The sequence below is a fragment of the Pipra filicauda genome, unplaced genomic scaffold (genome assembly GCF_003945595.2).
Source record: "Pipra filicauda isolate LSUMZ 115617 unplaced genomic scaffold, ASM394559v2 scaffold91_size2508729_pilon, whole genome shotgun sequence".
NCBI classification, from domain to species: domain Eukaryota; kingdom Metazoa; phylum Chordata; class Aves; order Passeriformes; family Pipridae; genus Pipra; species Pipra filicauda.
The window spans coordinates 1,713,027-1,833,200 of record NW_024105109.1 but is presented as its reverse complement, the minus strand read 5'-3'; the positions used below and the strand labels follow the sequence as shown (position 1 = coordinate 1,833,200).

Genomic DNA, 120,174 nt, shown 5'->3' with positions numbered 1-120,174 from the left:
AGTTCTATCCTGTACCCTGGCCAAATGAGGGCTCCACTGTTCTTGGCACTATGCCCCTTCCACTTCAGAGATAATCCCTCCCCCAGAGAGCTTGCTGGACAGACCATGACGGGGGAATATCAGAGGAGAGTGCCCTGTCTGTTGTCACAGAGTATTCAGTGCACACAGTTGCCTTTTTAAGGAGAGGATTTTTTTGTCCTGAATTTATTTAAAGGAATCTGCAATCACTGGTAGATAAAAACATTTTGGAAAGAGGTCTTACACGTGTGACTCATTCGAGGAGGAAAACCATTTCACCAGAACAGCACAATCAGTGGGAAGAGCTGAAGAAGCTGAGCGAGGAGCAAAGTGAGACAGGTGAGATGGTGCAGGGTGACTGCCATGCTGAGGGGCCAAAAAGTGGATTTGGCTTTGGAGGAACAATGGATAGGATACCATTAAGATCACTGACTGGGGGAGACAAAGAAACAAATACGTAGCCAAACTGACACCAGCTTTTAAAGCATTCATACGAAATTATCACCCTCCTTATTTTGTGCTTGTACTACTGATATGGCCAGGCAAGTAACTACAGTGTTAGTAGGACTCTTGTGAGTGGCTGGTCAATGCAACAGCTGCCTTTGATGGCTTTAATATGCACATACAAAAAATCCTATGGTTGACAGGGCTGACTGCTTAGGACCAACATAACAGACTCTAGTTGTAGGCAGGATCTCTGTCATTTAGATGTTATATTGTTTCTGGCACTTATACTTGCACACAGGGCTGACTCAAGGCACATAAGCCTGAGGCTCTGCCCTGGAAGGTTCATAAGCACATCAGCCAATACTAAAATGGTGTGTGTGATGTACCCTTCTGCAGGTCATAAATACTCAGGGCACCAAAATTGAGACAAAAGGAACAAAAAAAAAGGAAAATTCAGAGTTATACCAAAAACTGGATGCATTTTTCACAGCGGGTGTTTATTTATCATTATTATCATGAACTGGAGAGATTATACTGTACTTGTGACCATCAAAGTGAATGAAGATAATGAAACACAGTCAAGATTGTAGGAACATCTCAATTACTGTGTACCTCACACCCCCCTCTAGACCCAGCTTTGCACTCCAGTTAGCAAGAAGTTCTCTTCCCTCATATTGGATAAGAAAAAGCTTTTCAATCTGTTGGAATCAAAACACTGATTTTATTAAGTCTCTCTGTATTTATTCACTTGGCAAACAAACAACCTATTTAGTGCAGGCTGCTTTCAAGCAGGAACTACATAAGGGTGAGTCTGCAAATTAGAAATGGTTGTTAAATCACTATTGCAGGGATCATTCTACTCCTTCATGTGCTGCTTGTTTTCTTCCACAGGCTTCTTGTTCTATATAATGGACTTCAGTGGCTATAATTGCATTTCTGAGCCTATGAACAATCCCAAACAATTGCAGTTTAATGTTAGTGCGTACAAAGCAAAAAAAAGAACTTTCTATATTAAATCAGTCAGTAAAATAAACCAAGAGTGAATAACAATGCTGGCAGGTGAACTTGGAAAGAGCTCTAATAGAACTCTTTTCATCCACAGATCTACTCAAGGAGATAACCTGACCCGTATGGAGTTGCGAGGGAAAGGATTTTATCTAGGGATTTTAGAATTGTTCAGCTAATTTGTTCCGTTCCTGGAAGAGCACAAAAAGGTGACAGAAATGTTGCTACAAGGACTGCTTCATACTTTTACAAAACATAGGGGATGAATCTCTTCTTCTGATCTAGCAATTTTTCAGCAATTGCTTCTGAGCCATGAAAAGTGCAACATTCATTTAGAGCAACTTTCATTTAGAGCTGTCAACCACACAGAAATATTCCATGTGGCACGGTTTTTCACATAGCAATTTTTAAAGGATTAAGTAAGTCCCAAGGAGTATTTTCTGAAATTTATCCCCATTCACTGGAGATGATGCATTTCTTTGAGTACAACAGCAAATTTCTTGTAAGAGAGTAGTATTTCTTTATCAGATTCTTGTGTCCAGTTTTATGACAATGGAATATATGCCAGGACATAACGTATGTTTGCAGGCACAGCTAAAGAAAATGGAATGAGTTTGCTGTAAAACTCCATGAGCTTGGCTTGCAGCTGAAGGTCGGGAAGCAAGAAGGATGGGAGCAGTCACTGTTACTCCTGGAACGTGCCTCTAATTTCAGCAGCAGAGGACGGATGGCCCGCACCCTCTCTTGCCACACCAGCTAGTTTGGCTTTCTAAAACTCGGCTGTCTTTTTCTGCTTGTCCCAGCAATCTGCCAATGCCCTAGTTACGTGCCTACAACTTGTGCTGGCTCATAACCATGTGAGGAAGGCTGCTCCTGAGGGTTTTTAATTGATTAATGCAGCTCTTGATTCTTAGGACAAGAGAAGCAAGGTATAAAGCTTTAGGTCTCAGGAAGGGAAATAAATAAATTAGAAAATATTTTGGTTCGGCTTTATAATTAAATTCTTATTTGTTTCAAGGCTTCACAAGATGATGTGGACCTGAAAACTGTTATTACCACCAAATTATATGTATGAGGCAGAAGATTCAGAAACTGAAGTCACATTATTAGCTTTATTGCTCCAGTAATGGAATAAAAACATAAACCAACAAATAGCTGTCTAAGGTATTTCAAAGAAGCCATCAGTGAAATGCTGAAAGAGAAAAAAGCAATGTTTATATCCAGTCATTACCCAAAACAAAGAGAATTTCTCATGAGCAATTCACAAACTGATTTTCTCATGCCTTAGGCTGTGAATTTACTTTAAGGGGGCGTGTTGGTCAGTAATGATAGAAAACTATAGGGTAGCAGATACTTTAAGATTATTAAAAATCAGTTTTGCAACGGTGTAAAACAAACAAAAAACTGCACTCTTGATCTCTGAGGAGAATCACGTCTGACAGTCTTCTAAATGCACAGTTCACATGTGGTTTGTGACTTCCTTGTTTGAAAGCCTAGGGAGCTCTCTTCCTAAATTTGGCAATTAATACTGTATGCTGCCATAATCATAGAATCACTTAGGTTGGAAAAGGCCTTTAATATCATTGAGTCTAACCATTAACTCAGCTCTGCCAAGTCCACTACTAAACCATGTCCCTAAGCACTGCATTTACATATCTTTTAAATACCTCCAGGGATGGGGACTCAACCAGCTTCCACAGCTGCTCCTCATAGGACTTGTGCTCTAGACCCTTTAACAGTTTCGCTGCTATTCTTTGGACACATAATATGTAGCATGTTAGTCTGAAACAAATAGAAAAAGTGCTTTTTCCCTTGAAATAAAATGTTTGTCACAAAAATGGCCTAGAAACTTAATTTAATTTAACTGTCCTGACTCATGCTGGCCCAGAGGGCCCCAAATTCTGTAGACAGCTCTGCCTGCATTGCCAGTTCTCACAGTTGACTCTGAGGAGAAGAGGTGGACATGAAGATAGGAGCTCTTTGAGAGCAGAAACTGAAGAAGGGGTCTTAGTCAACATGGATGAAAAGTCTCAGGAAGAAAGTGTCCAAGAAGATTGATGAAGTGATGAGTTGAGCTAAAGGGCATCACAACAATCTGCTGACATCAATACAAATAGTGAAAAAGGTAATGAAAGCTCAGGATGGAGAGGAGAAGCCCTTTGTTTACTGGACCTTGCAAAGAATGCACAGAAACGAGGGGTGGATCTTGTTCCTATGAACTGGCAAAGTACCATGCAAGAAAGCAGACATCTTATTGCAGCCACCAGTGTCTTTTACCTCCATTTTTTTACATTAAGATTTCTCTTCGTTTCACTCTTTGCTGTCTCTTCAGAGGATACTTTGAGGTCTTTTGATATTCTAGCATCCAAAGCTGTATGAGCATTACACAAGGAGCAGATGCAGTTCTGTGGTCTCTTGGGATGTATGATCATCCACCCCCTTCGCTGATGTTGCTGCTGTCACTTATAGGGAAATGGGGCAGTATCTGCTGTGTATCCTGTGTAAATGTGATACCATAAATGCATTGCAGAAATGTGGCTGTAACAAACACTTTATTCATATCCATAATATTTTAGTTTCTAGAAACTCACTGATGATCATAGCAACTAGTATTCATATATGAATCTGCCAATATTAGTCATTGTTTTTTAACTCCATATATTCAAGCTCAATGGACAGTTGGGGGTAGATTCTGTCCAAGCAAAACAAATCAATACAGTTAGTTACACTAAACGCATTTGAACAAGGATACTTGTAGGGGGAGAAGAAAAGGTGCTGCAGCAAAGAAAATGATGAAGAGATATGTGTTCCGCAGGCTTGGCAAAGGTTGGGAAAATGGCACCCGGTTAAATCTATGCCTTGGGAGCGGGATTGTGAATGAGATGAAGGGAACTATAAAAAGGAGGACAGGGTTGAGGAGAAAACTGAAGAAAAGCCAAAGAGGTAGGCTTAGGAAAAAAAGAATATAAAATAGTGGATCTAAGACGGGTCCCCTGGGTTGAAGCAGAGGAACCAATGAAACCAGTTACCACGCCACAGACACTGGGCAGGCCTGGAGGGGAACCTTGCCCATAGTCTGATTTAGAAGCAATGTTTTGGACTTTGAAGCAGTTAGGGGATTTTGTAGCCCATATCACTTATGCTGCTATAATGGTTTTAGCATGACAGTAAATGTCACAAGAAGAGAAGCTTGTTCAAGAGCCCAGCTCTTGGAAATGTTGCAGAAAGAAAAAAAATCTTGTATGTCTGTTTTTATAGAAGCAGATGGTACACAAGCCAGGGTTTGCTTTCTTTGCAAGCATTACATTTTAGTCACTTGTGTAGGACTGGTTGACATTTTATTTTCTATTTCAAAATGTTCATCTTTGATTGTATAAGAATGATATGCTTTTCTGTGGGGTAAGCAATCCAGCTAACTTGTCACTTTAAATGGACACCTGACCTGAGCAGATTCAGGTGACTGACCATACAGTCAGTTGAACTAAGTGCCCTAAAACAAATACATTTGGATGGGAGAAGAAATGGAATGGAACTCAGGAATGCAAATGATACAGAAAAAAAAAAAAAAGAATTTATATGCAACAAACAGCGAATCAGGAGCGATGGAAGGCTTTGTCTTCACGTGCTAGAAATAGCTGAGCTGATTCCCCAAGATCATCATTAAACCAGCTTTTAATAATGTGTTGTCATCAAAATGATGACAACCCCCAAAATGACAACCCTCCACCCCCAAAATGAGTAGATTATGAAAGGATGCTTACAGATGGTTCACAAGTCTGCAGCTGGTTTCTTATTCTTCTTTCTTTATTCAAAAACTAAAGATACTGTTCATTAAGATTCATCAAGGTCATTATGAGAAAAGGAATCAAAAGGTTTTTACATTATGTAAATCTGAATTCTTGAACAATGAGCAAATGGTGGCAAAGCAGTTGAAGTATCTCACTATGATTCCAGAGCTCATGTCCCTGGTAAACCCATCCTGCAGGCTGTAGGATGATCCTTGGCTGCAGCTGATCACACAGGTTGGACAGGGCAGGATCTGTGACACTGCTTTTACGTATGTTTCTGGACATGTGCTAGCTCCACTGAACAGCCTAGGTTTGGCAAGAACTCCAGCAAAACTAGAAAATAAGTAGTGCCAGTACACTCGAACTCTCAGGTAGCCCTGAGAGTGGCAGGCTACTAATTTCTGGGGGCTGAGAAAAGACCTCCTGAGAAAGCACCTGTTCATTTTAGAAGAGGCAGGGATTCTTTGACCCCCAGTGTCACCTCTAGATAAACCCCCTTCTGTCCTCGCTTTGGGAGGGAACTGAGGAATGTGATTTAGGGAAGGCCAGCAACACCCTGCCTCACCAGCTGCCGCCAAATCCTAATCGGAGTTTCCGGAAAGCAGGGAGCAGCCGATGGAGGGGAAGGGAGGGAAGCAGGGCCGTGCGTGAGCCGGGCTGGCAGGGAAGTACAGCACCCCGGGCCCCCTCCCAGCCCCGCTCCCCCAGCGCATCCCTCCGGGCACAGCCGTGCACCCCCGCCCCCCGCCACATCTCCCGGTGCGGGGACGCCTCCGATGCGTCCGCCCGCCGCAGATCTCCTCCCTCTGCTTCAGTCAGTTCAGCCGGATTTTATTTTTTTTTTTTAACCTCCGAGTTGGTTTTTTTTTTTCTTTTCGTTTGTTTGTTTTTAATCTATTTGGAAATACAGGAGCAGAGGGCGGGCAACCACCCAGTGACTCTCCACAGCCCCCCCCCAACCGCGGGGAGAGAGGCGCTCGCAGCCGCCACCGCCCCGCTCCCGTCACTCCTCATCCCGGCAGGGAGCGGGGAAGCCGCGGCTGACGGAGGTAGGTTGGGATGCGGCGGGGGGGGGCCCGGGGGATCCCTGGATGGGGGACCGGGCTGAGGTGAGGAGATGGGCGCCTGCCACCCCGGCCGTCGAGGCGGGGGCGTTGCTCTGTCTCTCCGCCGTTTTTTGGGGGGATACCTTGGGGTATTCTCGCAATTCATAATCGTCGTGTGAAGGTTTCCCACCCAGGACTGCAGTGACCTGAGGGAAAGCTCCACCCGGAATTTTGGGTCCATGTGCTTATTTTTACTTAATTTCTCCTCCGAAGGGAGGCGTGTGAAACCTCCTCGAAGGTTTTCATCGTGGGGTTTAAAATGCTGTGGTGTTTTGGGTTTGTTCTGTTGTTGTTTTTCGTTTTTTTTTTTCCCAGCACTTAAAACATTCACCAGTCGACCTCGTCTGAAATGATAACGTGTTTGTATCCATCAGGTTATAGTGTGAAGAAAGATACATATGGTGCTTGCATACGCACTCTACGAACAAACAGGTCTGTATCTAAAGTAAATGGCTTGATGTTTCAAGTAACTTGGGAAAGGGAATTTCAGCATATAATATGCACAGTCATTTTTACAAGTGTGCATTTAGCTTAGTTAAAATGTTGTTGGCATGAAGAAGTTGCTTCCATTTTCCTTTCCAGGCGAGAATTCCTTTTGCTTGCAGGTAAGGTGTAGAAAGTGATCCTTCCAGTGTGCTCCTGTGTGGCCCAGCGTACTTAAATGGGTATGGAAAATATGTATTTATACTATTTCTTGCTTCAGGAGGATGTTGTTTTAATAATGAAATGCAACTGCTTTTTGATACTCCATTAATGTCTTTTAATTGTTTTTTTGCCAACAAGTGTGCAATGATAGCAAGAATTCCTTACCTTACAACTCTGTTTAGTATGTGGAGTGAATGAACTCCTGCCCTAGTATCTCTGTGGAATTTCTTGAATGGGCAAGTATGACTGTATTGCCTGGTATGTATGTAAGTCTTAGATGAGTGTAGCTAAAAGTAAACACAGCCCTGTGCTTCTGATCCAGTTATGTGGCAAGACAGCAAAGGTGTCAACTGTGTGATGACTTCACACGGGCGGGGACTGTAGGTGTCCTTTTGATACACAGATTCACGATTTACAAATTATCTCTGATGAAATTGTCTTCATTGCCAATGGGACAAGATTGCATGAGGAATGTTTTAAGGGATCTGCCCGTACCTTATATGCTTCCTGTCATTTTTGAAAAGAGAAATCATGTATGATGAAGACAAATCCCAGTACCAGGGAAACACATGAGAAATTCAACAAACCAAGATTTCTCTTTGCTCTTTACAAACAGATGCAGCAGAAAATATTTAAGCAGTCATGAGTTTAGTGTTAATAGTCTAAGAGTTATTACTGCTTTCCTTTTTAGTAATGCTTTAGTTTTTCAAAGAGTCATTTGCCCTGAGTGTTTTTTCTTTGATGATGACTTATTTTTTTCCAGCACTGAACAACAGTGCTTTGATCCTGGAGTGACTGGTATATATTAGGTTGCAAGCATAGTTCCCTTTCAGTCACTTTACAATTATGGATATATCCTTGTACAATTGAAAGCTAAAGAAAGAGACTTTACTCCCTAAAGTGTTTTATCCAGATGGTTATTCATAAATGTAGTTAAATGTAGTTAAAAATCTGCTGTCTTTCTTCAAAAATGAATTGATCTGTATAAATACTTCTAATTAGTATGCCCTGACATCATCTGCAGGTTACAGTGTAGGTGTTCACATATTTTCTAATACTAAAAGAAAGATTTCATTCTACCATTTATACATCGTGAACATGATGTTTGAATGCCTCAGGATAGTAAAACAATGAATAGAATTAAATGAATCACCAATGTGGCTGGTAATTTTCTCTTAAAACTGACTGATGATTAAGATAATAAAGCTATTACCAAGCCAAGAAAGTAAGTTCTGGAAGGATAGATAGGCAGTTAACAAGGAGTCCATATGGATTTAGAAAACGGAGTTAATGAGTGTAAAAATGATGGTTTGGAAGTGAGTTGTGTCAGACTGAAACGAAGAGTTTCCAAAAGCCAATCTGAGTTAGTTTTCACAAAAGAAATAGCAAGAAATAGGAAGAAAAGTAGAAGTGGGCAAAGCTCAGTGTGAAGCTAGTACATGAAGAAAAAAAATTTCATTCTTTTTTGAATGTGAACAAAGATGTTGGACCATGGGTACACAGGCTGAAAAACCCATGGGGTTTATAAAATGGAAACTGTGTGAGGAAACAGTTGTTCTGCCTTCTCCCTCTGGCTCTGGTTGGAGCTAAGGGGAAGACCATGTGTTGCAGGTACAGTGGGGCTCATCCAATGTGCTCTGGCCATGGACTGTAGACCACCTTTAAGCTCCTGTCCTCAGGACAGGTTGGCATTGGTGATTCCTGGAATTGCTGAGCAGCCACTGGTATATTCTACTGTCAGTATGGAAGAATTAGGAGTTGGGAGTCAGGAAAGATCATGCTAGGTTAAGTTGATATTTCTGTGCCAAAACAAATGTTTTCTGAAATGAGAAAGGCAGGAAAGTTCTCTTTGTTTTCCTCTGACACTGCTAAGCTTGCCATCTCCCACCAGCTGCCTCTTTCCTCCTCAACCCCTGTGGAGCATAAGGATTTTTGGTATGTGGATTGCCAGTATTTGGAGGTACTGAATGGCCTCTTGAAGTTAAGAGGTGTCTGGTCAGGGACATAGAAAATTAAAGGATGAACAGAAATGATAGGAAACCTAAACCACATTTGAATTCTAGGAAACTTTTCTAGAGGATACGAACATATAAATAGCCTTGTCATTAGTATGGATGTTTCATGTCACCTTTGGGTTTGTCCAACATGACTATGCTAGATTTACTTAGATTTAGCAACTTTTCATCACAAAGTCTTTGAGTTAAACTGTTTTTTTTATGTAGTGCAGAGTGATAATAGGTTCCACATTAGTATGCACACATTTTTCATGAGCAGTTAGTAGACAGATGCCTACTTCAATGTTCTTAAAACCTCTTTTTCTTTTTTTGCTGAAGCAGCTTGTATCTCTTATAGACACTGACCTTGCATCTCTGGCAGAAACACCAGCTGCACTCAGCAGCCTGCATCGTTGTGTCTACATGGCTGTGGTTGTGTCTGTGTTGTAGGATCACATGGCATCGTTGAGTGTGCACTAGCCCCAGCCTGCCTGCCCGCTGCTTGCATTTCCTGAGGCGTGGGAGATGGTGAGCATGCACCTACATGTAGGCACTGTGGAAAATGAGCAGACCGAGGGTGAAATCTGGCATCATTAGCATGACAATACAGACACAGCCCTTCTAGACAATAAGAAGTTAGTGGTTGCAAAACACCAGGCAGTTCCTGAGGAGAAGACAGAATTTTCATGTAGTATAATCTAGTTGATGTAATGAGATTTTATGAGTCTCAACTGATTCAGGTCTTCAGGCTTTAAGACAGAATCGCTGAATCCATTCACATTCCTTAAGTGTTTTTTCCCTTTTTGTTGTTGCAGGATGCTCACCAGAACCCCAAGTGTTGTTGCCCAAGTGTTACTTTTTCTAAGCATAGTTCTTGTCATTGCTATTGCAGTGATTCAGATAAATCAGCAACAGATCCTCTCCCCAGGGCTTAAGGTAAGTCTTAGAATACCTCAGGAAGGAGAACAATGTTTTTACTGATATTTAATTTAATGTGCCTTTCTAAACTAATTTTTATGGCTTGAGCCATAAAAATGAGCTTACTACCATAAATTAATGTTCAAACACATTTTTGTCATGGGAAAACTGAATCTGAGAGAAAAGGAGAATTGGTCAAGAGTCAGTGGCAAAGGAGGAACTTGATTCCCTCTCTGTGATTCCCTCATATCACACAATGTCTTCTCCAAGACTGAAAGACCAAATGAGGAAAATATCTCATGCCTTTTTTTATTTTTGGCAGAACCTGGAAGTAATTTTAAAATAATTTAAAATGATTTTGAGGTGGGCAATACCCAGAGTTTAAATTCTGCCCCCAGGCACAGTTGGAAAGTTTATGCTGACATCTTTGCAAACTGCTCCTATGTACCAAAAGCGCTTGTTTTTGAGTGTGCATTTCGTGATTTGTCACATCTTGGGACCTGCTGGATATTAAAAGAAGCAAAGTAGCTTCATGAAGGGCGGCAGATCAAACTGGAAAAGACAAACTGAAATACTCTGAAGTTCAGGCTTTCCTTGTTCCTGAAACAGGTGTGCAGATTCTTCAATGAGAGATGTATACAACTGAGGGCAAAACTGTAGAAATTACCCTTACAGAGAAGCTGTGCAGTCTGGCATTTTGAGTTCTGTTTTTTTCCCACGATCCTCTTGTCAGATTCTTCTTTGAAGTCCTTTCTGCCTTTCCATCTGCATGTGTATTTAACTGGTAGTTCACATACTGATAGCGATAGGCTATGCCTCATTACATTTCATGGGATTATGAACACCTTTGGCTTTATCTGAATCATTTGGTGGTGTGTGAGTCAGACAATGGGATAAAACTGTATTCTGATTCCCATTTTATGTGTTTGTGTGATGTGGCAGGGTGTGTGTGCTGCGATCTTGCATGGGGACACAGTGCCTCAAGTATGTGTTCTGTTGTACCCCAAACTGCTGCTTGCAGCAGCCTTACATCCCACCAATTTTTGTGCAAGGCAAGACTGGACTAATGTGCATCCCAGCTGAAGCAAGGACAAGGCTGAAGCCACAATCTAAAAGACAGCCTACACATCTCTTGTGTTTGTCATTAACTCAGTTTCACATCCAGAAGGATAAAACTGCTTACATTACTCTTTGAGGAAACATTGGAACCACCTTACTAGCTGGAGCTGGTTTAGGAGTAGAGGTCTGCTTACTGTATCACAACAGCTTTATGGCTGGCTCTAGAGGAAGACTGGTGGTTCCTCTACCAGGTGTGCCTTGGCTTTGAATTTTGTTTTGGGCTCTAAGCCTACTAATGCAGGGGATACGGAGGACCCTGTGTTTGATTCTTGAGATGCTGCGTAGTCCTCAGTGGATGATTGACACTCACAAGAAATAGTTCTTCAGGAGCAGAGGGAGGACCTTTGTATGTGTGAAACCCTCCAGTACCTGGTTGATATGATGGAGCCTGGAAATAGGAGTGTCCTGACATTAATGGTTGATTAAAATTAAATACAGCAACAACACGATGTAAACAGACTTACTCTTTGTAAATGGCCTTGTTCTTCTCTTGGTAACTCTCTGTGTTATCTGTAGCATACAAGCTCTTTCCCAGGACGTACGTTGAGAGTGTCCATTGTGGCACAAGAGGTAAATTACCTGCTATGCCACTGATGTTTTAAAGTGGTGTTGCAAAATTAAATATTTTGGTTCCTTGGTGGTTGGGTTCTCTGAAGACTGAGCCAATGATTTGTGAAGGAAGGGTCTGACCAGGTGCATGAGGCTGGGGCACTGAAAGAACTCATGACTCACTGACACACACCATGAAGTCAGAAGAATGATGAAGAGAGTACAGACATCCTTAGTGACATAGCTTGTGGAGAAGACTGGAATTGTAAATGAAGCTAGCTCAGAGTGTAATGAGCCTTTGTACTGGTAAAAAAAATTTGTCTACTGATTTTTTGTGAGTCCTGATGAAAAAAAATCCCCACACCTTTATTATCGTATTTTTCTTTAAATTGCCTCTCCAGGCATTTTACACCTAAATTTCTACATCTAAATTTTTCACATCTCTTTTGGCTCTTAGGAAGTATTATGCCTTGTTTGTGGATGTTATACTTGATTAAAAATTGTCAAAGTCTATGTAGCTGAATTGAAGTGTGCTTCTAGTATAAGTCCACTTCTGTGGCCTCCCATCTTTCCTGTAATTGATTTAGCTTGTTAGCTTCTCTTGGCAGTTTTCAAAGTGATTGGAAGGCAGGTGAGCCATCATAATTGTGCCTGCTTTAAGGCTTTGTGCATCTCTACATCCTCCTATGGGTATAGTGTTCAGGCTGAAGAGGTGATTAATCCTGGGTCTTGTTGCTTCTGTATTGGGATTACTGCTCTTCAGGATGTACCTTGCAAAGCCATTCATATGAATATCCCTTGTATGTTTGGGCCACAACCAGACTGGTTGAGTGAATAGCACGAAACTGCCCCAGAAACAGTGTAGGTAGTTATCACTCACAGTGGTAGCTCTGCAAGTAGGAGAACCCTCGTGGAAGGGAAAGACAAACAGTAGACAGTGGAACAGGTAATTGTGTCTTTAGTCAGCCCAGCTGCAGCCAAAAAAGAAAAAAAAAGAGATGTATGAGTGCACCTTTAGAGACACAAAGTCTGGTTTATTGTTACCTTGCCTTTTGTTTAGTTTCTGTTAAGTGTGTAGAGTAGTCAAAGTGTTCTGCCAAACCCAAGAGGCAAGGTGGTGCATTTACTTCATGCTGTAGGCAGCATGGTCACCTCTGTGTTGGAGGTACATGAGGCAACATTAAACCCCATAAAAAAGCATTTTCCTTAAGGTCATTTTCCCCCCTCTTCTTTCTTCCTTCTACTGGACTAGAAAACAGAACAATGAAACTTTTCTGGGTTAACGTCATCTCTCTGTTTTGTCTGACTAATCTATTCCATTCCATTATCTGCCAGCTCTACCTGGGCATGACAGTTAGCTCTAAAAGTAGCTAAGTTAAAAGCTTATGGTTGGCACTTTGAGCTGACAGAGACTAGATTTAATTAATAGCCCTTGAGCAGATTGACCATTACTGTGTTATGTACCTTCAGAGTGCTCATCTCTCTTCCAAGGAGGGAGAATACTCTCAAATTATCTTTTGATAAAGTAGTTACTGAAGCAGAACCTGATCATGTAGTGGTTTGACAGTATCTGTGGAGCCTTTCATCTTTTGGTGGATCAAGGTAAATATTGTCTGCATAAACATAAATGAAATTTTCATTACCTTACAGTTCCCCATGAAACAGACTAGACTGGTATTGCTAGTATTGTTTGGGGGCCTGGAGTTTGTAGGATTACAGTAGAGGCTGGGAACTAATCAGGCGGGGAAGCTGAATGGTTTGCCACCTAAAGCAGTGATCTTTCTTGGTTAGACTTGAGGCTCCTGAGGGAGGCAGTGGGATGAAATTTATCAGCCTACTACAGGGCTGTTACTGCTTTCCAGCCAGACAGAGGCTCTCATTTTTCAGTATTGTCAGGCTCCTGGGCATCTGTCTGTTTTAAAAGAAAAAAGGTTAACAGAGAAGTGAACTTTGCACTGTGTGACTCCTACCAGTTAGGTGACGTTGGAAGAGAGGGGCAGCTTAACATATTATCAAGGATTATAAAGAGGTTAAGCAAAATTTCAGTTTTCTTCCCTTCATGAGATTGCCTTCCCAGATGCTACAGTTTTCTGCTGCCATAAAATATGGGAAAGGGGGAAAGACTGGTCAGGTGAGCAGTGGGATGGGACGAAGAAACCTGTGCTTTAATCCCACAAAGAGTCCAACAGACCTGGGGCAAGTAATTTAACTCTTTCTGGTTTATTTAATAAATAATCACAGCGTAATATTAATTCTCTACTCTTTGTTGACTCACATTCTAGCACTGCCTGTTCTCAGAGGCAATCTCTAAGGGGGACTGCCTAAACCACTCAAAGGGAGAGGCTTATGGGGCAATTAGAAAAAAGCAGGCTTGTTACATCATTCTTACTGTCGACTGTTGTGTACTTTACCTCTTTGCTTGTAGCTTTATGGATCTCTTGTGCATCCTTGAATCTAAAGCCTGTGCTTAGGTATCAAACCCTTCAGTGTTCCAGAGAATGGACTGGGATAATGGGAAATGAACTTCCTGCAAAATCAGGTTCTAACACAGTGTAAGATATCTATGTGTCAATGTGGATTTTGAACCTGATGCTGAAAGGAGATGAGCATTCTCCGTCCCTGCTGAATTAATTATTGAAGATATGTAGCATGTTCTTTGGTTTGCAGCCAGATTCATTCTGTGCTTGGCTGTTGGATTCACGCCTAAGCACCTAACACTATAATTAATCTGTCTTGTAAATAATACCCTGTGCATGCATTTTCTAAAGTGTTTGGTGGTGCAATGAAGTACAGCTGCATATGGGCATTTAAGCTGTCACTGTTTGTTTCTTCATCTAATGTCTTATTTTTTTTCTCTCCAGTATGGAATAGTCCTTGATGCTGGATCCTCTCGAACTACAGTTTATGTCTATGAATGGCCAGCAGAAAAAGAAAATGACACAGGAGTAGTAACCCAGACCTTCAAGTGCAATGTGAAAGGTGAGCTCAAATGGAAGTTCCTCATTTTTTTCTAGCCTTACTTACACTGGTTTTTTTTCTTTTTCCCCTGTGTTCCCTTTTCAATGTTGGGGAGTGAGAACTGTTAAGACTATGTCTGTATCTGTCAGCATTAGTTCTTTTCCTGCTGATAGAGCAGGATGCTCTAATCGTTGTAACAGAGAGAGGAAATTATGGCTAAACTTGATTTACTTCACTGCAGTGCACGAGCAGCACAGACGGAATTCAATCTACAGAGAATCAAGACCTAGAAATGTTTAGTCCTTGTGTTTCTTAAGAGTAAAAAGTATATTTTAAAATAGCTTGGAATAAAAAGTCCTTGAGAAGAATGGGGATCTAGCCCTTGTTAGATGTTAGTCATTAATTAAGTTTCTCCGTATTACAGAACTAGGAAGTATCTGATAGAGTTATCAAGTAAAATAGTTAAATTGGCAGAACAGTTTGTGACAGGAGAGTTGTATCAGTTATGTAGGTCTGGCCTTCCGCTCAGGGAGTCCTGTAGCTGTGTGCTGCTAGGTGGTGTCCCACAGGTACCACTGGCTCCCTGCTTTGTCTTTTATCTGAGGTTTCGAGTTGATTCCTTGCAGACAGGCTAGGCTGACTTTTGCTCACGCTCCAGTGTGGTTAAGTGTAAGTTCTAATGGCTTGTTGTGGGCTCCTTCATAACGGCTCTTGAAACTCTTAGTCAACTTCAGTGACATTTGAGTAAGCTTTCAAAGATACGAAAATTCCACACATTTTGTGAAGACAGATTCCCAGGCAAGAGAGAGAAATCTCTTATTAAATAGTAGCTAATCCGTAAGGGATTTCTGCAGGAAGCCAAACATTGTAAATTATGCTACTTTCAGTTAAATGAGCTTTAGATTGTCCTTTTACGACACTGACTTTGTTTAGTGTACTGATTTGGGTTTGCAAGTTAGGTAAGAGGAGATGGTGGGGCATTTTAGGAGCCTCAATGCAGTTTTTTTGATCTCTGATAATACCTGTGGCATTCCGAGAGAATTTTTTCCTTCTGTCTCAGTCATGATCTCACAAAATCTTGCATTCTTCTTTGTGTCTGGAAATAGATGCTGGAGATGTAGCCACAGAGGCCCGTGAGTAACTAGGAGTAGAAGGCAATGGTTTCTTAACAGCACCAACATTTTCATCTTCGGCATTAAATATATGTGTGGACATTCTTAGTGGGTTTTGAGCAAGGAAAGGAAAGCAAGTGTAACAGGAACAGAAGTAATGCACTGTTGCGTCTCTGATGATGTGTCCTTACAGACTGCTGGAATGGTGAGGGGTACATTCTGCTAGTTCATGTCTTGTCTCATTAGAAATGTTGCATTTAGGAATTCTGGTGTGAGAAAAATGAACAGAGAAACTGCATTTTTCTTTTTCATGAAAAATGACACAGGAGTGCTTTGTGAATTTGTTTTAATTGGTTTAGGTTTTGTTCTGCCTCAGGGGAATACAAAAAATTGCAAAATGGAGGAGTCCAAATTGCTGTGAACTGTTTAGGTCTATGGCCTTAACCATGGTCAACCAAAGTGCTCCTCATCTTCCAGTGTACAAAATCACCAGGGTTTACTCTTTTAGTGTTGGATAACTCTGCACTGGAAGAGGCAGAGGGTTCATGCGAGAGGTCCCCAGCTAATCTGTGGGTGACGGTGGTGAACACATCTGTCAGGGTTTCTTTAGTGACCTAACTGTAGCCTTAAATTGGGGGATGGTTGTGGGCATACTGAGAAGCAGACTTTTTTTATACCTACTGAACTTTGAAGGTCAAATGATCAACTAGTCTGTAAGTTCTGTGGTGGTTTTGTGATTTCATTTCTGCCTTTATTAGGTACCTCTACCCCTGTGTGTAGGAACCAACCCCGTATCAAACCCCTTTCTATATAGTGCAGTTGATCTGTCCTAGTAAGGCTCTAAGCATGGGCAAAGCAGGCAGTCCAGAACAAAATGGTCACTGCCTTATGACCTGCTCTGCCTGAACACTTGAAGATGGAAGTTGCTGCTACCAAGGAAGTGTGAGGCCACAGCAGCTGCTGAGGATCTAAAACACCATTTGCTGCTCTGTTTTCCTCTGGTAACAGCTTTTAATCCAGCTTCAGGCCTGTTTGTGCTAGACTTAAGACTTTTAGCAAGTCTTACTCCAAAACCAGGGCTGTGAATGTCTAATGATTGCGTGATAATGTTTAAGTTCATAGTGTCAAAAAGGGAGTTGTGGAGTGTGGAATCTGTAAAGTCTTACAATTTTTTTCTCTGTTTTTATCATTGCAATGTGACTAAACATAAATGGTTTCTCATTTTAACCAGTAAGAGCCACCTTTGCTTAGCTTGGGATCAGGTTGTGCAAGAGATGGCTGTGACAGGAGAAGTACACGGAGTTCAGATAGAGTTGTTCTCTGTGAGGCAATGGCTTCATGGGAATGCCTGGATTTCTCTCAGCACAACTTTCTCAGCCAGGGAATTTTAGTAAGGAATGTTTTTATTCACACCCAAGTTGAGCCTGAACAAGCTGAGATCCTGCTGGTTCTTGGAATATTGAGCAAGGCAGGAAAGACTTTGATGTTAATTGTTCAAATAGTTATGCCTTATACAGCGTGGTGTAACTCTCATTTCTGCTCTTTGAAGGCTTTGGAAATTTGGAAAGCTGTTCAGTATTCATTTTTGAAAACTTTGGAAGTTTTTTACAAACTGTAAAGTAGTAGTAGTAGTAGTGGTGGTGCTGTTTAGTAGTTCATGCACCAGTGCAGACTTGTACCTCTATGAATTCAAGAGCCATTTCTGTGCATCCTGAAATTTCACCAGCAATTCCTTAGAGAAGCTTTTTTATTTTATTTTCAGTTGAGAGCAGTGAGCTTTAGAGGTGCCATGGTGTCCATGACAGTTGTGACAAACCAGATTAGAAAATCCTTGTCTTAGTTTGTGAAAGGAGGGATTTTCTGTACTTCAGCAGATCAGAGAAATTTTACATCCATTTGACATGCTATTTTCTACAGCATCTGCCACAAGTAAACCTATTTTCCTCATGAATATAGCACTGCTGTCATTGTGTTGTTATGTGGGTATACTGTATATCTTACTCATGGTACTATAGGTGTGTATGCACACACACACACAGAAATACAGGCAGGCAGTTTGCAAGTGTCTTCTCTGTCTCACACAGCTGAGATAGTCACTACATTGTTTATTCCATAAGCACTCCTAGTTTTCAGCTGTCCTACCCTTGTTTGCAATTCCGGGATGGAAGGGTGAAATCTCTTTCTCTTAACACCTGTTTGCTAATTGGGCTAATTTGTAGCTGGCAAAGCAAAATGAAATCAATCTACTTGTTCTGTTTTAGGCCCTGGTATATCCAGCTATGAGAGTAGCCCTGGAGCTCTTGCCAAGCCCTTTGATGACTGTCTGAATAAAGTCAAAGAGAGAATACCAGCTCATCTGCATAAAAACACTTCTGTTTATCTGGGGGCTACAGCTGGCATGAGGCTGCTGAGGTATGGCAGAAACTTGAACTCCTCTGTATGCATACTAGCATAGCAGTTTGTGAAAACAGAATGTGAAAAATGTACTGGATGCATTTTTACCCACTGGAAATTAACCATCTCAAAAGGAAATGGAACCCAGCCAATTTAATTTAATTAACTTTTTTGATAGGGAAAGCGGCTCTGCATAAAAATCCTCTATTATGCTGCATTGAAAAGAAATGCTTGCTTTATTTTGGAGAAGGCAAGAGTTCAATTTTCTCTTTCACATCTGCTTTGAAATACATTGTTATGTAAACAGATAATGTTTGTGCGCATCCATGGGCAGCAAAGGCAGATTGAAGCTAGACACTGCAGAGTTTTCTGAGAGTGGATGTGATGTGATGTGGATCTTGGGGCCCGTCCATGGCTTTAGCCCTGGCACAAACTGGCTTTCTATGTTTCTTCTCTGGCGAAACATAGTGGGAAGAAAGGTTCCAGGACTGTTTCAAATACCAGGTGTCATAAAAGTACTCAGTTCACTAAAAATAAAGAAATTAAAAATAAGAAACAAAACACCCATGAACTTCTGTGATAAAGAGTGACGTTTGTACACAGTGGGGGAGTTGCTTGCTGAAAAAATGCTGGATACCTGACTGTTCCCTATCAGAAACTTCCCCTTTAGATAAACAATGTATTTTTTTTTTACTAGGTTATTACAGGAGTTTTCTTGAGTTGCTAGTCAGTGAACAGTAAACATGAAATTGCCTTTCCAGATGCTCAGTGTCTCGTGTTTTGTGAATTGCTTAGGTTGCAAAATGAATCGGCAGCCAATGAAGTCCTTGCAAGCATTCAAAACTACTTCAGAGCACAACCTTTTGAATTTAGGGGTGCGCAAATCATAACTGGGCCAGAGGAAGGGGTGTATGGATGGATAACGGCCAACTATTTAATGGGCAATTTCTTAGAGGTGTGTGGAAAAAAAATGCATGCTTTTCTTTTCACTCTTTCTCTCTTAGAAATGAGAAGTTTGAGAGGACATGCTTGTTAAAGCATCATAGTGTTGTGATTTCTCTTTTGCACGGAAATTTCTAACAGAGTCTTTTTGTGTCAGTAATCGAACAAAGCAAACATAAATCAAAGACTATATTGTTACAGGAATGTGATATGGCAAAGGTAAAATGGTTGACACACAAAAAAGAGCTCTTCCCTAAATGACACTGGATGCCTTACCTAGAAATGAAAAGTTAGATTGCCCTTAAATGCATTGGTATGTTAAGTGTGATGGGTGTTGATTGTCTTGACAGTGGTGCCAGCTAAACATGTTCTCTTCTGCTTTTCTGTGACTTCCTTGGGTGGTTGTTGTCCTTGCAGCCCTACTGGTGAAGGACGTGCACAGCTTAGGGAGTCTCCAAATTGTTTGGAAGTGTTGGCTTACTTGTCTTAAGCAGACGAGACTGTTTGAAGCACTGAAGGTGGTTAAGTTGATGTGGCCAAATGTGCCTCAGCTGAGCGAGAAATCATTAATACAGAGTTCATTCCAATACTGCTGAAAAGCTGCAGGCAATGGAGCAGTAGGCTGCGATACCAACTGTCTTGTACAGACCAAGTGATACCAATATAAAGATTCTTAAGCTGTCCTTGAACTTGGAATAGGGTCAGGCATCAGCCTCATAGCCGGGAGGTAGTCAAATGTGTTGGAAGATCCCTTTTTATATGCAGATATTCAGTATAATTTCATTCAGAGTAAAAGCTGTACCAATTTGATCAGCAACTGCTCATCTGCATTCCTGGCAGGAGTGTGCTGCCCTTAGCTTTAACTGCACTTATTCCAGATTGCCTCGCTAGGCTGAAAGAAATTTCAACCAAACTGCTGACTGTTGTTAAGCTGTCCTGGTTGAATGGCTCCTATTAGATCATGGCCATTAAATAAGCAGGAATTACTTGTTGGTGCTGTGAGTGATAGCTCACGGTGAATGTGTTGCTGACTTGCAAAGTTAAGAAAAACAGTACTGGAATCACACATTCTGGAAGCGTTTTTCTCGTGTGCATTTCATGCAGCAAAAATGGCATCATGAACTTCAGGGTGGTGTCAGTCTTCTACCACATGAATTTTAATAATCCAAATGTCAAATTCCTATAGCAAATTCATAAGGACTACTGAATGGACTGCAAAAAGCTGTGAAACCAGTTTAGTCTAGAGAGTTGTGTGAAGAGCTACGTGTGGAATATCACTAGTAGGAGAGAGAAAATTTCACCTTTCTTGTGACAATGAGCTAAGAGTCAAGTTCTGCTAGGGGCTGTTTATGAGAATCTTTCACTGTAGAATTTTATTGTGAGTATATTTGCTAGCCTATAAACTTTCTTTTCTCTTCTTGTCTATACATTCATCTCATCATGCTCAGTGAGTAATACTACATTAATACTCTGTATTTGGCACTGTGACTATCAAATACGGAACTTGGGAAATGTTTTGGGCAATAGGGAGAAATGCCAGATGAATGGATCAGATTTATTGCCACTGTAGTTTCAGTGAAGGAAATATGCAGATTAGGGGTCTTCATTCTTTTAACTTTGATGGAGCTTTCATTTGACTTGTCTGTGTTTTACACTTTATTTTCACTCTTCTTCTATGTGATCTCTTAATATTCTATTCCTTTAATATTTCTTCTTGCCTTGAAACAAGCAAATCTGCATACTATTTCCACCCAGATTTGTTCAAGATCTCATGGGTATCTGAACTTCAAATCCCTACATTCTAGGATAAACATTGATCTGGCTAGTTCTGTGCTTTGATCATTGTGGTGTCCTGTTGAGTTAAACTATATGTTGCATTCCTTTTTCCATCTTCCAAGACCGTTTCATTCTGTGAAAGTACATCCCTCTTGTGTAAAAACATCTGCATGTTTTCTTCAGAGAGCTATGATTTTTTCGAAAGGGTGCAGGACAAAGACGGGGAAATCTCAAAAAGTTAAGTAAAGAGTAGAAAGGCTTGAAGGGAGGACGGGAGCTGACATTTCTAATTTGTCTTGGTTTTAAATTTACACGTAGAGAAATCTTTGGAGAACATGGATCCATCCTTACACAAAAGAGACTGTGGGTGCACTGGATCTTGGAGGAGCTTCTACTCAAATTTCATTTATCCCAGAGGACTCTCAGGAGCACTTCAATAGCACTTTGCAAGTGAAGTTGTATGGTTATAACTACAATGTCTACACTCACAGCTACCAATGCTATGGGAGAGATGAAGCTGAGAAAAGGCTTTTAGCATTGCTGCTCCAGGTCAGTTTAAGACCCTTTGCTATGTTGCTCCTGCAGGTGTTCAGTAATTGTCTGAGCAGGTTCTTAGGCTTGTGTTCTCTTTCCTTTGATGGCATTTGGAGATCCCAGTAAGAAGCTCTGTTGTGCTTTGTTGTGGACAAGTACACTTAGATTTCATACAAAGGTCTTCATATTTGTTAAAAATTGGTGAGAGTTCTATACCATTTGACAAAAAGGCCTGTAAGTGTTTTGCTGATCTTGGCAATGAATTTTTGAGAAAGGAGTTTCTATGAATTACAGTGATCGTCAGTGTTTTACTGACTAGTCATGACAGTGAACAAAAATACATGCATATGCAGTTTTAAAGGATTAGTTAATGTCAAATTAGGTCTTTCTTGCTTTTTAGTAGTCATTATTGTTTGGGGTTTCTTGTGGTTTTGTTTTTTTTCCCCCAGAAATCAAATGCCAGTTCCAGTGTGGATAATCCATGTTACCCTCAAAATTATAATACATCATTAACGATGAAGTACTTCTCTGGCAGCCTTTGTACACAATCTCTGAGACCAGCAAATTACTACCCAAACCAGCCTGTGAATTTCCATGGAACAGGAGACCCAGGTCTGTGCCGTGAGATGGTTTCTTTATTGTTTAACTCCACTGCTTGCAGAGACAGAGAAGACTGTCCTTTTAATGGAATGCATCAGCCAAAAGCTAAAGGGAATTTTGTGGTAGGTTTGCAAACACAGCATTTCTTTTTGAGCTTTATTGCTTTTGATTTCTGTAGTTTCTGAAAGTAACCTATCATCTATTCCCTTTTTATAGGCTTTCTCTGGATTCTACTATACAATTAATGCTTTGAATTTATCTGGGCACTTTTCCCTGGATGACTTCAATTCAAGTATGTGGTTTTTCTGTTCACAGAGCTGGACACAGGTAATTGGGTTATTTGTTTGTTCTTTGGGGTTCCTGGGGTTTTTCTTTTCCTTTTTAAATCTGTAAAGGAGGGATATAAAAATAACATGGACTGGACAAGCATTCAGAACCTTTCAGAGGGTCTGTACCAACCTCAGCATTTGTTTTTTCATTGTGCTTCGAACCACGTAGTATTTCTGTCATGCTTATCACTTGGACTAGGTTTCAAAATTTCATTTCACAGTTTTAACAATGCTGTAGAGATGACATGCAAAATTTAGAAACCATAACATCCTCAATCTTCAATGTGCAGTTTGATGTTTACTTTCATTGCTTGCTACATAAGCTGTGTGACTATTAGAGGCTTTCTGAATCTCCATATCTAGTTGTCTGTACCTTTACTTGGGGTTTCTAAAAAATGCTGCTGAATTCTAATTGGAATCCAAATATTCTCTAGTTACAAAATCTAAAAGCATTTGTTTTTTTCATAATCTACATGTTTTTTTGAAAAACCTTTGGTTTCAGCTCCAGTTTATGCTGCCTAAATTTGAAGAAATATACGCTAGATCCTACTGTTTCTCAGCAAATTTCATTTATTACTTGCTTGTACATGCTTACAACTTTAATGCAGAAACTTGGCCACAGATACATTTTCAAAAGCAGGTGAGTAATATACATTTTCTCTTACTGTTATTTTAGTGCAAAGAAGTTTAGAAGGAGACAGAAGATGCAGCCTACAAAAATAAAATGGTCATAAACAGCCTTTCTAATTGACTGTCAAGTGTTTGGCATAAGACAAAGCCAGTTTTCAAGCCTCAGCATCAATTTCAGTCTGGTTCCAGGGGTCACAGCATTACTTGGAGATGGTACCTAGATTCTTAAAATAGCTTTAAGCAAAGATCAAGCACTTGTGTTTTAAACACATTTCCCCAGTTTGTTGTACTTCAACAAATCCCTAGGCAGTGGCGTACCTGAAACACGTCACCAGTCGAGGTCAGTTTGAGCTAACCCTGCTGAGCTGGACAGGAGAACTCCGCTTTTTTGCCTGCTGGCAGAGCCTTGGGGGAACTGGCAAAGCGGGTCTGTAGTCAGTGAGTAGTGCTGAAGCAACTAGGACAATTTTCATCCTCAGCTGGCTCATCCATCTGTGCCATAATCTGGTTCTCTGAAATAAGAATGCATTTTCATGGGGTATTGCCTTTCAGCTAACAGAGAAGGCTTACAATATTTGTGTGATAGATGCATTTCCTTTCTTCTCTGCTACTGCACTTATTCTAAAACCCTATTCGAGACTGTCTCTTATTGTCCATATAGTTTGGAAATGCTTCAGCACTTGCATGCAAAACCAACAAAAGAACAGGTTGTAGATCTTTGTGGCCTGTTCTTTACTACAGCAGATACTGGCAAGCTGTGAATGAGAAATCAAAAGCAATATTTTCTGAACAGTCATATCTATCACTCGTGCAGTAAGGAATCAAGTAGGATTTTCTTGCCTTGTTTTGACCGCTGGTGGACAACCATTAGCAGCCCTGGAGGAGCTTCCAAAGTTTAGCCGTTCTACCAGGAAAACAGCATAGATCTTACTTTGAGATGTTAATCTGGACTGGGGGTGGGGTGGGTGGATTTGTCTTAATATTTAAAGGTATATTGTATTGTCCCCAGCAGATAGGAGCAGCCAAACACAGCAGCATTTTTCAGTATTTAGCCAAGACTGTAAGAATACTGAGCAAAATAAAACCCCCAAAGGCTTTTTTTTTTAAAATGAATACCTGTGTTGCCTAGATTTATCACTAGGGGTATCATGACACCCCAAAAGGAAAAACTACATTCTCTTAATTAGATCTGCCCCTACTAAAATAGTAAGATCTAATATTAGCTGATCAGCTAAGCTACCCCAGAGTTACAGCACAGTCTCTCTAAGACTATGCTAGGACTATATTTCCTTTTAATTAGTGAAAACAACTAATGAAAAGAACCTTAACCTAATGCCGGAATTTGGGTGAGATCTAGAGCTAGATGATTTGTAAAAGTTAAAAGTTCTAAACTTCATGATGAGAGTTTTTCCCCTCTCTCAGCAATGAAAAACCACCTTGATCCATCTGACCTCTTTGCTCATGTGTTGTGTTCCAGTTCCTGTTGCTGCAGCTTTCTTTTATCAGTTAGACAATAGATATTGGGATATACACAGCTACAAAAAGGACCAAATATTCTAGGCCCTTATGGTCTCCTACAACCAGTAGCTGACAGCTTTAAAGGTGGTGCAAGCCCTTTGAAAAGGAAAACAGCCTCTGTTAAGTGTAAACCAAATACGTGTCTTGTAGCTGGCTCTCCAGGCTAGCCCTTGTTTAGTGAGTTCCACCACATTTTCTTTAAATGCTTCCCGATCCCCCTTTTTTTTTTGACTCTATTTAACAGTAGTTTTTTAGGAGGGTTGGGTTGTTTTTAAGTTGTGGTTTGATTTGTAGGAGGCAGTGAGATGTATTTATATCTTTTATATAAATAGGCTAACCATTATTGAAGCCTGGGCATGTGGGAGGAGGACAGGGGACACTTTATGTTTGCCCCTTGATCCTGTACTTATCAAGTGGCAGGATGATGACTTAATGAAAAGGACAGTGGTAAACTCTGTTGCTCAAATTAGAAGTGGGGAAAGATAGCAAAGCAGGAGGACCACGGGGCCAATAAAAACATACTCCCTTTGCTGTTGTTTCACCTGTTCTGAAGTAGTTTTTCACTTATGTTTATTTATTAAATGGAAATGCCTAGTGTTGGTTCATTCGTAGGCACAAAACCAACTATAGAACAAAAAATAGTAAAAAGTTCCTGCTTTGAGGACTTCACCCTGGCCTCCTCTTTGTCTGTGTTAGTGGGACTCTTTGTGATGTTTTTTGTTTGCTTGAACTAAATTATATCCTAGGATGTGGCTAAGGTGAGGTGCTAATTTTAGGAATTGGCACAGTAATGCTGATTTTTTTGTTTGTCTGTTTAAAGAATATTTCTTGCACAGAAAATCCCATAATTGGCTGTCTGCATATATACCACACATCTTTATACCCATCCGGTACCTTCTTTAGCCCAGTGGCTAAAAGGGTAATTTAAAATGGTTCTGTATCTTCTTTGTATATTCCACTAAAGATTTCTCCTTGCTAATTTAAGGGGCGGTTGCCAGTATCAGCAGTTGAGCTTTTGGAACCTCTTTTCTTTAACTGAAAATTCCATGGGAATAGGACTCTTCTGTCTTTATTTCAGGTTGGTAACAGCAGCATAGCATGGTCACTTGGTTACATGTTAAGCCTCACGAACATGATTCCAGCAGAAGGCAAGCTGATCCAATTACCCCTGAAGCCTCCTTTGTTTGCTGGGCTCCTCATCTTCCTCACAGCTACGGCACTGTTGTGTCTCCTCTTCCTTGTTTACTTGTGTTTTGTATCACATAATCGGAAGAACATCACTCGTGTTGAGCATGTGTTTATCCCAGAATGAATGAACTTTACTGAACGCAAAGCAAAAATTTTATAGTGCTATTAAGTTAAGTAGGACTTCATTTTGCCCTCCATTTTTCAAAAATAAAGACAAGAAAAACGGCTTCAGGACCAGAAGCATAAATAGAGAAGAGACACAAAGGAATCTGTGATATGGTGAACTGAAGTGCTTTTGAAATATTTTGGCAATTGTTTCTATAAACCTAATTTGTCCGGTGTGCAGCAGAGAAAAAGTGGGCAAATGTGTCACTTTGCTTTATAAGGGATTACTAGCCTTTTGCTGCCAGGTATGTATTATTTTTTTGTTCATTAACTCTGTGCTAACTGGTAAAGTCAAGTGGTGATGGATTTTATCACAGCGTCAGTTGTTTAAGATAAAATTAAGTCAGTAGAAATTGTAGGAGGTGGTAACATGGTAGCTGTTCTTTTGTGCAGTGCTGATACTAAAAGCCCTGAAGTAATCTAATTTCTGAAACTGGAACAAGCACTGGATAATGACAAGAATTGAAAGGAACAACTGTGATAGAATTGTTTTTATTGCTGTTCCAAACAGATTGATCCCCACCACCAGAATACCTCTGCTATTGTACATAAGATTTGCTTTGAAGGTGGAACAAAATGCTTTCATGCTTTAGTAACTGAACCTAAATTTAAATGTCTCATAGTTACTTCCAGAAGCCACTGGAGTTTTCATTGTCCTTTTCTCTCTGACTTTCACAAAAATACTTTTGGTATGATCTCATACTGAAACATTGACCTGTATTCCTCACATATTGTCTGTCTCAGACAGTCGCAGTCCATACTGATTTGTCATGTACATATTATTTCAACTGTCTGGATAGAGTGTCAGATCTGGAACCTTCCAAAGCATTAACATGTTAAGCCCTTCATTCAAGGCCAAGACAAACAGGAGCCACTCTGCAAGCCAGCAGAACACCTTTTCTGTAGTGGGTTTAGGAACACGTTTCTGAAGCTGCAGTCATGGCTGTAGTGCCTCGGTCAGGCCGTCTACTGTCCTGGCCTCAGTGTTCCTCTAGCAGCATTGGGATCCACCTACCAGATGGTTCTGCCAAACATATTAACTTCAGAGCTTTTCTTAGAAGTGCTGCTGCCTTCATACATCAAACAGCTGGCTTCCTGGAAAGCCCAGGCATTCTTGATGACAAAATCCACTAAATCATAAGACTACAATTTTACTCACTGCTTGATTAATTCTTCATGGTCTTTTACCTGCCTGTCGTTTGTAGAGCCTTGGAGGTCTTCAGCTGGCTTCTGAAGTAACTCTTGAGAAAGTCTCCTGTCACATTCTCTGCCATCTCTTCCTTTTGTATACTGTTTCTTTAATTCCTTTTAATATTGCCATAACATGATCTGTGAAGCTGCAAGGGGAACAGAACCATATAATGGTTTGGGTTGGCACATAATGTGTTTTCTATCTCAGTTTCATCTATTCTCCATATTGATTGTGAGATAGGAGAACAGTGGCCAGTATTTTTACCCATGAATTATGTTTTCAATTTCTGTCTTTGTTTCTGTATCACCTTCTTACTTATGTTTGGTTGTGGGGTTGTAGTTTTGTTTTCTTTTGGGGTTTTTTCATAGGCTGACAGATGATTTGAAGGGAACTAAATATCTTTTAAATGGAAAAAAGAAGAAAGTGATTTTTCAAGTGGATCATTAGTGAAGGCTTTGTCCCTTCTCTGTTGGTATACTGCGAAGTCCTGTCAGTCCAGTTACTGGAGTAACAGTATTTAAAATAAGGCAGAAGGTATTATAAGATGATGAAGTGCTCTGTGGCATCAGAGTTACATCTTATAAAGTATAAAATTTACTTCATAATGCAAGGACATTAAAGAGGCTGGCATGAGATAAAGGCTTTATCTTCTGTATTATGGATTTGTAACTGCAGCTAGAGGGTAAAAATAAAAAACAGACAGTTGGATGAGAGCATTAAAATGTTTTCTGCAGTTGCCAAATTTTTGTTAAAAAATGGTATTCTGGAATATTTACTTGCTCTACAAAACTTTTGCTTTGTGAATGGCAAGGACATTCAGATGTGGTTTTACATAAGTGGAACACTCTTGAAGTTAGTCTGTTTAGAGCTGGCAGCTAAAGAACAAATAAATTTGGTCAAAAATCATTTGGATTTCTAGATATACTGGGATAGACCCAGTATCTGTTCAAAGAATGCCTTCCCTCTATGAATCTCCTGTTTTGCTTTTATAGTAGTTCCCTCTTCTCCTTATGTGTATAGTCTCCCTCCTGTGTCACCAGGATACCCACCTTCTCCATCTTTCCCAGCTGAAAATGATAGGAGAGGTAAGCTGAAACTGTTGAACTTCAGCCAGGTAGGCCTCAGTGACCACAGCTAACTCTTGCCACACGGGTGAGTTGGAACCAGATCAGCAGGTGTAATATTGTCCTGCCATCGAGAACTGACCAGGTCTCTGGGAGGGACAGAGAAGTTAACAGTACTTGGGAATGTGTACAGACCATAGATTATTTATCTTTTTATACTCTTTAGTGCCTGCTTATGAAGATTAATAAAAATAAATTATGAAAAGTTAAGCCAAGTGTACTTTTTGATTTTTATTGTTTTTTCTCCAGTACTAATATTTGCATTCTGGTAGACAAGCTGTTCTGAATAGAGGGTTAGGAAATCTCTGAAATGGTGTGGGAGGGGGTGGTATGGAAATTTGCAAGCTGCAAAACTGGTCCTGCAAGATTCTGGAATGGACAGGACTCATTATCTCCAGAATCCATGTTCTCAGCAAGGAAATCCTGGTGGTTAAAACCAAGCCCCTCTTCTAATACTTTATATATATATACACACCCTAAACATAACTTCTGCTTTTAAACACTCATACATTTCGCTCAGGGACACCAGTGCTTTCTAAGGCTTTTTTTAGGTTCGTTGCCATGTGAAGCAGCAATTCCCAGTTATCAAAGAACAGTTGATTGAGATACAGATTGCTTAGAAAAATAACTGTTGGGCACTGGAAACAGGGATAAGATTATGTAATATGCAAAACCTCACCTATGGAGAGGCAGCAAGAAATTAATCTGCTAGAAGCAAGACATGAGAAATGAAATGCATATGGATATTTGTGAAAAGTGACAAAACTTCTTGAACAGCAGTATGCAAACCTGGCAGAAGCAAGCATGATTCAGCACTTATAAAGTCAGCTAAGAGGACAGAAAATTAACACTGAGTATGATAGTCATTCCCCAATCTGGATGGCTTAAATTGTTCCTGTAATAACTGAATTTAAAAATGAATGTTCACTGGGATGACAAGACTGTTTATCACCAAAAGTGCTTAGCTATACTTCAGTTATGAGTGTTCTTCTGTGTAGGAAGAGGAAGGCCATATCTGTTTACTTGCTCAGCAACATTTGTACAGGTTGGTGTATGTTTTTAAAAGTCATGGGAGAAAATGTTTTTAAGCTTTAAGTCCTGAACTGTTTGATGTTAAGGAACAGCTTGAGTTTGGTGGTTTTTTATGATGACTGTTTGAGTCATTTATGATCTTAACAGATGCAGAGATGCTTTTGCGTGCAAGTTATATGATGTAAGACAAATGCAGCCCTCATGTTCACTAAGTTATCAGTGCAGTCCCTAGTGATGTTTGAGTACCTGTGCCACTGTTTTATGGCAAAAGTCATTAGAACGACCAGGAATTTAGGCAGCCTCCCTTCCTTCCTCTTAAGTAGTACTGGAGAGTAATGTGGCAATAGGTGCTGAAAAACAAAACAAGAGCAGTCCTGCCCTTGTCTCATGAGCTCTTACATGGCATTCCAAGAACAGAACAAACACATTCTTCTGGCAGCAGTGTGACATCAGTGTGACACCAGTGTCAGTGCAGTGCCTTCTGCCACACATGGCAGGAACTGTGGCTCCACACAGCTCAGGTGCTCGACTTCTGCACGAGGAGTGCTCCCTGTCCCTGTACTGCCCTGCACGTAAGGCAGAGTTAATTAAACTTTCCTTTTGTTTGTTTGTGTGTCTTTAAACCTACTTTTCACCATCAGGTGGCATCACCCACTAAGCTGAGTTATAATGCTGGTTTTGCCCTCTCCAGAAGTTTGTTCTGAACATGTGCAGCTCCTTTCTCCCTCCCAAGCCCATTTTGTGTTTGTTCTGCTGTATCCGGAGTACTGCCTTGTGTTCTGCCAAGCTGCTCTTTCAAATTCATGGCTGGTTCCTCGCTGCAATACGAAAACCCACACACAATCTCAGCGTAGTCTCTGCTTTTCCCCTCATTAGAGTGTTCTCTGCCTTTTGGAGAAATGTGTATTTTTAACAGTTTGTTTCAGAGGGCATTGTTTGTGCTCTGACAACTTTCTTTGGAGAGCCATCAGCTGCTGCTCCCCATCCTAGCCACAGCACAGGATGCACTCTCCTTCCTGAGTGTCGTCCTGCCCTTGGGACACCAAACCTGTTCCCGTGCCTGTGGTCCACAGCAGGCTGCAAAACTGATCCTGCGAGATTCTGGAGTGGACAGGGCTCATTATCTCCAGAATCCATGTTCTCAGCAAGGAAATCGTGGTGGAAATCCTGGACAACACTGAGGCTGTCCTTCACTCTGAACTCGTAAGGAACTGCGGCTTGCTGGATTCAGGAAAGCAGAACTGGCCCTGGGCAGCCCCTGGTCCCCATCACCCACTCCACACACCCTGCATGGACACCACAGCATCCCCCTGCCCGGCATCACATGTGGGTGTGGTGACAGCACAGGAAGGAAGGATGGGATGGGTGGACAATGGAGGAACAGTAGAAAGAGCAGTGGGACACAGAAGGAGGTACACAGGAGAAGGAATGGAATATGGTGGATGATGGAGCATGGGCAGGAGGAAAGGGATGGAGGGTGATGGAGGAGCAACACAGGAAGGACAGCTGGGTTGGATTAGGTGGGTGATGAAAGAGTAGAATAAAGAGGGATGGGACATGGGCAATCAAACACCGGGGATGAAAGGGATGGGATACGAAGGATGATGTAGGAGCAAATGAGGGAGTTGTTGCCCACAAAATCGGATTCGTTACCTGGCGTGCAACAAGCCAATAGTTACAGACACGAGAGAGACACTATTTATTTCAGAATTCCGCAAGCCTGGGTGCTCGGTGGTACTCCCCAAATCAAGCTCAACCACTATATTTTCACGAGAGCAGAGAGCCACGGGGAACGACGGGAACAGGGACGGGCTCAGCTGGGGCACAGCCCGCCCGGACGCTACCGCGCATGCGCGCGCCAGAGCGCGTCCCCGCGCGCGTCCCCGCGGCGGCCCGGCCCCGCGCACGCGCAGTGTCGGGGCCGAGGCGGGTTCCGGCGGCGGCGGGGCCGCCCCGCCCTCTCTGCCCCGGGCCGCCATCATGGTACGTGCGGCGCGGCAGCCGCTCCGCCGGCCCAGGGGTCGGGCCGCTCCCGGGGGGCTCCTGCCGCGGTCCCACCGCCATCCCACCACCCCGCCGGAGCCCTCCCGCTTGCGCCGCCCTTCGCCGGGCCGGGCGGCGGCGGGGGGAGTCCGCGGCCGCCTCAGCCGCGCCGGGCCGGGGCCGGGACCCGCGTGGGGCGCGTTGTGCGGGAATGGCGGGGCCGGGCTGGGAGGGCTGCGGGGCCGCGGCCCCTCTGCTCAGGCGAAGGGGTTTCGTGCTGTTCGAAAGCTTTCCAGTGCCTGAAGGGAACTGATGGGGCAAGACTTTACAACAGCATGGAGTGATAGGGCGGGGGGGGAATGGGTTCAAACTGAAAGAGAGTAGATTTAGATTGGATATTAGGAAAAATGCTTTACTGTGAGGGCGGTGAGGCACTGCAACAGGTTACCCAGGGAAGTTCTTGATGCCCCATCTCTGGCGGTGTTCAAGGCCAGGCTGGATGGCGCCCTGAACAACCTGGTGTAGCGAAAGGTGTCCCTGCGCACGGCAGGGGGTTGGAACTAGATGATCTCTAATGTCCCTTCCAACCCAAACCATTCTGTGATTCTTTTGGGAAGATCTTTTAAAGGCTCTGAGAGCCTGGAATCTGTAAATGGCCTTAGGTGTGTTTTTGTCTTAACTGTCGATCCCTGCCTGCTCTCCCAGGTGTTCAAGCGCTTCGTGGAGATTGGCAGAGTTGCCTACATCTCCTTCGGGCCACATGCTGGCAAGCTGGTGGCCATCGTGGATGTTATCGACCAAAATAGGGTAAGCTTTGAGTACTGTGCCTTTATTTCCTCATTTCTGCCTTGACAGAAGCTTGTGTGCTAAGGCAGCGTGTATCAATCTTGAAGGAAATTTCCTGTGACCAGTTTTTTCAAACAAATTTAAGCAGTTTACAAAAAGATGAGTTTTAACAGCTGTTGTACTTGAAACTTTGATTAGCAAGTTGTTTTTCACTGGCAAGTGATACATTCCCCTGCTGTTTCCTGGAACTGGATAAGGGATGTTGGACTCCAAAACTTATCAGTGGAATTGCATTAATGTATGTGTACATACAAACATAAAACATACATACATACAAACATAAATGTTTGGGCTAGAGGACTCTTTTTACTTAATGTTTCTGTAAAAGCTGGAAGATAAAAAAAGATAAAGTATGTTATCTTAGTTCTGTGTGCTTTGTTTTAAAGTTTGGTTTGTTTCTTTCCCAAAGACAGGCCTTTAAAATTCTTTCTGTAAAGCTTGGGTTGTATAGGCAAGACTTAATAATCTCCAATTTTGCCTGCATAACACGTATTTCACTTTTGGATCATTGGTGCCAAGATACTGTTCATACATTATTAGGAAGCTGCTCTCTTATGCCAAATACAATGGGATAACTGCTACAAACCCCACGTTTTTTTTCCTTTTTCAGGCACTGGTTGATGGCCCCTGCAGTGGTGTCAGGAGGCAGGCCATGCCCTTCAAGTGCATGCAGCTGACTGACTTCGTTCTTAAGTTCCCACACAGGTGAGTGGTTGTCATTTTTTTGACCTGCATAAAAAAAAATCCTTGTGCTGTCCTTTCATGACTAATTTGTGTTAAGTCTAGAAAAGTTCATACACCAGTGGATTAACAGTAATAGTTTGTCAGAGTGTGGTATCATAGTTGAATATATAGAAGTTTTCATTACTAGTATTGGCTGATAGCTGCTGTTAGGAGCAAAGGAAGTCACACAGAGGCTCAGGCAGCTCACAGTGTTCTGTGGGGGGAAGCAGTTGCAGTAAATGCTGTTGCAGCTTTACCTTTGCTACTGCTTAGATCACCGTCATGCATTAAATAGATTCCCTGCCTGCAGAACTGCACTGGAATTACAGGAGGCTGGACTCACTCTGTTCTCTTTAGCTTAGTTACTGTATGAGTTTCTGTAATTTAGAAATAAAAATTGCTGAATTTCTGATCTGAGGCAGTGCTAGGACTAGTTGCTCATCTGGACAGTGAGGTGAGTTGAGAGCACATCACAGAGGGTCAGAATCAATGGCAAAGGATCTAGTTGAAGGCTGGTCACTAGTGGTGTCCCCCAAGGTTCAGTACTGGGCCCAGTGTTGTTTAACTTTTCCATCAGTGGCTTGGATGAAGGGGCAGATGCCTTCTCAACAAGTTCGCTGATGACACAAAGCTGGGAGGAGTGGCTGATACCTTGGAGTGCTGTGCTACCTTTCAGAAGGACCTCAACAGACTGGAGAAATTGTTACAGAGGAACCCTCTGAAACTTAACAAGGGCAAATGCAGGGTCCTGCACCTGGGGAGGAATAACCCCATGTACCAGTACAGGCTGAGGCTGACCAGCTGGGAAGCAGCTCTGCAGAGAAGGCCCTGGTGGTCCTGATGGACAACAAGCTGTCCCTGAGCCAGCAAGTGTGCCCTTGTGGCCAGGAAGGCTGATGGTATCCAGGGGTGCATTAGGAAGAGCATTGCCAGGAGGTCGTGGAGATGATCCTTCCCCTCTGCTCAGCCCTGGTGAGGCCGTATCTGGAGACCTGTGTCCGGTTTCAGGCTCCTCAGTACAAGAGAGACATGGAGCTCCTGGAGCGGGTCCAGCGAAGGGTAGCAAAGATGTTTAAGGAATTGGAGCATCTTTCATAGGAAGAAAGGGTGAGGGAGCTGGACCTGTTCAGCCTTGAGAAGAGATGACTGAGAGGGACCTCATCAATGTTTATAAGTATCTGAAGGGAGGTTGTCAAGGGGATGGAGCCAGGCTGTTCTCGGTGGTGCCAAGCAACAGGAAAAGAGGCAACAGGCAGTAACTGATGCACAGGAAGTTCCACCTGAGTATGAGGAAGAACTTCTTTACTGTGTAGGTGACTGCACTGGAACAAGTTGCTCAGAGAGGTTGTGGAATCTCCTTCACTGGAGATACTCAAGAACCATCTGGATGTAATCCTGTGCCATGTGCTTTAGGATGACCCTGCTTGAGTAGTGAGGTTGGACGAATGACCCTGTGTGGTCCCATTCTGTGATTCTGTCAATTCTAACAAAGCATTTACTCAGCAGAATGTTCTTTATGCCACAGAAATATATGTGGCATTGACTTAGATGTCTGAAGCAGTATAGAAGAGTGATCTTCCCTTGTATGAAATTTGATAGGCTGGCATCAGGGAGAACTCTTTTTTTTAATAAAGACTGAATACAGTGTTTGACTGTTCCAATGCAGTGCTCGTCAGAAGTGTGTGCGACTTGCCTGGGAGAAAGAAAATATAAACGAGAAATGGTCAGCGACAAGATGGGCAAAGAAGATTGAAGCCCGAGAAAAGGTACAGTGTTTCACTGGATAAGGAATGCTGCTCCTGCTCTGTAAAGTTAGGTGCAGTGTAATAGACTGCGTGTTTTGAATTGCAGGCTAAGATTAAAGATAGAAAAGGTGTAGTTTTCAAAAGTTTCTGCTACTCACCTTCAAGTTCTTGTATTTTAACAGTAAATGTGGGTTTGTTCAGTCCTTTCTATAACCACCTTTTTTCCTGCACCATTCCTTCCAGGAAAGATGTTAAATAGTAAACTAGCTCAAGTGCAGCTAAACCTAATTTGGAGATGATCAGAATTACTTATGGAATGCTTTGAAAGACTGAATTTTACTACTTGTATATATCAATTTCATAACTGATTCTTTTCACACAGAAAGCCAAAATGACTGACTTCGATCGCTACAAGGTTATGAAAGCAAAGAAAATGGTGAGTGTTTGAGTGTCACTTCTTTATGAGGTTAATGCTTGTAGCTGTCACTTCAGAGTCACGTCCAGGTGGTAGTAGCTTTGCTTTCATAGCTGACTTGGGTTATGGAGTGACTCCTTGAATGTCAGTGCCTTGGATTTTCCATGCTTCTTTCCATCCCACCACTCTGTCTTCAGAGTTGGTCAAACCTGAACCCATATAATCCGTGTGTCAGTCCTCCCAAGCTGACGTACAGCTGAGGAAGGAATTGCCTGCTGATGAAATCAAATATTGATGGGTTGCTGTTAGTATTTCATTCTGTAATGAAAATCACTACACATAAAACATCGGGGTGCCCAAGTTACCAGCCAGAATTATGTTGTCTGCTTGGTAGATCAGAACAGTTTTAGGTGGAATTTGACATTTTGAATATAATGCATGGTAAAGGGTGATAATTCAAATCTGAGCTTTCAGATTCTGCCTCTTTTGAATAAGACACAATATTTGAGCTCTTGGTCTTTTCATTCTGATTAAGAGACAACATTTTTTTACAGAGAAACAGAATCATCAAGCATGAAATGAAGAAGCTCCAGAGGTTGGCTTCTAAGAAAGGCAAGAAGCCAGAGAAGGCAGGGAAACCAGGGAAGGGAAAGAAGGCAGAGAAGGCACCGAAGGCAAAGAAACCAGAGAAGGCGGTGAAGAAACCAGAGAAGGCACAGAAGGCGCAGAAATAAATGAACTTCTCGTCATGTATAACTCTGTGTCCTTGTTCTGATTTTAAAATTACAAACATCTGATTTAAATTCATCATAAGTTCACTTTTATTTCTGACCAAGAGTTGTTGTCTGTCTCATTTATTAATGTCCAAGTGTTGGGTTCTAGTGTTCCCCAGGAACACGCAGAAACGTTTTGGTCACCTGTGCAGTTGACTGACACACACTGCCCAGTACTCTATACCCAATGCTAGTTGAAATAATTGCATACCCAGTTCTTTGAAGTAGGTCAGATCCTGACATTTAAAAGCAGTCTGCAATTGAAGTTGATTGGGAATGTGCAAAATTACTTGCACAGTCCTGAGTGTGAAATGTGAGAAATAATTACTCTAATTCTGTATTAATGAAGGCATACACTGAAAGTATGTGCTCTGGTTAGAATACAAGTATGTCAGTTGTTGAAAGACTGACAAGTTGCTGTTCAAACAGTTTAAATTACTCCATATTTTCTAAAGAACCTCCACTATTCTTTAAGTAGTGACCTGGAATACTTGGATACTTTAGATGTCTAACACCGTAGTCTTTTTAAGTGTGGTTACAATAATTAGTGATGTATTAACAAGACAGAAACAGTTGGTTTGTATTTAAGTATACTTTTCAGAATATTTAAGGTTAAGAGTTTCCGTGAAGACCCGAGACTCCAGTTCCTTAAAATACGCAGCATATAATTTCTGCTTTTTAATCAAAACCATTAAGTAAAAGGGGACATGACCTAAAGATCCATCAGAAACATTGAAGTTCTTGATTAGTCTTTGCATTATAAAATAATATTTACATATCTCAGTGTTAGCATCCATGCAGTTTTCTGGCAGAAGGTACATTTTCTTCATATTGAAGGAAGACATGGTGGAAGTCCTGGGTTATCTGGTGGTTTAAAAGCAAATTATTTTTGCTGTCAAATACAAACTGGAGGAGGGAGAATATATATTTTAAAGAATGAAGGTTGGAAGACCTTTAAATATGTTGTCAAAAGCATACATGTCAAATATTCTGATAAGCTTGTGCTGTTACAAATGTGTGCTTTAACTATGTACAGAGTGTTGCTTATTTCAGCTAGAATTAGGCATCTGCATACTCAAAACAAAACTGTAGTGTTGTCTTGAGCAATTTATATGCTCTTGGAAATAGAGTTCAAGCACATGGCTGATACGAGTGGGTATAACAGCTAAGGGAAAAAAATCAGAAATTATGCAAATTGGGATTAAAAGCCATGTTCAAGTATCTGGAGACCTTGATTTTAAATTGGATTTTGAAGTGATTCAATCCATCCGAACTCCGAAACTCTTAACTTGAAAGTAACTTTAAAGTTCTGTCAACCTGGAGGTCCTTTAAGGTGAAAGATTCATCCCTTAGGGTTGTTGGGTTTTTTATGTAGTACTGTTAAGCTGGGTTATATAAGACAGGGGAAAAAAAATTGTAGAAGTGCCTGTAGAGAAAATGGATGTGCCTTCAATCATAATGAGCTCATGAATGCTTTTTCTACACCATTTACTCATTCTTAAAGGTACTGTCTTCCAAAGAATAACTTTGCCTATGACTGCAGCAATTTATCCACTGTTTTCATTCCTACTCAATGACTACTGAGGTATCCAAAACTTTTCCACAATACAAGGTGTACAGCAACCTGCTGAGCTGCCTGGCAGCTGGAATTTTCTGAAGAGTGACCTCGTAACAGTACAAAATATGCCTAGAGGACTGTGTCTGCCCGAGCGCTGCACCGTGAGGGGGGGCAATGGAGATTGAGGTACTGCTAGGGAGACGGTGTTACGTGCCTTGAAAGAAAGCCAGGCTCTGTAACACCATGCCTGCCGTCAAGGGTTTCTGTGAAAGTACCGTTTTTTACAGTTTGGCCAAAAGGGGAAAAGAGCAGTAATAGGATATACTGGGTTTTGGCACCTGTACTGTGTTTCTGACAGGAGGATGTTCCATATGAGCAGCATCTGGTGCTGCTTTTAGCAACTCATGGAACCTCTCTGAAACCTGCAGGTTTGTATTGTGGGCAGTCCGCCTTCCTTTCAGTCCGCAAGCATCGCGCCACTTGGGTTGGTTTGTCCTTTTTGTAAAGCTGCGGGACTACAGGAGACTGCAGGAGTACAGTTTATTTCTGAAGGTTACCACACGATGGCAACGTTTGCTCTTCATAAGGTTGTTCCTAGGGCCAGGCAACTGTGCTGCCTTCCTGTGCAAGGAATGGTGCCAACCCAAGGGGATGGCGCAAACACTTGGGAGCAGTGGCCATGCTTACCCAATTCTTTATTTTGCCTTCATAATTGACTAAGATGTACTTCGCTGGGCTAAGGATATAACTCCTTTAACTTTGTGAAGCTGATTGTAAAGAAACAGGATCTGCTGTTCAGAAAGAGCTTAAAATTAACTCCCCGTGTTTGTTTTCTCATATTATTTCACACAGGCTCTGTAACATGGTGGGCTTGCTGGGGAGAGGGGGGCGTGTACCCTATCCCAGTTTACTCCTGAGATCAGCAGATAATTGCAGTACCTGTAAACCAATACCAGCAGTTGACAATCCCAGTCCTAATCTCTGTGCTGCAACGTCTGGGAGACATGGGCAATTCTAGGAGTAGGATTGGACTCCTTCGCATAATCTGTAGTTAAAACATATAAAATATGTAGTTACTGTGAACCAACTGCGGTTCTGGGCCAGCTGATTTGCTGGTGATGCATAGTTCTTCATCTTGAAAAAGGCTATATTTAAGTGCTTTTGGTTCTTGAGCAAACACGTCTGTTACTGTGTTTGGCATCTGAATGTGTTTCAATTATTGAGATGTAATAGCCTTGAAAGATCTCTGGATTTACTGATGGTCCTGTGGCAAATGTAGTCTGATTTATAGCTCCATTTATTTTTTCTTATTTCAAATGTAGTGCATCTTAAATGTTTCCAGGCCCATATGTTTCTCTGCTTTTCCCCTGCACGCATTGTTAAAGTGTGTCTGAAAGCTACACGTGCCTGCCTTTCATTGAGATGGAAAGATGCTAATTTATATTTACAGTATTATTGGTATCCAAGCAAGTACAACTTATAAGCAAGAGGTAAGTGGAGCAAATTACAGGGATAGCTGTGAGGTCTACTGCTTTCAGGTCTTCAGCTTTTTGTTCTTCCATTGTAAAATTCCTGGGTGTTCTTGTTTGCTTGGGTTTTTTAATTTGGAAATAGTTTTTAATGTTGTTTTGAGCTTGAAGTTGCATATACTATTCTCACACTCAGGTACTTTTGTTTGTACTGAGATTTCCTTCTCTGAAGCAAAAAGATTAGCTTTTACCTGTTTAAGCATGGCATCCCTAGTTGTGCTGAAGTACTGCAGTTTTTGTCCCTGTTTTGACTCAGGCAGTGGCCATGTGGATACTTGTGTTGTACCCACTCTTTTTCCCTGAACTCGTAACAGGCTTCATTCCTGGATGGTGTGCAGCTTCCAGTTCATGTCCATTCCTTAAGTGGGAATGTGGCCCAAGCTTCACTTTGTGCAGCTGACCCCTGCATTATATTCTTGTTTTAAATAAGTAAAGAGTTGGTAATTTTTTCGTCACCTCACTTTCAGTGATGATAAACCAGTCCGAGTGGGCTCCAGGCAAGTAGAGTTTGTAGCAAACTCTCCCTCCTCCCCCAAAAACTTTCAGATCACTGTGTACGTCCAAATTAGAGAAGTCTTCCACCTGCAGTCAGCTATTTGTGCTGATCACCAACCTACAAATTATGCCATTGCCACCAGCACAGAGCCACTTCCTCCTTCCTAAAGCGCATTGACCCAGTTCTTGTTGCAGAGGAAGTACTTCTTAACATTTCCCCAGTGAGCCCTGGTATGAGAGTATTTTACAGGATAATTTGTTCTGTAACTGTTTGGGATCATCGCTCCTTGCACATAGCGAGGAGAGGCTCATCATGGTCCTCAGCAGACCTGAGCTCTTCCTTCGTGTCCGCTTTGGACCGCTGGTGGAGCGTGGGTGGTGTTTCAGGGCACTGTGCCTCTGATAAAGGTTTATATGGAAGGATCTAATCAGGAAGCTCTGGTTTGATGAAAATGATAGATGTTTCGAAAAAGTAATGGTGTGCATATCTAAATAGCATGATAGAATATTATCTTTCAGATCTGCTGGAGCTTTACTGAAGGACATAGTGGGAGGGCACCACATCTGAATATTTTTCACAATAACTCATCAGTCAAGACTTTTTAGACCCACTGTTTGAACCTCCTATTTGCAAAAACCATCAAACAAAAGAAGGGGCCATTGTTAGCTGTCAGATGCTATGTAAAGGTATTCTAAAGAGAGGATGGAAAATAGGCTTGAGGGCTTTTTCCTTCTTCCTTCTCTTCCTCCCTGGAGTCCCTGAATAACTTTAAAGGGAGAGGGTTTTTTTCATTGTTTATCTTTTATCTCTGCCGCTTGTCTCATTCACATTGCACATGGGAGACTTAGTTCATCCTGGAAATCTCTGTGGATAATAGAATAAAATCAGGGTTTACAGCATAATGAAATAAATTAAGTCTGACTAGCTGAAAGTGGCATCATTTTTGCTCCACAAGAAGTGGGGCATGGTCCCTCTCAGTGGTGGTGTGGTCCCCTGGCTCCCTTGGCTCTCCCTGATCCCCCCTGCTCACTGGGTTGTTGCTCTTCAGAAGGCAAAGGCATGCATAAATCACTTGACAGGCAGCAATGACCGCTTGGTTGTGGCTGCACTAACCTTTCTGATTGGCACTGAACTGCACAAGACTTGGCCATCAGTCTCTTTGGAAGCACAAGCAAAGTTCTGCTGTGTCAGACCAGTGGTCTGTCTAATCCCAGCCTGAGTTTTTGACAGTGCCAATGGGAGATGCTGGTAGGGAGAGGACATGATTTTAGTCCCTCTTCTTGCCATTCTTGAGCATCTACAATAGCAGGATTAAGGGTTCTAGAGGATACACCCCTGCCCATTCCTCTTAGTATGCCTTTTAGATCTTCTCTCCATGAATTTAATCAATCTTTTGAGTCTAGTCATGCTACCTCCTTCCACAATCTTGTAGTAACATATTCCATAAATGTAAAAAGCTGCTCTGTTTAGTGTTTTAAACCCATTTCCTGCTATGAGGATTGAGCAGTGCTCGAGGCAGGAGCTACTATTGAGCCCCCTGACACTGCATGACATCTTTACCAGCTGTAACCTTGGAAGTGAAGGTAAGAAAATGTTATTTCAAAGAGGAGTCCATGGAAAGGAGGAGGGTTAAAATGAGTTCTCAGAGTGCCATGAATTGGAATTTGAAGGACAGTCAGAGTTGCATTAAGTATCAATGCAGGCAGTTGTGTCATAGGACAATTATTCTAATAGGAGACTTAAAAGCATTCACATGCTCCATGGTGCAAAATACTTTCTAGCATCCTACAGGAAATTTGAGATTGTGGACAGAAGGAAGTCGCAGTGTCATGCCACAGGGTAAGAGTACCCATGGTCACAGCACTGCCAACAGCCCTGGGTGGTCACTGCTCAGACAGGAAATTCGGTGTCTTTATGATTCTTGGAAGGAGACCGTACCTGACAAGGTAGGCCCTGACAATCTGACCTTTCTTTCTGGCCATTCTACTCAAAACCTGTGAGGAATTCGGCTCCAGGGCTATTGCTTTGTATCATCTGCTAATGATACAAAGCAATTCCTGGGGACACAGACAGGATGAATGCTCCAAGTGGGAGAGACAAAGATTCCCAGCCCACTCCCTCTCCTGTCTCAAAGTTCCCAGAACCTTATCTCCTGATTATTAGAAACTTTCTAATTGTCAACCTAATTTTATTCATGACCAATTTATAACCAGGAGGCTCCACTTCTTGCTTCTGTAACTGCAGGGCTGTCAGAAAAGATTCATGAGCCCATATGTTGGTCAGACCCTATTTTCAGCAGCCACAGTTCAAAGCTTTCAGTTTAAATACTGCCTGATTACTCCATGTGTTAATGCATACGCTTTCTTCCATCCTGGCATGATGGTGACAGAGGACTTTCCCTAATGCAAAGGTACATACACAACCAATATAGTGTCTTTGTGGTCCCAACTCTCAAGCATATGCCAGTAACTCCTTCCAGGAAAAGAAACAGATTGCTTCTGTCTTTTTTTTCTCTCTCTTTCTTTTTTTGAGGGTGGAAATGTTCTGTGCATCAGCTTGTGTTCATTTTTCCCTTGTTTCTGCGTGATCCTGCAGGTTAGAGCTGGAGGTTTGCTGAGATGCTCTGAGGAAAATGAAAGAGCCACAGTCATGCTGTATGGAGGAACATGGCACACAGTACCCATGCAAGCCACGTGAGTTGAATGCTAACAAGAATCACAGGCAGGGATGCTCTGTGCTCCTGCCTGGCACTATCCACACTCGCTTTCAGGCTTCCTAGAAGTTGTCTGCAGTTTTAAGCCACACAGGGAGCTGTGGATGGTGCAGGAGAACCTGAGTTCACCTTGGCCCTGCCTGAGGAGAGCTGGTGGGGAGGAGCTGAGCTGTCCCCTGCAGGGCCCCACCACGGCTCCTCTTCTGTGCCCAAGCACCTCCCGAATAAGATGAGCTTGGACAGCTCCTGCTCAGGAGGCCAAGGCAATGAGCCGAGCAGCTCTCTGAACTGCCAACACTAATTCTTAGCCCCTCCAAGCCAAATAATTTGTGCACTAATTTTGCAACTCTTCAGGATTTTTTTTCCTTCATGCTACGGAGTTTCCAGTGGAGTTTTCCCAGGCTTGTCTATGGCTCTTCCTAGCCACCTTATATGAGTGTGGTAGCACAAGTGGATGGCTAAACAAAGTTTTTGTCAAGAAGGAAGGAGGAACGAGGAGTGTAACGATCACTGGCTAAACATGGTTTCATGGTCAGACAAACTCAATACCTTCCCGAGGAGACCACGGCTGGCAGGGCACGTTTGGGTATCTCCAAGGCAATGGACACCACACCATATGCCATTTTTATTTTGTAAATGGTTTAATTTAGAGGGACTGCTTTACACATTAGATGAGAAACTGTCTCAACAACACATCTCAAAATGAGACATCAGTGCTAAAGCTTTTATACATTGTGGGGTGGAACTGTTCTTCATCCAACATCCCGTATTTAAACAGTGACCAAGTAGAGGATATACAGACACAGGAACACATTTATTTGCTAGTGAAGTTTGCAGATGGTGCAAGATTAGTGGGATACTAAATAATAGAGATCTGAATCCCTTGATTTACATGGTGACAGTCCAAGAAAATGATGTTTCTGATTATTAATTCAAGTGCTGGGGTTTGTATTCAGAAAGGAGAAAGAGAACAGAAGAAAAGATATGGCTTGTATTGAGAGGGTGGGCATCTCTGCCTCAGAAAGGACAGACTCTGAGAGGACAGAGGTGTCTAGGGTGAAATACAGGTAGAATCTCAGTGTCAAAGCTCAAGTTGTTACACCAGCTGCTGGGAGCAGGGGAACCCTGTGGGATAGAAGCCTGTTGGGGCACCCATGTTGTGCTGCCCTGGCAGGTTCACCCTCTCCCATGGGCTTGTGTTGCCACAACACACTTGGACTGTCGTGACTGTTTTCACATGGAGCTGAAGTTCTGTTATTTCTAGAAGCTGGTGGAGGATGGAGGCTGAGACTCTTGATGCAGAATGGTCAACTTTTTGGGAGGGAGCAAGCTCTGAAACAGTTGATTCTCTAATAACACAGCAAATGTCTTGGACACAGGACATGGGTGGTAAGAATTTTTTCTGGCTGAAGATGGGTGAGCTTTAAAAATAGCCCTTAGAAATTAAAAAAATAAAAAGAAAACTGCAACTCATTTTACTCATAATAGTCCATGTCCTGTAAAAACAATACTGTGGTCTGACAAGCGATTCAGAATTTCTAACATGTATTAAGATGTAAGTTGGAGGAATGAGTAATCACCTCAAAGACTTAATATCTCTTTGTCCCTTCCTCCATATACTTGTGTTTGAGTCATGACAACAAGGAGGATACAATAGGTATTTATGGGAAGTATAAAGCCCATGAGCTCAGGGAACCTGTGGTTCCTCTGCAGATGTTATTGTTTTCTCTGGCATCTTAAACACTGCTTATAAAGGATTATTCTCCCTTCAGGATGTGACCTTTCTGCCTTTTGTCTTGAGTCAGACAAACAGTGACAAGAGCATCCCAGCAACATTAATTTACTCTAATTACTGGATTGGGGATGTACAGCTTCTTCAGCATATTTATGAAAATTCAGTGCATTCTGTAAGTGACTTGGGTGGGCTTATTTCCGTGTGAACAATGAGGAAAACCTGAGATGCAAGAGTCTGTTCCCACACACAATGCACTGAAAGAAATCACACACATCCGGCTTTTTCTCCAAGTTAGGGTCAGCTTGTCCCCTCTAGGGGCACTGACTAGGGAAGTGGGGCACGGGCATGTCATGCTTCAAAATCAGATGCAAAACTCAGTTTTGCAGCTTATCTGCTTCTCCACATCTTCTGGGTCCCAGCACCAGACCTGTGGTGCTGAGCAGGAGCACAGCTCTCTCCTCATTCTCCTTGATCCCTGTAGCTTAATTTCCCATCTCTTTCACAGCTGCTGCAAAGGAAGGGTGAAGTATCAGGATCTCTTCTACAGACTGTTCCTTAGTAAAGCATTGAGACCCATTACCAACAGATATAGGAGATAGTGGGATAGGGAGGGAAGAGAAATTTGAAGGCTTTCTGAGCAGCTCATTTGTAACCAGTACTTGATAGGCAGTGATTTATCTGGGCAGGGTTTGGGTCTCAGAAATTCATTCAAGCTTATAATTATCTTGGCAGATGTGGAAAGTCGTATTCATAGCCACTCAAACCTATTAGAGCCTCACACTTTTCTAAAAGAAAGAAAAAAAACCCTTCAGCTTTACTTTCTTAGAGGCAGAATAGCTTTCTGTTCCTTGTCAGCTCCTGAAATCTGTCCCCTCTCCACTGCCTGCCTTTGGCTCCCAAGGCAGAAATGAATGCAGGTCCACTGGGACAGAATAGGAAAAAAAAGTATTTCTGGGAAAGAAAAAAAAAAACAGCCTATTTTCATCCTTCTGCAACAGGTATTTCTGTATGAGGAAAAGCAAGTAGAAAGGTGAGCCAGCCTTTGAAATGAAGGCAGGGTTATACCAGAAGATTTTGCTAATGCCTACAGTGGTGGCATTTTGGGGAGCACAGAGGTCCCTGTGCTGCTGTGGGTACAACAGCACCCATGGTCTTCTTTCTCCCCATTGGTTTCCTTGGATTCTGGCCCCACCTCAGGGGAAGGTCTCAGCTCTCCTACTTCAAAGTAATTGCACCTGGCTAAGCTGGATCTGCCTGGATATACCAGCAAATTGAACCACCCTTGCTGCTGCCCTGTGCATTGCAGCAGGGAGAGAACACCTTTTGCTCTTGCCCAAGTGCAAGGTGAGAGGGAGCAGGCTCAGGAGATCTTTTGTATTGGGCATCATAGATAACTGGCCTGAGACCCCGGTGTGAGATGTTGCTGTTCTGGAGGCTTGTATTGAAGCCAGGTAAAATCTGGCAAGTGAATTTAGTAGAGCAATGTGAGGATTAGAGAGAGTTAAACACAAGATACAGGCTTTGAGCAAGGCATAGAAAACTTAGTATTAAGAAATAGCGGAGGCAATAAATTCACTAGAATACAGGACACTCTGACATGAGGGAACATGGGCATGAACGGGGAGAACTAGAAATGCTAGCACACACACAAAAAGGACATATGGAAGAAAACAAAGGGAGATAAGAAAAGGGACAAGCCAAGAAATCAGGTACTCTTGCCAGATACTGAAAATCCCTGCCAAATGCACAAGGAAACTACCCAAATTAGGGAAGGTTCAAAAGTTTATGAAGATGATGATGAAAGGACATTTGAGTTCATGATGAAGTAAGACAGGAACGACCACCGAAGTGCTCCCCAAATTAAAGACCACGCCTCTAACTCCGCCTCAACTCTGCCTGTTATGAATATTAAAAGTAGATGTTGCAATGTAATGAATATTCATAATATGTGATGCAATTGCTTGGCAAAAAGTGTATAAAAGGTTCAATTGTAAGTTTCTCGATGGAGCAGTATGTCCAGGGCGAGCTGGCTGCTCCCCGGCCGTAAAAATAAATACCTCCTGCTTATAGACTGAAAATTCTGTCTCTGAGCAGTTTCTCCGCACCTTCTTTGGGGCACAAATTGTATTTTACCGGTAAGCTGGATGCAGTCCCACCTCCCCGCTCTCCTTTGTCTCTGCTGCCTATACCTCATGGGAGTTTCTTGCAGTGGAGATCATCCCTGGTATCTGATTGAAGGACTGGCCTCAGCTAAAATCAGGGAAACATCAGGTACATCTGTGTGTAAGTAGTAGAATGGCTGTGAGAATGTGAACAGAGGTGGTCAGGGGATAGAAAAGAAAAAAGAGAGAAGCAAAGCAGTTTTCAATATTCAGGTAATCATTAATTTTCCAGAATCCAGTAGCAGGAATGCTACTGATGTGATCTAGGGCTGCACTGATGGGCCTAGAACTACCCAGCTCACATACGACATAGACATGGCCCCATGGTTTTGGGGAATCCTCCCTGAGAAACTGGTTCATAATGCACTTGGTTCTCAGGTTTTACTGCATTTTTAATCTGATTTTTGCACTGTGAACATCAATAACAAAATTCTCCAAGGGAATGAGGGGGGAAATAAAACTTAAATTTTAAAATGCCAAGGCTGGAGCATTTGTTTTGAGGCTCGCTGGATTTCTCTTAGTGGTTTGGCCACCAATCCCTTAAGTCTGCCTCCCACAGCAGCCATCCAGGCTTGTTTCTGATGTCAAATTCCTCAAATGTCAGGTGTGCATTTTGAACAGCTCTTTGTATGGAGAGGCAATCAAGAGAGACCAGACAGAGTGCTTGGCCTGTCAGTCAAGGCTCGCAACGCCGCTGCACTGAAGGAATCATTTTGACATAAAATTGCATATAAATTGAATCTTTTCAAAATTAAGAGAGGGAGATGAAAACAAACACTTCCAAAATGAGGTGCCACCATTGAGTCATGATACAGAGGGTTCAGCCCTGCAGATCCCTCCTCTGGCACTTGGCTACTGCCTGCCCAACAGACGAGAGCTCAGTCTGCCTTTGTGCCAAGGCTAATACTGTGTTATTGTTAATTACCTAATATTATTATTTCTAATATAATTAGTAATATTAGGTTATTATATGCCCTGGGGGACTGGCCTCAAGGAAAACGTTTTAGCATGTTCAATGCTGCAGTGGCCAGGACAGATGAGGTTGGCAATGGCAGCAAGGAGGGGATGCAGGGCTTGGTTTTTACATCCCTGCCTCACACCCAAGTGTAGAGTGGAGGAGGGTGTGCTGAAGCCAAAATTAGATTCACTGCTTTTGTGTGTAACCTTCAATCCACTTCTTTTCTTAGCTATACTTTTCAGAAGCAGCAGAAGGAGTAGGGAGATGTACCACATTAAAGATAAGGTGCACACAAGGAACCAGGGGGGTATGGAGGCACTGGGGCACTGGGAGTGGTAGGAGACTACACTAGGCAGAGCATTGACTTGCCATCACTGCTTACACCCACTGTCTTGAATGACCTTGTGAAATGTCACTGCAGGACCGTGCATGGTCAGTGAGTTAGAATGGGGCTTGGGGGCATAAAAGCCTCCTCCTGGGCTCTGCCACTGCCCTCCCATGCTGCCTCGGTCAAGTGACTTGGCTCAGTTTCCTTCAGCCCCATCCTCTTCCTTCAGATCATCATATCGTCAATATCCCTCACAATAGCCTGTACTGTGCCTTTGTCAGATTTTTTTAAAAATACAAATACCAGTAAGGAACAATCCTGATCAGCCTGGTTTGTTTTATGGTTTCCTAGAGAGGTAGTTGCATGGATTGGGGAGCTGGAAAACTCCCACCCCTGTCCCCAAGACAGGCACATGAGTACTGAAGCAGTTGATGTCTTCACCTGCCACAGTGAGGAACTGATGGGTTTTGCTTGGCCATAGCCCAGGGCTGGAAGGGGAAAGTTATGTGAAAAAAAATGCTTTGCAGCCTGGCAGCTGCCTGTGTACCCTGCCTGGCCATGGAGGGCTGGTGAAACACACTGTTTCCAACGCCATGCCTTCAGACCTTCTTCTCCCAGAGGTTTGAGGAAATGACATTTAGGATGCACCCTACACCCAGGTGCCAAAGGAGGAGCTGCATTGGCTGGGCACTGCAGGGCTCACTGTGCCGCAGTCCTGACACATGGTGCTGGTGGGTGTGAGGGTCTTCTTCCTCTGGACCTCCTGGGTCACCCCTCTCCTGGCTGCCTGCAGACACCGTGTGCCCCAGCAAAACAGCTACTTGAGCACCCTAAAAATGGTTTTAACGCATTCTTACCTGACTTTTAGGCAGAAATCTCCTCCCAGAGCTGCATCAGCTTCAGATACTGATGTAGCACAGCTCTTTGCTGGGCTGTTACTGAAAGGCAAAGCAATATTAATAAAAATCTGCAAAAGGCATTTTCTCAGGCACCTGGGAGCAGACCTCTGGTTCGCCATCTGGCTCTGGTGTCAACATGGTCCCTGGGGCTCTGCCAGTCCCTCTGCTTGTCTGGCATCAAGGTCACTGAGAACAAATGGGTTTGGGAGGAGCACGTGTCTTCATCTCCTGCTTTACCTGTGCCTCCTGGCTCAAATTTTCTCTCGGTATTAAAAACGAAAAAAAAAAAAAGGAAGAAAAAAAGCAGCAAGAAGGGCTTTTATTGTGAAAAAGAGACTCTTCAAATGCTTGTTCCCCCCTTCCCAGCCTCTCCACTCCCCTCCCCACAGGGAGGTGGGTCTGGGATGAGGCAGAGTTTGAAAACTCACAGCTGAAGTTTGAAGGGTGTCCTTCCACCCAGGGGGAACCAGAGGCACGCGCTGGCGTGTCGTGACAGGTCCCAGGCAGCCCCCTTCAACGCGGAGTCGGGAGCAGGGATTGCAGAGATCCCGGAGGGGCACCCCTGGGTGACAGCCCCCGGCCGTGATTAATGGCTTGTGGAGAGGAAGCGGGCTGATTAGTTGCTGCAGATTTTTTTTTTTTATTGCTATTTTTAAAATTTTTGTATTCTGTATTGATTCCTGGTGTTGTATGGAAGTGCCATAGGCGGACGGCACCCGGCTCAGGAGGTGACCTTGCGCTGTGTTGCCCGCAGGCAGTGAAGCACATGAGGAGGAGCACGTCGGCTCGTGCTGCGAGACATGGTAGGATTTGGGGGTTTCCTTGCTGGTAGTGGGAAGCAATGCTGGGTCTGTTCAAGGGACACCAGCCCCATGGGATGAGGTGCAACGGCATATCCTGGCTGTCTCTCTCATAGGGGCAAGGCAAGCGGGACCACTTTGAGTGTTGGAGCATGGTGAGGCAAGCGAGGCAGGGAACCACTCCAGCATGTATCTGTCGTTAAAAGTATTAGGGATGGACCAAGCAGATTGTAAGGATGCCCGTAAAGGCAGTGCCTGGGGTTGCTGTGGTTGAAGGCACTGCTGTCAGCCAGGGAGGTGCTTATGCTTCCTCAGACGAAACGCACCTCTTTTAAGTGCCCAGGTGGCACTGCTTCAGGCAGGCAAAGAGCATGGGGTGAAGGCAGTGCAGTGCAGACTCAGAGATTACAAAGAGCCCCTCTGTGCTTTCTATTTGGTCCCCAGAAAGCACACTGCTTTCATCAAAAAGCTACAAAAGTGGCCGGTTTGCCAAGGGGAAACTTCATGTCCCTCCCAAGAAATGTTGTATTTCCCCGGCATTAGAAGATTTATCCACATCTGTAGCGCATTCCAAACCTTAGGGTGGTGTTTCATGTCATCTAGTTTTAGTGCTCCAGTTTGGAACATCCCTCAGCAACCACTTTCCAGACCCATCAGAGCAAGCACGCACCAGCTGAGCTAAGATGGGCCCCCCTCTCCCTCTTACCACTGTCACACTAGGGGACAGCCGGGGTGTCATGTTGGGGGGTTTGCACTGGGGTGGGGGGCTCTGTTTCTGCTTTGCCACCTCAGCACTTGCAAAGCTCATGTTGGGCAGGGGTTGCAAACCTGTGTGATGGATGAGCTGAGGAGGTGCCTGGTGCTGCTGCCAGAAACAGGTCATTTGTGTTGCTGAAATGTTTTTATGTCCTTGAGAGTGTGCTGATATCTCAGAGCATCTCAGAGCAGTGAGGCTGTGCCAGACTTCACTAGACTGTGTGAGAGTGTTTGTGTGGGGGGGACAGTGGTCTCATGCTTTATACTGTCCATCCTACAGTTTGCATAGGCTGTTTTGAGTTTCTTAATTAATGAACTTCAGGAGCAGGAAAAATAGACAAAGCTGGGGCTTGTGTCATCCATTTTGGGGTTGGAGATAACTTCTCCCTGTCAAAGGGAAAAGCAAGGCAGCTCTCCCCACACCGGCCTTTTGTCTGCAGTAACACTTTCCTGTACAAGCCTTCACTATGAAGCCTTTCAAAGTGAGCATAGCCTGTGCCAGGTACCTTGTGTGGTCCCCCATGTGAGAATGGGGTATTCACTTTTTGCCAGGATTTTCATTTTGCCTTGGCAAGGGAAGGTCTGCTTCTGCAGTCCTTTCCCCCTCTTGAGCTCCTGCATTGATTGCTTTGATTTTGTCTGTAATCTGGGTTTGCTCTGGGCACCTGTAGGCAGGGCAGTGACAGTCATGAGGAATAAATCCAGGCTGTGCCCTAAGCTAATTGTCTTGTTCCTTCATTTGTAGCAAAACCCCAAGCAAAATGCTCAAGATGATTTTTGACTTCTTTCACAATCACCAGGAGGGTGACCCCTTGTAGAAAGCCAGAGGGATGCCAGCTGTGAGCTTCCCATGTGTTAGTATGGAGAGCACGCTTGCAGCCGGCTGCTTGTTGGATCCGGCCGCCGTACATGCCCGACCTGCTGCTGCAGTGAGTGCTGGGAGATGACTGCATTACAGAAACATCTTCTTTCTTCTGGTTTCAAAATCTGCCGGAGAGTAGTTTCCAATTGCTCTGTCATTTGCCTAGTATGAGGCAGTCTAAATACAAGGGGCTGATTACGCTGTATTAATCCTCCGGCACAGATGCCAAATGCCTCAATTACCCCTTCTATTTCCAATGCTCATAACTCCAGTCTGTCTGCAGCTATTCGTCTTGCCCTGGAGGAAAAGCCCCTTTTCTGTGAGCCTGGCCGCACCAGTGCTTTTACCATGTTTGCTCTGCTCGCTCACCCCACGGGATTTGCTGGGAAAAGAAGGCGGCTGGGGGGCAGCTGCCAGCAGGCTTTACCCAGGACAGGTCTGTGGGACACAGGCAGCACTCAGAGCCAAGTGGCAAGCACCTTTCTTCCCCTCTTTTTCTCTTCAAGATGTGGTGGCTTAAATGGAGGAAAATGGGGTTGCCTTTCTGCAACTGACACCAGGGCTGGTATGAACAATTCTGTTTTGAAGAAAGCCCACAGGGCTGAAAGACCCTGCTGTCCTCCTCCTCCTCCCTCCCCTACGGAATCCTACGAATGCACTTTCCTGCTCTCCAGGAAGGGAAAAACCCCTGACAGCCAGCTCAGGGAAACTCAAGTGTCTGACTTAGGCAACATCCACTGAAACCCCAACAAGAGAATCCAGTGCAGCCCCTTGCCAGCACCCCAAAGTGGGTTTCGCAAGCTCTCGCTGGGCACCAAGCAAGCATTCCTGTTTCCTGATGCTGGTCCACTTGTTAGAAATGAAAACTGAAAATAAGTGGATTAAAACATCCCCTCTCCAAAATACAGAAGTAACATGACTCCCAGTAAAATAAATAAAGCTGGACCGAGTGCCAAAAATGTGTGAGAGAGTTTTAGCAGCTTTCCAGGTACTCATCAGCAGGATTGGTAAACTCATCAAGAGCAAGAGGAAATAAAACTTGATTTTATTTTAATGTATTTCTCCCCATATTACATACAACCTGGAACACATTGCAAAAGAGACGTGGCTTTCTAGCACTTCTGCTCTTTGACACTGTTATGTATGGAGGAGCCAAAGCAGTGCAGCCCCGCTGGGGCTGCTAAGCCAGAGCTGGTGAGCAGCCCAAAGGTGCAGCAAGAGAAGCTACTGGGGTGAGGGGACTTGTGAGGAAGGGGGTCCATGGCTCCCAGAGTCCAGCTCTTACATTTCCAGATTTGGGAGTCCCATAGGAATCATCAGTGTGAGCTACCGGCTGCAGCTGAAACTGCAGTGCTGAGTAGCGGGATTCCTGAACATTGCAGAAGCAAAGCATTTTCTTCTTCACCAGAAGAAACCCAGGGGTTTTGAGGCAGTTTGTATGTGGAACTTATAGGGAAGGAGTCCAGCCTGTGGACTGCAGGCTCCTGCCCTCCTCCAAAGCATCCTGTGTACAACCCCTCACAAACAAAGGCAAGACTGTTCAAAATGAGCGGGGCATGAGGCGCAGATGTTGCACAAAGGCAAGCCACATCTGTTTCACCAGGGAAGGGGCCCCCTTCGTGCTGGTTCAGCAGGCAGATGGGAAAGCTGCTCTAAAAACTAATGGAGCTGAGTGCAACAGGCTGGCCAGGAAACTGGGACGACTGCCTCATACTAGGCAAATGACAGAGCAATTGGAAACTACTCTCTGGGACGAGGGGAGGGGGAAAAGGGAAACCTGTCGGGATCCTGCATGGCAGTGGGGGAGCGAGAAATCAATAGTCACCCAGACCCGCTGCTCTCCCTCCTTGATGTCTCTGCCAGGATTTCTAGGTTGTGCTACTCACACATGGGTGTGAGGGTTAGAGGAAAGAGTGAAGGGAGATGAGGGAAGATGAGGAGGACCTCTCTTGTCCCGTGAGACAAGCAGGGCAGTCTTGCGCTCAGGGCTGTGCAGGTCCTTGTTGGCTCCTGCAAACATGAAGTGCTGTTTCAGGTCCTCAGTGACCTGGATGATTTGGGTGCAGGTTGATGTCATTTTTTTGAAAAGTAATGGAGATATTTGCACAGGTAGTGGCAGCAGACCTGTGCATCTCGGTGATGTGTCCTGAAAGACCATCAATCTCTTAGGACCATCAATCTCTTGGGAGATGTGTCTCCAAGAAGGAGAAGATACAGCTAAGTGCAAGAGTCTGCTATAAAATCCCTGAGTCTGAACTCAAGCAGAAGAATGAGGCATCTGAAAGCTTTTAGTTTGCTTACTTTAAGCAAAAGAAGTATGGTATCCTGGAGGCTGTTTATTTTTGTGGTGCTTTGTGTTGATTTCTGGGATTAAACTGGAGGGTCCTAAGATGCACTGTACATAGCATGGTGATGAAAAGTGCCCTGTCCATCCCTGAGTATTAACTCCCTGCAAGCTGAGATTTACACAGGGGGAGTGAGAATTATGAATCTTTCCTTTTGCTCAGTGAAAATCACATGATTTAGGAGTAAGGATGGTGTCATCACAGGAAAAGCAAATTCCTGTGGGTACCCTGCAGGGCTTTAGTCCACCCCAGCTGCAGGATGAGATGTGTGTCCTCTCTGGGTACCCCCAAACAGCAGTCCTGACCTTCACTGCATCAGCTGCCCCCTGTGGTGGGGTGTCCTCCACCCAGGTGCTGGCCATCTACTTCCTTCCTGGTGTCCTCTGTCTCCTGCCCCAGGTCTTCCTTCTTCAGAGATGTTGAACAGGACATTTGGGATGTTGGGAGTCTTGCCACTCTTGTAGGCTATTGCTGGGTGGGGGGTTTGCAAGCCTGTGTTTCTGCTGTACTTGTTTAGTCTGTAACTCAACTGTGACCAGTCAGTGCAATAATAATGGCACTGTTACATACAAATGCTGGAATTTTCCATTATGCAGAGCAGTTTCCAGCACTGGCTGAAGATTTTGCTTAAAATGGTCCTTTGGATGATGGGGTATGTGAGAGGGGACTGTGCTCAGCCTATGGCTGTGCAGAGAAGCACGTCCAGGGTAAAGGACTTCCAAAAAACAGAAATAGTCAGTCTGGGTGGGGGGCTTAGAGCAAGAGATAGGACCTCTCACCCCTGGGAAGCAAAAAGCTCAGGGCCTGGAGCCAAAGACACACCAGAGGCTTTAGAGCTTGAGGGTTTCAAGGTTTTTATAATTTGCTACCCCAAGGCTGTAGTGGTAACTGGGAAGAACTGTTAAGGCAACATTATTTGACAGTTAAAGGCAGCATGTTGGAACCATCCCTCTAAAGTCAGTGCTCAGACCAAATGGTACCAACACTGCTCATCCCCTTATATTGCTGCCGAAATGTTGCTCTTTGTTAGTGCAAAGCATGCTTGTCTTGCAGTTAGGCTATTAATTATCCTCTGGAGGCAGAAATTTTGCAGACTGCCCAAAATTTAGCAAAGTACAGTGTGTTTTAAAGTTCATCCCAGGCAATTTAACTTGGTCATTCTTTGGTTTGGTTTTGGACATGCTGGTGGGAAGGTTTGTGTGCCAGCTATGAAGACTTTGCTGACTCTGCAGGGAAGGACCCAGCACCATGTGGTGATGTGTCACATTTCCATCTCCCCAGCCTCAGCTGACCCAGCATTAGTTTTGACTCCCTCTCATAGGGTTTGTGGGAGCACAGTTCCCCTTCCCACTTCCTCAGTGCCTGAATTGAGCTTCCCAAGCCACTTGTGAGAAGCAATGTGTGGAACTGTGTCTGCAGGAGCACTTTAGACAGGATGGCCTGCCTGCCACATCCCTGCCTTGACACTGTGCATGGTGGCCTTCACAGGGTGCTGAAATGCAGTGGGGTCATGATCCTTCACACTTGAAGGGCATTTTGGAGGAAAAAAACCTGCATCCCTGGTGGAAACAACCCCAGACACAGAGCTGGTGCAGGTCTGCTAGGAATTACAGCCACTTTGATGGATTGTGAGGCCAGGTGAAGGGCTGTCTGTTCTTTGTGCCCCATGGCGATGGAGGTGCTGGTGGGTGGTGGTGGCATCCAGAGCTGTGTCTTTGTGCTGGGTGCACAGCCAGAGCTACCTTGGGGACTGGCAATCATCATTTAATAGATGTCTTCAGCAACTTCCCACTCTGAGAGCCATCCATCTTCTCTGAGCAGGATAATATAGGAAGGCACTTGAATGATGAGCGATGGATGCTGCCAAGGATTTCCTTCTGCTCAGATTTGCCAGGAGTCATTCTGGGGATGGAGGGGTTTTGTCTTCTTCTGTGTCCTCAGCACTGTTATGGGTCCCCAGGAGTGAGCTTAGCCCATGTGCCATATGCCGTGCCCTTAACCAAAAAACCTCCTTCACAACACGAAAAAGAAGAGGCCGTTCACTTTCCAGATCAGACTGACATGCTTAATCTCCCCAAAATACCAGGAGCTTCTGCAAGCACCATGTGTGGGTGCAAGGCTCTGGAGACGTTCCCAGAGGTGGGGGGCAGCCAAAGGAGGTTTCCCACTTGTTTTCAAGCAGTCTTTGTTAAAATTGGTCACGGCAGGCTGCATCTCCTGCTGCCCAGGCGGTTTTGCGGTTCATTGGGCGGGCAGCGAGCACGGTGCTGGGAGGGTGAGGGTAAGCACAGCCCTTAGCATTGCACCCCCTATGCAAAGTACACCCCACTCAGTGTGTGTCCAGATAAATGCACATATCTGCTTTTAACCTGCTCATTAGCAGGTTGCCTTTGGCAAAGTCCTCTGAGCTTGGGAGCCTAGAGCGGGCCAGTAGCCAAGAAGGACACGGCTATGGCTGAGCCATGTGCTTCCTTGGGAACCTCTTTGGGACGGTGGCATTTACTGCTGGAGGGGTCTGGCAGTGCCAGTGCAAGGGGCAGGAGCACTCCTTTAAATGCCAGAGGAAAGCAGGGATTGATTCCGTTTTCAACGGCCACGTATTTCCGTGGCATCTCTCTTGTCTCAGGGCTGTTTCTTACATTCTTGGATAATGAAGTTTGGGGGTTGTTCTTCTTTTCTTTCAAGCTTGGCAAAGCCAATTTGATGCATTTTGAAAAGAGATTGAAAACAGGCTTCTCTGCTTCAAATTCTGCCAAGGTTCAACCATCCTGGGAATACAACGTCAAGGATAGCCCTCCCCCCTGCAAACCACACTTAGAAAGTTTTATCTCCAAGCATCAAAGCTGCACAGCTCTCCACTGTGCCTTCAGAGCCTGGACTGTGCTGTATGTCCCTCTGATGAGTGAGAGTATATATTATTTACTTATTGGCATCCTGGAACAAGCAGTACCTCTCTTAAGCCTTTTTATGGGTTTTGCCTGCTGGGAAAAGGACCTAATTTCTGGCAAAGATGTGCTGTACTGTCAGTATGTCAGCCTGGCAAAGCAAAGCTGTACGTATGGTTTGCATTTTGGGCTGAATTGAAGCCATAGCTTAAACTGCAGCATTTTTTTACAGCATGGACTCAGAGAAACTCTCTTTGGAAAAGTATTTTCCCAGGGCTTGTAAATACAGTATCATTTCTGCAGTGTTTTATCACCTAGATTGTTATTAAATTTGCACTATCAACCGTCAGAAATAACACAGAGAATATACTTGAACTTTTTTTGTTTCTTTTTGTTGTTGATGTGGCAGGGAAATCCTGAATGGCGCTGGGGAAGGGAGCCTGTGCTGGCCCTTGCCCAGCTTCACAGCCCAGGATTTCAAGCGTAGGGTAGGAAAGCGATGAAGCTCAAACTTGTGGTGCCCAAACCCGAGCTCACTGACAAGGAAGACAAAGTGAGTTTGGACAATAATGATTCCTTAACCACTTGGACTGTAAACTGACTTGACATTAAAAACCTGGCAATTGTTGCCATCTGTTTGGCATCCTCTGTTCTCCAGCTGTGGGTTAAAAAGGATTTTTCCTGCAGTATTTTGAAGGTTCTGGAAATGGGTCCCACATGCACCCCTCCAGGATACCGGGATTTTTGGGAGCCAGGCTTTTTGCATACCCAGGGCCAGTGTAAGCAACCAAAAGGTTATTATCAGCTACATAACAAAAATAATCACCATGAAAACCCTCCATGCAGAAGAAGAGGGTTATGGGGGATTTTGGTGAGAGCGGGGTGGGCCATGTCTCCCCAGAGAGGTAGGACAGGGGAGGTGCTGGGAAAAGTTGCCCAGGGAAGCAGAGATTGAGAAGGGACTCAGTGGATGGATACAGATGGGAATACTGAAATTTACAGTTTATCCTGTCCTTTGGGTTTAATAACATAGATGTTATTGCAGTTAATTCAGCACACTTTGAGGCCAGAGGGACAGATTGTGAGGCATTCACAGTGATGACTCAAAAAGAGTATAGATATCAGAATATCAGGATCTGCCCTTTTTATGCCACAGTGTTATTTTACTGGGGTTAAACTATGATATAGACATTCCACCTCTTCCAAACTCTTGCTCAGGATGCCAGACTTGGATTTGGATCACAACCAGCCTCTTGACAGAAGTCCTGCTGCCCCTTGGGGCGCTTGGGTGTGTTCATGCTCATTCCCTCCCCAGAAAGGCACCTAAGGCAGTGATTTAGCCATGCAGTGTGATGCCTGGGACAGTTAATGCCAAGCCCTGAATAACCCTGCCTGTGATCTAGGACAGGACATCCCTCACCCTGGACTAGGTCCTTTTCATTCTAGGGAGAGATAAAACAGGGGATCCCCTGGCAGGTCCTAAGGCCTTGTACCAGACAGTCCCTGGCTCCCAGCAGAGACTGGTGTAAGCCGTGTTTGAGCAAAGAATTCAGCCCAGTGGATATATTTTGCTGCGCTACATTGTATCTCTGGAAGAGAAGCAATTAAATGAGAGCTATAAAGCTGAATCACTCCAAGTGCACCATCAATAGCTCTTGTAAGCTTCATTAAATCTGCTCAGTCCTTGAAAGGGAGACATTAAAGGAACACTCCTGTGGTTGAGGCCAGCAAGTTGGTGGCTCCTCTCATCCACCTTGGCTGATGCAGTGTCTTTGCAAGGCTCCTCACCATGGGGCTGTCTGAAGCAGCCTGGCCATTGTGGGGGCACAAAACCTGGTGGATGTTGGGATAGTGCTGGATCACCTTATGAAGGGGCTCATGCAGTGGGATTGCCTGTTCTTGGGGCTGGAGCTGTGCTGGGGGTGGGTCCCTGTGGCCAGTGGGAGCCTGCGGTCCTAAAAGCCCCATGGCTGGAATTGTTTCAGCTTGCCCAGCTGCTTTCTGGAAGTCATTCTGGCTGCTGGCTCTCACCTCCCTGGCTTTTTAGATCTTTTTTTTTTCAAGCTTTTACTCTTATAAACAGTCTCTTACCCCTTCTTTGGCATTGCATTGTCCCACTGTGTCTGCCATGGATATACTTGTGCTTCCAAAGTAAATAATTGCAAAAAAATGTATCCACTTGACCGCCGCCTTGACTTCCAATGTGAGTTTGAGCCGCTTGGAAATGCCTGTTGAGAGCAGAGAAATGGCGCCAATGTGCTTTTTGTGGTTCCAGCCTCCAGAAATGCGTTAGACTGCCCAAACCCCGATGAATGAGGCAGGCGTGCAAGTGTGGCCCAGGACTGGCTTGGAGGATCTCCCAGTGCTGCCCCAACACTGCCCTCCACTTCATCCCAAAAGGGAATGTGCTGTGCTCAGGGCAGCCTCAGCACCACATGCATGGAATTGCTTTAGGCCAAAGGGGAGATATGAACTTGGCAATGCGGGGAGACTTGCACAATGTTTGCTTATAACAGCCTTTCCAGCCTATATAATTTTTTAAGTTGCTCCAAAGTAGAAAGTATGACTAAAATGGGGGGAGAGAAGCCTGTGTGTATAAAAATATATACCTCAAAAGTTGTTAGTACCTGTCTAAAGGCAGTTCCTTAGTGCTGGGAATCAGAAGACTTTAGGTTTCACATATAGCATGGATCATATCACAGACACATAGAATGGTTTAGGTTGGAAGGGACCTTAAGAATACTTAGTTCTAACCTCCTGTCACAGGTAAGGACACTTTCCACTAGACCAGGTTTCTGTGAGTTCCATCCAACATGGCCTTGAACACTGCCAGGGATGGGGCATCCACAACTTCTCTGGGCAACCTGTTCCAGTACCTCACCATGTATATAATTTTTTCCTAATATCTAATCTAAACTTACTCTCAGTCTAAAGCCATTCCCCCTTGCTCTATCACTCCACACTCTCGTAAAAAGTCCCTCCCCAGCTCTCTTGTAGCTGCCTTTAGGTTCAGGAAAGTGCTATAATGTGTCCTCAGAGCCTTTTCTTCTCCAGGCGGAACAACATCAACTCTCTCAACTTGTCTCCATACAATAGGTGCTTCAGCTCTCCAGCATTTCACACCCGTTTTTAAAACATAGGCAGTCACAGGTCCCAGCTGACACTTGGAGCTGCCTTGCTTTTGCTGGACACAGTGATGGGCAGAGCTTCAAAGGCCTTGTCTCAGCATGCATTGAGATGTCCTACAAACAAGGGTGTGGGGATCTGAGTTATGGGTTCAGTGTGCGACCAGGATATGAATCAGTGAGCGTGCCCAGAGTAAGGTCCGAAGGATAAAAACCTCTTAGGAACTGGAAATTGTTTATATCCAGACAGGAATTTGCTCTGGTTTGGTCTTTTTTTTTTTTTTTTTCCATTTCTTCAGTCTTTAAAGCAAAATATTTGGCCATGAAGAATTCATTGCCCATAAAGAGATCCTGTACATCAGCACTGCAGACATGCACCCTCTGTGGTGGGTCAGCCTTTGCTCTAACTGCAGATAATTTCTGGCACAAATCATGGCACCAGCCATACCCCTCCTGCTACAGTGCCATAAAGGCAGTGAGTGCTTGGGGAACACCTTTCCCAGGGATCAACACAAGCAGAGAGGCTGCTTCTCCAAAGCAAACGCTACTGAGGACTCTCCTGGACTAACACTCCAGTACCACTCTACCTTTCTCTCCCTGCAGGCCCAGCGACCATGGCGAAGGTTGGGGATGAAGCTCTCAGCCCCAGCAGCCGTCGGGGTGCTGCTGGCCCTGGCCCTGCTGGCACTCATCCACCTGCCCCCACCACCGGACCACTCCCCACTCCCACTGCCAGCCTTGTCCCCCCCAGGTCCCCCATGGGAGGTGGCTGACCCGCTATCTGGAGGACAAGCCCACAGAGAAAGGCTCCCTGTACCCCTCACTCGCTCACGGCGGGACCAGCCCCCTGGCCGGGGCAGGAGGCGGCGCCGGGGTGTGGAGAGGGAAACTCCTCTGTGGTTCTCTGAGGATGACCTCCAGAAGATGCAGCTGCTGGCCAGTGGGCAGGTGGTCTCCAAGACCCGCATACCTGCCCATGGGCAAGTCATGCGAGTGGGGCTGCAGCTCGTGGGAGATGCCAAAGGGAATGTCTTGCCAGCCGGCCCAGAAAGGGACTGCCAGGATGGGCGCTGTGGGCTCATTAAGCGCCCCGGGGACCTCTATGAGGTGCTGGCCTTCCACCTGGACAGGGTGCTGGGGCTGAACCGCAGCCTGCCCGCTGTGGCCCGGCGCTTCACCAGCCACCTCCTGCCCTACAGCTACACCGACGGCTCCCTGCGCCCCATCATCTGGTGGGCTCCTGACCTCCAGCACCTGGAGGATGCCAACAACGACCAGAATTCCTGTGCCTTGGGGTGGCTGCAGTATCAGGATATGCTGCAGCCCCACAGACTGACGCTGGTGGCTGGGGATGCCCCCTGCTCCAGAATCCCACACGGCGAGTGGAGCCGCCTGGCCCTCTTTGACTTTCTTCTCCAGGTAGGGCTGCAGTGATGGAGACCACCTGTCCCACCAGCTGTGCCACCTGGGTCCCCCTGCATCTGGCCATGGACTCCTTCTCCTCTGCGGGGTCACATAGGCTGTGGTGTCTCTTGGGATGTATTTTCACTCATCAGCTAAGGCTGAGCAGCAGAGCTTTGTGCAGAAGCACTTTGGCCTGAGTATGGTCCGTGCTTGGGACTTGCAGGGGAAACACAGGCAGGTTTCGGATGTGGTGAGTCCACTCTCACGGGGGTGAGCTTTCTGCCATTGTGGCTTTGCTTTGTGCAGATGCCAGCAGTGGCTTGGGGCATCCCTAGGGACATCCCTAGGGACATCCTTAGGGACATCCCTAGGGCATCCCTAGGGACCAGCAGCATTTTCTGCCTCAGTCCCATCAGATCCAACTCCAGGGATGCACTGCTGGCACTGGAAATGAGGAGCCCTGCCCCTTTGACAGCACTGATTTCCTCCTCCTCTGCATTAGTAGCACTTAATCTCCCATCTGGAAAATCATACCCTGCTGCTACAAGGGATTACAACAGCATCCCAGAGAGTTATCAGTTCTTGGAGGGCAGCTGTAAGGAGGCAAAAGTGATTTCTATGGAAAAAAAAAGCCTGTTTAGGCACATTGGGGCTGGAGCTTTGGTTATCAGATAAGGGGAAACTGCCTGAAAGGTCAAGTATTAAAATAAAAAAAGAAAGAAGTGAAGAAAGAAAAAACACAAACTAAATGTGTTCTCATTTTTCTCTCTCTTTTTGTTCTTGTTGCTGGTTTGTTTTTTTTTTTCTCAAATCCTGACCATTAATCTTTATAACCTTGAACTAGGACTGGCAGAGGCAGAGCAGTCCTGGCTGGGCTTGGAAATATTTTAGCTGAAACAGCCAGAGAAATGAGAAGATTAACCAACCTCCTTCCCTTCCCCAGGCCAAAATGCTGCTGAGTGCAGTGGAAAGGCTGAGTCTCCAGGAGAAAGTATATGGTTCTAAGGAGAGTTTTCCTTGGAGGGCTGGAGCAGCGCAGTGATAAATCCAAGGCTTTCCTCAATAATTCCAATGGGATTCTCCCACGCAAAAAGTCATGTAAAGGTAAAGAGTCTGCAGGATACTGTAGAAGTGAAATTGCGTCCAGAAATGGCTTTAGCCTCTCACAGCCCTTGCTGGGGACAGAGAGGCTGTGAGATTTGAGACCTATTGTACATTGGCATGAGAATCTTCGTAGTTTTCCTCAATTACCCTTCAAATTGGGCTTCTTCTATGCTGATTTCTCTTGGTGTTTGCCATAAGGGAACCTCCCTCTACATGCAGAATTTTACTGAGGGCAAAATGCTGAGCCTGGTGGAAATGGCAAAGTTGCTGATGGCTTTGTCCTGCACTTTAAAGAGGGCCAAAACCAAATCACCTCTGAAGCCCTGCAGCCACATCCCTTCCCTGGAGCACCCCCTTCTGGACCGGGGAAAAGCAAGGAAATTTTCCATAGAGGAAACCATCCCAGGCTGAATCATGACTAGAAAGACCTACTGGACCCAAGGGGATGCCCTGGGGTGGCCATAGGACCAAAGAGGGGCTGAAGGTGAGCTTCTCATGGGGTTTGAGCTTGGGCAGGAGTAAGTGTGGCTCGTGTACTTGTGTTCTAGCAATAAGACCTATTTTGATCTTATGCATTAGAGTCATTTAGGCTCCGGCAAGAAGAAATTAATATAAACAATCAGGAGAGGGTCAGGGGGAAAGAGGGCTTGTCAGCGTGTCAGTGGCAATCTCAGCATCTCCACAGCCATCTGGTCCCTCTCCTGGCGCTCCATTTGTTCACCAGGTCCGCCTCCACCTCACATCTCTGCATGTCCAGCACCAATCCACTCTGGTTTCATAGGTGCTTGTGGGCGGGTGAGTAGAGCTCTGAGCCCCTTTAATGTATCTGTAAATCATCTCAGGCTGTCTTTACCTTCTGTGCAGCCTGGAAGACAACATAGCAGGTGAGAGAAACCGGTGTGCTGAGCTTTCCAGTAGGCAGACATAGGAGGTGTGTGGAGGAAATGTAATATTTTCTTCCATTTCAATGAGTTTTGTGTCAAAATGCTCACACACTTTTAACTGGAGTGCCTCTCAATGGAGAGATGCTGAGCCAAGTGTTTCATTAAACCTCAGGAAACAGAAGGGTTTGTTAAGGGGCTCCAGCGTGGGACTAATCCTGCTTTGCAAAGGCTTACAAATATAATGGCCCCAGAAATCACAATTTGTGTTTCCTGCAGCATCTTCTCCAGTGCTTGGTCAATATTTGGGTTCAGGCTGAACTCTCTCAAAGCACAGCCTGTAACTGACAAGTTGTGCTAATTAGCAGAGTGAAGGGAATAGGCGGCCACTGTGGGTCACTTGGCTTCTGTCTAGTCATCACTCATAGATCACTCCAGGCTTACCTGAGACCTCTTGGGTCTTACCTTACTGCAGCCCTCCTGGTGGCTCCAGGAGCCTCATTGCACCCTGAGCCCTGCCTCCTGGGTTGGCACCAGCAACACCAAGTGAGCGAGTCAGACATTCTAATGCTTCAACCAGAAAATATATTTATTTTCTATATATTTATATATTTTTGGTTTATATTTAAAGGAGTGTATGCAAACAGGCCTCTAGAGCTGGAGGTGGTGAGCCAGCTCCCCTACACGGCTGTGGCAACATGCAGCCATGGGGAGGACTGTTGATAGGCAATGAGAAAGTGTCTGCCCCACAAACCACCACAGAGGCTGTGCCAGCTGCTTCTGACAAAGCTGAGGAAGCTTCATGAATACCAAGGCAGAGTTACTGAAAACAGGTCTGACAGAGATTTATGTCTTTTAAAAGTCCTTCATTCCTCTGAGGGTGTGGTTGAAACACTGGAAGTTGCCAAGGAGCAGTGGGGTTTCTGCAGGGAATTGGGGTGGGAAGCAGGAGGTTTAACAGGCTCAAAACACAAAGCCTTAGCAGCACCTGCAAATAATTAACCAGAAGTGTAGCTAAAACAAGTCACTGTGGCCCAACTTAAATATCAGGCATGCTCTGTGAACGCACAGATCACTTTTTCCCTTGCCAATACTTTTCCATTCATCTTTCCACTGAGAGCTGCTCAGGTTACTATAGGGATGGATGAAAGAGTGTGTATATCACAGGAGCCAGATGAAACCATCATCCAGAACACCAAGATGCAGAAAAAACTGTCTTTCTGAGGATTCAAACCCTAGGTTTCCTTGGGTGCTTTTCTTGCTTTTGTTTTTTTTTTTTTTTTACATTCATGGCCATGTACATCTTCCCTTGGTTTCAGCTGGAAACACAACCCGTTCACTCTGTGAAAATATGGAGTGTGGAGGTACCAGGCACAGAATGTATCTGAACTCCATCAGGAAAGCCTGTCACCATCACCTTTGTCATCACCTTCTTCAAGCCAAGGGAGTTTTGCAAGCCAGCTAAGCTTCTTCGTGCTTCCCCACCTCTCACTCTCTCACTGGTGTATGCCATCTTTTCCCATTTCAAGTCTGCTGAGAATACCTAGAAATGTTTTATTTTCCTCCGAGCAGGAAAAGTTCACATCAGGACCTCCCCATCCCGGGCATATGTCCCTGCTAAGGTTCCCAAACGTCTCCTGCAGGTTCATGACCGCCTGGACCGCTACTGCTGTGGGTTTCAGCCTGATCCCTCTGAGCCCTGCATGGAGGAGATGCTCCACGAGAAGTGCCGGAACCCAGAAGAGCTGGTCCTGGTCCACATCCTGGTATGTCCCCCTCTCCAGAGGCTACTCTGGTCCTGAGATAAAGGTAGCTGGGAGGCGCTGGGAGGGACTTGCAGGGCTGAGGTGGTAGCAAAGAGAACACAAGTCCCATGGTGATGCTGGGTCCATGGTGGGAGGTGTGCCGGGCACGGGGAGACCTGGACTTGGGCATCTGCTGTCTCCCAGATACTCTCAGGCTTTCTCACTGCATTAAAAAGCAGCCTACACCCACAAACTGGTGTCTCTCTGCAGTAAGTGAACTTCTCCTTCCCATCCTGCTGGCAGGTCCGGAGGAGTGCGCCATCCCGCCTGGTGTTCATCGACAACGCGGGCAGGCCACAGCACCCTGAGGAGAAGCTCAACTTCAGGCTCCTTCAAGGCATAGACAGGTAGGAATGTGCACCTTCCTGGAGGCAAGTCCTGGGCAAGGGCTGAGCTGGCATGTGTGGGATGGCCAGCAGCCCTGTGTGCACACCTTCGTGCCGCTCCTGGCCACCCTGGTTGGGCACCCCTGTGAAGCAGGGCCACCTCCCACCCAGAGCAGGGTGGGTGGGCAGTCTCACAAAAATGTCCCATGTGCCCCTGCCATGAAACTAGCTCTTTATTCTGCTCTGGATGACTGACGGCAGGCTCCAAAGCCTATTTCCCCTCTTTAATTGGCAGCTGCACAAAAATAATGAATAATCAGGTATTTCAGCATTTCTTGCGTCGTTGCCTATGAGGCATTTTGGCATGCTATAGGCCTTTTGATTTGGAATTTGTTTGGATCTGTTTCTGATGGAGCTATCCTCCATGCTCACCATGGGCAGAGCTTTAAGCAGGAGGCTCCTCACCCTGTGTTCCTCTGGGTGGGCATGCATTCGTTCCTGAAGCACCTTTGCTCCAGTGCCCTGCTGCTTCCCTCCAACCTGCCCAGAGTTTCCTGTGTAACCCCTTTCTTCCTTGTCTCTTCTGCTCCTCCTCTGCAGCTTTCCAGCGGCGGCAGTGGCCACGCTGCAATCAGGCAGACTGCAGAGCCTGCTGCTGGAGTCACTGCGTGTGGACCGGGAGCTCTGGGAGAGCCAGGGCGGTGCCAAGGGCCTGATACCTCTGCTTCAGACCATTGACAGGCGGGCACGGATCCTGCTCAGGTACATCCAAGAGCACAACCTGACAGTTTTTGAGGACTTGCCATGCTGAACTGACCTCCAGTCGGCACAGAGTTCCTGCCTGGCAAATCCCAACAGCAACAGATGTACCTCACGCCCTCAGCATGGGTGATATGAGACTGCTTGGCTCTCCACAAGGTGTTTCCCTCCACCTTGTAGAATGCTCTGGAAAAGCAGATGGGATCACAGGGAGTAGGAAAGACAAGGAGGAGACATCTCCTGAGACAACCCACAACTGCTTGAGAAAGGCAACAGTCATCAAGTCATGGTCTCAGCATGGATTTTCAAAGGAGGGGCATATCCATGAGATTTTTGAGTGCCTTCACACATACACACACACACACGCACACTCACACAAACACAAACATACACACACAGCTACTATAAAAACTGGAGGCTCGGACAATTGAACATGGACTCTGGTAAGGGTTAAAAAGCAGTGGAAGAAGTCACTGACAGCCTTTCCGTGCTTGTACTGGACTTTTTGATGATGCTTTCCAAAACATCCCAGTCAGAGAGGCAAGGGGAAACCAGAGGTGAACTTTCTAAGTGGATTAAGCAGGGACAAGATGCTAGAGCTGAGCTCTGTCTGACACTCCCACGGAGGGGATCATGTGTGCTTGGGAGCACGTGTAAGCCACTCCTTGAAGCCGGGGCTAGGCAGGACCTGGGACTGCAGGAGCACTGGGCAGCAACAGCCTTCACATAGCCCATGGTACCATCCCTGGCGAGCGCCATGTGCCATGTGCCTTGTGCCATGCCTCAGCAGGCCTGGGCTGCTGCCAGGGTGCATTCTTGATTTGAAGATTCAAATCTCTTGCTCACTCCTTCCCTTCTCCATCAGGGGATTAAAAGGCAAAACTCCCACGGTTGTGTTTAGCACTCCTGACTGCTCCCTTGGGCACGGCTGTGCGAAACTCTTTCCAAGGCTTGCAGAAATATGTTTTAACAAAAATGCCAGGCTATTTCAGCAGAAGGCAATCGAGTGCAAAACTCTTTCTGAGCATGCTGGCACCTCCGGCAGAGCCCATCCTGCTCCTGTCATCCCAGCAGCCCACTGTGATGAGGCACAGCAGCATCCCAGCCAGGCAGGTCTTCAAGTGTCAGGGCTGATAGATAACCCAAAAGCAAAAAGAATAGGAGGAAAAAAGATACAGGGATGGGCTCTATCACTCCCCACAGTGTGTTTCCCAGCTGAGGCATGCAGTCAGTGTTTGCTTGCCAGGAGCTGCCAGTTCCTGGCCTGTGGGCCAAAAGTTTGCTAGCAGGACAAGGCTTTTTAAAGGGGCCTCAGGGAGCAGCCCTCCATTTTTCCAGCCATACAGGTAGAGGCTCTGTGCTGGAGGCACCCCAAATCACTTGTGCCTTTGGGAAGCCTCAGTGAGACTGGTGTGGGCACCCATGCAGAGCTGCTGTCCCATTGCCATAGCTTTGGAGAACATGGCCACCCATGTAGCAGGGGAAGAAAAGGCAGGTATTGATGCCTTCCCCACCCCATGCCTCTTAACATCATGTTAGTTTGAGAGCCTGCAAGGGGATGCTTTAACACTCATGCTGCTGATAAGCGCAAGCAATTACCTTTTTTCCCCTTTTTCCTCTTGCTGAAGAGAAGATGAAGTGAGGTGTGGGTGACATGAATCAACAAGCACGAGTACTCTCAGGAAGCGTCAGCACTCAGCATTACAGGCACATCAGCATCCAAAGTGCCATCAGCATCTTCCTGGAGTCCTGCCCTCCAATCAGCCAGGGAAAGCCTTTCCCCCAGCACTCTCTCCACCCCATGAGTTATCATCCCATTTGCCATGCCATGGGATGGATGACTGTCACGGAAGCCTTGCTAAAGCCTGAATTGTGGAGATTTATTATTGGTAGGTGAGCTCAGCTTGCAAGCATGGAGGAGAGTGAAATAATTCAACCTGGTTCCTACGAAAAGCCATGCCCAGGCACGGCTATATAAGAGTAGAGGATACTAAATGTAACATAATTAAATCCAAAAAATATGCTGTGAAAAGCTGTGAGGTAAAAAGAGAGTTAGGGTGTGCAGCATTAGTCATAGCCTTGTTTTTTCTCATTAAAATGAGAAATTTCATTAAAAGATAGGTTTTCATCCTATGTAATCCAAGTTCTCAGTGAGAACTGAGAGGCAGGTGGGGCTCTGTGCAGTGGCCAAAGCTTGTGGACTTTGCTGTGCTGGAACAGCAGCTTTTGCCTTGCTCGTGGTTGCATCTTCCCAACCTTAACATTGCACAGGGTATTGGGGATTTTTCTGGGGGGTTTTTTTGCATTTCCTTAGTTTTAATGTGAGTTTGTACACATATGGGTACATCTGTAAGCAGTGACGCATGTGAATAAAAATCACTCATGATTTAACCAAGAGCCATGTATGGATAAATGAGAGAACCAAAAGCCATGATCTTGCTGAGACTGATCATTAATCTTCTTTAATTTGTCATTTGTTCCATGGGCTTGCCTATGTAACCAGCACAGGCTCTGAACTGTGGTAATGGCTGTTCAGAGGAATCCCGTGGCTTACATCAGCCATGTAGTGTTTGGTTCAGTTTGCTCCAGCTGTGAATGTGTCATATTTCCTATGATAAACTTATTTTCATGGTTATAACTATTTTATAGTTATAAATATTCACTTGGGACCATGCTTGACAAACAAGATTTCACCTGAGCAGTGATCCTGATTTAACCAAATTTTACCGGATATTATTATGGATTCTGTTGGGATGTTGTAACAAAAAAAAAGGACATGGTCCAAGCTGGCTGCAGCACTGGGGCAGGATGGCTTTGGCTTTAAAAAGGCAGCAGCAGCTAAGCAAGGGAAGAAGCAGTGGAGAAACAAGGGCTTCTTGAAGGAGGGCATTCCTGCAGCACCCTCATGCTCACCCTTGGCACCACAGGAACGTGCTCTGAGAATAGCCTTTGAGAGCACGGGCATGCACCTTCCCAGAGCTTCACCAGTAAGGAACTGTTTCATGCTGCAGTGATCCAAGTGACATGATCTGTGTTTAACAGATCTCTGGCTGTGCACAGCCCTTCAGCTGGCAGAAAATAGGGTTGGGGGATGGAAGGCAGGGGTCAAGCTGGCTCCCATCTGCTGAACACGCACACACATGTGCATGCCAACACACAGTTTCACTACTCCTATTCAGTCCCCAAAGTTGTTGACCCCCAGTCATCCCCCAGCAGCCTGCTACAGTGCTTTGCTGGCCCCACCCTCCATAAACTAAATACCTTTTTGCTGCATTTAAGGGCTATTTCTTGAGCTGCCCATTGTGGCCACAGGACACTAAATAGTCTTTGCAGCAGGCCTGCATGGACCTCACAGAGCAGCCTGAGCTTTCATTGAACCCACCCATTGGCCAGGGGTAGCACCAGTGGGGTGGCACTCGGGGGTGATGTGACGACCCACCCTTGTGCTTCCTTCCCCTTAAGGGTGGGTTATTACAGGTGGCACTCAGAGACCCCAGAAGATGCTTGGCAAAATCCTCCCAAGCATCCCTGTGCCACGCAAAGGAAGCGTGGGCTGACTGCTGCCTGAAAGGCAAGAGCTAGCAAGTAAATCCAAATTTATTGTTAAATAACTGGATATAAAAATAATCTGGCTTTTAGAAAGCAATTTATTTATGCTTTCAGTACTTACTTAAATATTTATGCAGAAAAGGAAAAAAAAAAGTCTGCTCTGACACAGGACTATTGTTGTAGCAACGGCCTTTAAGATAAATGGAAGTAAATTAGCCTGATGTTTTATTTACATCCAGTGAAGCAGTAGATAAACTCTCCTTGTGATGGATTTTCTTCATTAGCTGGGCGAACGCCTAAGGTACAGCTTTTGACATTGTTTCTTCCATGTGGTTAGACAAACAGTTTATCAAAAGAGTATAAAATTGTCAGGAAAAGGAGCAGATTAATGGGCAGTAAAGTGAAGATCATTGAATTTATGATATAAGTAGCAGTATCACTGGAGCTTAAGAAATGGCTTATTAGATAACCGACATGTATCCGCACACAGAAGCGCTGAGCCCCCTGGATCTGCCGCACTGTCAGTGGCTGCTTCCCAAATCCCAGTGCGGGAGTCCCCACGCTGAAGTTTCACCTCCCTCCTCCTTCCCTTTCCTTAGGTTTGGGTTTGTGCTGTAACTCTCTAATTGGAGCTTGTGAACGTACAATTTCCTCCCAATTAAAAACCCCTAAGACTTTTAATGGCTTCAGGGATTACAACCTTGCCTTCATGTCTGAGCTGCTGTAACTATTTCCGCAACATATTTTGTCAATTTTGGCTGCTTTTACGGCAGTGATAATCATACCTATATCAACAACAATAATGTATAGGTCTTACGATTCTTTGCAAAAAAAGCCCCCTGCATTAGCAGCTTATGGATCCCATATGGCTCCTGCAGCAATTACCTTTGGAATGATAATTAGCTGTCAGATAAGGCAAACGGGAAAAAGGATACGGGGATCCTGGGAGAAAGAAATGTTCCTGGAGATGGTAGAGGGGCTGTGCTTGTGGGCGCCTGACATCTCTGCCCTGCCAGGCATGAGCTCAGGTTTTCAAGCTTCAGAAGAGGGATTTTGGGTGCAAGGACGACCAAGAAACACGAGTTTAGCCGGTGCCATGAATCTTGGTCTCCAAGAGCTGTCTCCAGCAGGTGGCATTGTCTCGACAGGCTGTCTTTTCCCCATGCTTGCCAAGGGCGTCTTAAAAGTTTCATCTCCGGACCAGCAGATTTCAAGCTGCTAAAGCATCATTAATTCCCTAATTCCCTTGCAGCCTAATCCGCCCAGCTGTACTTTATATCCCTCCAGCAGCACTACCTTTTCCCCTCTGTTATTCTTTTTCCAATGAAAATCTAGATTTACAGAAGCAGAGCATTGCTCCGAGCTGGGAGCAAGAAAGAGAGGGATGAACGGTGGCTGCTTGGAGAATGAAATGCTACAGCACCCAGGAATCTGCCCACCCAAGTGTGGACCCCTGTGCACAGCACCCACAGGATTTCTGGATTGAAGACCTCAAATGGTGATCATGTTTCCAAGAACCTGTCCTCTAGAGATATTTTGGATACCTGCTGTTTTGGTAGGATTGTCTCTGTTCAGAAAAACTCATAAACTTCAGGATTTTTGAATAGGCCCCGCAGTCGTCCCTGGGATGGATTTTAAAATGATACATCTCTCAGAGCTGTGTGCTGCCAACCAGCAGATAACACAAATCCAACCATGCTTTGGGGCTTTGAAATCCTCTGGTTTGTAAGCAAGGCAAACCAAAGACAGGAACAGCCTCTCCCAAATAGGAGGAGTCTTCCATCCAAAACTATCGCCATGTGGTCCTTGGGGATTTCCCTGGGTTTTACTGTTTCACTCCTGACTGAAGGATCAGCCTCATTTTTTCTCCTTTTCTGAGTTGAGCCAGGTTTTATTCCCCTCAGTCATCATCTAATCCAAGAGATGAGGCAGGTGCAAAGGAGTTTCTTGCATCTGGCACCCTGTGCTCGTGCCGCATGCACGGGGTGGCGAGGTGATGCATGTCCCTCCAACTTCTGAATGAAGCTTGGGTTTGGATGCCACGTGAGGTTTTTTCCCCTTCTCAGTTCCTGTCCAAGTTCCACGTTAAGCAATCAGACTTACCATTTTACTTCCTTTTGGGATGGGAGGCTGTAATTTGTGACACCTGTGCATCATCAGGCAGAAGAGGGGCTCATGCAGCAGGAGAGACGAGGAGGAGGAAGGATTGAGACTTTCCTTTAAATCCATGACTTTTCTTGACCAATACCAGGAACTAATATTTCAGTCCACAGGGGTATTAACTCAGCTTATAGGTTGCCTGGCCTTTCCCTGGCTGTCTGGAGGGGGTAGCATGTGGTGATACCTTCAGAAAGTACTTGAAAGGGATGGATGAGGATTTTTCCCACTGGTTGCTTAGCCTTGGGAAAGCAAAGAGAAACTCTCCAAGTATGGCAGTTCAGTCCTGTCCCCACCCAGTCCAGCCAGATGAATACGGGTGGGTTTCAAACCAGGTATAGGGAAGAGCCCAAGGAAAACCTGAGTCCTCACTCTGCATGGAAATGGAACATTTCAATGGATGTGCCCATGCGGGGGTATTTCCCCAGTGAGAGGTGAGCACGGCTCCACTGTGCTGCTGGCCAGGCTTTCTGCTCAAGCAGGTATGGGACCACCTCTTCCAGGCCTGCTTCTCAAGTGAGTTTTGCTCCACTGGATTTAATTTTTGGCCATATCCAAGCAGGGATGGAGTTTTTATTGAGGATGAGGCAAGTAGATAATAGTGGCACAGCCTACACTGCAGATGTTGCTGTATTTTTGCATGTTTTTGATTTTAATTGCCCATTCTGGCAGCATCAGGGAAGGCTTGGAGTAAGAAAAGCATCTCCCAGGGCTCTTTATGTACATAAACAGTTGGAGGTTTACTGCCTTGACCTTCCCTGAAATAAGTTCTTGGCTCCTCTGAGTTAAATCATGGGGAAAAAAACCCAGATCCATTAAGCTGAGCTGCAGATTTGGGCTTCTAGGCAGCGCATCTAGGTGCCAACAAGATACCAGGAGGCTGAGATTTGCCACCATTGGGACAAATCTTTTTTAATGGTTTTTGTTCATTTCACTAGGGTCTGCCAGCTCTGTTCCTTGCCTACACTAAATATTCTGGGAGCAGGGAAATGGTGATAATATTCAATTTAAGGCACTTCAGCATGGTTTCCTTGATTTGGAGTGAGGGGGAGAGGTGGGGCAAAACATATGCACAGAATGGACCGCTTAGGTCAGACGCTTCCTGCTTTATCTTCTGAGCGAGAAACCTGGCATCACATGCAAAGACCCATAATCAGGCGTTCAGGAAGAGTTTATCCTGCCCACTTGAGTTGAAGCTGTATGCTCAGGATGCAGAGATCAAAGGTCTCTTTTGCTGCACTGATGGCCAGAGCAATTTGCTGAGGAGCTTTAATTGGAGGGATAGGATGGCGTAGCTTTTACACTGCTTCTTCCTTACCTCAGATAAAAGAGATGAAGGTCTCCAGGACCTTAAGCAACACTACCTGATCTCAGAAAATTTAAATGTGCAGACACATGCCTGTAGCACATGGAGACAGGAGACCCAGAAGCCTGCTTTCCTCCACTGGCAAAGCCAGGGGTGTTGGCACAGGTAAGCTGTGCACTGCCACAGACAGCTGGAAGCCTCTGCATGGTGCTGCAGCTGGTGCACAGGCTGAGCAGCCCTCTTCGTCTCAACCCCACCATGGAGGCCTGAGAAAGGACCTTCTCTGCAAACATAAATTTGTAGACTCCTTTTTTCCCCCTACATGTAGGAACTATATGGAGGGTCACCCTAAGCTGGAGACTCCTGGTGTGCCTTCAGCCCATCCTAACTAGTCCCAGCACCAAGAAAAGTGATTTCTGTGGTGGGGTTGAACTAAAGCACACACATCAAATGGGATGACATCACAGAATGGATTGTGCTGGAAGGGACATTAAAGGGACATTCCAAACCCCCTGCCATGGGCATGGACACCTTCCACTAGACCAGGTTGCTCCGAGCCCCATCCAGCCTGTTGCTGAACACTTCCAGGGATGGGGCACCCACGACTTCTCTGGGCAACCTGTTCCAGTGCCTCATTACCCTCACAATAAAGAATTTCTTCCTGATATCTAATATAAACTTGCCCTGTGTCAGTTTGAAGCCATTCCCCCTTGTCCTATCACTCCATGTCCTTGTAAGAAGTCCCTCTCCAGTTTTCTTCCAGCTGGTTCCTTACTGGCAAAGCAAACAGCAGAAGGGGAGCCATTGCTTACTGTCCCTGTCCACTTGCCAGGGACTTCAAGCCTTGGGCTGGAGAGCATTCAGGACTGATTTCAACCCAGCTTCCTGCCTATGCTTCTTGCTGAATGGCTGGTTTCAGAGCAGAGCTGGTGGCTGAAGTGAGGTTGAAGTGGAAGGGCTGATGCCAGTCAACTAGGGAGGCTTTGCCTACAGAAAAGTGCTGGCAAGGGGGCTCGGTGCTCCTGACTTAGGGAAGAGGCTGGGGGAGCTGGCCAGGCATAGGCATTTCACCTCCTCCATGCCAGAAACAGCCAGAAAGCCATTGCTCATCCAGCACGACTGACCTCCAGCGCTGAGCCGAGAAGGCACTGCAGGGCAGGTTGGGGCAGGATGCCTTGGCGGAACAAGACCAGCTGACCTGCCCAGACACTTTGCTGTGGTCCCAAGGCTTAGGAAGTAGCTTTAGGAAACCTTTTGACTGCCATTCCACAGCTGTTGTTATTCATGGTCGAATCTAATGAAACATGGGTGTTCCTGAACAAACTGCATTTAACACTGCAAAGACATGGGTTCGGGACAGCTTGGAGAGACTACTGGGCAAGAAATGCAGCCTCCCTCATCAGCTTTGACTAAGCCAGAGGCAAACAACAACCATGGAGGGGTGAAGTCAGCCACCATGGTCATGCCCAGGATTTTACAAGGAGAGCACACAACTCCTGGGGGAGATGAGGTCTGCTGAGCTACCTCCCAGGCAATGCTGGGGCCAGCCCTGTTTCACAGCAACGTTTTGGGGCACATGGTGCCACCAGCTCCCATGTCACCGAAGTTCCCCATAGGCTCTGTGGAGATGCTGGCACCATATGGGAGTCCTGTACTTCAACTACGCTCAAATAAGCTTTTGGTATCAGCAATGAGGTGATATATTTCCTGCTTTCTTCCTCCATGAAGGTGGGATTAGGACATCAGAAAGTCCTGCTACTTAATCTTCCTTTTTAAGGGACTTGGAGAAAGAAAGGTATGAAAGAAGAGGGGAGAATAGAGCGCTGAGAGCGGGAAGCCTGTGTGAGCAGACATGCAAGAAGAAAGCATCAGAAAAATGTGTCTCAGCTTATCATTTGTGGTCTCAAGGTATCCTCAGAGATCCAACTTTCCCTAGGAAAAGCTGGTATTTTTAGCACAAGATAAAGGCCCTGAGTTAAAGGCCTCTGCTGTGGTCTCTGCAGTGATGAGAATCCCCTCCACTGCCAGGCAAACCCCTGCCCCCTGCCCTGCCTGCAGCCAAAATCACATCGCCCTGATCACAGGCTGTGACACCTTCACCTCAGCAGGACCAGGAGGTGCAGCACCCACCTCCCTCACTGCCAAGGCATCAGACACCAGCCTCCCCAGCACCTCACCACGCTGATGTACCCAACCCCAACCCCAACCCCAACCCCAACCCCAACCCCAACCCCAATCCAGGCAGTCCTGGCTCTGAAGGGGAGTCCGACCGTCAGCCTTGCATAGGGATTTTGCTGCAGCCCTGTGCTCTGGGTTCCCATCTCAGGTGCTGGCCTGTCCATCTGTGAGGCTCTTTTTTTCACACCACACCCTGTGGTGCACTGCAAGCATTTTGCACGTGCCAAGGATGTTCAGAGGCAGCTGGGAAGAGCTGGCTGATATCTGGGGAGTGCTGTGACAGTGGAAGATGTCATCACTCGTTGTCCATGCAGGGGCACCATATCAGCTGCAGACTCCTCCCTGCCTTTATTTTCCCTCCTCTTCCAGAAATGGGAAACAAGCAACATGTGTGGGAGATATCTCTACTTCAGCTGGGCATGGCCTTTTCAAGCTGATTACTGTTCAAGAGGTGGGAAAAAAATCTCCAAAACCACGTGGGTGTGCTTCTGTGGCAGCAGAACCCAGATAGGTAACGTGACTTCACCCCCCCAGGGCTCTGCTCCAGCCTGACCTCAGGCTGTGCAGAGAAAAAGGCTGCTCAGTCCTTCCCTGCCTCTCCCACCTGGTGATGCTTTTGCACATACCCTTCTGAAAGATTTCATCTTCCTGAGGCGTTTTGATTGCTCTCGGTAGAGACTGCCTTTTTTACGCCTGCAGTGTTATCCCTTCCCTGCCCCTGCCTGCTCGAGCTGCCTCTTGCACGCTCCACAAAGCATCCAGGCAGTCTTCTGTTTTAATTGCCTTTGCCCACCTCCTGGCCTGCCCTCACATTAGCTTTAGGGGGTGTGGGGCAGTGGAAGGGCTGGGAAATGGGGAACATTTGAGCACTAAGAGGCAGAAGAAGGGAGGTAAGGAAGTACCTGCTGGGCTGGTGGATTTGAGCCCTGGCATGGTGGGAGCAGATGTGTCAATGCAGGCACCTGCATGGATATGGGCAACAATTTCTCTGTCTTCGCAGAGCTACAGCCTTGAATTTTGCCTCTTTTATTCTGCAGGGACCACTGACTGCAAAAAACAGATGCCATCTGTCCACCATGCCTTGTAAATCAGATTTTAATCATCTCTGGGAGAGGGCTGTCTCCTGCTGAGTGCTGCAAACCAAGTCTGCAGGAGTTACTCTGCAAAATTTACATTTCTGAGACAGATTAGTGTTTAGGGCTCCAGCTTCATACTGAGGAGGCTGAAATTCAATTTCTCCCCCTCTCACAGATTTCCTGGCTGATGGTGGAAAGTGGCTTAGGCCGTGTCTGTGTTGACCAGATAAGTGCAGATCTGGTTTCACCTCTGGGATGATCTCCCTCCCCAACACACACCGCAGCATATCTCCATCCAGCGTGAGCTGGGGAGCTCCCATGGCCAAGGACACCATCAAGCTGGGACAAACAGAGGCACCTCCAAGATCCAGTCTTGCTCCATGAAAACCAAAACCACAGGTAGCAGAGACACTGGTGTTGGAGTTGCTGTCTCCTCTGGCGCTGCCAGTGGCTGATTCACACCAGCCATGGGCTTGCTTGGTGGATAATGCCCTTGTTCCAAGGGCTGGTGGGTGCTGCAGTAGCTTACAGGGGGCAGTGAAGGAGAGAGAGCCAGGGAGGAAAATGGCACAAGGTGTGACTTTGTCTGATCTCGTACAGCCCTTATACAATTCTATAAGGCAAACAGTGTCTTCCTACAATAATAAAATGGGCTGCCAAGGATGCTCACAAGTACAGGCGAACTGTCCTACTGTCCTTGTCCCTTTTTTTCAAATCATTATATATAGCAAAATCATTGCTGGTATTACAAGGAAGCTGCAAAGCTACCTCTTTGTGAGTAAGGAATCAATAACTTGTTTTCTTCTTCCCTCTATGAAAACAATACCATTAAATCATGTTGGTTTATTAAAAAGGCAATACCCCCCAAGCACAAATGGCAAGGCTGATCATAGTCTGCCTGTGTGGAGATACAGCTCTTTTATCCACAGTCTCTGTAGACTTACTTTTCAAAAAAGAGCTTAGCAAAGCCCCTACAAACATGGTTATTTATTAGTTGGCATTGCCAAGTTTTGATCCCCCCAGAGGTTCCCGCAGAGGCAGAGCAGACAGAGCCCAGCATCACCAGCTGGAAGCTTTGAGACAAACCTCTGCCCCTTCTCCTCCATCCCAACCAGCCCGTAGCTCACTCACCTCTGCTGTTTCACACAAAAGAAGTGCACCCTTCCAGATCATGGATGGAAGAAGGTTTGGGCAGGGTTCACGAGGTTGGTATGAGGTGTCTCATGAGCAACTTCTGGAATTAAGAACATAAAAGCTAGTTTGTAAAAATGGGCTAATGAGAGGTAGCGTGGTACCTGGCTAATGGGGAGAGCCCATCCTCGACTGCACAAGCCCCCTGCAGTGCTGGGATGCATTCTAACCAGCACTCAGATATCAGACAGGAAAAGAAAATATTTCCCATCTTTTTTCATAAAGATTCAATTCTTCATTCCACCAACACCCTGATGAGGCACCTTTACAAATAGGCATGTCACGAGTAAATATTTTCAAAATAATTAACTTAAGTGTTAAAGAAACCCCCCAACATCTCTGTTCTATAGCTAGTAGTTGTGGAGCTGGGGTGGGGAGAAGGCAGAACACCCTCTTTCCAGAGGACCAAAGGAGACCATGGATTAAACCAATTATTGAGCTGGTTTCTAATGAGCCTGCTGCAGCTTTGCCAGCTGGATTAAAGAAATTAAAATCCTTGGGCAAAATAAATATTTCCATTCAAGTCCTATTAGTCTTCCCAGTCTTCCCCAGTCTTCCCCCCAGATCTTTATTCCTAACCCAGATGCTCAGCCCAGTCTCAGTTATGATGATGCCTGGACTGATGTGTCACATCTATTTCCAGGTGAGACTGTGATGTCTGGAGGATGTTGGGACCATCAGCTTACTGGAGCCCAGGGAGCTCTCACTGAGTCTGGTTTTGTCCTACACCCCTCTGTGAGATCCTTCACTTGTGGCCCTTCTCACAAGCAGCATCATTTCTCCCTTCTTTTTCCCTCTGCAAAGGAAGATAATTTAAAGACTAACCCCTGCTGAGAAATTAAAAATTCATAGGTCCCTTGAGACACAAGGTACAGCTACACAACCAACTGCATGAGCAGGGAAACAGATTTTCTACATGTTGGGGGAGGTTTGGCAGGTACGAAAATATTTCTCAGCTGAAGACTCTCCCTCTGGTTTGGATTAATAGCTTGGGTCCAGCTTCACTCCTCCCATAACAAATAAATTTTAAAACATAACTAGCCCAAGAGAAGAAGTATCTGCTGGATGTCTTCTTAATGCCATAATTTTTTCCTCTGTAAAGCATTCCTCTTTTAAAAGCTCTCTGGCTCTTCACAACTCATTTTTCTTGGATTTTTATAAAGATGTCTGTACTGAGCACATGCAGACAGACAACCAAGTTCTCATGTGGTGACATACACGATACACGTGGCAAAAAGAACAAGGCGAGCTGTTCCCAGCAAACAATTTATTTCTACTTCTGAATTCTCAATGAGGAGACACAGACAGGGTTTTTTTAAAATAGTCAGCTATTAGTCAAAATTATTTGACACTCCACATGGCTGTATTTGGCCCTGTTGCTGCTCACCCTGCAAGGCAAGCTCCCATCACCAGTGTCCACAGCCCCTTTGCCACCACCCTGTCACAGGCTTCTCCTGCCCAGAGGGATAGAGGTTTGCACATTTTTTTCCCATGGTTTTGGGATCTTCTCCTGCTCCAGAGAGGACCCTGAGCTGTGATTAAGCTGTCACTGGGATAAAGCACTGCGGGAAGTTATTAAACAAGAACTCGATACAAGCCTTTGTACTTTTCTTAAACAAATAAACAATAGATGTTCCCTTCAAAGTTAAAAAAACACTCACAAGCTCTGCCTTTCAACCCCAATAATATCCCAGCAAGATGCTGCCAAAGAGATCCTTAAACCCAAGCATTGAACTTGATGTCGAAACATTAGCCCCAAACACAAGAGAAATATGTCCATTTCCTCAGTGTGTCTGGGAAGAGCCGGACTTTGGAGGGCTTTCACTTTTGCTGTCAGGTGGAACAAGATATTTCACCTAAAACGTGGTAGTTATAAATCAGGACTTTGAACTCCTGCATAGAAGTCATCGAGCAGTTCTCAGCTCCAGGTGTGGCATGGGTTTGGACAAACCTTTATCTCCGTTTTAGCAAAATGGAGCAAAACGCAGTCTGCTACACAATTTTTTTAGTCTCCCCAAATGAAACCCTTCATCGAGTGCCCTTCACTATTCATCATGCTGTCTCTAAAGGTGGGAGGAAAGCAAGTAAATATGGAGAATAAAGGGGGACACAAGTGGCTCCCACTGAAATAACCCTCTTGCATGGCAGAGGTCCTCTCTCTGGGGGGAGAGCTTGAAACTCACACCTCAAGGAGGAAACAATTCTGATAAATGATGGGGAACAAGGCCAGCACATCCACAGGTGCTCCACAGTCCTTCAACTTGGCCAGAAAACAGTGACAGAGAACAGGGAAGCTGCCAACAAATGCAGAGAGGCTTTAATCCCGCTTTTGCAAAGAGTGCAAGAGAAAACTTTTGAAGTGGGAGGTGATGCACCAGTCCCGTCCAGGCCTGGAAAAGGCTGGCCTTACACCATTGATGCAAGCCCACTTGGTCCTTTCCCCTGCTTGCTGCTACTCTGCTGGCACCAGGGGGGCGACTGATGAGAGCTGGCAGGAGCCTGGGCACGTGTCTGAAAGCCAGAGAGAAATGGGAAAGACACGGCGTTAATTATGAAGGCTTGGGACCAGCTGGAACTGTCACGCCGAGTTAACTGAGGAGAAAACAGCTCACGGCTTGGGGATGAGGCGACTCGGGGGGCTTGGCAGGGGACACCAGATGAAAACCACCACCATGTGCCAGTCCCCTGCCCTTTCCCAGCCTCCGCCCTGTAGCATCACCCTGGTGTCACCAGGGATGCAGCTTGGATAATGGGAAAATAGAGCGAGCCCACTGGCAGCAGCATTTGCCTTTGAAGCCCTGCCATAACATGTGGGCTCCCAGACTGGCAGGGTTTGAGCTGCCTTCTTAGCTAAATTGGGAAATTAATTACCCTGAGCCATAGCCCCCAGTGAACGATGGGCAGGTCAGTCTCAGAGATGCCTGGTTTCAACTGACTAAATCAAGCTCAGCAAAGTAGTCCGGAGCCTCCTCGCTTGGTGTGCTGCAGGACTGTGGCTTTCAGCAGGGAGGATGTTAAGGGAAACACCATACATTGAGGTCTGAAATAGCTGGAGCCCCTGGTAGCTAGAGAGCTGAACTGGAGTAGCAGCAGACACACATCAGGTGGTTATTTGAATGCTGTGAATGGAAACGGACAAAACCTCCTAAAATAAATGGCACTGGGTTTATGTTTCTTTTTGCCTCTGTTTCAAGTAGATTTACAATCACCTTGCATTTATGGGTAGTTTACATTTTTTAAGCATTTCAAAACAGTTTAGCCTAAAAACACGCGTTTCAAGTCTGTTTTAATCTTGTGGTGAGGAACAGATTCCCCTGTGAGTCAGGGAGCTTCTGAGTTAAGCAGTAAACAGGTCCCTTTTATAGCCATCTTCAGATTTGCCTTTGTACTATAAATCTGTGCAAAGGTAAGTAGGCTCCCAAGGCAGTGGAGGTGGCAGGAGCCCCCAATTTCACAGCCCCAGCAAACTTGGCTGGGCCTGCAGCACTGCACACATATTTCATGGATCTCTGCTTTGGTCTTTTTCCCCGGTAAGTAATTGTGTTCAAGGGCCTGATTTTTGTTTATTCCTCTGCAACCTGCGTGGTTGTTTACATGAAGGCAAAGGGTATGAAAAAAGCTATCAAACCAGAACCAGGATAAAAAGGGACAGGCTCCATGGAGCTGCAGTTAGATGCACTGACTGCTCCAGTCTTCAGGCATGTTTGCTTGCTCCTGAAGCTGCTGATCACCCAATGCTGGTAATACTTTCCTACAGATTATAGGGGATTGGTTGCAAGGGGTTCTTTTTACTTCCACCACGCAGAGAGATTTCCAGGTAAGCGGCTTATGTAGCCTGGAGCAGCACAAACCGAGGGGCATTACTGCTCTGTGTGGGTCATTTCATGGGGCTTTTTTTCCCTGAAATGTTACTGCTTTGAAAGAGAGCTGAGAAAGCAGAGCCAAAATCCTGGCCTAGAATTGAGTGGCTTGTTTATGTGTGGTGCTTACCCCTGGGGCCCTCACCTGAGCTACCGGTGAGGATGCACCAAACTGGCCACTAATATCCTCTTGCTTTTTATGGGATAAGGATCAACTCAGTAGGAGTGGGCTAAGACCAGTGGTGCTTGCCTTGGGAAAAACCATATAGGCAGCTGTGTCCATCACAGCCTGGTGTTATATACCTGCCAACCTCACCTACACCACTGTTCTACTAAGTGTAGTCTGCTGGTCAGAGATTTCCCAAACCTGGGCCGTAAAAAACGCACTTTTTTCTGAGGAGAACGCACTTAAATTAGGTCCTTTCCCAGAAAGGTAATGGCACATAAAAGGGGAACATGCAATATGGACAATGAAGCCAACTGCTCTTTTAAAGTTTTCTTTCTGCCTACAAGCTTTGCAGAACAATTTTGGGGGGAAAAGGCTGAGATTTTCACCAAAAGTTCTGCACTGCAGACAGGGACTCTCAGGTCAGCCCCACTGATTTCCCAGCCCCTCCTAGTCTCCCTAATAGAGCTTTTCGTTTGTTTTTTTTAATGCAGAGGAAGGAAAAGTTGTCAGAGAAACAAAATGTTTTTCATAGAAGTGGCTGGGATGTGCAACCAATGGTGTTTGGCCCCTTGGAGCTGCAGCAGAGATGTCTCTGTCCACCTTCTCCGAGGACACAGCATCTTCCAGTCATCAGCATCAACCGTATGTCCTGCAGTCACCTTCTGGCCAAAATGAAGCAAGTGGGAGGTGGGAAAAGAACAAGACCCCAAAGCACCTGAAACCCTCACTCTCAGACAACTAAATCCCATTCTTCCCCTCAAGCAAAATGCATTTCAAATTGCTCCTCTGAAGCACCATCATAATCCTGAGGAAGCAATTTGGAGGAAGAAGGAAGGAAAGAGATTTTTCACAGCTGTCTGGCTCTGAAACTGAAAAGTATTCATGCATGGAGGAAAGCACCTTTCTCTGTCAGAATGAAATACATGAAAAAAAATGTTTAAGAAATATGGAAGGAGCACTAATCTTCCATTGTGCTGCACAAGTGATCCTGTCAGGGGGTTCCTGGCCATGGCTGGACATATGCTGGTGTTTTCCCATTGAGCTCTCACCCCTGCTCCTCTCTGCCTAAAGTCCAGCTCAAATTTGTAATCTTCTAATGGCAAAACAGAAGATGGAATCTAGAGAAGACTGAATAAATAGAACAAAGTAATGGAGAATTATATAAATTCTTGAAACAGAGGAGCAGGATTGGGAAAAGAGCTTGTACGATCAACAAATTTCCCTAGCTAAAACTGATGGCTTGGACCTACAGTCCTCCACTGATCTCTAACTTAAAAAATAGCAGACTCTTCAGTAATTCACCCCAGATGGCAGTGCCCTGCATGCCACCTCCCTCTCCTCCATGCTTCTTGCAGTGAGAATCCTGCAAAAACCCAGAGACATTTCATGAAAACTTTATCCAGATGGCCACTAGTGTCCCTACCCTGCTAGTCAGCTTGAGCAGCAGCCTGAGCCTCTGCTTCCTAACCTAGGTCTGTCACACCTTGCCACCAGGCAGCCATGATCCCTGAATACAAGCAGACCTGGTCCCTGGGGCTGAAGGGTAGGGAAAGGCCAGTGTTCAGCTCTGTTTACTTCAGTGCTGATAAAATCACCCCAGCGCAAGGGATCCATTGGACTCCACACAGCAGCTGCTGTCTCAGCACCCATTCCTGGATGGCAACAAGGACCTGGCAGGTTTCTGCCAGGCAGACTGAAGAAGCAGGAGGAATTGACTCATCATGGAAACGTCACACCACTAGAAACATCCACAGGATAACACCGTCGGAAATCCACACACTGGGAAAACAACATTGCTGCTGGTGACGGAATGCCTGCAGGATGTCCCTCCTCCATTCACCTCACCACATGCTGGCCAAGCTGGAGGAGGCAACTACTATTCCTAGGGGCCAGAACAACATTAAAGTAAGGAAGGACAAAAGAACAGGGAGCCTCTAGGACAGAGAAGAGAGATGTTAAACTGAGTGAGAGTGTCTGTGGATGCTACATTATGCATACAGGGACACAGCGAACCCAGAAGGTAAATCAGGCAATTGGAGCGAGCTGTTTGAATACACACCAAACCAAGGGAAACTCAATTAAATTTTAAAGGCAACACATTTGAAAACGGTAGGACTAAGCGACATTTAAAGGTGATGATCATTGCCAAGTTATTTCGAGCAAACAGGAGGCTATTCTGTGTATCTGTTTGAACATGCCAACAATTAATTTGGTAATCGGCATGTTCTGAAGGGACGATTTGAGAGGGTGACAAGGAGGGCCAGGCCCTCAATCAGTGTAAATTCATGCTGGCTTGCTGCGTGGCAGCCAGCCCCACACTAGCAGAGGGTTTGGCTCAAGCCCCCTCAGGGGGGATGTGCTGGGGGAGGTGACTTCTCTTACATAAGGACGGTGATATGCCTCACACATGTGCAGATGGTGATGCTTCTCTTACCACCCACAGCACAGATGGACTGTCAGTCATCACACTGAAAGCCATTCCAAGAGTGTGCCTACCCCAAGTCCAGCAGGGAAAATTAAGTGCTCTTTTATCCACTAAACCTACCCTGCCTTACACAACATAGACACCAAAAGCAAAAATATTGTAGAAACATGTCTACTATTTATAAAGCTCAGTAGATGAGACAGAGCAAGAAAGATGCTGAAGTCACCCTTTTGTTCAATATAAATAAAATTATGGTGTACTTAGAGTCCCTTTCACCCATGGATCTCAGAGAGCAACAAAGGCTTGGGTCAGAGCCCTTGCCAGTCCACCTGCACTAAGTGTGGCTCTGCCTCGGAGCCATCTGTGCCAACAGCCTAGGAGTCTTAAAATTATTTATTTCCTAAGTGTCTTAATTTGGGTCCTGTGAGGTGTTGATGTCTCAGGACAAGACATTCACAGATCCCAGAGCGGTGGGTACGCAAAGCCTTAAGAGATGGGGGCAAAAAGGTGGCCTGAAATGAAAGAATAAAATTTTTAAAAAAATTAATAAACAGCTCTAAAGAATATTACTGTCATAAATTTACCTTGAGTAATGTATTTAGTTCTGAAAGACTGAGATGATGAAGCTGAAAAAGGCACTTTGCATCATTTCTCACCAAAATCTTCTAAGAAATGGTCTGGTTTCATCTGCAAACATATTTCCTAAACTGTCTGTCAAAGGATTTGGTTTTGCTTCATATTTTCCATCCCTTCACAGTAGTTCTTAAAAGTTCCAGGTTATTGCTCTTCAGAATTATTATTTCCTTAAGAAAAGGATCTGTCCAAAAGAATCAGGGAAGGGGAACAGAAGAGGACAGAAAAATCTCAAACTGAACTCTGTAAAACCAAATATTTTTATTATCTCCAGTCACTTTCTGGAGGTGTAAAACCCATACTGGGTGACCAATCTGGAATGCAATTAGCCCATCACTGCCAGCCCCCACCACCCACGAGCAATGGGTGACAAGAAAGAAGCCAATAGCTTAAGAAATCCATACGGCCAGTAAAAAAAAAAGTGTGATAATTTTGCCATGTGAAAGATAGCCAGTAATAATTTATAGCAGCCATTGGGTTTCCTGGATGACATTTAGGATTCTGCATGCTTGACAAGGGCTAAGTGCACTGCATAAGCACCAGAGCATCTCACCTCTGGCTGGTGAGATGATGATCAGCTGGTGGCCATCAAGGTGCCCCAGCTGTCTGCAGAGGGAAATAAGGAGGAACTGGGTTGCACCCATGTGAAAACACCGCTCTCAGGGAACCAGCATCCTCACTGTTTCTCCCCTAGCCAAAAGCTTAGTGATGTTGTCATGCTGCACTCAGCCATGGGACTGAGCTCAGGACTCCAACCTCTAAGCCACACTCCATCACACGGAGGAAAATTCCTGCCTGGAATAAGGGTTTAAAATCCACACAGAAGATGTCGATAGTAGCTTGGCAGAACACAGGCTATCTTCAATCAACTATTAAAACAAGATTTCATCATTATTTCCCCGTGTGTTAGGTTCCTGGGAAGCTGGCAAACAAGTGCCATAGAAATTTTCTGAGGTGAGCTCCCCAGGTCATCATGCCAAATGCCACCTGCCAGGTTGCATGGAACAAGTCCCTCCCACCACTCGATAGTCCTACAGATAGTAAGACTTGGTGGCTTTTCAGCCTTATTTGTGCTACTTTATCCTGCTCCCCGCTCTTCCAGGCTACCCCTCCAGAGCAACTGGCCTTCTGCTGCGTGGAGCAAGGGCTGGGCTGTTTAGGACAAGCCACATCTGTTAAAGTCTCACCTTTCCACAGCCCTGGTGGCAGCACGTCCTCGAGAAACACACCTGAGCCAAACTAGAGTTGAGCCTCTTCAGAAATGTTTCTATTCTTGGATATGGTCTTTGAGGGTGAGTATGGGCCATAAGCAGTGGAAGGTAACAGTAACATGAATTGCTCTGGCTCTACTGAAGTCACACTTGAAGGGTCCTGTCCCATAGGGAACTGTATTACCATTAACTTGCAGCTCCTGCTCCAACACTTCACAGGTCCGAGCTGGTAAGTGCTCCATTTATTCTTGTATGTCAGTAAGAGCCCTCCCACCACAGCCACAGGCTGCTCCTTGCACTTGGGCTAATTAAAAGCAGACATGAAACTGCAGCCAGAGGAAATCCTTCTCAATGATCCATTCCCGTAAGCATGGACAAGCCCAAGAACAGCGAGTTCAAGACCAGCATCGTGCACTACCCCCAGAGTTCTGGAAATAATCTCAGCTATTTCTCTTCTTCCAGGACAGTGGGGGCAAAGAGCACCACAGAACATAATGTATTTGCTTTGGGAGCAGAAACAAGCTGATAGAGTGGTGGAAGTTTCAAGCTGCTTCCACAACACAACTCATTAAAAGGAGCCCCACGAACCCACCGGGGGAAGTAACTCTGCTCCAGCCCTGCCTTCCTATGCATGTTAGAGATGCAGCCTCAACTTCTGTGCACAGAGAGTCCACATTCATTACAGGGCAAAACTTTAAGTGATACCAAGCAAACATTCCTTCTGACTCACTAAGCAGCACTGACAGTGAAAATACCAGCGGGTTTTCTTGAAATGCGAAGGTTAGAGACTGTGAGAGGATATTCATGTGAAGGAAGAGAAACATGGGACAGGGGAGGACAGGGGTGAAAAATGGAACAGGCCTGCAGAGCACTGATGGCAAAGCTATTAAAAGGAAAGAAAATTCATTATGGAAAGATGCCAGCACTCCAGAGCAGTTCTTGAGGTAGTATAAATCAGCATTACACTACTGTGCCCAATTTATGAAACTACAGGCTGGACCACAGGCTCTCAGTGCTGTGTGCTCTGGCAGAGGAGGAATTCAGGTACAGCAGTAGGGCACCAGCACAGACATTCTTACACTGGGCAGGTGTTGGAAGAAAACAGCAACATCCCTGTCACAACTTCAGTGTTTATCTATTTCAGAATTTGAAAAAGAAAAATACTTTCATTTTCCTTCCACCCCATAAAGCACTCATAGCACTGATGAGGAAGACAGAACCTGAATGCACATTTTTGAAAAGCACATTTGATTATCTTCTGGAAAAAGTGAGTCTCTCTCTGAACACAAGAGACCGTTTCATGCCAGAGTTAAGAGCATGGAAACCCACATATATGATACTTCATAGCTCCGTAGCCAATTCTGTTGATTAGAGTCATTAGAATATGAGAAGAAAATAGTTAATGTGCTGTAACCAATCTGCAAATATTAGAAAATCCGCAATCATATGGAACTAATTTTAAGTGAAATGGGATGGTCTACAAATTACAGGCAAAGGATTACTACAAAACACATGGAGAAAAGCAGGCAGGAAGGTACAATAAGACTGATATCCTGTCCAGGATGAACACTGGTTAGGAGAACACAGACAGTCACACACCCATAGAAAATTACTTCTGAGAAATGATGTAAACCAAATGCTGACTAAATTCCAGCTGTTTGAAGACTCACTCAATACTGACTTCACAGGGTGCCAACATTAACACCCTCACAACAGCCAGCAGGACGGCCACTGGCCACAGGGCTACCTTTAGCTTGAATGGATGTGGGGATGCAAGACTGCTGCAAAACACTTCTGTGAGAGGGAGCTCATCAGCCAGCAAGGTCCTGGGGAGCCACAGGTCCCAGAGGCTTCCTTGAACAGCTTGCTATCACTGTCATCTGCTGTGGAGTTTTTCTCACCTCAGCTCTGACGTACTAGCATGGAATATGCAGCCACATGGAGACTTTGGGGCACAGCTTGGACACTCACTTCAGCAAGAAGCCTATTTTGTCCTAAGAAAACAGCAGGAGGAATATTCAATGTGCCCCTTTAAAATATCAAGGCAAAAACTACTAGTTGGCAAGGTTACAAAGGCAAAGCAAACACAGACTTTGGGACTGATATTCTGATTCTTCCCCTTCTTTAAATCATAAACATATTTGAAAACAAAGCAAGACATAATGAAAATGAATATACAGAAGTAGCACTTGCCTGAAGGTCCAATGATGTACTGTGGTGTTTTGCTCATTTTTCAACCCTCTTGTTTCTTGTCTGATTTGTACAGCAATGTTTTTCTCCCCCTCCCTCTAGAACCCATATTTATAATCCTGCCTTGAGATGCTCATCTATTAGCCCACCACTCAGAAAACAAGATATTTATCCTACTGTTCAAAAGTCCATCCAGACCTTGGGAGGAAGGTGCGAAAGGAGGGAGAGAAGAAGAAAGCACTTTTCCTGTTGCTTCAACGTTGGTGATGAACGATGGAGGATGCTAACATCTATCAGGGAAACATCTCACACTCCTGCCTCTTTTCTCTCTCCCTCCCCAAGACCTCTACTTGCAACTAGGAGCAGTCCAGGATCAGGCCCAAAGCAGTCAGTGTGCCACCCCAGCAATGAAGCCGGATTCTGATCTCAGGGAAAATGTGTTTAAGTCTAGAATAAACTACTCTCCTCACTGGAACAAGAGAGATGAGAATGTCATCAGCCACGTGCTCTGTCCAGCCCAATGCCATGGCATTCACCTACCTGTTTCCTGCCTGACTCTGCTTCTTCCCACCAACATCCAGGAACAGCTGTGCCCAGAAAGCTTTGCCTTGCCATCATTTGCCTATTCCCTAGCAAAGCACGTACCTGTTGGTAGCTATTATCAACAGATTTTTCTAATCAAATAGGAAAAAAATGATTTCCTTGAGTGGATTTCTGTAAGTGCAATCGCTCCCACCATCATCTCTTCCAAACCATCCCTTTCCTTTCTCACACACACGTACATAGCTCACAAAATGAGTTACACCTTAAAACACATCAACACAGAAAGAAAACATCTTAAAACACAGCAGATTATTTTATCTAGGCCATCCCTTCTACTTCTATCTCCTACTCCAGCCTTTTGCAATAGGAGTGCAGTAAAATCTGATTTTAAAAATGAAGTTGACACTGTAGTCTCATTCTCTTTAACCAGAATATGGAAGATAAAAAGCTACACATATACACATTTTACCACAACAATGGATAAATCTATCACAGTAACACTTTGACAAATAATAAAATGCAAATAAAAAATCAAGGAGGTTTACAGCAGTTTAATGAAGGCTCCAGTACCAAATCCTGAACTCAAAGTTACAGTCAGAGTTCTTGAAAAAAAAAACTTACAACGAAAAAGCTGATGAGAATTGCCCACTTAGCCATGGAATTAACTGCAGTTCAATGCTGTGCTTAAATAGTCACCACACAATAGGAACAAATTTAAATCACGACCAAGGTACACACAATTCACTTCCATTCTGTTTTGAATTACACGGATTCAGCATGTAATTTAACCTCTGGAAGTTACTCTGAAGAACACAGAGGTTTCTCTTTTTTTTTTTTTTAAACACTTACTGGAAATAAATACCATCTAAAGAATACACATGGAGTGCAATAAAATAGACACTTAGGCACTGGTACAGTCTAGTCCTCTTCAGCTCTCTACAAACTACAAGACGAGAAGTTTTAAACCACAGATGGAGTGGAGAGCAGGTTAGAGCTGTACAGGTAGTGCAGCAGGTTATGTACTACACAAGAGCACATTTGCAAAAGGTCCCAGGAGATTTTTGTTGAAGATGCAGCGTATCCACACCAGGTATATCGTGAAGGGCTTAATGTTTTCTGAGAAGGTGTGATTCTGATGGGACAATATATAAGGCATGTAAGTGTTTTCCCCTTGCTCTTGTATCCACACTTCGTATTTCACTTCTCTGACCTTGAGATACCTCAGATTCCAGGGGATCTGCCAGGACACAGCAAGTTTAGCTTCACTTGTGCCCTGGACAGAGGCCTGACACTTGGCATCCCTCACTTTGCCAGGGTAGAGGCTACCAGACCATTTCTGCTTCTTGGGTCCAGGCTTAGACTTCACAGTCTGCCTAATTGTGTGGATTAGAGATGGGATGTTCACCTTTGTGTCCTGGTAGGCACGGAACAGCCACTCGGGGTTGCGGCAGCAGAGGTGCCGTGGCACCTCTGTGCTCTTAATGATGCGCTCTTGCTCAGCCTTGTCCAGATGAGCAATGCCACCCTGATCCCAAGGTCTGTCCGGGTAGGTAACTGTGTCTTCCCTGTCAGTGTTCTGCCAAGCAATGTACTGCAGGTCCATGCCAGGAAGGGTTGCCAGGGTTTTGTAAGGGGTATAGTGTTCGGGGTTGATAGCATATGGAAAGAGCTCCACCACGGTGGCACCTCTTGGCAGGAAGAGTGACATGACTAACTGTGCCCCGTGCATGCTGAGCAGCATGGACGCGTTGCTGATCAGCCGGACGATGTCAGAGAACGAATGCTCCTCCAGAGAGACGGAAATGGTTTTCATCTGAAACTCCTGAGCAAGAGCCAGGATTAGTTCTGCCTCATTTAGGATAAGTCTGTTGATTGTTCGACTGAACACCACAATGTACTCCTCACCAGAGCTTTCCTCCAAGCTGATGTTCAGTTTCTGCATCATGAATTTGGTAAACTGCCTGATCTCATTACCAGAAACCAAGATGTTAGCCTTTGGCCCTTGTGGCTGGACAAATCCATACTGGTACCAGGTGGTGATTTTGGACAGTCCCACGTACGATTTGGTAAAGCAGAGGAGCCTGCCCAGGGTTTTAAGCTCCTCTCTGAGGAGCGGCTGCTTGTTACTCAGTAACTTGTAGAGGTCAAAGTGAACACCTTCACTCCACCCTTCCATGAAGAAGAGCCGTGCCTCCAGATCTAAATCAGAGAACTGCTGCATGGTGTAATAAATTGGCAGGAGGTCATCATGAAAGACGTGCATCAGGTTGTCTGGGTTGAACCTGTTGGCGATCAGCGCCACATCAGGCACAAAGACTGGCTTTGGCATAAATTTCAGTGCAGCAGCTGGCAGCTCCACAAAGTTGAAGTACTGGGTGTTGTGATCTTCCACAGAGGAGAGGTCGAGCAGAGCTGGCTGGAACCTCCGTGAGCCCAGGTTGGGCAGCATAACCGAGGAGTTGCTGTGAAAGTAGACAAACTCCTCTGCCTCGGTAGAGTAGCAGAGGGACTCAAAGCGGCAGATGCGGTCAGTGTGCATCCTGCCGGTGCACACCATCCTGGTACCGTTCTCCACCAGTGCCTGGAGAGCTGCGTGGTAGTCAATCTGAACCTCAGAAAGTTCCTGAGACTGGCGTGTGAGGACCAACTCCTCTTCCACCATGGAGGCATGCTCGCGCAGTTTGATGTATTTCCACAGCACAGCAGCGAGGACAGACACGAGCAGGGCATTAAACACAGCTGCTATGTTCATTCTGTAGTTAGATCCTAGCAGGATGACAGGTGGGGAAGGCAATGGAGAGGGAACACATCATTAACATTCCTTGACATGGTGAGGGCAAAGACCTGTGGAAAATAAAACAAGAAGGGAACCATTTAAACATCCAATTTACAGCTCCATCATAAATCACATTTTATGGACTATTCAAGAGAGTTTAGGCTTTTTTCAGTAATTTTCCCCTCTACCAGGGAATGAAGGGAAAAAAGGAAAAAGTGCCAAAGCTTAACCCAAAACTGTAAAAAAAAAAAAAGGCAAACAGAACTGGGAGTTGCTCTACAGGAAGGCTTCCTCTCTCTTATTTTCATTTCTATGCTTTTGGAAAAGAAAATGTAAAAGAGTTTAAGAATGAAGAATCTGTGAAGATCTGTCAGAAAAAACAGTATGTACTCTGGGACTTGGGCTCAGCTGGTTTTTGCAGACCACTCCCACAGTGAGAGGAAAGAGAGCACTGCAATCACTGGGTCACTCACAGAGGGGTTGGGAGACCAAGCTCCTCCTCTTGATCTGCCACAGGCTTTTTGTACAGCTGCAAATACTCAACGGTGCCTCTCACCTTTACTTTGCAGACAATAATAATACAAGGAGTATTGCCAAGTACAGATTTCACAATACTCTAATGCGGAATGTGAACTAATGAACATCACATTCAATTTAATTTTACTAGGGGGTTGGGGGAGGACTTGCAGGTCTATGGGTTGCCCTGTGGGAAACTCCCAAGTCATTTGGGCATTTCTTTGGCTGCAATCCAGGATCAAAAGCTAGGAACTGCCATCATCTTCCAAAAGAAATACTGGCATGAGAGAGAGGAGAGCTCTGGTCTTCATGTGAGGAACCAATATGTCATTAAAGTAATCAAACCTTCATTTAGTGAGAGTCTGACCTGCAGCAGCCAACTCTTATACAAATGATAAGCTAATACATTTGAAGGGTTTCAGTGCTGGCATTTTCCTACCCCCAACCTGAGAACCTTTTCTGTGCTGCTCCAAAGCCTCCCTGTTTATTTTTTTGTTAGAGAGATCCTGCCTCTGTTTTCTTTCTTTGTAGAAACACTACTGGCTTATATCAGAGTACTGATTATATTTTCAACTGTGAACTTCAATTGAGGTATTGATTCACCTACAGTATTTATGGGCTCAAATATTCATTATGCATCAAGATTCACTGCTAGTCAGGCTGTAAATAATTGCACCAATGGCTCACAGGGAACTTCAGGAAGGGAAATTTCTGATTGGTATATACCCCTTTAAGACTGTTTCTAGCTGCTGTTTTTAAAGGTAGCAATTTTAAACTTCCTTTGATGTAAGTTTGCAGGGAGGGGGGAAAAAGCAATGTCTTGAGCACACGTTCTGACATCCCAAGCATCCCTTAGCATTTTAACTGAGAGACGCTTCTTATATGGCAGAGTGGAGGAAGTCGGCCAGACATATTTGGGACCAAAGCAAACACCAAAACCTCTCCTGCCAAGGGAGTTCTTCAGAAAAGAGATGCTGCAGCCTAAAAGCTTGATCCTGCAAGTTGGAATTGAATGGAGAATCGTTTATGGAATTCAATGAAGTCATAAGGGATTCCTACAGCTTGTAAGATCCCAACAGCCTGCCGGATACATGAAGAACTGAAGGTATGTGGGAGTCTGAATAATGCCAAAGAAACAAGTGCTAGCTGTAAGCCACGCAAATTCAAGAGGTGGTCTCTGGGGATCTGAGCAACAAATTCATTTCAATTTCAGAGCAGCTCTAGCTACTCAAATGAAACAGAAATGAAGTCCACCTCCTCTGGCAAGTGGTCTGAAAAACTGCCTCCCTAAAAGCAAGCAGCAAATTAAAAATGGTGTTGTTTTGATTTCAACCATAGAAAAGAAATGGGAAGGGACACACAGTGGACATCTAATTACCAAGGCAGGATCAGTTCTCCATAAACCACTCCCCAAAGATGCTTCTCTATCTCATTCTTAGTACTCATTCATCTCTTCAGCCAGTCTCGATAGAGGCATGGAAGGACTGTCATAAACCCTTTCCTAACACTTAGCCTTTGTTTCAACCACATCAATTTAAATCTGGTCTTGTCCCAGGGACCAAAGATATCCTGCAGAGACAAATGATGGCTGTCATCTGTCCTTTTCTGTCAACTACTGCTCCTGATGGCTTTGCAACTCAACCACAATTGTTCCATGGACAGCCTTGAATGGAAACTCACTTGGGACAGAGGTACATCACTCAGGCTCTGCTAATGCCATCAAACCAGTTTTCAGAAAAAAAAATAAAAATTGATGGAGACAGATCTTAAGATATTTTGTTGGTACCAGACTTTCAATGCTTCATTTTACTTCTTCACTGTCTTTGAAAGATGTCTAACGATATCATCCCTCTCTCTACATAACCTCTCCACTACAAACCTCTCATCTTCTGTGCACAGCTTTAAATGACTTCAGCAGCGTCACTGAGAAAAGGACCGAGCCCCAGCAGCCACATGCAAAGCCTGCTAGTCAGTAAATGAAGGACACCTTTAACAAGCAAGTCCTCTGCTGCAAGCACACACTTCAAATGAAGGCCAGTCTGTGGGCATTGTTAAAGTTAATACTGAGGGTCAGAAGAACAAAGCACTACAAGTTCAATGGAGTCAATGCAAGTTGCAAGAACTTGGCAGAGGGGGGAAAACCACATGGCCTCTTTTATTATTCCATTATGGTGAGATGAGTGTGTATGTGTGGGTGTTTCAAAGGCATCAGAAGCCCGTAGTCCATAAAACCACCACTGATACCACCTATATTTCACAGGCATTTTGGTCGTGGAGAGCTCTGCCGACCATTACAAACCCATTGAGCCAAACAGGCCTTCTTGAAAACATCCTCTTCTAATGTTTCACCCCTGACTGATTAGTTCTCTCCTCTCCAGCCCCAAGGGAAGGGCATAAGAGGCACTTCAGAGATGCAGCCTGATGGATGTGGCCAACGTTCAGAGGTTAGCAATTTTCATTTCAGAATCTGCTACAGCCATACGCACTAAATGGCTAAGAATGAACAACTCAGCTTTTTAACAAAAATCATCTGCAAGGCCCTGTTCCACCTCTTTCCTCACTGCAGCTCTTTCACTTCCCTGCACTTAGCTGAAGTGAATGCACGTGCTTTAGCCAACCAGGTGTCAGGGACAGTTGTTAAATGCTAGCAATGCTTAAGTAATCCATCTTCATTTCTGTTCCTCATTGCCAGTTCCTAAATCCTGGTTCATGCTGCTTGGCTGAAAGCTGCTTTTGATGAAAGTAAGCAAGGGGATGTGGACAGGAAGGGGTGTTGCAGGCAGAAATGAGAGGAGAATTTCACAGGTACTCAGGGAACTGTCTTAATTCTTTGCCTGTTTTCCCACATTTTATCAACCACCTTTTTTTCAATCTGACACTTTCAGTAAAAACAGACCTTCGAGAACTAAAATTTTTGGTCCTTCAGGGAATGACAGAACATAAATAGTAACAAACAATCCCACTGTTTGCTTTTACATACCAAGGAGAGGCTGCACCAACGGGGTAAAGGCAAGCAATCATTCTCCATGTCCCCAGGTTCCTCAGTCCCCCAAGCTGAGATCAGCTGTTAGGCACTGTGAGCAGCAGCAGTCCTGGGATAGGAAACTTTCCCAGGAGGCAGTAGGTAACTCCGGAATAGGTAAAAGTATTTAGTCTTCCACCTAAAGAGAGCTGCTTCATGATAAAAGAAACTTTCATTACTAAATCTCCCTGACAAAATGGGTCTAGACACCTGTCACTCCCCTCCCACAGCGTCATTGGAGAACATCTTAAGAATTGAAAAGCACTTGCAGAAGTGGCACGCTGGACACACTGCTACCCTCTGTAAGAGCAGAGTGCTCTGTGCTGTTTCTTTCTACATATAGGTCAGCATCTAGGCCAGTCACACCCCCAGCTGCCCACAAACTACCTCCTCCCCACCCCACCACACTCATTGGCCCTCTTGCTTCCCAGTGACATAGGACAACCACGGCTTTGCTCCATGAGAGCAATATGCCCCAGTTACCAAGGAAATTGCATGGACTGACATTTTTTTACTCTCTGCTTTGAAATGCTAAAGCACCATCCTTCAGCACCAGGAGACACGACAGCTGACAGACCAGAGCCTAGCCAGAAGAGACGTGCACATAAAAGCTGCGCAGAGCTTCTTGCTGCCAAGCTGGCGGAGGGCAATGACACCCCATGGGAGGGGATGGGACATGCTCCTGAACACTCTCGAGAGGAGTGGCCTGCAGGGGAGGAGCAGGAGTGAGAGAAAGAGGAAGAAGAGGCAGTGATGTTGACGGGACAGTGGGGCAGCAGACTTACAATCAGAGACAGGGAGTTCAACAAAAACACTGGTGTAGGGGTGGCTCACTATGCAATGGAAATGAGAGCATGTCCTGAGGCTTGCAGCTCAGCCACAATGGATGCCACTCCAGAGGCTAAGAGCCTGTGGGAGGGACTCTATTTTGGTCAGCTCATCTTTACTCTTTTCCAAAAGAGTTCACAGGCATGAGGAATTTACCCCATTCTCTTCCTCCACCTCCACTCACTTAGCAAAAGTATCACAGTTTCATCCTCTCAGCCCAGCTACCGCCTCTCTAACTAGCACTGACTGCTGGTGAGCACATAAAGCCTTCAGGAACGTGCATCTGGTGTGTTCAGCAGGCACTTCTGGCACAGACCTCCAGCATCTTGCAGGTCCGTGGTACTCTCATACAAGTTTGGACACAGTAGCACCTTCTGCCTGTTACCTACTGGTCATCTGATGTTTTAAACATCCTCAGGAAGTGGGAAAGCAACAGGAAACAGAGATGGAGACGTGGCTCTTCATCTCTCGTTACCATGTCTAGGAGATCAGAGTGGGTGGGATGAGAGGGGAATTTCTACTAATAGGCAGTTGGCATAAAGGACTGTTTGGATTCATTTAAGAGATGAGGTCTGTTGTTCTTTTTTTAATTGTGAAGCTACAGTAGGATGAATCACTGAAGCTATTAATATGATGGACAACGTTCCAAATCTCTTCTCCATTTTAAAAATTACAATCTAGATAAGAAATAAGGAGAAAAGCTACAAAGCTTGCAAAATAAAAAACAGCCACAAAAAAAGACATAAACATACATTAATAAAATCCCCAAAGGAAAAAGCCAAGGGTGACCAGGGTGAACAGTGCACCTAAAGAAGGATCCTAGTCCTGCAGGTATTAACAGAATGAAAAGTGCTGGTTTTGTCTATTCATGTTTTGACAAGCTTTTGTTAACAATGCCCAAGCATTTTCAAGGCAATGTTCAGTTTTCCAGAGATACTGCAGGCTAAAAAGCTTCACAAAATGGAAAAGAAACCCCATGAAGGATACATACTTCCAGAGAGCATCACCACTCTGTGCAGAGAAATGCCTCCTCTCATAGGCCGACTTGGGTTTGGCCCAGCTGACCAGCTCCCAGGCACAGCCTGCCAGTTGTGGCCATGGTGTCCAAACAGAACCATCTCCACAGTTCCCAGAAATGCAGCATAACTGGAAGAGTTATGCCTTTGCCACAGGACAGGGAAGGAGTTGAGCCAGAGCCACACGGGCAGGAAATGCACAGGGACCTTCTTCTTGTTATGGCAACACAGTGGGAGGGGTGGGAGGAGATATTCCCTCCTCAAGGATATTTTCCCCACCAGCGCTCCCTACCCCCAGATCCATCTCTAGCTAGACTGGCTTTCCAGGACCAGTACAGGAAAAGAAAGGCGTGCAAACATGGCATTTCACACTTCCCCTGCAAAATGTCTTCTGTTCTTTCTCCCATCCCTGATGCAAGAGGCTTAGCTAAGGATGCAATGTATATAACACATGCAATTTTAAATACCTACTTCATTCATACTCAAAGCTGAAGTTGCTAGAAGGCAACTTTCCCGATTGGAAGGAGGGGGAGTTAGGATTTGGCAGCCAAGAATTTGCTTTTATTCTCATCTCTGTCACAGATTCCCGCAGAACTACAAGCAAGTCAATCCCCACAGCCCCAAAAGCTGTTACCATCTTATTCACTGTATTTATTTAATGAGATACATATATCTTTCACAGTACATAGCACATTAAAGAAAGGATGGTACACTGAATGATTGATATACTGGAACATTTTCTTTGTAAAAAGCAGTCAAGTGTAGAAGTGCTGACTTTTTAAACAGGAAAAGAGCAGATTCCTGAAGGGAGCAAACCCAGCAGTTAAAGATAAAAATATCATTAATGAAGCCTGATACAAAGAGGAGATACAAAAAATAAGAATATCTTAACTATGTAGTCTCAAATAGAATTTTAAAAATAGAGCCTTATTCAGAAAAAATAAAATCAAATATTACAATATATTAAAGTCTTGCAAAAACCTTATCTATAGACAGTTGTGATAAAAATTAGGTCTATCTCCAGTTTTTATGGTTTAGCGTAAGTGAGGAATAGAAAGCAAAACTGTAAATCTTTCTAAACGAGACTGCAACCAAGGAGATTGAGGCTCTGTGCAATGGTCCCTACTGCAAACAAGGAGACTGAGGCTCTGTGCAATGGTCCCTACTGCAAACATACCTTCAATAGGAACAGGAGAATGCTGGTCGCTACAGCACACCTACAGGCTGCACTTATGGATAGAAAATCTAAGCTTTCTTCCATTAAATTTCAGAGTCTGTGACAGCTGGGACAGGAGGTCCAATCTGATTTTCTTTTTGACTAGCAACCACTGATTTAATATTTGTTGATACTGCTGTCTTGATCTACAAAATAACAGGTTAAAAAAAATTCCAGCACTAAGCAGTCAAAGCACAGAAGTAAGCCACAAAACTGAGCTAAAAGTATAAATCTAAAAAGAATACTTTTGGGGCTTTTAAGGTCCATATTTCCAAGTTCTCTCCTCCACCCATAATGACATGGAGAATGAAAACCTTCCCTCAAAAAAAACTAACCTAATCTCCAGAAAATTCTCCTAGATAAGAGGCATTTCTGATAAACAAGCCTGAGGCAAGAAATGTAAGAAAAATGAGCTAAAAAACATTAAAAAAATTTTTAAAAATAAAAAAGGTACTTCTCTCAGCCCTCAAGTCTTCTCCACATTCTGGCAGTCCCTAAAGATGAAAACCTGAGTTACTCCAAATAACCACGGCTAGACAGAGAATGAACACAGAGTTCATTCCAGCTGATCTTTGTTCACCCGAGAATCCCATTGAAACCTATCAGGTTATACTGGCATTAACAGCTCTCTCATAAGAGTAAAAAATCTCTGTTTTGCCTGGTCTCTTGCTTTTAGTCTGTAAGCAAGATACCTTTGTCAGAAAAAGAGGTGTCAGAGAGCAGCAGCTTTATCTTACTTCAGTGGTCTGCCTGAAGTAAAGACGGAGTGAGGGTGGCAGAAGGGAAAATTTACCAATGCTGCAAAAGTGAGTTTAAAAGAATATGATGTGAAATCCCAAAGTACTGAACAAGATGAGCTTCAGCCACTCCAATTGTGCCTCTGTGCTTCTAGCTGCCATTTGTTTTTCTCTGTATTTTATCTATCCTTTCTTTCTCTATTCTCCAACAGGCAGAGTACCTGTGTTATTTTGATACTGGGACTGGTGCTTAGAAGCATTTACAGCCTGAGCTCTCCCTGCTTCCCATCAGCATGGTGCCCAAGACTGCTCCTGTGTGCTGCAAATTCTAAACAGGAGCCAAAATTGTTGGGAGCACAGCACAGCCAATAAGAACATTGAAAATCCCTCCTTGGATACCACAAGCTCTACATTAGCATGCTTTTAGGGAACGGTAAAAAAAAAAAGTAATCCCATAGCAGCACCTGTCCAATAAAAAACACATTTCTGAAAACCAACAGAATTTGGTTCAGCTCACAGATGTTTTCCCCATGAGACTTTTGTTTAAAAACGATACAGCAAACCATTAGTCAAACAAAGAGGGACTACAAAAACCTGGGATTACAAATGAACTACTGCCTCCCTTCCCACATGTGCACAGGCACAGAGGAGAGACTCAGTGTGAAGTTGTGGAGAGGGGGGGAGCAAGGAGATATCATCAAAAACATGCTAACCTCCCCCCCTCCCGAAGTACACTGCAGCCAGGACTGTCAGCAAAACTGAATTCAGAGCCGTATGTGATCAGCACAGCAAACAGAGCACAGTTACAATGACACCCAGCAAAGAAATGCAGTCATTCAGAGCATCTGCAACCTCTCTAGTCTTGGAACTACTATCACTGGTAGATCAGTGTTTCCAGCACATGCACGCATACCTGGTGTTGCTAAATAACAGGAAAGGCTATCCAGTGCCTCTCTTTCACAGGAGAAAGAAAAAAGAAGACACCTTAAGGCTATGCTTTGCAGGGGAACGAACACTCTCCAGTCCTCTTCTTTCCTCACCACCACAAAGAAAAAGGCAAAATCCTTTCTATCGGCTCTCGGCACCGTAACACCCGTGCACCATCTGCAGCCTGAGCTACCTTTCTCCCCCAGGTCTGAGCATGCTCTGTCCGCCGGCAGTGTCCTATCGCTCCAGCTGGCTCACCTCAATTTGTTAGCCTCCCAGAGGTCAGCCTTGCATGCAGGATGATTTGCTGCAGTATTCCTGCAAATCCCCAACGGGCAGCCACACTGAAACAAACACCGCCGTGCTGCTTCACGGAGCTGAGCATGTCTTGGGAGACAGGCGGCAAACTGGTTTGGGGAGGGGACGCGCACACACACATGCATTTTAGAAATCCTGCTTTTGAGTATCATTAATGCTACTGTTACTCCAAACACATTACACGAAAGAAGAAAACAATAGGAGAGAAAGGAAAAAAAAAAAGCCCCTTGCTGGAGGACGTGAAAGCCTTTTGTCATGCTTTCTAGCAATTCCCTTGGCACCAGGGAAGCAATTTCCCAGCTGTGACGGTCAGCAAACGGCTTGGTATTGAACCTGGCTGTGACTGCCCTCCTTCAGAGATCCAGGGAACAGTATTTTCAAAATAAAGTTATCTTTTTCGGTGGAAACAAGTAATTCTTAAACATGAAGGCACAGAAATGATCCTGAAGCTTATGAAAGTCTCTTACTGCACACAAGCTGAAGGTCATGGAGGTGAAAGTGTCTTACACCAATCTTCTCAGCAGAGCTTGAACCTGTGGGGACTGAGCAGCTTCTTGAAGACGGCAAATCAGACAGTACTCACCGGGAACATTTCCAGTCGTAATCCCACAGCAGGATCTACATGGGCATGATAACCCAGCTTTGCCCACAGCATTCACCAAAGGCTTCATGGCAGGAAGTCACATCACTGAACATAGAAGGGAAATTCCAGCCTCAGGGATATACTTGCAAACAGATCACAAGCAAACATACAAGGCTCTCTGTAAATGTGTTGACTGTATATTTGCAGGACACATCTTGTTGACTATCTGTGAGGATTTTTCCCTTAAAGTGAAACCTAACAGGTGAAATAAGAAGGATAAAAAAAGAGGAGAAGTTCTGTAACACCTCTTTCCACCCACTTAAGGTGGACTTTGAACTACAGCATGACCCTATGCCTGTCCTGAGAGGATCTCAAAGGGACACTGGTCAGTCACAGCTGTCTGGGGGAAATAAATAATAAAAAAAGAGCAAATAGAAGAGAACCTGCCCAGTGTCTCCACCCTGTCCTGTTAGGACTAAGGATATCCAGAGACACACTTCTCTTTTTAGACCATCTCACTGGCCCCTGGCCCCTCTGAATACAAAGGTGCTGCCTCATGTGGAACAAGTCTGATGTTTTTCCTCTGAATTTTGAAAGTCAAGGAATGGAGTTAGATTTGTAGCTGACTTCACTTGAGAAAACACATCTTGACTTTGTGTTTTCTGCACTTCAGAAAGCTCCACTGCATGACCTACCACTGCTGCTAACAGAAGCCTTTCCACTGACTCTACAGACTTTCGGCTGTGTCCATGGGACTCTTGATAACCAGGACACGCCATGTCTGGTGTGTATTTTAGTGGGGAAGAAAGGACAACATATAGAGCCTGGTCCTCTATCTATGAATATGCTTCTTCCCTACCAATGGAATGAGTTATATGCATAGATTTCACAGATACATTTTATCACATCACATAGAGTTGGATAATTTAATCCCAGTCCTGCAGAGGGTCCTGCTGTCAATCTGCCACACCACAAAAGTACAAAACTACATCATTAAAGTGGAACACACACACACACAGCATAATCAAATAATTCCAACGACTCTGAAATAATAACTGTCCATTACTACTGCACCATAAGGCACTAAGTGTGGCAGTTCCAAGCTCTTCACAGTCAGCACCTACTGCAAGTCAGGGAGGTTTGAATAGGAGGTCTTGGCTCAGAACTAAGGGTTTGATAAATATTTAATACCTCTCAAAAAGGGCCTTCAGAAACAGCACCACAAAAGAAATAGAGTTCATGTTTTAGAACTCCTAAAAGGCAGTACAGCACAAACAAAACTCATCAAGCTAGCAAAGAAGTCTGAATAGATCCCTCTTGGTTTAGAGCTGACAAAGCGCAGGTAAATCATTATTTACTGAATCTTTGCCTTGCACATGTATGTTGCCTGCATCACTCTGAGTCACAGCATTTATTATTTATAGTCCCAGAAGGACACTCTATAAGAAATTGTTCTTCCTGCAGTGCTTTTGAACCAAAAGTGCATCTCAGTTTGAGAGCACAAAAAAATTTCATGCTTGAACTAACAAAAAAGTCTTTGTACTGATAAGTACAAAAGGAGACAAAGGAAGCAATTGGTATCTGGACACCAAGACTGAGACTCCACACACAGAGGATGACATTTTTGACTCATGTCAAAAGGACCAGGACTTCAGCGAAATATTGAAAATTCCTAAGCAAGAATATACTTTGACAGGGAAAAAGGTATTTTTGGAAGAGTATCTCAATGGCCAAACGTCACTTTGCTCAACTGTGTTAAGCATAATATTCTTCCAGGCTTAAGAGATGTAGAGCACAAGTTTTAAAAAAATCTTAGGTTTACAAAGGCATAAGTACGATCAAACATGTTTTGCACACACACACACACACACACACACACACACACACACACACAGGTTACATCTCAACATCAGCCTGAAATTTACAGATATTTATTCTCCTCCACAGATATGTGCGTATTTTTTACATATCAAATATATGCTTGCTTGCTATGTGATTTTGTCATACTAAACTATTCACTCTAATAACCCCTCCATCCCCGCTAGGAACTACCTAGCAGCACTGCAGGGACATACCAGGCTGCTCCTGCCACTGTATGCAATGTGTGTGCAGAGGAATGGCGTGGGAGAGTCACCTGCTCGTTCCCAAGGCAGGAGACGGCTTCAGTAGCTGTTCTGACTCAAGCCAGGTGTCACTTGAGCTCTTTCAAGTTCCCATTTTGTCATTACTGGTCAGCAGGGTGACAGAGATAAACCAATTCCCTCTCCTACAGCTTTGCCAACTGCAGACCTGCAAATGTAATTAGTGCCAATGTGTCTATAAAGGAGTCTGAGATAATTCATGCTCCTAAGAGCAGCTTGGTAAGTAAATGATGTTCACCTAGACTGACATGAGAAACCAAGGGTGTCAGAGACTGAAACAGTTAATGATTTATGCATTCTAAGAGACTTCTACAGGCTTTTGACTTTCTGATGGGCAACTGGGCCCATCCCCCCCCTCCTCCAGTGCAGAAGATGTCAAGCCCCGAAAAGGCGGGAAGAGCTGAGTTTACCACGCCCTCCACATGAACTTCGCGCCAAAAAGGGGGACACCAACCTATGAAAACAACTCCCCGCCCTGGGGGAGGTGCTAAGGATATGGATTTTGACTAGTGACTTGGGGGTTTGGCGGGGTTTTTGCTTTTCCTTCTCCCCCCACCACCTGCGGATCAAGACATCGCTGGATCCAGTGGGCGGTGATTATCTCATCTTCTTTTTTTTCTTGCTCTCCCTTACTCTTACCCTGTCTTTCTCTCCCCTATACACTTTTCTCCTCCCCAGAAAGGTTACAGCACCCGAAAATGTTAACTTACCTATTGATTCAAAATTGTTAAAATAAATCTTATCAATATATGTTTTCATACACTGATTATTTAGTGTCGTTTTGCTTTAATCCACCCCAAAGGAATTATTGATGAAACCTGGGTTACTCCCTCCCCCCTCTTTTCCTGGGGCGGGTCGTAACACAAGGGTAAGACATTGCCTGAGAGATCCCTGGGTATGGCTCATGGCCTCACCCTGGTGCTTCCCACAGCCATTACTTGTTAACTGTTTTTGCCTAGGCGGCAGAAGATCATCTGCCCTCTCTCGGACGACACTTTAATATGAAGCCTTCATCACCAAAACCTCATCTGAACAAACACATCTCCCATTTTACAGAGGAAAAGACTGAAATTGTCAAAGGTATCTGGGTAGAATGTATCACACCAGAAGCCACAAAGACAGCAACAGCTTCCTGGTAAAAATCCACCATCAAACCCTCTTGTATACTCCAAGGCTGTATTCATCTCCATGGGCTCCAGGGCTGAAGATAGGAGCCAGGCCTCCGTGACTACAGGTGACAGTGTAAACATGATAAAAGATAGAGAGGAATAAGTTATCAGCTCTGTCACTGTTGCTCTGAAAAAAAGCTGCTGGAGTAGCAGCTATAAGCCTGACAAACTCTGCTCCCAACACACCTTCCTCCCATCTTCTATTCCCACCACAGTTGCCATGCAAAGGGCCACAGAGCCTCCTGCATATCTGGCAAAGTCCCCCATGGCCACAACTTAGCCTGAAGTTGGAGGTCCTGCCAGCATGGACTTGTCCTGAGAAGGCTGGAGGAAAAGGAAGAGAACCCCTTCTTCCTCTCTGTTAAGACAAACAGGGTAGTCAAAACCAGCAAGTCTTACAGATGTCTTAGGAAATTAAGATATTAATATCACAGCAAAATACACCTGTTGAAAGGAAAAACGCCCTTGAATGTGAACATCATAGGGGTGCCAAGGTATGCAAAAGAAGAGACATAACAGAAACGCAAAACTTGCATTTTAGGAACTGTCAGGCACTTAGATCTATGGCGTGAATATATAAAAACTGTGTGGAAGTATCCGAAGGATAGGGCCTAAGATGACCAAGAATTTCACTGCCTTCACGGGATTATGCAACTGGTTTGGAAGTGGGCTGCAGTTTTTCCAGAACTGTTGAGAACTTCAGTGATCTTTGTGGGTCCCTTCCAACTCAGAATATTCTATGATTCTGTGATAAGATTGTTCCCTGACGCTGCCTTTGCCCTAACCTTCCACTTTTTGCTATATTCAGAGCCTTCATGCTTTCCTAAAAACCTTGGAGAACCCAAACCTACAAACCAAAGTCCTAGTACTTCACGGAAAGAACTCCACAAGGAAGCAGCAGTAGCGTCTACAATTTTAATCAAAACAGCAATTTCGATCCAAGCCGGAGTGTGTGCTTCAATTAGCCAGTCTCTGACAAATGCCCGGAGGTAGCTAGAACAGCAGCATGACAGGAATATAGTTCAGAGCCAAGCTAAAGGAGAATCTAAATCAAATCAGGGGAAATAAAAAGGTTTACTGCCATTTTGAGTCTCGTAATTGCAAACAGATTGTTTTACCTCCAACACCCCCTTCAGACACACCTGTAACTCCACATCCTCACATTTTAAAGGGATGCAGCCACCATACAACCCAAGCCTATTCATATGACAGTAACAATATTAACACAAATATTAACAACTGATAGGAGCACAGTATCACAGGATACCCCTCCCCTAGTGTAACCACTTAGACTGATGCTAAGGGAACTCAAAAAGTCCATGTTCCGGGTGGGGAGCATATCCTGGGGGTGCTAATATTCACATGAAAATTCAGAATAGAGCATAAAGTCTCACAAATCATATAAGATAACTTAGATGGGAGGTAAAAAAAAAAAGGGGTGTTTCCTGACAGCATAGGCCATAGGACTGAAAAATGTTTGCTGGCCAACTTAAATATGTAATTATTTTTTTTTTTAATTAAATACCCCAGTCTGATTTTCCCCATGGAAAAGAACAGTTCCTATCTTGTCCCTCATCTGATTACAGTACCATCAGAAGGCCCAGCAGAGAAGTAGTAACATGTGGCTGTGGGCCAGGCGTTTACTGTTTCAAATGTTGCTCTGAGGGCTACTGCTGCTAGTGACAGGGGGGAGAGAAGAAAGCAATATGAATCATCTTTCTCAGCTTCGATGTGAACCACTGCATGCATTAGCGAAAGTGTGATGAATACACTGAATTACTTGTACAAACCCATTCCAACTCCTCCAGGTGCCATATGCAACAATTTACAGTTCAATAGCTGGGAAGAACTTCTTCATGCCCTTGTCAGTTTGAAAATTCATGGAAGGACTATTGAATCTAGGCATATTTATCAAGGGCACGGCAGTGAGAGGAAGAGGTTCAAGCCTGATTTGAGGTCAGCTTTTTTGTGTTGTTGTTTTTTTTTTATTAACATGCTGTTATATTTGTTGGAGTCGTAATAAAAAATAAGGTGGTTAATTGATCCCACCAATAAATCAATGCATCATTTCCCTACTACCCTCCTTGTGACCCCACTCGTGTGGAGGTTATAACACCCCCAGAAATAGCTGATATGACATTTAATACATGCAAGAAGGTGAAAGTTTCAGAGAAAATGCAGAAAGTATCAGTTGGAAGAGGAACATCTGCAAAACTACTGACACAGCTGCTATTCAGTGGTGGACCTTTGTTGATGGGAGGTTTCTTACCCAAGCCTGCCACAGCAGCTCATTTCTGTTCCCCTCCTTCCTACTGACAAGATCTGCTGCCTCTGTTGCATCAAATGCTGAGTCAAGTATTTCACAATGAGAATCTCTTCAAATAACTGAAGTGTAACCTGTCACTGAGAGAAGAGCAACATCAGCCTGATAAACCAACTGCTGCTTAAAACAGCTCCAGTTAGAAACATCTGCCCTCATTCATTTTGTACAGCTTTGGATCCACGTGCTGATATTTGCAAAGCCAAGAATAGAGTAGTCTTTCAGCTACTTCACACTGTATTTCAAGACATCAAGGGCTCTCCAGATAGCTTCCTACATCGGAATGTGCTTTTCTACCTCCAGGCTTCTGCTGGCACTGCTGCTGATGCAGCCTTTCCCTGCAGAAGCCACCTAGCCATTATGAGAGTCCTGCAGCACTACCCAAGCACAGGCAAGGCTGAGCAGGTCTGAACCCTCTCACTTGCAAAGCATTCCCAAGATGAGCCATAGTAAGGACATATGTGCTGTCTTACCCATCATCCTCAAAGAGGAAGGTTCTTGCGACCTTGAAGAAAAGACAAGACTAAAATATCCATATATATTGGCCATAGGCAGTGAGACCCATTCCAGGTCTGGAGGGGTCAGAGATAGAGGACATTTATCATCACAGGCAGAACCTTCCCGCTTTGGCACATCCAGCTTCACCCTTTCTATGGTAGAATGATGCGCTTATAATCTATCCTGGAGGCTGACAGGAACAATCTGCTGAGGTAGCCAAACCATCTTTCCAGGCAAAGGGATTAAAGCTACAGCCACAGAAAGCTTCTCTTGCAACTAGAAAGACCCAAATCTGCACCTGTATTAATGCAGCAAGTATGCAAAAGGAGAAAGCACCCAAGTCAGGGGCTGAGGACTGACTAGAAAACAACCATTTGCCAAGGGACACAAAATAACCACCATTTTTTTACCATTGAAGTGATGAAATGCACCAAACTGAAAACCAAAATATACATAAATAAAAACCCTCTTCTCTAATTTGTTTGAATATATTTAATACTTAAAAATAAGCATGTACCTAACAGTGTGACAAGACATGCACATAAATTAAGCAAGGACTAGAGATCTTTGAGTATAATAGCTTGATTTATGACCTCTGTGCTAAGTATATATATACAAGTATGTAATACATATGACTGTTGCAAAATTCATATAAAAGTAAGACAGAGACCACATTTTTCTCCTACGTTTATACCCACATTAAAAGAGGACTAATCAGTGGCTTTACAAATCCAAAGAAATTGATTTGAATAAGCTTCTCAGCTTTAGTTTTATACTTTGATACAACTATAACACACTCAGAAGTCAAGAAGCTGCAAAGCCTTATATAAATGTGCATGGAGCTGTCCCAGGCAACCTTACAGGTGAAGGGAAGGTGAGAGCAACTCCAATCTTCATTTTCTATTAACTCTCCAGTCTCTACATGAACATGAGTAACAACCTAAGTAGTAAAGAACAAACAGCCAGAAGCAAGGAGCAGAGGTAAGAACAAATCATTAAAAAGTGATAAGCACCAAGGGCCCTAACTTATCTAAGGGCAGTAAAAATGGAGACACAGAGAAAACCACATCATTTCTTCTCAAAATGAATCTGGTCATATAGTTTTAGTGCTGAGTAAGTGACTGCCTCGATGCAACACCACAGTGTCTATTAGAAAGCAGAGTATTTCATATATGCTTAGAGGTCTGATAACCAATTTTCCCAGGTGTGTCTCTCCCCTCCTTCTAAAAGAGGAAATTACACAGCATATTAATCTTTGTGCACCTTTTTATTTTTCACCCCTCCTCCTCTTCCCTCCCTTCACTCCTCCCATCCGTTGTGAAAGGTAAGCAGGAAAATATTGAAATAGAAATTGAAATAAATGACAACAGCAGGAACAGCCTGAGTCTGGTTTGGCTCACAAAGGTGAGTTTACGATATTGTTGAGTCAGTGCAAAAAAGAGGTCATGAAAGTGCTGTCACACACCTTTCTGGAGAGGGCTTTTTGTCCTCATAGGTACAGATGAAAGGCTCATCTGCTGGGGAAACTAATCTTCCAGTGCAAAGGGATTTCAATTCACAAACCACCACCATCACACTCAATTTACATTACAGGTGGCCAGCCAGGAGAGGGGAAAACAACAGCAAAGTAAGACACAAAGCAATTCACAGCTCACTCATTTCCAGCTCATCAAAGGCTAACCAGTGAATGCCCCATGCAATGGACTGTGATCATTCTGTAACTACATTTGACTGTCTGCTTGCCACGAGCAAATGCAAAACCCCATCACGTGCAGGGAATCATTGACAATACAAAGCACTTCCCTTCTGAAGCCCCTACACCCAAACTAAAGAGGTTTTTTTCCCTGGGACAAAAGAAGGGACAGAGGCAGATGGTTTCAAATACATTCAAGGCATTTCCAAAGACTGTGCTTAAATATTTCATTGGTCACCAGTGATTCAAAATGCACATACAGTTTAAAACTGCAAATGAGTCTGAGTTTAAAGAAATTAAGGTCTAAACTCTCAGCTGGGTACCACTCCTAGAACAAAACACAGTCACACTAGCACACCACTGCAGGGAAGTGTTATTCACAGAACAGTGTGCAAAATTTGGCCCTAAAACTTAATGGGTGAAATTTTAGCACCAAAAGAAATTAAAATCTCTCAGCATGGCTTTGAGAAGAATGTAGCAGAAACATCCCAAACAGGCTGGTTTAGAAGACAGGAAGCTGAGAAGGGAGAGCAAAGCTTATTTTTCAGTTGTTAGCTGTAAGACTTTGTAAGAGGAATCTTTAAAAAACTATATGGTCTACTATCCGAGAGCATAACTAGATAAATAAGGAAGATCTGTGTGCAAGCCCACTTCGTACAAGGGGTACATAGAGCACAACCAAGAAACTCATTAGAATTCCTTGCAGTCATTAAAGCATGGTCCTAACGTCTACAAAGCTCCAAAGTGAAGAAAGAGATGGTTCTCTGAAACAGAAGTCACCTATGTCAAATTTACACAACAAGGACTCAAAGGAACAGTCAAGGACTCAAACCCAGTAATTCAGCTCCTCTTTGCTTCTTGAGCAACAAAGAAGCCAGCAGATCAGACTTGAGAGACATCTTTCCCTGCTATTTACATGATAACAGTTTATAACAGAGATTGTATCGCACCCACCATCTCTAGAGAGCAAAAATACATGCATAATCAAATTGTTAAGGTAAAAGAGTAAAAAGATGGAAAGGCAATCAACACCATTACAAAGAAATCTTTGCAACAGAAAAATGAACCATTTTTACTGAAAATTACATTTTCTCAGTTGAACTTAGGCAAGTAAGCTGGATAGTGCAAAACCCACTTTTTCAAAAATACAAAAAAACTCCTTCTGTTATCAAATAAACTCTTACGCCTCTCACCTTTAATCCCAGGCTCCATATATGCCATCTCCACACAAGAACCAAGAAATCCTTGCTTAACATCAAAATGCCCCTTGGCCCCTTTTTACTCACATGTGGCCTTCAGAACATCTAGCAGCTGAAGAAGGGGCTTCTGGATGCAAGTGGGCAGAGAATTCCTGCTGTCAGTGATTACCTAGATCTCTGTTTCAGTTTTATAAGGCAGAGTCAAAGGCCAGAGGGGAGGAGGACACTTGCATGTGTGTTTTGAAAGGAAAAGCTGAAATATTTTACAATGGAAAAGGGAAACATCAGTTGGTTCGGATGTAAGAATTGTGCAGCACAGCCTCTCACAGGTATGACAAAGAAAGCTTTGGTGCCCAAGATTATCAAATGGCAACAAAAGCTGCACGCAGGATGGGAAAAGTTAGTGAAACTTTTCAGCTGTCACTGGAAAAAGCTTTAAGAAATGAAGGGGCAAGTTACTGAGCCATTTGCTTACTTAGCATTTGTAAGGAAAACTTCCAAGTTAAGTCCAAATAGCCAACTATACTTAAACTCAGGTGTCTCTTCTCAAACCTAAACAAAAACAACCCAAAAGAATAAAGAGAACATAGGACTAAAATAAAGGGAAGGTAGAGAAGAAACAAGTAGGAAGGGAATAGAGAACAGAAAGTTGACGCACTTGGACAAAAGACATACAGCAGAGTAATGTGTAACCTTCAAAGACTGCTGTAGAGAACAAAAAAGACCAGACAGGGAAATTAAAAACAGAGCCTTCCACTAAAGGACAACCAGGAAAAGACCCAGATAGAGAAAAGATCACAGAATCACAGAATGTGCTGAGTTGGAAGAGACTCATCATTGAGTCCCACTCCTGGCCCTGCACAGGACACCCCAAGAATCACACCGTGTGCTCAACAGTGTTGTCCAAATGCTTCTTGAGCTCAGGCAGGCTTGGTGCTGTGACCACTTCCCTGGGGAGCCTGTTCCGGTGCCCAACCACCCTCTGTGTTAAAAAACCTTTTCCTAATATCCAACCCAAACCTCCCTCAACTCAGCTTCCTGCCGTTTCCTCAAGTCCTGTCACTGGTCACATGAGTGAAGAGATCAGTACCCACCCCTCTGCTTCCCCTCGTGAGGATGTTGAAGACCGCAGTGAGGTTTCCCCTCAGTCTCCTCCAGGCTGAACAAACCAAGTGACCTCAGCTGCCCCTCATACGGCTTCGCCTCCAGACCCTGCACCATCCTCGTGGCCCTCCTTTGGACACTCTCTAAGAGCTAAATGTCTTTTTTATATTGTGGTGCCCAAAACTACACACAATATGCAAGCTGAGGCCACACCAGTGCAGAGCAGAGCAGGACAATCACCTCCCTGGACTGGTTGGCAATGCTTTGCCTGATGTCCCCCAGGACATGGTTGGCCCTCCTGGCTGCCAGGGCACTGCTGACTCATATTCAATTTGCCATTGACCAGGACCCCCGGGTACCTTTCCATAGCGTTGCTCTCCAGCCTTTCCTTCTCTAGTCTATACACACAACCAGAGTTGCTCCATCCCAGGAGCAGAATCCAGCACTTGCCTTGTTGAACGTCATAGGGTTGGTGAGAGGTTGCCCATCTCTCTAATTTGTTTAGGTCTCTCTGCAGGGCCTCTCTGCCCTCGAGGGAATCAACAACCCCTCCCAATTTAGTGTCATCAGCAAACCTACCTAGTATTTCTTTGAGTGCTGTGTCCAAGTTGTTAATGAAGATGCTGAAGATCTAGACCCCTCTGCCTGCTGCACACGGCCATCAGCAGCCAGAAAAAAACCAGCTACCCTCCTTTAGCCACTTTTCCAAGAGACTTCTTTCTCAGGCTGGTGGAGAACAAGCCAGTGTACAGAGTTTCAGTCCAAAGGCTTTTTACATTGGGCAGGAGGGAAAGAAGTTGAATTGTACATGATTGAAAATTTCTACATATTTCCCTGTTCACAAGGGAGGGAAAGCTATGCAATCCCATGTAACATCCTCAGTCTCTTCTAACGCTTCCACCCTTCTAGGCCAAGGCGCTGTGCTACAGACAAGGTGTTATTAGCTACTACAGACAAGCTGTTCTTCTGCTCACGGTTAGCAGACATGGGCAGAGTGTGAAAAGCAAGGAGAAGTGGATGGATGCACCTGTGAGGCAGCAAACATCAAACCATTAGGGTTTCCATCTACATCAGTTCACGCCATAGAGTCAAGGACAGTAGCACAGAAGAGCAACTACTCTCAGACTACTCTTCCAGGGGATAGGAAAAGGCTCATTTCCTTATCCTACTTCAAGCCACTAAAACAAATCAAACTCCTTTCACAGAAAGAGCTTTGCTTACGCCACTCAGTGTGGTGCCAGGTATGCACCAATGGAAGCAATGCTTATGCTTAGATTTAAGGATGTACCTAACTCCTAGCTGGATCAGCACTTTCAAGCACACATCCTTGTAGGCCAAGGATTTGCATTCTTACACATCTTTAAACTTTCCAGGACATGTCATTTATCATTCTGACTGTGATAAAGGATGGCAATACCCTGCTCATTTATCTTGCTCTTAGTACTCTGCAGAAAACAAAAATATAGACTTTTTAACAACGAGGTAGAGGACACCACCATCCCTCTCCCTCTCTGATAATTTAACTATAACATATCGCCACCAGGCTTAAATCAGAAGAAGGGAGAAAAGAACGCAAAGGAAGAGAGGAAAAAAGTGGGGGAATTGACACTTACTGCAGTAGAAATAAACAAAATATCTATTTACAGATCACATATGAAAAGAACATCTCTATTAAATGCGATTTCAGAAGAACTGACAAGGATAAATCTATGTGAAGTTTCAGGTAATTCATCCAAAACATGGAAAATACACATTACTCTGAGTTTATGAAGGGCTTAGTTTTATCGGTACTATTTATACACACTGTCTCGGTTCATTTTAGACATACTGAAAGATTTTAAACCAATAGACTTGAGCGCTCACTGATTTTAAAAGACAACAGCTCCCTATTTTTTAACATGTTTCTACATTATATATGGGCTGTGTACTCCTCCAGACAAACAAACCCTGATAAATTACGTTCTGCCTCTAGCCAGGCACTTCAAGTAATCTCCACCCTCCCACCTCCTCATCACATGAAAGAAAGATGAAGACCAAACAACGTCAGTCATATTGCAGATCTGCTCAACCTCCACCTCTACCTGAAACAACACAGTACATGTGTTGAGATCTTCATCAGTCTCCACCCACTAGAAGCTGAAATTTTTGCTGCAATGGGCTGAGGCAGCTCCTGAGAGGGTGCTGGCTAATACACACCCTACCTAGCCAGCATTAAGTGAGACTGCATCCAGCTCCTCTCACCAGTTTCTCCTGATGGGATTGCTCTCCTCCCTGACTGACTTTCTCTTTCATGCCTGGATAAGTGGTTTCGGCTGCACCTGCAGTCTGCGATACATTTAACCAACAGCACAGTGTGCTCCATGACCTGGCTGCTCCCCAGCCACGTGCCTGCAGGAATGCTGCCTGGAGCATTAAGCCCACTGCATGTGCTTGAGCGCACACGTCCCATTTCTGACCTGCTTCATTACCCTTTTCTCGGCAAGCTTGCCCAGAGTTAATTTAATGTGTTTAAGGACTGAAGACCAGCCTCGCCACCATGCAGTGCTATCAAATATGTTACAGGCTGAGAATTTGGCCATATTCCATCCATGGGGTTTCCTCCAAAGTCCCCTTCTTCTGAAAAGAAGGGGAGCTGAGCTGATGCTTGATTAGTATGAGAACAGTGCTCCATCCAACACAGCCCACCACAACCAGAGAGCTCTTTGCACACCCAGTCTTCCCCTACAACAGCACAGGAGCTGGATCATTTCCACATCTCCTGATCTGATACTCACAAAGTACGGAACGAGATTGGAGTACAAAACACTATCCCTATATTCAGGCTCTACCGGCCTTGTCAGCTTAACACAAGGTCTGTCTACAGCTACAGAAGGGCATTCACATTCCCCAGGCCAGGAAGCAGCATTGAGGAGACACAAGAACAATTAGAGGCAAGTAAATACTTTCCAGCTTCTTCCTTAGCAAACTGCAACAAGAGTCCCCTGAGCCTGAGGACTGTCATGTTCAGCTTCACACCCCCATGGAAGAAAGTCTTTTCCTTTCCAAGGGTGACTTCCAACTTCATCAACAGTTAGCAGGATGTAACGATCCAGAGGCCCAGTACAACCACCACAACTTTGAGAGAGAAAAGGGGGACAGTCTGTGTCAGAACCACATCTGGACATGCCTTTGCACTGCAATCCCATCTCTGTCTACAAACAGGCTTCCTCCCAACCCCTTCAGAAGTCCCTGTACTATGCCTTCTACCAGTACTATATAAACTAAAAACCTTGAAGGTTCAAACACAAATCACTTCTTTTCTGATCTGGCCAATTAAAAAATGAAGAATGATAACAAGTTGTGAAATTTATCTTGTCACCAGCCTAATTGCTACTAGGAGCTTCAGATTATGGCAGAAAAAATGAAGAAAAAACTGAAGTGCTTATAGCTTGTTCAGATTCTGGTTTACAAAGTACAGCATTATCTTTTTCACTGTGTGAGGAAATGCAATTGCACTGTGGACCTCTACATCAAACCCCCCCACTTTAATTAATTATTTGAGTATTAAATCAGCAAGAAAAGAATTACTCTAGCTATTTCAGAGTTGCTTATTGCTTTTATACATGTGATCTGTCTGCAAAGGTTAATACCAATTTGTCAAAAATGTTAGTTCTTTTTACTACAGAATTATTAAGGTATTAGGATTAGGATATCGAGATACTATGATTATTAGGATACCTGGTAGTATCCTAATAAATACAGAAATGTTTTGAGATCTCCTTTCTGAAGAGGGACTGGGTAAGGATTGAGGAGTAAAGGAGGAAGAAAAGGCTCCAATGTAAGTAGGTATGAGCTTGTCTACAGATGGAGAGGTAAGGATAGAGAAAGATTAAGTGAGGAACATAGCGTCAAAGAGAAAAAAAAAATCAACAACAAAACTACGAGTGGACTACAAACATTGCAAGTAGAAGTACAGTACCCTAGCTGCACTTAGATGCATTTGGTTTAAAGTTACTCATTCACCTTTCTTCACTCGTTCACTTCTTCACTAAAAAAGTCACCCGTAAGTACCAGAAATAAAATCCCAACAATCAAAAGCAATCGGAGTTACATTTTTAAAGCTAATTCTGCCCCTCTCTTCTTCCCCCCAAGCTTCCAACTTCCCATCTCAGGGCTGTCAGTAGCTGTCAGCAGATCATATGAGAAATTCATCTGAACATACAACATAACTTGACAGGCAATACATCAGAAAACCTAGATGTGACAACAGCAAATTCCACCAGATGGTCCTGGATCATATCTATCTATTGAAAAAAGAAAAAATTGACAGAAAAAAAATCCCAACCACAGAAAAGCAGAACTGAAGAAGAAAAAAAAATAAATCTGGTATATATTCACTGTTTCACCCTTTGTCGTATCCATGCTAGAAAAGCAGACACACAATACCTCCAGCTTGTCCTCCCTCAACAGCTTGTCCTGTCATAAATATCTATATGTATATTTAATCCTCCTACCCTAAGAAAAGGCTTCTAAATAAAGATGCCTCTCCATTAAAGGCAGTATGTGCTACTAATAATGCTGCTTTCCAACTGAGAAAACTCTGTCAATGACTCTGGAGCCTGGTCTGCTTCAGCACCAATGTGGTCTCCAGTACACCATAACCCTGGGAGTCGCTGCGAACTTGAAGCACTTTCAAGACTCACTGTTTGCTGCCCTTCCCATCTCCCTGATGCTCCCGTAGTCAGCACAGATTCTCTTTGGGTTCAGGCTGCCTTCAGACCTCATCAGCCTCTGCAGCGACCCTCTTGGGAGAGACCTTGGATTGCCTTGTCCAGTGTCAGTCATGCAACCTGAGGAAGGCAGATGAGACCAGCAGGTCAAACTGTCAGGCTGGCACTGTTCAAGTGAGACCTTCAGGGACATCATTCCTTGCTCCTGTTCTGCCCCTGCCTTCAATAGCTGCGTGCAGATACATGTTTCGCTCTGTGAGAAGTAGTTGTGTGTAAGTGCAAAAAACTGCTGTGCATCCTTGTCCTCCCAATTACACACGCTCTGAAGTAAGAGGCATGTAGTCAAATATATTTTTTAATTGGTAAAGCGAAGAGTGCACACGAGGAATGAAGACAGTGAAGGATGTGGTGTTATTTTATCAAACATTTAACAGGACAGGGTAGTTCTCCAAAGTTCTTTGGAAATCTGACAGCTTCTTTGAATACAAAGCTGTGGCTGTGATAGAAAGCAGATCCACTTGCTGCCAGCGCACAAGCTGCACTCCACAGCTTAGGACTCAGCAAATCTCTCTTCAGGCCACTGTGGCAAAATCAGTTTTCACCAAGAAACCAGACTGATCCTTTAACAAAGGAGTATTTCTGTATATCATATATGCCTGTTTTCCTTCCCCTAAGGAAAGCTCCTTCCATTATAAACTCTCCTTTGTTGTTAAAGAAAGTACACCCATTTCCTGAGTGAGAAACACCTTTGAGGGGGGATTACTCCAGTGCACTGCTGGGGAACTGGGCTGCAGTCGACTGCGAGTGGACTGGCTCCAGAGATTGCTGATGAAAAGGGCTTTTTCAGCAATGACAGGTGGCTACTCCCTGACTTCTGAAGAAGCAGTTTATTGTCTCCATCCAATCCATTTTACAATTATCACCTTTAGCACAGAGACAGAAAGCTACTTTTACATCATAGACCTGAGAACAAAAGACTTACAAAAAAGTCAATTCTCCCCTCCTCCTCGAACTTCAACAAGGAATATTAGATTTTTTTACTCTGCCTTTGTCATTTTAACATAAAAGGAAAAGTCAGTGACATTTCCAAGTTTTGTTGTTGTGCACCAGTGGGGTTTCAAATACTGCAGAGGAACATAATTACATTTACAGACACTTTTGACTGGAACTTAAATGTTGAGACAGCAATAACAGTCTCTTAAAGATAAGAAAAACAGGCATTTAGCTCAAAATGTATGTTCTGGTTAAACTGAAAATGGACACCACCTTTATAGCGGAGTGGTTTTTCGCATCTTAAAGTTTTTCTATAAATATTAGACTATGATTTTCCAAACCATCAACTCCCTACAGAGAGAAAAATACAGATCTTACTATTTAACCGTTCTCAGTAGAAGTACTGTAAAACAGGAGGCCTAAGAGTAATATGTATTTAATAAAATTGAGGAAACCTCTTCTCATTCTGATATTTAATTATATCTCATTAGAAAAGCAAAAATAGTGCAAATCAAAGTCCATGAATCAGCTGTTTATTTATTTATAGGCATTTATATAGCACTCATCACCATAGCAACCAGGAACCTTTTTTCCTTCTTGTTCAAAGGAAAAGTTGTAATTTTGAAATGTGATCCTTTGATGTCACAGTGCAAATAGGTACTGAGGTCCTGTGCTGCAAACACTAGGCAGGTGCTTAAAATACATGAACTGACCTAAGTCAATCACAGACAAAAGGAGACAGAAACAGATAAAGGAAAACTGAGAGAAAAGGAACCATGAAGCAAGCAAGAACAAGGGAAAGAGCGAAGAAGTAACGGCATGTGAAAATTCACAGTGCACTGTGTCCAACAAGCCATGATCTCCTTGGTACTTTTTAGCTGTGGTAACAAGTGACTGGTTCATGAAGCACAGTTCAATTAATAAAGACCAATCAACAAGTTCCAAATTTACACTGAGGACACCGGTGAATATTCTTGAGCAAGAATTTCCAAAAGGATAGTAGCTTAAAAATGAGGCTGCAGAGAGGGCTCTCTTTTGAGAGCAGAGAAGTCACAAGCCTCACTTCGACTGTTACTCTCTTCTGATCCCCCAGCAATTAGCCATTATCAAATTCCCACAGAATTTACAGACCTTTTTAAAAATGCCATCTGCTCACAAAACATCAAAGAAATGAGTAAATTAGAACATTGCTCCTGTATACACCATTATAGAATGAATTACTAGGTATGTCCTGCAATTGCAGTTTCCCCGTGATACTGCTGGGAACTACTTTTCAGATCCTCAAAAGAGATTGAAACTGGTTTTATACCATTTCGTCTGGTTGCTTCCCACCACTATACAGATTATACCCATACAGGCACTATGTAGTACTCCAGATTCTTTTTAAAGCTAATGAACTTCTAATTGGGACAGGAAAAAAAAAAAAAAAAAAAAAAAAAAAATGAGATCTTTGGCCTGTTGTCACTTTGTTATATAAGAGATGTTATCACGAATATTTCCTCAAGACACGGGTATGTGAAGTTATATCTCAACTCTGCACTTCGTTTGATGCTACTGTCTTAATAAACCAATACTGTCCAAAGCAGTTAAATAAGGAATGTTCAGTTGTTCCTAAACCAAACATAAATCTTTACACAAGACTGGTGGTTATTTTGTAGTCTTTTTTTAAGCTGTATTCTAAATAGGGCAGAAGCTGCATGTATGACAGCAGGAGAAGTGACAAGTTCCTTATCTGGAAAAGCACCGGCAGGCACTGTTATCAGAGCAAACCAGCTCTTTTAAAGTGGATTGATGAAGCTATTTTTAAGAACACCTAATAACATCACAGAGGAGACTCTGATCTCTGCAAAGGTGAGCCGCACAGCTCGATACTCCTGGGAGGCAGCTAATGAAACTGAAGCTTGTCATACATAGACTGCGTCCAGTAATTGGCTTTGAAAACTTGCAGTTGAGGCTCCACCCTGCTGAGCTCAATGCCCCGCTCACAGCTTGCTCCAAACGTGCTGCAGGACCAAGTCTGAGTGGCTGTGCCACCGGGCCCAATCTGCGTACTTGGAAGGCAAAAAAGAAACCTACTTTCTTTCAGCACGTTGCACCTACTGGTTCGCTTCCAGGACAGGGAGAGACAGTTGAGGGGGGAAGGTGGCAAAATGGTATTGGAGCAGGTGGTGTGCTGATGGAGGAGGAGGGAACATGTGCTACCACAGAAGGTGAAGGAAAGGGGTGAAGACCTAAAAAGAGAAGGAGGGTCCCATGTCATGCATTCATACAGCACAGCAGAACCACCAAGTGCTCTGTGCCCACTGTTAAAAGTCACTGGCACTGGCTCTCCCAGGAAAGCAGCCAGCAAAACAGGGGAAGCATCACCCATTTTCGCCAAAACTCCCCTGACCCTTTCTATCTCACTCTTCTCCAGGCTTTGTGGACCCACAGACCCATTTTTCCCCTCGATGTGAACCACAAAACTGAATTTGCATCCATCTTGAAACACAGCCAAAGAAATTACCATTCCACAGTGTGAGAAGACTACGAAATTTCTTGAAGAAATTTTGTCTGCACAGCTGAGGACCTCTGATCTGGTTCAACGCTCTCTTTTGCACCACCTTCTTTTTTCATTTCCTGCCTCCCACCACTTCCTAGAAAAATCTGCTCCTTCACAGCCTAGATACATCCCAGTTGGAAAAGCCATTTTAAACAGAAAACAGGTTCTTCTGCTGAGAAAAGTCATCTATGGCTCTGATTATTTGAATAAAGTGATAGTTTTACTCGTGGAGGATCTCTAAGCCTCTATGTCTTAAAACACCTCCTAAAAACCTTGCTGTGTTAGAGCACAGGCCAGATATATTAAAAACTCTGAGGAGCAGTAACTGAATGTGGGCTGCTGTTACAGGGAACCATTTAAACCCACAGCACTTATGGAAGAATTTAAAGCAACAAATTTTAAGAGAAAGGCAGTGAGAATAAGGAGGATGAGAATATTCAACTGATTGGAGCAAATCTCAGTAAGTTCACAGTGGGACGTGATTCAGGAGATTGGAAATTTAACTGGAAAAGAATTTCCACACAGTCCATCCATTTTGCACATTGCTTAATACAGAAAGTGCTCCAGGCAGTTAGTCCCAAAACATCAGCCAGGTACCTAGAGTGCATGTTCATGGCACACTTCATGAATGTTGGAATAATTAAAACACGAAGTCCAAGTAAAGCTCCCACCTTGCAATCATAAACTGTTCAAAATGCACCCCAGCACAAAAGCAGTCTGCAAGGCAGGTTTCCTATACCTAGTACACGCATTTGGTATCTACCACGGCTTTGAAAATGACACTGCAAAAATACACATCTTGTCTTACAGCTGATGTGTTTAGCATACATCAGATTTGTGTCGGGGAGAACGTCCTCGCAGAGAATAAAAGCTCTTCTCGTTCTCAGCTAAGTCAAGGCTTGAGCTAACAACCCAATCAATCAGTTCGAGTGTTTTGAGATCCCTCTCAAAAGGAGCCGTTTCTATTTTATTATCAGAGTCAGCAGTCACCGTTTAAAAGTCAGCATATGTCAATAGTTAACCAACTATGGTGCTGGTGTGAAAACACCGATATGTTCCCTTGGCTTTAACAGTTGCTCAGATACAGTCATTATTCTCAACACCAGAGGAGAGTGTGCCTCTTCGATTTATTTTTTTTTTTCCCAAAACAGCAGCCTTTATCTCAATAGCCCATTTAAACACCCGTTTAATTGTGAGGGGCTGGAAGGAAAGAAGGGGACACCAGCAGCCACTGGTGAGCCCGACCTCAGAACATGCATGTGCAACGCATCCAGAGCTGACACAAGCCAAGAGAAACTTTCCCACTGTGCTTAGTCAGCACACAACAATTAAACGGGGCAGGATGCGGAATCCGGATCCACTGGGGCCAAACTCACAAATTCACTGCTAGGCTTTCAAAGCGGAAGACAGGTGTCTGGGACGGGGAGGGGTTCCCAATGCACCCAGCCATCAATGAAAATTGTCAGGAGAACATAATTACATCTTTACCTGCCCCGGTAGGCTTTCAACCTGCAGCGTCTTTGACCTCTGGGGAGGTTATCAGAGTTTTAATTGAACAGCTGCCTGTGAGAGCAGGCACTGCAAGAGCAGGCACTGCTCGCCCTCACCGCTCGTCGCCGGGCCGGGCCGGAACGGTGCCCACGGCCGCGGGGCCAGCCCCGCTCTGGGGAGGGTCCCCGGGTTATCCGCCTCCCGCCGTGGGGTCGCCACCGATCACGAGGGGCACGGCCCCACTTCCCGCACCTCCCCGCCACCCACTTTCCCCTCGGAAAGGAGGCGCAGCCCCGCTCCCTGCGGGTGCCCGGGCCACCCCCACGCCGCGCCGCCTCACCTGCCGCCCGCGGCAGCGACCGCCCCTCGACCCGACCCGGCCCGGCCCCGCCGCCCCGGCCGCCTCCTCACCCGCGGTGTCCCCGCCCAAGGCGGGCGGTGACGGGGCGGTGACGGGGCGGGCGGCCCCTTGGAGGCGGCTGCGGCGCATGCCCGGGCCGGGCGAACGGCATTGTGGAGGCGGCAGTTCCCGGAGTTCCCTCAGGGCAAGGGTTCTGCTGGGGTATTTGGTGCTAACCCTCCACCCCGTCCTGCCCAGGGCTATTCAGTGTACACCCTTCACCCGATCCTGCCCAGTGGTATTTGGTGCTAACCCTCCACCCCGTCCTGCCCAGGGGTATTCAGTGCACACCCTCCACCCGGTCCCAGCCACCTCCGCTCCCACCGCAGTCCGGCGGGTTCCCCTCACGGTTTTGTCCTCGGTTTCTTGGAGCTTTCTGCTTCTCATTGCCCACTCGCAGCTCCTCATCTGTCCCCCAGATCTCCACCAGCCTCCACTTCGTAGAATCATGGAATCGTGAGGGTTTGCAGAGACCCTCAAGATCATCCAG

General features: G+C 44.7%; 4 protein-coding genes across 9 annotated transcripts; 3 read left to right on the top strand and 1 right to left on the bottom strand.

The window, feature by feature from the left end:
- The first annotated feature begins 5,906 nt into the window (after positions 1–5,906).
- Positions 5,907–28,261, top strand: ENTPD3 (ectonucleoside triphosphate diphosphohydrolase 3). Its single transcript, XM_027733359.2, is given in 13 exon segments — positions 5,907–6,094; positions 6,096–6,206; positions 6,208–6,307; positions 6,739–6,796; positions 9,819–9,939; positions 14,451–14,568; positions 17,921–18,071; positions 18,849–19,008; positions 21,090–21,320; positions 21,755–22,027; positions 22,122–22,232; positions 22,737–22,874; positions 25,461–28,261. Coding segments are annotated over 13 exon segments (1,866 nt in total). The 5' UTR covers positions 5,907–6,034; the 3' UTR covers positions 25,695–28,261.
- A 2,727-nt stretch (positions 28,262–30,988) lies between these two features.
- Positions 30,989–35,630, top strand: RPL14 (ribosomal protein L14). Its single transcript, XM_027733360.2, has 6 exons — positions 30,989–31,066; positions 31,772–31,873; positions 32,523–32,617; positions 34,302–34,401; positions 34,763–34,816; positions 35,350–35,630. The coding sequence occupies exons 1-6, from the start codon at positions 31,064–31,066 to the stop codon at positions 35,527–35,529; spliced, it is 534 nt and encodes a 177-aa protein (XP_027589161.1). The 5' UTR covers positions 30,989–31,063; the 3' UTR covers positions 35,530–35,630.
- Positions 35,631–48,419: 12,789 nt separating this feature from the next.
- Positions 48,420–67,395, top strand: GASK1A (golgi associated kinase 1A). Its single transcript, XM_039391237.1, has 5 exons — positions 48,420–48,749; positions 59,323–60,138; positions 63,752–63,874; positions 64,157–64,260; positions 64,840–67,395. The coding sequence occupies exons 1-5, from the start codon at positions 48,747–48,749 to the stop codon at positions 65,048–65,050; spliced, it is 1,257 nt and encodes a 418-aa protein (XP_039247171.1). The 5' UTR covers positions 48,420–48,746; the 3' UTR covers positions 65,051–67,395.
- Positions 67,396–88,020: 20,625 nt separating this feature from the next.
- On the bottom strand, positions 88,021–119,661 carry POMGNT2 (protein O-linked mannose N-acetylglucosaminyltransferase 2 (beta 1,4-)). Of its 6 annotated transcripts, none has more exons than XM_039391227.1 (3): positions 98,511–98,739; positions 93,759–93,952; positions 88,021–90,330 (listed from the first exon to the last, which is right to left on the bottom strand). In XM_039391227.1, exon 3 carries the CDS (start codon positions 90,236–90,238, stop codon positions 88,502–88,504), a length of 1,737 nt encoding a protein of 578 aa, XP_039247161.1. In that variant the 5' UTR covers positions 90,239–90,330; positions 93,759–93,952; positions 98,511–98,739; the 3' UTR covers positions 88,021–88,501. The 6 variants fall into 6 exon arrangements, with proteins under 6 accessions (XP_039247161.1, XP_027589172.1, XP_039247160.1 ...); XM_027733371.2 differs by having other exon boundaries at positions 93,759–93,949; XM_039391226.1 differs by lacking the exon at positions 98,511–98,739 and adding an exon at positions 94,945–95,108.
- Between the last annotated feature and the right edge of the window lie 513 nt (positions 119,662–120,174).

Bases quoted from the DNA above. Each gene is read 5' to 3' on its own strand.
- RPL14 (XM_027733360.2), top strand. The intron at 31,874-32,522 runs GTAAGCTTTGAG...TTCCTTTTTCAG, and splicing joins ATGTTATCGACCAAAATAGG to GCACTGGTTGATGGCCCCTG. The intron at 34,817-35,349 runs GTGAGTGTTTGA...ATTTTTTTACAG, and splicing joins TTATGAAAGCAAAGAAAATG to AGAAACAGAATCATCAAGCA.
- GASK1A (XM_039391237.1), top strand. The intron at 63,875-64,156 runs GTATGTCCCCCT...TCCTGCTGGCAG, and splicing joins TGGTCCTGGTCCACATCCTG to GTCCGGAGGAGTGCGCCATC. The intron at 64,261-64,839 runs GTAGGAATGTGC...CCTCCTCTGCAG, and splicing joins CTCCTTCAAGGCATAGACAG to CTTTCCAGCGGCGGCAGTGG.
- POMGNT2 (XM_027733376.2), bottom strand. From the start codon at position 90,238: ATGAACATAGCAGCTGTGTTTAATGCCCTGCTCGTGTCTGTCCTCGCT.